Source organism: Mercurialis annua, linkage group LG5 (assembly GCF_937616625.2).
Source record: "Mercurialis annua linkage group LG5, ddMerAnnu1.2, whole genome shotgun sequence".
NCBI lineage: Eukaryota > Viridiplantae > Streptophyta > Magnoliopsida > Malpighiales > Euphorbiaceae > Mercurialis > Mercurialis annua.
Window position 1 is genome coordinate 16,930,504 of NC_065574.1, and position 144,179 is coordinate 17,074,682.

Genomic DNA, 144,179 nt, shown 5'->3' on the forward strand with positions numbered 1-144,179 from the left:
GATTTTTCTGAGGGTAATATTCCACCAATGAAGTTTACTGAGGTGGATCCGATGCTGAGGCGGGCTCTCGGTGCATGTCCGTATTTTCAATAGCCACTAGCCTCGTTAAGGAGGGCAATCCATTCATTTGAAATGCCCGAGCTAACAAGGAGCACGTGTGACCATACAAATTGCGACTGTCATCAATCTTTCTGATCGCATCCAATCAGTACAAAGGTTATACGGTTCCATAGTATGCTTTTCGGTAATACTTGCTGACGATGCATTTTCAATACTGAGGCATGACGAACCGCAGTTCACAACTTTTCGACGACGCATTTTCAATGATGACGAAATAGATGCGCGGCGAGTATGGATCTATTACGATGATGCCTTTTTTTATGTTGAGTATGGATCTGACGCAAAGGCGCACTACAAGAAATTTGATTTTTGGAAACGTGAGTTGTCGTTGTGAAAACCTAAAATATGGTTGTTAATAGTTTTTAACAACGATAAATGTGGTTGTGCGTGTTGGCGTAATGTATTGTTTTTTATAACGACTTTTTCTAATAATGGTCGTTACTATAGGTTTTACAAAATTTATAAGATTGGTTATTAAAAGTTATTAGTAACTATAAAAAGTCGTTGTCAAAACATTATAATATTAATTATTATTTAAATATGTTATATAATTTTAGAATTTTTTTATTTTTAGAATTTAAAATACAATTATTATTAAATTTTAATATTTTTCACTTTTTAATTGATATATTACAACAAAAGTAAAAATTATAGAAGGGTGAGTTTATTTTATAGTGAGAATGCATCATTCTCATTTCACTTATTTTCAATGTGGGATTTTAACTATTCCTTCCTTCTTTTAGCAACGAAATTATTTGTCGTTGTAAAATGATAATATTTAAAAACGACACATATTAAATCGTTGGTAAAGCAAACAATTTACAACGACATGATTAGTCGTTGTAAAATAATTATTTTTAAAAACGATATAAATTAAGTCGTTGCTAAAAGTATAACTTTTAATAACGATTTTATTAGGCGTTGTAAAATAATTATATTTAGAAACGACATTAAAATAATCGTTATAAAAGGTATATGTATTGTAACGATTCCAATGGTCGTTGTAATAGACCGTTGCTAAAACTCACTTTTCTTGTAGTGGCGGGTGAGGTGCTTTACGCATTGTGGCAGGCATCGAACTTGCCGATTGCGTCAACTTGATTTTTCTGAGGGCTATTCCACCAATGAAGTTTGCTGAGGTTGATCCAATGCTGAGGGGGGTTCTCGATGCATGTACGTATTTTCAATGCCACCATTGTAGACGGGGAGGGTATTCCATTATTTGAAATGCCTGAGACGACGAGGCGCATGTATGAACGTGTCGTATTGCGACGATAATCCTTTCTTCCAATTTCATCCTGATTGTGGTCACACGGTTTTGATTCCTTACAAGATCCTAAGGTTTTCTATTTCTTTTTTTCTCTTTTTATCCAGCGATATGGTTAACATTTGCTATCGACGTTGCGGTAATATCCTCTGGGTACTACAAGTCCTATTGTGCATTTTCGTTCGTCAATTGAAATTGTGGTGCATAAGTGGTAACTTGATCGTCAGGGTTGGCAGGCTCCGTGCTTTTGCAGGGAAATGCCGCCTTGCGTTTTTTTTCACTTCTTTCAAGCCATTTCGTCTCTACAATGGGCTTTAAATGACTAGGATTCTGTGTTGCATACCCTATGCAAGTGGAATTTTAAGTTATTGTGATCCTTTCTTTGCATTGTGTCCTGCCCATGGGGTGTGGGGATCACTGTAGCGGTATACTTGCTACTACCTTGACAATTTGGCTATTTAGTCCTATTGTAGGCTGGTTGTGCTTTTAGATGCGGAATACCACTTGGGTAGATGTTGTCGGCATCCACCATTGTCCCTTTTCATGAAAGATTGCCATGCATGTATTCTTTTCCCTACAAGTGGCATTTTTGGCTTATCATAATTCATGCGAGCATTGATGTCCTAAAGAAATTATGCCTGGTTGATCTTTTCATGAGTTATATGCTTGTCTCAAAGATTAAGCCATGCATGTGTAAGTATGAATTAATTCAGACTGTGAAACTTCAAATGGCTCATTAAATTAGTTATAGTTTTTCTGATGGTACTATTCGAATAACCGTACTAATTCTAGAGCTAATACGTGCAATAGACCCCCGACTTATGAAAGGGATATATTTATTAAAAAGGCTGACGCGGGGTCTGCCCATCACTTTGATGATTCATGATAACTCGACGGATTGCATGGTCATCTTGCTAGCGACGCATCATTCAAATTTCTGCTGTATTAACTTTCAATGTTAGGATAGAGACGTACCATGTTGGTGACGGGTGAAGGGGCATTAGGATTCAATTTTAGAGAGGGAGTTAAGAAACGGATACCACATCCAAGGAACCGCAACAGGCGTATAAATTACCCAATCTTGACACAGGGAGATAGTGAGAATAAATAAGAATACCGAGCTTTTCGAATCTGGTAATTGGAATGAGTACAATCTAAATCACTTAACAAAGATCCATTGGAGGGAATTTAAAAAGCTTATAGTTGGACCTTGGCTAGTACTTTGAAGAAATTATAGTGCTTAAAGGAAGCCTATGCTCTATATACATTAGTGTGGGATAATGATCGGTTAATTCTGCAAGTGCACAAAATCAATTGTAGCAAGTAATACTTGCAGTATTCCGAGGTCGAATCCACAAAGGACGAACTCTTTAAAATGTTATTTAATTTATCTTTTGTAAAGTAACCATTCTGTTAATTTGATTCATGTTGAACACAAATAATTAAATAATGTAAAGTGAAAGAATATTTTGGATAAAATATCAGCATTTAAAACAACTATGATTTTGGGTTTCACAATAGTCGAGGGAAATTTCTATCATATTTAATAATACATCTCAAAAAAAATTCATGACAATTGTTTCTAAGATATGTTCATTCTCTCTCGAGACACGAGCTCGTGTTAAATTAATTCTGAATATTTATTAATTACCATATTAATTAATTAAACCCATTAAGCAAAACAATTAGCGCCGTCACAATTTCTTAGACATATCTCTATTTTTAAGTAAATTGTTTTTAAATTCTAAATCCAGATTCATGCTTCATCGACACGTCCTCCACATGAATTTTAGGATAAAAATATAAAATAGTTAATCTTAATATTCATGATCATTATAAGAGATTAAAAAGAATCTTGTTTAACAAAATTAATGAGATGTACTAATATATAATCAAAAATTCCCCTCTAAGTAGGATACATCCCTAATTCTAGTTTAAAGGTTTAACAATCCATTCTCATATTTTAAATAACAATGAAATTGTTGTACCTTGAGAACATATAAGAGAAATAAAGAGAGGACATTGGTTAAAAAAAAACTATCTCAGAGTAATTGTTTACACAATTGCAAGTGTTAGTGAATGAATATTTCTCTACACAAATGTGTCCTATTTATAAGCATGAAAGGAGTGGTAGCCAAGCCATAGGAGAGCTTCTGTCCTTAGCTCATCTTGAGTGGGATCCAAGTTTGGTCTATTTCTCGTCTTGTGTAGCTTGATTGAAGTCAAGCTTACATATCTCATTTCCATAATGAGATGGAGTGTTGACAAAGCTCATTTCTTTGTGTGCAAGTCAAGGGAAATTTTCATCTTGAGTGTGAACCAACGATGTATTGATATGGGAGTTAATATGCTCCTAGAAAAGCTTCCGGAAGTGTCCAAAACGGACAACTTGATCACATTCAGAGGCTCAACCGGCCTGGAACCGGCTTGGCATCGAGCATCAGTCCAGAGCTGGTTCGGCCTATTTTTACTAGGCAGAAGCTGGACCGGCTTGGAACCGGTCTAATGTCGGGGGCCAGTCAGGCACCGGCTGAGCTTCCGGTTTGGGTTCTTTTCTTGGTTTGACTGGTTGTTGACTGATTTAACTCGTGTTTTGGTTAACCGTCTTTTTCTTGACTCAAATCAGTCTAGCTTGGCTATTTTTCAATTAAACTCTGTTTTATCCAAAAATACTCTACAAATGTTAATTATTTACACTTTATACTAAAAATTACAAAAAGAGTAAAAGTAATCATAAACTCCTCTATTTTACGTACAAAGGATTAAAATACGTAATAAAGATAATATAAAAATCACGTAAAATAGAGTCTTATCAGATAACATTATAGGATTTGGGTTATATTATGTTGGCTTTCCGGTTTGGAGAAATGATTAACACAGACAGTCGGGGGCATTTGTATTTCATAGTCAAAGGTGAAATTCTTGGATTTATGAAAGACAAACAATTGCGAAAGCATTTGCCAACGATGTTTTCAATAATTAAGAAAGAAAGTTGGGGGCTCGAACACAATCATATACCGTCCTAGTGTTAACCATAAACGATGCCGATCAGGAATTGACAGATGTTGCTTTTAGGACTCTGCTAGAACCTTATGAGAAATCAAAGTCTTTGGATTTTAGAGGGAGTATGGTTTTAAGGCTGGAACAAGAAGGAATTGACGGAAGGGCACCACCAGGAGTGGAACCTGAGGCGTAATTTGAATTAACATGGGGAAACTTACCAGGTCTAGACATAGTAAGGATTAACAGATTGGGAGCTCTTTTCTGGATTCTATGGATAGTGGTACATGACCTTCTTAGTTGGTGGAGCGGTTTTTCTAGTTAATTTTGTTAACGAACGAGACCTCAACCTGTTAACTAGCTATACGGAGGTACACCTCCGCGGCCATCTTCTTAGAGGGATTATGGCCTTCTGGGCCAAGGAAGTTTAAGGCAATAATAAGTTGGCGATACCGTTAGATATTCTGGACCGCACGCGCGCTACACTGATGTAATATATATATATATATATATATATATATATATATATATATATATATACAGTAAAACTCATCCCAAGATCCCTATACTTTACATATTTTTTAAGGTTAACTCCATATAAATTATCATTTTTACACGATTTTTTATTTTAGTCACGTCCTTTAAAGTTGTCATATAAATTAGAACTTTTTATTTTGTTGCAAATCTATAACTTATGTGAAAATCCGGTGGCTTTCCTCTCCCAAATATGTGCTCTACTCTGATCAATGCCCTGATTAAATAAAGAACATCCTTCTTTTCCTATTTTCTTGTCGATTCTGGTGTTCGAGCCAGCAAAAATACACCGAATTTTCACATCGATGATAGATTTGCAACAAAAATGAAAGGTGGTGATTTATATGACAACTTTTAAAGGACGTGATTAAAATAAAAAAATGTGTAAAGATAGTGATTTTGTATGGAATTAACTCTATTTTTGTTTTTGGTAAAATGCACCAAAATGGAATTAAAAGCTCAAAATCAGCATAATTATAACTCTAAAATCCAGTTCCTGCCACAGTAAACTAGCAGAAACAAGACTCACAACCCCACCAACAATCAACAACTATATGTAAACTATGCTATACTCTGCCACTTTTGGTATATCTGTACAAATATCTCAGAATTATCAATCCTGTGATAAAATTTTAAGCAGCATATCTCTTTTAATTGCAGTAATGATCTATGTTTCCTCAACTCTTCTATCTCCAAAAATACTTTTGTTTCTCCCTTTCCAAATATTATATACACTACAGTTAAATGCAGTTCGTCTCACTCTAGCTAACAAGCTCTTTCCCACTGCTTTCCTCGACATCCAAGACAGTTCTCTTCTCCATCTATACACCCCTCTATCAATCAGGCAACAATGCAGGACTTTTCCCATAATACTCTTTGACAATATACACTCAAAGAACAAATGCTCTACTGTCTCTGCTTCTCTATTACAGAACATGCATCTATCATTATCCGTCACACCCCAAATACTCAGCTTATCCTTAGTTTTGAGTCTATTTTTAATTGCAAGCCATGAAATGAAGGAGTGCTTAGGGACATAACCTGCATTCAAAACTACTTTCCACCACAACACAACTGGATAATGGATTATAAAATGTTCATAAGCTGAGCTAATGGATAATTTACCATTTTTTTTCATGCTTCCACTTAATGCAGTCATCTTTCTCTCTATCAACTTTATACCTCAGTTTAATCATATCACATGCCTCCTCAGTTTGGTTATTCATTGGGTCAGGCAGCCTCCATCTCCCTATAATCCAAACTCATTAACCTTTGCTTGTTTAGGAACATATGCATCAGATATGGACATCTCCGGATACAGGTGTTTTAGGGACTTTCCATTTATCCACGGATCTAACGAAAAAGAGCACTCCCCTTTTCCAAGATCATATCTAAAACTGTCTTTTAACTAATCTCTCAGCTTTATTAAACTTCTCCAGTTCCAGCTTGCACTTGGAGGTTTTATGATACCCCAGTAACTCATTAATTTCAACTTGTTTCTCATAATCCAGTGAGCCCACAATGTTTCTTTGTTAGCCAGCAGGTCCCAAACATGCTTCATGACAGCACATTTATTCCACAATCCAATGTCCCTGATTCCCAAACCCTCTTCTTTTTTGCTTTTACAAACCTCTTTCCAAGCAACCAAATTTCCATGTTTATATTCTGAGGATCCTTTCCATAAAAAGTTCTTGCATATTCTTTCCAGTCCTTTTGTCACTGCTACTGGTAAGACAAACATAGTGCTCCAAGACACTTGCATACTAAAAAGTACAGCTTTAATTAGTTGTAGTCTGCCAGCATATGAGAGGTATCTGGTAGTCCAGTGATCAATTCTTTTTGTTATTTTAATTATCAGATCCCCACAATCTATCTTGCTCAGCCTCTTTCTTATCAATGGCACCCCCAGATATCTAATTGGTAGTGTCCCCTCCTGGAACCCAATTTCCTGCAATATATCATTTTTAAGACCCTCCTATACTCCACTGAAGTATATGCTACTCTTCTGTGCATTAATTTGTAGCCCAGAAATCTCATGGAAGTGATTGAGCACCTTTACAACCTGCCTGATACTAATCAAATTACTTTTGCAGAAAATGAATAAATCATCAGCAAAAGCCATATTCTTGATCTTCAGCTCCTTACACCCAAAGTGGTACCCAAAGTTATCATCACATCTAGCAATTAAGGCTCTAGATAGATATTCCATTACAATCACATATAATAAAGGTGACATTGGGTCACCTTGCCTAATTCCTTTAGCCCCTTTAAAGAACCCCTCAAGTTGACCATTTATCATTACTGAATAATATGGAGTCCTCACACATAACATAATCCAGTGAATAAACTTAGGAGGAAATTTTAACCCTATCAATATCTCTTCAATACAGTCCCATTGAATATAGTCGTATGCCTTCCTGAGGTCTATCTTTATAGCACAATCACCTCTCCCCTTTACTCTATGTTAATTAAACACAAGCTCATGTGCCGTAAGAATGTTATCCCCAATTTTCGTACCTGGGATAAAAGCAGATTGAGATTTATCAACTAAATAGCTAAGACACTTTCTTAGTCTAGCAGCTATAATCTTAGTGATGCACTTGTATATTACATTACAACAGGATATAGGTCTAAACTCCCTCAGCTTCTCTGCGTTTACTACTTTAGGAATGATAGTAATTACAGTAGCATAAATTTGCTTTAACAGCCTAACATTCTCAAAGAAGTCCTTAACAGCCTTACATACATCATTTCCAACAATTCCCCAAGCTCTTTTAAAAAAGAGACTCCCATAGCCATCAGGCCCTGGAGCCTTATCACTCCCAATATCAAACATGGCATTCTTTATCTCCATATCAGAAACATCATCATTTAAAGCACTACTATCATTAGCATCCACTACCATCCCCTGGCTAAACACACCATAATCAATACTAGCTATTCTATGGATGTTTCCCTAATAATTCTGTGTAATAGCACATAATTTTATTTCTAATCATCTCGTGATCTCTAATAATAACTCCATCAACATTTAGTTGAGTTATTATATTCATGGACTGTCTCTTCATTAAAGATCTATGAAAGAATTTAGTATTTAGGTCTCCTAATTCAATCCACTGGGCTCTAGATTTTTGTCTATATATATTCTCCTCCCATCTAAGAAATTCTTTATACTTATTCCCCATCTCGTTTTTAACTCTAAACAGCTCACTATTCATCACATCATGGCTTAACTGATTTTGGATCTCATCCAGTTGTTCCTTCATATCCTCCACTTGGCTGGATATATTGCTAAAACATTTTCTATTCAGTTTCCTGAGTTCTCTCTTTAATCTCTTCAACTTTATTACCACCTTAAACATTTGATGGCCTTCTACAGATTCAGCCAAGCTATCTCCCACAATGATCATAAACTCATTACTTTCAGCCCATACATTGAAGAATCGAAGTGGTTTATGACTAACATTAATTGGCTCAATAAATTGGATGATTAAGGGTGAATGATCATAAATACCTGAATTCAACACTCTTGCTTTAGCCTCAAAAGAATTCAGCCAAGCCTCTGAAATTAGTATCTTGTGCAACCTTCTCCAAACTCTGCTGTCTCCATCTTGGTTATTATTCCAAGTAAATTCATGACAAGTCCACTTCATCTCAATTAGATTATCTTGTTCAATGCACTCTTTGAACTGTTCACAGTCAATTTGCACTGCTTCTAGACCCCCTCTTCTTTCACTATTATTAAGAATAGCATTGAAATCACCTAGCACAGTCCAAGGAAGCTGAACCTCAACAGCAATCTGGCTAATAGTTCTCCACAAACTAGTTCTTCCCATTGTATCATTTGCCCCATATATAAAAGAGCATAAGAATTTTTTATCTCCCCAACTGACTTCACAGTGAATCACCTGATCAGTCACTACAATCTTCTTAACATTCATTTTATCCTCCTTGTAAATTACCCAAATCCTTCCTAACTCACAATACTCGTTATTATTGATCAAGCACCATCCATTCAATCTAAGTTTCCCCCAAACTTTATCCACATTACATCCTCTCACTCTAGTCTCCACTATAGCAAACAGAGATAAATGGTAATTTTCAACCCATTTCGTAATCTCTGTCTGCTTAATAGGGTCATTAAGACCCATAATGTTCCAAACCCCAATCATTTTCCCCTCTTTGGGGTTATGATCTTCCTGTTTCTCTTATCCCCCAATGACTCCAATTTTGGCACCACTACTGCTTTCCATCATTATTCCACCACTGCTGCTCTCATTTCTGGCTGCATTAAGATTCACTTGCTAGCCAATTACTTTTTCCTTTCCCTTAACTGTTGTTTTCTGTATAATCTCCTTCTGAGGTTCTGACTTTTGTTCCATCACCTTTTCTTTTGCTAAATCATTATTCTGCTTATCCTTTTCCCCCGTCTGCTGATTAGTTTGTTTTTCAATGAATTTGCTACTTTCTCCCTTGTCCTCCATAGTCTTCTGTATCCAAGTTTTCTTTTCTTGTACATTTTTCTTACAGTATTCTGCAGTATACCCCATGGTTTTACAGATACCACAAGACGGAGGTCTCCATTCGTATATCACAGCCTGCCTTAGCTGTTCTCCTTTCTCATCTTCTAATTTTACTTCTTGAGGAAATTCTCCAAAAATCTTCATTTTAACAAGGACCCTTGCATAAGACAACCTTGAAAGATCATTCATGCATTGATCCGTATACATAGGTCTCCCACATAAACTTGCCATCCTCTCTAGCATTGATGATGTCCAGAATTCCCACAGAAGCTTTGGAAAAATGAACCCAAACAGGTATCCTCATGAATATTCATCCACTTCGAAACACATCCTCTTCTTCCATTCTTTCAGAATCATCAGCCTCTTATCAAAGAAAAGAGGACCATCATACAAGGCCTTCATCTTCCCTTCTTCATCCTGAAATTGCAACAAAAACATTTTCTCATTGATTTGGATCACCTCTAATAACCCACTTGACCTCCATCTATTCATCACAAAGCCCTGGAATCTATAGAATCTAGGTTGCAACCCAATAACTGAGCAAATCAACGCATATTTTCATTTAAAAGTGATGTCATGAATTGACACGTTTTAAAGTCGAGTTATTTTTGAAAAATCGTGTAAAGATGGTGATTTTATATGTAATCAACCCTAAATTTTACTGATTTATATATCTTTCTTTACACTCTCATCTAACGGCGATTGAGACTCACCAAATTCCTTCTATCTAGAGATTTTTTAGAGCTGTTTTTTGTGGTACAGTAGTGGAACAAAAGAAAATCAAATAGAAATGAAGTAAAAATGTACAAATACATAAATTTTAGGATGGATTTTTTCACTAAAGTTATACTTTTTTCTAGTATGATTAATACATCATGTGTTAGATAGTCAATACATAATATTGTTTTTTGAAACGACTATAACAAATTTAAAGATCTACCAATTGAATGCAACACAAGAGACAGAAATGCATATATTTATAAAAATTAATATTGGCATCAAAAGGAGTTTATTTAGTTAATTAGTGATATATTATAAACGAAGTTAAAAATAAGAGATGATCAGCATGTGCTTAGTTATCTCTAAGACGTGCAGAAAAACAATATCAATAAATGGTGTTTGTATTGGCCAGGTTGGTAGAATAAGTTGAGAGGGTATCTTTTTGTCTTGAATTTTGTCTTTGGTTTATATATATAGACAAACCCTAATGGTGGAGGGAAGAACAGGACCACACCTTTTTGTTTATCTGTATTTTTTCAATTAAATGGATTAGGGTCACATGGATTTGCTTTGTAATTTAGCTCAAAGAGTTGAATCTTTCATTTTTAATTAAGGTAGGTATATGGTTGTGATTGTAGAATAAATCATTAGGGTTTTTCTTCTTTCTTTGTTTCGAGTAATAAATTTATTTATTAACAATTTAACAAATTTACTATTTTTTTTATGAATAATCAGTATATTAAAAGTCGCAAGAAGTGGTAAAAAAATCCGAGTTAGAAGCTTTCGTACAAAAAATAATGCTCTAAGGCACATTAAAGGCTCCGACTAAAATCAATGGATAAATCAAGCATCCATGAACAATATACAATGAGAATTTCTAAAGAAATTCATGCGCGAAAAAGCGAAGTTTCTATGACAACTTTTAAACAACCAAACTGCCTTTGAGAAGCAGTTAAAAATCAAAACGTCCTTATCCATGACCTTGTCAATTACAATGATTTTTAATATTTGTCAATTTTATGTAACATTTTTCTTAGTATCATCAAGTTTATCTTTGATTTATTTAAGTGTGGTTAGTGTGATATGGACACACAAAATTGAAAAGTTTAAAGAAAATAATGTTGTGTTCATTTTTTTTAAATGATGGATATATAAAGCAAAACAGGAATGACAAAGATACAAAGAAACATTAATTCTGAAAAACATAAAAAGCATAGAACTCAATCAAAAAAATTCCAATACGCATCTAACTTATTATAAAAAAAACTCGGCTTGTGAAATTTAAAATGCAATACCGCCTTGTTGATGTAGGAGAAAAGTAAGGTGTGTTTAAATTCTGAAATTCGTGGTTGAAAATGTGTATATTAATTTCTTACTTTTTAAACTGTCGAGATTTTAAACTGTCGAGATTTTAAACTTCTGCTTTAAACTTACTTTCTTTTTTACTTCAACTATTGAAAATTAAAAAATCTAATATTGAATTTTATGATTGTTATGATTTTTTTTGAAATTAAGAGTTAAATTTTACAATTCCAAAAAAAAAGATTTTACTAATTAAAGTGTTAATATAGAAATTCAATTGAAAATTGGGACAACTAAATTAATTGAAAAAAATAGATAGATTTATTAGGTTAAACTCATAATTAGTTCATTTAACTATACATATATGGACAAACTAGTCTTTAAATTTCATGTTACTCTTTCTGGTCCCTCAACTAAGAAAAAACTTCACTCTAAATATCTCGTTGGATGTCCGTCAAAAACGTGCTCTCATACTTCATGAACTAATAGAAAAGTATGTAGAAACTGAAAAAGTTATTAGGAAACACCTATTTTATAGTCCCTACACTATACGTATATTTTTATTAATTAGTCTCTAATTTTCATTTTCATTTTTTTGATCCATGAACGATTATTTACTATTAAATTAAGTCTCTTCTTGGATGTCTGTTCAATGTGTTAACTAATAGAAACAACATAATCAAATTTCATGTATGAAAAAGAATACACTATTTTCATGATCAGTCTCTACTTCTATCTCTAACTTTCTCTCTTTATATTTTTTCTTTTCCATAATATGATTTATCAATCTCATAAAAAAGACAAAACTATATAAACGAATGAAAATATTATGTTCATAAATTGATAAACTTAATGAGGTTTAAGTTTCAAATTCGAAGAAACTCCAAATTATCTAGTTTTACTCGAATAATTTGAATTCAATAGTGGAAATCTCTTCTGCAAGCAATCTACTCCGGAAGACATAGTATCCGATTGTTTCATCCGGGCTGCTTTCTTCTACAAATCTCAATTTACTTCTTTTCCTTATTCGAGCCTAGATGTTTACCAAAATTCGGATTGTATTCTTATTTCTTAACTCTGTATTTTCCTTCTCAGAGTTGTTTCCGCTCTGAGTTCGGGTTATAGCCACTCCTTGTGGCTGTTTTAATAAAATATACTTTCATAAAAAAAAATTGAATTCAATAGACAATATAGGATAATTATTAAAATGATGTGGAATTTAACCAATCAAAATAATATATATTTAAATTTAAAAAATTTCAAAATTATTATCATACTGTGCTTTTAAGATATCCGTTTAGATTTATTTGGAAACTGTTTGAATTATTTTTAAATAATTTACGAGTTGTTCAAATTCACGTACAATACTTCGATTAAAAAGTGAAATCACTTGTAAGTGTAATTCTAGATTAAAACGAATGCATTCATATAATTTGTTTTTTTTGCTTCATATATATAAATCAAAGTAAAATTAATTTTGTTTTGGAGCGTATAATCACGCTTCAGACGGACATTCAACAATGGACATAAAATAATGTTTTTTTTTTAATTAAGATATAAAAAAATAAAAATAAGTTTAGGGACCAATTAATCAAAACTCATATAATTAAAAGACCTAGTTATGTGTTTAATTAACCTAAAATTTATGGATAAATTTATAAAAGGTTGTAAAAATTTAGCTTTTCAATTTTGTTCTGGTAAGTCATTTTTATTTTATAAGTCATTGCACCAAATTAAATAAAACTTGCTCTAAATTAATTAAAGATATATTTTATAATATTTTTAAAAACAATTATATATATGAATGATAAATTGGTTATTGTTGTCGGGAAAAATGATTTTGCCTTATTTGTTTGGTCCCATTTTGTGTTTGGTTATTCACTTGTTTTTCCTTTATAGATAAGGTTTGCAGATGCCTTTTGTTTGTCCTAAGAGTTATCGCTGTCTATAACCAGAGTGTATAGATCTAATATCTTCTAAAAGCATGTTCCATTAACCTCCATAGTTAATTAACTACCTCACTTTTGTTTAAAGAGAAATCTTATTGTACTTATATTATTGCAAAATTTAAAATATATATTTTTCTATGCAGGCATTTTTTATGAAATTAATTTATATTAAAACTATAAGAAATGGCTAAAACCTCCATTGCTCAAAGAGTTTATGCCATTTAAGAGTACGAGTTAGAGGAAGGAGGAAACAAACTAAGCCAAATTGATGTAGTCTGGATGTCTATACAAATCTAAATCTGGATAAACAAAGGACGAGTTTTTACATTTATAATAAAAAATTGTCCTAATAAGACCGCTAAAAATAACATCTTTTGAACTAGAATCCTTTTGCTGAAAACCCCAAAGATTGCGGCATTTCAAATTTTCCACATGAAGACCACTTATAGCGTATTCCATAACTTAGTGTATCCTCTATTCGGAATGATGTCAATCCATTGAATAAAGAATTTCTCTAACGAAAAAAGCATTACCAATGATATATTACCCAAACGACGAAGAATACCAAACCAAATTTTTCTCGCAAAAACACAATGCATAAATAAATGGTTTTGTGTTTCATTTTTTTCATTGCACAATTTATACCATTCATTGCAATAATTCTCTTGTGCCCTAAAAACGATCGCGTTGGAACCTAATTGTGAGTAGCCGTCCAAATGAAAAACAACCTTCTTAGGGAGCAGTTGAAGACCAATTCTCCTGCGTTAAAAATTGTCGTTTTGAATTCAAAAATCCCGTCGAGCTTGAAAGACCCAATCTGATAAGCTTACTAATACTGGAAGATGTAAGACCTGCTAAACCATTCTTCCAAATGAGTTTATCATCATCCAAAGATAAGGAAGGAGTGGATCTAGTACCTCCGTCAACAAGACCACTGTAGATTTGTGCAAAGTTGGAGTGCAAAACTGATAAGGATTCAGCTTCACCACCACGTAAATGCCGTCTCTAACCACTAATAACAACGTCCTTCACCGTAGCTTGCTTCATATTCGACAACTGAAAGAGACGAGGGAATATAGAAGCAACAGTCCCAACCCCAGACCAATCGTCATGCTTGAGCAAAATAGAATCACCACGACCAATATTAAAACCCACGTGCTCAATGAAAATCATCCAAATAACGTTATCTAGAAAAAAAGCTCTAATTCCCTTCCAAATAAAGGATATGTTTTTCAAATCACCAAAGAATAGCGAGTTCCAATTGTATATAAAAGAATAATTAGAAACTACAGTAAAACATAAAGAGTTCCGATTAGAAGAGAGCAATTTCCACAATCATTTGAAAACAAAGCTTTGGTTGCGAATTTTTAGATTACATATATCCAAACCACTAAATATATAGTCACGATTAATTACCTTCCAAGATATTTTGCAAAGAACTCTCGAGGTGGTCGCTCCTTTCCAAAGAAATCTCCTCATTTGAGTTTCAAGTTGAGATTGGACAGAGATCGGCATAGCATGGATGGACATAAAGTAAAAAGGAATACTACAAAGCACCGATTTAATAAGCACTAATATGCCCGTCGGTGATAGAAGCGATCCTTGTTAAAGAGCTAGCTTTGATTTGAAGCATTGAATGACATAATTCCATGTAGAAATAGGAAGTTTACGCTGAGCCAAAAGTAACCCAAGATAACGGATAGGAAAATGGTCGATATTGCAGCCAATCAACTCATAAGCGTAAGCAAGGTCTAAATCAATAACATTAATACTAAGCAATAAACTCTTATGGAAATCAATTTTTAGTGCAGAGATTAATTTAAAGCATCAGAGAATACGAGTAAAGTTTCTAAGATTCTCCCGGTTATAGGGGTGATATAGAATTGTGTCGTTTGCAACTAAAGGACTAAAATCAAATCATGGAGAGTAGAATAGCTGAAACCCTCAACCAGCCTCAAACCTCTAGCTTTATGAAGAATACTTTTCAAACATCTGCTGCAATGATAAAAAGATATGGTGAAATCGGATTCCCCTGCCGAACACCCCTTTTTAACAAGAAAGGCTCAATAGTTGCGTGCCATGTACATTGAGTTCCTTTTATATCTCCAGTTTTAACACATAGAAGACCTGGAGAGTATTCCTTTCAATTACATGTTCATTTTGGAGCATATGGTGGAGCAGAGTTGATGTTCTCATCAACTCTTAATATTTATATAATTGGAATTATTTTAAGCATTAATTTAACTAGATAGTAAATTATAATTCTTTCATTAGATTTTATTTCTAAAATTTCATATGTAGATTTTTGTGATATACAGGTTTGGTTTGAATCGATTTTCGGATTACGTTCAGAATTATTGCCTCATAGCTATTTTGTAGAATGGTGGAACACGTTAACGCAAAGTTTGCTTCATTTGGGAAGAACTAAAGAAGATTTGGTAATATGTGTTTTTATAATATGGCAAATTTGGAAAGCGCGTAATGAAGCGGTATTTCGAAAAGCCCATTGGCCAGCATCGTTGATTATCACAAAAGCGTCTGCAGACCAACAAGAGTATATTTTGGCAACACAAAAGACATCTGCAATACACAACAGGCAAAGTATTTCCATCTCTACATGTGTCAATAATTCTGTTTGGTTACCGCCACCGATTGGATTTTACAAAGTCAATTTTGATGGTGCTATAGATTTGAATAAATATATAGAGGCTATTGGCTTTGTAGTTCGTGATATTACAGGTAAAGTCATCTTGGCTAGGGCTCGGCATTTTCCTAGTGTAGTGAAGCCATATGTGGTAGAAACGCTGGGATTACGGACATCAATGGAGGAATTGCTGCAAACAGATTATCATCATTTAATTTTTGAAGGTGATTGTTAGGTTCTTATTAATGCAGTTAATTCCTCCTGTACCGACGACAGAGATGCTGGAGTGGTCTTAATTGATATCATTAGTCTAATTTCTCAATTCTCAGAAGTTAGATTTCAGTATGTCCCTCGTGATTGTAATTGGGTGGCCCACATGGTGGCCAAACAAGCCCTTCTCGATGACTGCTTCTGCAGTAATCATCATTTACTTTTAGACTGGCTCTCTCAGTTATGTTGAGGAGTCACATATTCTGTACTTTTGACACTTCTATTAATGAAGCATTTGCCTTTGGTAAAAACAAAACAAAAAAGGCTCAATAGGACTATTGTTAACCAAGATAAAGGTGAAAGAAGTAGACAAACAATAGGACATCCGAGAAATCCATTTATTTGGGAAATACATTATACGCATAACAAATAAAATATAATTCCAATCCAAACTATCAAAAGCTTTATTCCAATTTTAGAATAAACAGTCTATCTTTCTTCTTAGAAGCTATGTGAACAAGTTCATTAGAAATCATAGCATAATCCATAATACTTCTTCCCTTAATAAAAACATGGTGATAATTAGAGACAACATAAGGGAGAAGGGGAACCAACCTGATAAAGAGACATTAAGAGCAACTTGTGCATCCCGTTAACCAAGCTAATTAGACAATGATCATTAATTTATGAAGAGCCCGGTACCTTTGAAATTAAAACTATAAAAGATGAATTAATACCGTTATGCAAAGAACTATTGTTGTGGAAAGAATGAAAAATCTGAATAATGTCCCCTTTTATACTTTTTCAAGCACGGCGGTAGAAATAAAAATTAAACCAATCCGGACCCGGAGCCTTGCTCTCACCACATGAAGAAGGTGCATCTAAAATTTCAGATTCTTCAAATGGCCGAATAAGGCTGTCTAACTGAAAATAAGATAACCGATTAAAAAAAAGGCCCGAGATATTGGAATACACACAATGATTCTTGGCATAAAGAGCACTAAAAAGGAGTGAATATGGTTTCTGATATATTGATGATCCGAGAGCGAAATACCATCCACCTCCACAGAAGAGATTATTTCTATAGTGCATAGAATTAATATTGTGAAAAAAATTAGAATTTTTATCACCCATTAGACTCCAAATATGCCTAAATTTTCAAATCCACATATTTTCCACACTCTTTTCTTCTGTCCATAGGTATATTTTACAATAAGCTAAATTTTTCTTCCCTCCTCCAAAAGCAACCGTTAGTCTACTAGAATATCATGGCTCAAGATTTCTTCTGAAAGTTCTTTAATTCTCTTGTTTTGGTCTCTAAAAATGGATGAATTCCACTCTTTAATTAAGTAACACAACTTCTTAATTTTCTGCACAAAAGACATAACTTCATTTGAGGAGAAAATAGTTAACAAATAGCTAGAAAAAAAACTATTAAAATCTTTGTGATTCCACCAAACTTTAATAGAACGAAATGGCTTTGGCCCCCCAATCAAATCGAACATCAGATTTAAATATAATGGGGACATGATTAGAATGCCCCTTAGGTAGCATAGATAAAGAAAGAGATGGCCACGCATCAGTAGTCGAAATAGACACAAAACATCAGTATATACGAGATATAGAGAATGAATTTTACAAGTAAAAGAACGACCATGTAGAGCGATATCCAGAAACTCTGTTTCATTGAGAAAATCACTAACGGCTAACATAGAAGCTGAAAAATCTTGTCATTTTAGCCGTTCTTCTATTATTCGAATTTCATTGAAATCATTGTGCCCTAATGACTAGTTCTTATGGCTTTACGGTTTCTGGGGTTAAGCCGAGTATTGGCAAGATCATTACAGAACAAACATTGATGGTAGATCCATCATCAACCATTACAATATTAGTGCACTTTCCTCAAATTTCAGTTGTAATATACAATGCTTTAACCTGAGCATGACTGCATGAGTCACGTAAAGACAATAGCACCGGCCTTTTTCTCTGTTTACTAGTTGAGCATGACTTCGTGAGTCACGTCTAGTTCGATAGGAATTACGGACAGTGCTTGTACCATCGCCTTCCTGTGATATTTGGAACGTATCACCATGTCCCAAATAGTCTTGTTTGCGCTAGTCTTCCAAAGCTGGCTTACTTCCAATTCATCAATTTGAGCAGGTCTTTCGTCCAAAGCGTCTATTCTTTTTGATTGAGCTAATTTATCCTTCGGCAGGATTTTGTTTACGCTCCAAGGGTTAGTTCACGAGTCTTTCTTTAATACTATCTCTTCTCAGTTATTGTCCCCGTCTAAATCGTACCACACATTCATGGCCCTAACAGTCTTGGCAAATAGAATTTCCACTTGTTCCTTTGGAAATGTTGTTGTATAGTCGACATTCTCGAATTTTGGACCCCAGCCAGTCGATTTGATCTCTTCGAGAGGAGTGCTGGGTGATGGAGTGTAAAACACGTGAAAATCAAACTTTCCAGATGGTTGTCCTATTAGATCCATTTGTGAGACTGGATTGGTGTTTAAGATGGAACTCGTGACCTCTCTCTCAATTCATTCGTTCTCGTGACCTACGTTGATCCTCATTATTTGAAAAGGAGGTTGTATCTTATTTTGACAAATCAATTTCAAGATAGTGCCTTTTAGCTCCGCGCTATCTTCTATCGAGTGGACGAATTCCCTATTATATTGCACAGTTCGTTGTTCCATGCATTTGTCTATTTGTCGGTGTAACTTTAACTGTTAAAATAGAGCCGTTTGAGGCTTTTCGACCGGTATTTCATGTTTGGTCTTCGTTTTCTCAAGGCTAACGAAGCTGGCATCAGCAAAAGATTCTTTCATGACCTCGTCATGGGTTAGGCCATAATTGGTATACAAGCTTTTCGGTGGTGGCCCCTTGTGATAATTTTGCAGTTGGTTTTTCTGCATGCTGGGTTGTCCTATTGAGGGATCATTGATCTTCCCGTCGTCTATCACACCTTGGATGGCGCGTTTCAGCGTGATACATGAGTCGGTGTGATACCCAAGTGTCTGATGGAACTTGCAATGGGTGTTGGGATTGTAATTTGGCACGTTAGGATTTAGATGATTCTTGGGCAGCCAGGGCTATAGAAGGTCTTACTTCATTAACCTGTCTAAAATCTTAGCAAGAGGGACTGAGAATTCAGAAAGGATACATAAAGAACATATTAGAGAGATTTAGAGTGGAAAGTTTCTCATCAACTAAAGTTCCAATTCATAAAGGGAGAAAATTTAGCAAAATGCAATGTCCAAAGAATGATTTGGAAAGAAAAGAAATGGATAAAATTCCTTATTCTTCTCTAGTCGGCAGTCTTATATATGCTCAGACATGTAGTAGACCAGACATTAGTTTTGTTGTTTGAATGCTAGGTCGTTATCAAAGTAATTCTGGAGAAAATACTTAGATATTTACAAGGCACTAAGGATCACATTCTCACATTTAGGAGATCAAATCACTTAGAAGTGATTAGATATTCGGATTCTTATTATGCTGGTTGTGTAGACACTAGCAAGTTTACATTTTGGTATTTGTTCCAATTAGCAGGGGGGACAATTTCATAGAAATGTGGAAAATAGTCTGTCATTGCTACTTCCACTATGGAGGCAGAATTTGTGGCATGTTTGATGCTAAAATTCAAGCATTGTGGTTGCGGAACTTTATCTCAGGGTTAGGTATTGTCGACAGTATCGATAGACCGCTGAGAATGTTTTGTGATAATTCTGCAGCTGTCTTCTTTGCAAAGAATGATAGATATTCTGAAGGTGTTAAACACATGGATTTGAAATATCTATCGGTTAAATAAGAGGTGCGAAAACATAGAGTGTCATTTGAGCATATAGGTACTCACCTAATGATAGCAGATCCGTTAACTAAGGGATTGACGCCCATATCTTTTACAGGTCATGTTGAAAGGATGGGCATTATAAACAAATCCTTATAAACATGATTTTAATGTACATGTGAATCTTTGCTTGAATATTTTATTTGATACTTATTAATTCAATTAATATTGTTTTTGCAAATAGTTTTATTATGTCATTAGTATTGTTATGTATATAAAAGTTTTAAATATGATATATAAAAGTTGAAGATTATGAAATACTTCAAATAAATTAATATGAATTTATATGAATGAAACAATTTGTGATACATGAAAGGAATCTTGTCGATCAAATGATTACTGTCCGCCATGATTCAATTGTTTAGATTCATTAAAGTTGCTGATTTTAATAACTTTAACAAAAGGAGCGCGCTTACAACTATGGTTAATGCTAAAATCATCTTATGGGTCAAGTGGGAGAATGTAAGATTATTATTATTATAATCTTATATTAGTGACTTATAATTAAATATATGATCTAATATTACATAAACTAATATAATGGTTATTAGTTATTTATGAATTAGACCATTGGGATAATTCCCTTGTATCTACCTTAAATTGTGTATTAAAGTTCTTTTTATACTATCCATATAATAATGTTGGATAGTAGGGTGATTGCTTAATTAAAGAAAATAAAAACTAAAGATAATATTATATTTTGGTTAAATAATTTTTCTTATAATTTAATTATAACTTATGGTTAAATAAGAGTTGTATATTTGAAACATAACTTCTCTTACAATTTAAGTATTGTATGTTTTGTTCAATTTAAATATTCTATGTTTTAGTTTTGTTTCAAATTAAGTATTATGCATTTTAGTTTCTTATGAAAAGTTAAGAAAAAGAAACATTAAGAAATTAAAAAGCACTATATAAGCAACATGAAAAGAAAACCTTGTAACATTGAAAGAAGTTTACTAAAAACAAAAGGTTAGAGAGAAAAACTATACACTTGAGGATTTAACATCAAGTAAGTCATGAATCAAGGTATGTTTTATTTAATGCTATTGTGTTATTAAATCTTAAACCCCTAAATATAATTGTGTTGATTTAATGTTATAATTATGATTAAATGGCAAATCATATATATGTTTCTTATAATAGTTAGAAACATATTATCATTAAAGTACATATTTATATAATCTTACATCATATGCCAATTTAAATGGGGTTTTGCTCGTTCCTTTCCTTAGGGTGGTGTATAAGCCCATAGAATGTTGTATAATCTCCAATCCAATTTCACTTTACTTTGTAGTCTTCTTTTTATTCCCTTTTTGAGGATTCGTCACTTCAGTCATCCTATTAGTTTGAGGGTGAGCTATTGAGATGAATTCGAGCTGCATTTTCAAGTTAGTGTAGAAAGTTTTGAACTTATGGAAATTGAAAGGCTTTATGTTATCGACTACAATGGTGTGTGGGATTTTGAATCTACACATCACTTTATTAAACAAAAAGTCGTATATTCTTGCTTGGGTCATGGTTTATACAACCTCACCTTCTGCCCGCTTAATGAAGTGGTCAATTGCAACTATTTGGAATTTTTTTCTAATATTTTCTTATTGGGAAAGATCCCACAATATCCATCCCCCACATGGCGAATGGCCTAAGGCTTCTCGGTGAGCTTTGTAGTGTTAATGGTTAATGGTTAACGTTGTCTTGTCTTTAACATTTGTCACATCTCTTTATTAAGTCCTTCTCCTTCTCCTTTATAGTTGGCCAGTAATAGCCTAGAAGTAGCACTTTGTGGAATACATTGCTTGCCTCTTATGGGCTCCATAAATACCTTCGTGTATTTTTCTTGCAATGCAATTTCCCTCTGCGTACGTAACACATCTTGACCACAAGTTAGTCATTAGGTTCGATATAGCACTTTGTCGTAGTATGATCAGTTGGCCACTTTTTGGATGATATGAACTTATTCCATCTAGTTTGTTGGGAGGTCCATATTGTTAGTGATATGCACTATGTCAATCATGTTTGCCCAATGTAATGTGATCAATGTACTGTGATCATGTTTGACTATTGGAAGTCTTATGGTAAACCATTGTATTGTGATCAATGTATGATCAACCGCACTAAGCTAGGTTTTGCTAGAGTGTTGGTGGAAATGGAAGCAACATGCCCTTATCCTGAAGAAGTTGATCTAGAGGATGAGAATGGGAGAATATTTAAACAAAGGATTCACTATGAGCGGGAACCTCCAATCTGTGATAAATGCTGCAAAATGGGTGTAATACCCCGTAATTTTTAAGAAAGTAAATGGTGTCACGTGTCCTAATTAGAAATAGTTAAAGTCAAGGAGGTCGTATATAAATTAAAATATTAAGGACTTAGCTCGAAGTGGGTCTATTTTATTTTTCGCGAAATAATAATCAAATTTGGAAATTACTATTCGTAAGAACAGGTATTAGCGGGACTTAGAAAAACGTAAGGAAATTAATATAAAATAAAGTATAGGTCCCATGCTAATAATTTTTACGCCAATGTCCGTGAAATATTTTTTAAATATTTATCGTTAAAGTTCCATAAATTTCCGAGAATGTTTTAAAATCGGACGCGACGTTAATTAAGGAATTAAGTTAAAATACGAGATTGAGCTACTTGAACCAAATCGTCAATTAAACATATGTATATAAACCTAAGATAATGAGAAATTAGGTTTCAGAAAACAAATCCCCATTTCCTTTTTACACATAGCGCACGGCGACTTGCGATCAACCTAGGGTTTCCGATTTTTGATCGGATTTTGACGTTTCTTGCTTCGTATCTTTTGTAATTCAACGGGTAATCAAGGTAAGCTATTCGGTTTTCAATTAAGTTGGAAAATTTTGGTTATATTTGGGTGTAAAGTGTTAGGGTTTTTGCGGTTCATACCGTTTTATCATTTTTGGATTGGATTTAGCGTTTTGAATGCATTTTCGGGTTTATATGCACGTTGTTTTTGTTCCCGCAGGCGGAAATTAGTGTTGGAATAGGTCGGTTTGTCCCCGGAGGTGAAAACCATATGTTGTGCGCAACACAACGTTTCTATTCGAACGCACAGCACATTGTGCGATCGCATAGTCGTGTTGTGTGAACGTCGAGTCTGGTTGGACTATGCAAACTCACAGTCTGTTGGGACTTTGCGAAGGCACAACCAGAATGTGTGAACGCAGAGCCAGACTGTGCGAGCGCACCGTTAGTCATGCAACAACACATCGATTTGTTTTGGTGTTTTTCGATGGTTTCTTTCCGTATTTGTTTTACATACTCGAGATTGTTTCGAATGAACTTTAAGGATGTTTCAGAACAAAAAAATAAAAGGGTTTTGTAAAGCACGTCAAGAGTGATACGAATCTAATTCGACGAGTTAGGTTTTACATTTATCGTTTAAATTTGGCTCTAGAGTCAACTCTAGAATAAGTTTCTTATTTGAGTTTATTTTGTTGTTAGGGATCCTGCATTAAATCTGACTGATTGTCTAGCTGGCAAACCGGGGTTCAAAGAGCGTCACGGAATTGTTCTAAGTTGTTTTGGAATAACGTGTTCAGTGAGTTCATATATTTATAGTCGAATATTAAGAACTTGCATTGTCTAATAAAATTTTATGCATTTAAATGTTTTAAACCCTGACATAGATCCGATGGAACTAGCTATCTATTGAGCAATAATAGAACTATGTGTACACCATTCATAATAAATTCAATATATGTAAAGTACGAACAATAATAAATAAGGTACGATGCCATATAAGAATACTATATAATACATATTGATGTGAGTTAACTCGGTGGAATTATCTTGGGACTTGCATTAATTTGAGATATGATGTTTACTCGATGGAATTATCTTAGGACCTGTATCTCCCCAGTAACTCAGTGGAACTATCTCTGGATTGAATTCAATAATAAAGCTTTGCCTTAATATCAAGTTATACGAAATCAATAACCAATGTAATGAACTTAGGGTTTCATTCGGTTCAGTATTTGGATGCATATACAAATGATTTATGTTTTAGATTAATACTCTGTAGTAATTATATGAACTCATTCACACTAAATATGACATGTTGAAGTTTACCCATTTTCAGGCACATAGTATTTTGGTGTTACCAGATTTTCATTCTTGTTTCGGAAGTCTATATTTTGAGTATGTAAAAAAGACTACTTTTCCTTCCAGAGCTGTAGTGGTTTGTAGTAGTAGTCTATAATAGTAATCATGTTTTGACTCTAATATATATCTATATCTATATAACGAATAGTTTTGAAATACTGTGTTTTGAATATTTGATGTATGATACCATATGTTATATTATACTTTGATTTATATGTTATATGTTTGAAACGGGATGACTATGAGATGTGAGATGCCCCTGGTTTCCATGTACGCAATAACAGTTTCTAGAAAGTAATTTTCATAACCATTGTTATGTTTCTAAAAGAGTTTTTGAAAACGTATTTGCATATATTTATATTTTTTGAAAGGCGAAAAGTTAATAGATTTTTTTGGGTTGCTACGGGTTTTGGAGCTACCACTCTCATTCCATAGCGCCGGTCTCGACTCATGGATTTGGGTCGTGAAAATGGGGCACTCAAAATCAAACTGCATAGTTACTCAAGACTACAGAAAAGTATCAAGAAAAGACAGTCTAAGCTGAAAATTATTAGTTTAAAGCTCAAAAATGGTTCTAATAGCAGTGACTTAGAGAAGATAAAAAAGATGTTATTATTCATTATAAGAACTTCCTGGGCTCTGCTAACTTAGCAAGAACTTCTGTGGATTTTAATACTCTGAGATATGATAATATTTTGAGTGAGGAAGATTGTAATAACCTTAATTATGCTACTACTGATGATGATATCAAACATGCTCTGTTTTCTATTAAAGATGAAAAAGCTCCTAGGCCAGATGATTATAGCAGTAGTTTCTTCAAAAAGAGTTGGGATATAGTGGGCCAAGACATCCGTATAGCTATTAAGGATTTGTTGAGTAATGGTAGAATGTTGAAGCAGCTCAAATCTACCAGCATAATTTTGATCCCTAAAAAGGATAACCCTTATAATATTGGGGACTAGAGATCCAATAGCCTGCTGCAGTGTCCTTTACAAAGTCATTTTTAAAATTTAGACTAGGAGGATTGCTAGTGTTATTTGTAAGCTAATTAGTCAGAACCAATCTGCTTTTGTGCCTGGCAGAAGCATTGCTGACAACATCTTATTGGCTCATTAGATTGTGAGAAATTACCACAGGAATAATAAGGACTCTTGTCCACTTAAAGTGGATATTCAGAAAGCCTATGACTTAGTTAATTGGGATTATATTGAAGAGATCCTTATTGGTTTCAACTTTCTGAATAGTTTCATCAAGTTGGTTATGACTTGCATTAGATCTCATATGTACTCCATCATGATCAATGGAGAGTTTGAAGGATATTTTTCAGGTGGTAGAGGGTTCAGACAAAGGGACCCCATTTCCCCTTTGATTGTTTTTCTCTGCATGGAGTACCTGTCCAAAATCATGAAAAGGAATATTGATACTGCTCCTAACTTTATTTTCCATAAAGGGTGTAAGAGTATTACATTAAACCATTTATGATTTGCAAAGAACTTTTTATCTTTAATAGCGCTGACCTTAACTTTATATATATAATTAAGAAAGCCTTGAATATGTTCTCTAAAGCATCTAGTCTAGTCCCCAATTTGAATAAAAGTTCAGTCTACTTCAATAGTAGTTCTAATGAGAGGAAGCTGGACATTCTGAGCAGGTTAGGGTTTCAAGAGGGAGTTTTACCTACGATATATCTGAGGTTCCCTTTAGTGACTTTTAGGCTGTCCAATACACTGTATTACTCTTCTTAACAGAATCACTTCCAGAATCTGCAGTTGGGTTTCTAAATCTTTATCTTATGTTGGGAGATTGTGGTTGACAAAGTCTGTTTTGTAGAGCATGAATGTGTATTGGTCTTGTATGTTCATCATTCCTAAAGCTATAAGTAAGGCAATGGAGAATACTTGCAGAAATTTTCTTTGGCATGGTGCTAACTCTGTCAAGAAGAGAGGTTTGGTTAAGTGGGAAGAGGTTTGTTGTGACAAAAGACATGATTGTTTGGTTATCAACTCCATAAATGATCTATAATATTCCAGCTATCTCCAAGCATGTTTGGGGGATTATTTCTCAGAAGCCTTCTATCTGGGCTAATTGGGCTAATAAGAACAAGATTAAAAGGTTAAGTTTTTGGAGTATTACCGAATTGAACGACTGTTCTTGGAGTTGGAGACAAATCCTTAATACTAGACCAGCTATTCTTACGTTGTTTGATTATAAGCTAGGTAAAGGTGATAAGTTTTTCTTTTGGCATGGTCCTTGGCTTGGAGGTAAATCCCTAAGAGATAGATACCGTGATCAGAACTTCAAAGATGCTGAGTCCTATTGTTGAAGATGTTGTGAATTCTTAGAGTTTCATTAGAGAAAACTTCAAAGTGAACAATGATGTTGAAGATAAGATTATGTGGAAAGCTAACGAAAATGGCATATTTTCTGTTAAGAGTGCCTTTCAAAGTCTAAACGATGATAAAGAAAAAGATCATTGGCTCTCCTTTATCTGGTTTGCATGTTTTATTCCTAGATATGCTTTTGTGTTTTGGTTGGTCTTAAATGGTAGAATTATGGCTAAAGATAAGCTCCTCGATTGGGGGACCATAAGTTCTGGTATTTGTAGATTATGAAATGGTAAAAGAAAAACTATTGATCACTTATCTTTTGGCTGTATTTGTTCTGATAATGTTTGGAAGAGGATTTTCTGGTTGGGTATAATAAGACAGACTTTTCCTTAGAGAAGAGAGATCAGCTAGCAATTTATAAGAGCTAAAGGCAGGTCTAAGACTGCAAAGAAAAAATGATTGAGTCTTGTTGCTGCTGTTTATTCTATCTAAAGAGTCAGGAATGAAGTTGTTTTTAATTAGAAAATCATGAATCCTATTTAGGTGTTTGAAGGGATTAAGTTCTATGTAGATGCTAGGATGAATTTTGTATTCTAGTTAGCTGTTTTTTGCTGCTTTGATTGCCCTCTGCTGTTGCCTACTACTAGCATATTAGCTCATGGACTAGTAGTTTGTTTTTCTTGTTTTCCCTATTTGGTGGCTATTTTTAGCCTTTGCAATTTGAGTTGCAGCTTTTGATGTTTGACCAACAAAAAATAAGTAGGCATTTTTATTATAATTTTATATTATTATAAATTGCTTGAATGATTAATTCTTCCTAAGGTCATCAAGTACGTGACTTGATAGCATAATCCTTAGGTTTGATAAAAAAATTATATTCAAACTATCCCTAATCTTAATAGATCATTAGGACTAGTATGATGTTGACCGATGATTATGGTTTACAAATCATGAATATGAGTTATTAAGTAAAATCGTAGGTGCTATTTATGAAATGATGTACTGGATGACTCATCATGAGAATATTATATAGATAACTCTCATAAGTAATTCTCATTACAGTGATATTAATCTAATCATTTGACCTTGAAATCGTCATGGATTTCTACATATCTATTTTATATTTCATACATTCTATCATTGCATTTAATAGGGTTAATTACATATAAAATCACCACCTTTACACGAAATTGCAAAAATAACACGACCTTTGAAACGTGGCAATTCACGACACCACCTTTCTTCTTCTTTTTTTCAAAAATAACACGAGCACATTTTTAGGGGCGTTTTTATTGACGTGGGATGACATATGGCACTCCCATCAGGTGTCCAAGTCAACAGAATTTTATCTAAAAATGTGCCCATATTATTTTTGAAAATAAATGAAAGGTGATGCCCTGAATTTACACGTTTTAAAGGTCGTGTTATCTTTTAAAATTCGTGTAAAGGTGATGATTTTACATGTAATTAACCCTATTTAATATGACAATGGAATTGATTGTCGTTGCATATGAAAGTAGCTATGCGATAATTATGAGTGACAGAGAAATAAATTATTCCTCAATTATTTGAATAAGATATGTATGAGCCCCTTGAAAAGATAGGCTAGAAGAAATGCATGGCCATGCTAAATGAATTGATAAAGAGTTATTATTTTTAGTCCACTTGGAATCAGAAAATAAATGAATGAATAATATGAGGATGATAATACTATGTCTTATATTTAATCTTGATATTATGTGACAAAGGGATTAAAAGATTTATAATAAAAGGTTAAGTCAAATAATCAATATTCATATGACTTGGGTAGTTATAATGTCTTACTAGAGGTCACTTATAATTTATGGGCCAAAATAGAAATTCTAAGCCCAGTGTCAACGTTATATGAACCTACAGGGTTGCATATATATTGACAGATACAATCAAGGGCCAAGGGGATCATTGAACCCCCTGAAATTTGAATTACTTTTTACTATGTTCAGTAATACTTTTATAGGAGATACACTCCATAGGGTATACATAATTGAAGTGGAATATAAAACAATTGAACTAAGCAATCTATGCATTACATATTCATCTTTTTTAAATAATATTTCGTTAATATATTCAATAATTAGTTTGCATTTTGAATTCAAATATATTAAGAATTAAATTGGCTAATATACTAAATAAATAAGATATGATATATATGTGAGTGGATCTGGGTTCAAGGGCCGCTCCTCCAGACTTATGGTCACCTAGTTCAAATAGAAAATGCCTTTTTATACTGACTGGATAACCTTACTCACTTATGAGTAAGATTATCATACGTCGGACCAAAAGATCAGGTTAGTAGCGCCCTACCCCATTCTGTGATAAATGTTGTCTTGATTTTGTCTATCAAGGTCATCATGATCTGGCTGTATTGGAAAATCCATCCATGAAGGAGAACATTGCGCTAGCAGCTGTGTTGTCGATTAACACGTCTATATGTGGTAAAGGTAAATGATCCTTGGAAGTTGCTTTGTTCAGGTCTTTGTAATCAACATAAACCCTGATGCAGCCGTCTTTCTTTGGCACTGGTGCTATGTTTGCCAACCATTCTAGGTACTAGACCATTTCTAGAAACTTCGCCTCAAGTTGCTTCTTCACTTCGTCTTTCATTGGTGATGCTTATTCTGGCATGAGTCTTCGGAGCAACTGTTTTATTGGCTTCGCGTCTGGATTCATGGGCAGATAATGTTCCGCTATTTCCTGGTCGATACTAGGCATATCGTCGTAAGACCACGCGAAGAATGACTTCCTTTTTAAGATAACTCGTTCAGCGCTCTTTCTTGCCTCAGGGGTAAGACTGCTTGAGATAAAGATTTCTATAAGGATTTTCCTTTGTACTAATATTAAATGTATCAGTTTTAATGGATCTAATGTCATATGTTAATATTGGATGATCATTGAAAAAAATATATCCATCAGGCAATACATCACACAAATGCGCATAATGATTATATCATCGATTTTGGAAGCAAAAATATCGTCATCCTCATAAATGGATGCCGACATCACACCAGTTTCATAAAACAAATCAAAAATATTTATAAATACAAATTCTTTCATATTTGCTAGAGTATCCTTCGTAAGGATCAGGTCTCTGGGCATGATGTCGAATAGGCAAGACATCAACAATGATTATTTAATATGTTTTATTTAGAATTAATGTGTCTTTTATTAATTGATTATTGTAAATAATCATGTCACGTGTCACGTACTAAATGGATAGTTTATAATTTTACCTGGTGGACTTAATTCACCTAAAAAATTCTCTTATCAAAAACTGCAAACTACAATCAAAGAAGATGGCTGGTTTTTTCTTTTTGATTTGTTCTTCATCTTCTTTGATTGAAATTTGATGAGGATTTCAGTTTTTGCGGTGTTGGTTTTGCAATTCTTAATTAAGGTGTTTTTAAAATTCAATTAATGAAAAATTAAAAATAGGGAAACTATAGAATTTAATGTGTGTTTTTAGTTTGGATTTAAATATGGAGGTGGTGGGTGTGTGGCTGTTAGAATTTAGAATTGTAGATTTTTAATTTTTTTATTAAAAATATAATATAAAGTAGCTCATATATTTTTATTTTTAAAAATATTATTTTTAATAAAAAATTATTGGTTAATAATTATTATTTAATAAAAATTAAAAATAACTAAATAAAATATTTAAATAATATTTAAATTCGAAAGGTAATTTTGAACTTATTATATCATTATGGATCTATTTAGAGTATAAGTCATATATGAATGATATATTAAATTTTTTTATTAAAAAATAAGACAATTTAATACGTTATAATATATTAGGGTATAATTGAAAGTGAAAAATAAAAAATAAATTAAAATTTACAATTTTAAAAGATTAGAATATAATTTCAAAAACAAAACACGTAATTGTGGTGTATTATTTAGCTATGTAAACCATTAAACAAGTCTAATGAATTTTAATTTCAATTTTTTTTCATAAATCAAATGTGATTTGATAGTACACCTATACATTATAACAACTTCATTTGCACAAAAAAATAAATAATATTTGTTTCAAGGTAAATCCTGAGCAATTTCAATGGTTGGCCACCCAAGATTAGCCTGCGACTTTACGAATTCAGCCAACAATTTAATCTCTTCATCCCGTAAACGTGGCCCAAATGTGCATTGGCCTCTTGGACTGCAATTCTCACCAAATCCCTGAAAATATTACAAGACCCTTACCACTTTACAACCACAAAATAAAACAAATACAATTTTACTAAAACGAATCAAGTGTCAGTCATAAAAAAAAGGCCTAATATCTTTAAAAAAACTCCGACCTCTTAATTCTTTTTCAATTCTACCCTGACGTTGAAAACTGATTAATTTTACCCTATTTTTCGCTAATTCATTCTTGCTCTCATTTCGGCTTAAACCTATAAGCAAATTATCCATTTTTTTATTGTACTCTGCATGATTGTTAGTTGATTGAAACATATGTGAAAGTAAAATTTCTAACATCATACTTATGTAAGATATTATCATTGTGCTTGCTCATGCCACTTTATTCGTCCTTGAGCCGTCCAACTATAACTTCCATGGGATTGAATTTGAACTAAGAATCAGTTTACCCTCTCAACTAGGCACAAATGGTCCATAAAAATCATTTTTAAGCAAACCGGATCAAACAGACACAAAAGTTGGGAGAACCAGATCAAAATCCCTCTCTAGCAGAAAAAGAAAAAGAGATTCTTAACTAAATATAATCAACACTAAGTAATCCTAATTAAAATCCTAACAAGACCTAATTAATTCTAATTGGACCTAATTAGCACTAATTAATTAAACTAATAAATAAATCGAATCAAAACTTAATTAAACTTATTAAAATCTAATTAACCATAATCTACCAAATTAACCCATCATTTTATGAAGCCACCGCCCATAACTACCTACAACCGCCACCTACAGTTATCCACCGCCATCCAGAGCCACCCATGGCCACCTATTTGCACCCAAAGTTAGTTACAACCACTCCGAAAGCCACCATCAACCACCCACAACCACCCGCATGCAAGGAGGAAAGATCAAAGACAATAACGAAGCAACGATATCAACAAAGCAATGAAAAATCGTCTCTTTCACAGCGCCAGCGAATTTTGGACAAATGAACGAATAAAACGAACAAATAGTTTGTGTCTTTGTCTTCGACAAAGACGAACTAGATGAACCAGTTGCTTGTTGATTCCTTCATCGAAGACAAAGACTCTGTTGGTATAAAATTGAATTTAAAAAGATAAGGAAAAGAAAAGTGCAAAGTGAGAGTAAAGAGAGCATTATGGAAATCTCACATTTCTTAGGAGAGCTCTCTTAACTGAGCTTATAAGGATGATCTCTCACACTTGGGTTTGGGCCCCAAGGGATATCCAGTTTTATAGACGGGCTAGAAAATACATCCTACCCGATTTATCACATGCGCGCGCGCCGTCTGTCTGACCGGCCCGGCCTGGTCAGGTTTGGCTCGGTTCGGTCTTAGCACTTAATAAATTTTTTATTTCTGAAATCTTTTTGTAACGTTTTATTTTTTGAATAAAACACAATCCATTGATTTTTTTCCAAACGGTTTTGATTCTGATTTAATTTTGGAAAATGTTTGATTTATTTCCTTTACTTTTTTATTACCGTTTTGTTTTCCAAAATCAGATAAATAGACTATGTCTTCATCACTGAAAAAATTACTTTTACGAACATCTATTTTCTATAAAACCAAAAACTTTTCTTGCGCAATAATCAAAAAGAGTGTAATTGAACGCTGAATACAGTGCAATATTCTTCAGAGGCTTGGCTGTTTTATCCTGGGGACGACGTCGTACATACGACTGCTTGCACCATCAGAGGCTGAGCCGCAAAACGTCTTAAAGAGAGCGACCTAGTCCGCGACTCAGCCAGAAACGGTATTCGGTAATATCGTTCCATTCCATAAACTGTTTCAACAATTTGAAGACGTTTATAATTTCTGGTTTAGATTCTGGTCGCTTTGATGTTAACAAACCGTTTCGTTTTGAGGGTCTCCATTTCAAACGATAGAGGCAGAAAACCTTATTTTTCCTCACCATGAAAAATGTTGCTGCTGTTCTTACTACTCCTTTACCTGTTGTTGCTGATACTGACGATGGTGATGAACTGGATAAACAAACTGATGATGTTCAACAGTGGCTTAACAATGACTATTTATGCAAAAATTATATTCTGAATGCTTTGTGTGATGATTTATATGACTATTATAATTTTGATAATTATAAGCCAGCTACTGAGATCTGGGATGCGCTGCAAAGGAAGTATGATACGGAGGAGGCTGGAACTAAGAAGTATGATGTTAGTCGCTATTTGAAATATCAGATGACAGATGAAAAATCTGTCGAAGCTCAGTCATATGAATTGCAGAAAATTGCTGATGAGATAATCTTTGAAGGTATGGTCCTTGATGAACAATTTCAAGTTGTTGTATTGATTGATAAACTGCCCCCTTCGTGGAAGGATTTTAAAAATTCTCTCAGGCACAAAACCAAAGAATTTTCGCTGGAAAGTTTGATTAGTCGCCTTCGTATTGAGGAAGAGGCGAGAAAACAGGACCAGAAAGATGAGGTGCTTGTTGTTTCAAACAACACCAAAAAGTTTAGTTCTACGGTTCTGAAGGCAAATGGAAAAACATTTAAGAATCAGAATCGCAATGGGAACTCGAACCAAAATGTGAACCGTAACAGATACAATCAGAATGGTAATCCTGCTCAGAACCATATTGTGAGACAGTAACCACCTGTCAGAAATGATCTGCCACAGTTTCTGTGTTTCAATTGTGGAAAATCGGGTCATATGGCATGCAAGTGTCGGAACAGACCAGGGGCTTCCCCTCAGGCTAACCTGACTGAAGAGCCGTTTGTGGCTATGATCACTGAGATGATGTCTGAAATCAACCTTGTTGGTGGATCAGAAGGGTAGTGGGTATACACGGGCGCATCTCGCCATGACTATCATGATCGTGCTATGTTTAAGACATACACTGCTGTTGAAGACAAGAAAGTGTTGCTGGGAGACACTCACACCACTACTGTTGCTGGAATTGAAGTGTCGAACTGAAGTTCACTTCGGGGAAAACACTAATATTGAAGGATGTCATGCATACTCCTATGATGAGGAAGAATCTGGTGTCTGGCTATCTTCTCAACAAGGCTGGGTTTTTTCAGACTATTGGGGTGATGTGTATACCATCACTAAAAATGGTACTTTTGTGGGAAAGGGTTATGCTTGTGAGAATATGTTTAAGATGAATGTTGAAATTAAAAAAGTTTCTGCTTCAGTTTACTTGTTGTGTGATTTATATGTTTGGCATGCTAGACTTTGTCATGTTAATAAACGAATTATTAATAATATGAGTAACCGAGGATTGATTCCTAAAATGACTTTAAATGATTTTGAAAAATGTGAATTTTGCAGTCAGGCTAAATTAACGAAAACATCACATAGATCAGTAATTAGAGAATCTGAACCATTAGATTTAATTCACTCTGATATATGTGAACTTGATGGAACTTTGACTAGAAATGGCAAGCGTTGTTTTATCACTTTCATTGATGATTGTTTTGATTTTACTTTTGTGTACTTGATGAAAAATAAGAGTGATGCACTTAACATGTTCAAGTTATTTGTTACAGAAATTGAAAATCAATTCAATAAGAAAATGAAAAGATTTCACAGTGATAGAGGTACTGAATATGAATTAAGCTTGTTTATAGATTTCTATAACTCGCATGGTATAGTACATGAAAGAATTGCACCTTATTCTCCTGAAATGAACTGTAAAGCCGAAAGAATGATAGAACATTTACAGAAGCTGTAGTGTCTATTTAATTAAACTCAGGTGCTGCTTTATATTGGTGGGGTGAAATATTATTGATTGTTTGCTACGTGCTAAACAGAGTACCAAAATCGAACAATAATATTTCACCTTATGAGATTTTAAAGAAAAGACAACCTAATTTGTCTTATTTTAGAACGTGGGGTTGTTTGGCCTATGTTAGGATTTCTGATCCAAAACGAATAAGATTAGCAAGTAGAGCATATGAATGTGTGTTCATTGGGTATGCAGTCAATAGCAAGGCATATAGATTTTATGACACTGCACGAGTGATTATTGAATCCGTAGATGCTGATTTTTATGAACAGAAATTTCCTTTTAAATTAGAAAATAGTGGGGTTGAATCATCTAGTAACATTCCTGTTGTCAGGAATAATGAGATTACAAATGATATAAAACCAAAGATCAGAAGGAGTAAAAGAGCTAGAATCTTGAAAGACTTTGGTCCAGATTTCCAAGTCTATTCTTTAGAGGAGGATCCTGCAAACCTCCAGGAAGCTCTAACTTCTTTAGATGCTGATCTTTTGCAAGAAGCCATAAATGATGAGATGGAATCTTTGGAGTCCAATAAGACTTGGCATTTGACCGATTTACCCTCTGGTTCAAGACCATAGGTTATAAGTGGATTTTGAAAAAGAAAATGAAACCTGATGGCACAGTTGATAAATATAAAGCTCGACTTGTGGCTAAGGGTTATAGACACATGAAAATGTTGAATTCTTTGATACCTATTCACCAGTTACTAGAATAACATCCATTAGAGTGCTGATTTCGGTCGCTGCACTTTATGATTTAGTAGTACACCAAATGGATGTTAAGACCGCCTTTCTGAATGGTGAATTGGAGGAAGAAATTTACATGGATCAACCTGAAGGTTTTGTGATACATGGACAGGAACAGAAAGTGTGCAAGTTAGACAAATCCTTGTATGGTCTAAAACATGTACCTAAGCAATGGCATGAGAAATTTGATAATCTTGTCATCTCAAACGGTTTTAAAGTGAATGAAAGTGACAAATGTACATATTATAAATATGAGAATGAGCTTTGTACTTTCATATGTTTATATTATTGATGACTTGTTGATTTTTGGATCAAATATTCATGTTGTGAATGTTGTGAAATCAATGTTGGGTGCCAACTTTGATATGAAAGATCTAGGTGAAGCGAATGTTATTCTTGGCATAAAGATAACTAGATCTGAAAAAGGAATTTCTTTAGATCAATCTCACTATGTTGAGAAGATTCTAAAGAAATATAACTACTTCGACTACAAACCTGCATGTACACCTTATGATCCAAGTGTAAAACTTTTTAAGAACACTGGTGATAGTGTACGACAGTCTGATTATGCGAGCATCATAGGCAGCCTTAGGTATGCCACTGATTGTACTAGACCCGACATTGCATATATCGTTGGATTACTGTGCAGGTTTACTGGTAGACCTAGTATTGAGAATTGGCATGCTATTTAAAGGGTTATGAGATACCTTAAAAGAACAATGAATCTTGGATTACATTATCTGAAGCATCCTGCTGTACTTGAAGGTACAGTGATACAGATTGGAATACATTGTCAGATGATTCCAAACCTCGAGTGGCTATATTTTTAGTATAGCTGGTGGAGCTGTTTCTTTCTTGGAAATCAAAGAAACAGACGATTCTGGCTCAATTTACGATGGAGTCAGAAATGATAGCACTAGCTGCTGCTAGTGAAGAAGCAAGATGGCTAAGAAGCCTGCTAACTGAGATTCCTTTTCGGGAAAGACCGATACCAGCTGTGTTGATCCATTGCGATAGTACCGCGGCTATTGCAAAAATTGAGAATCGTTATTATAATGGTAAGAAACGACAGATACGTCGTAAGCACAGCACTGTTAGAGAATTTATCTCAACAGGGGCTGTTAGAGTGGATCATGTACGCATTGATGATAACTTAGCAGATCCTTTGACGAAAGGATTATCTAGAGAGAAAGTCCATAAAACTTCCAAGGGAATGGGACTATTGCCTATAGAATGAATCATCCATATAATGGTAACCCGGCCTAACTGACTGGAGATTCCAAAAAATGTGTTCAATGGGTAATAACAAGTTATGAATGATATGAGCCAGAACATGCAAAATTAAGGCATGATTCCCGAAGCGATTAGAGGATGAGTTAATAGAATCTCTTAATGAAGTCTATACTCCATTAGGAGAGGAGTACCTAGCTACGGGAGTACTCTTGATAGCTTCACCTTTGTGAATGTGGAAGTGGGGCCGCTTTCTATGAAATTTGGGGCAAAATATCTAGAGCACTCACTAAACTGGGATAGACGTGCATGGCCATAAACGCACGGGCTTTTGAATACACTCTTAGAAAAGGTTGTGTGTGGTTAGATGTCGAAGATAGAGTTCAAGACTACGAGTCACTCTTGTTGAATCAGAATCTAACACACTACGCAAAGGTTCAAATCGAAAGATACCTTTGCTTATGCGCAATCTTACTAGATCAGAAATTGCTCGAGAAATTATTTTCAAAATTTAAAGTGGGGGATTGTTGGTACACAATTAAATTTAAAAAGATAAGGAAAAGAAAAGTGCGAAGTGAGCATAAAGAGAGCATTGTGGAAATCCCACATTGCTTAGGAGAGCTCTCTTAATTGAGCTTATAAGGATGATCGCTCACACTTGGATTTGGGTCCCAAGAGGTACCAGTTTTGTGGACGGGCTAGGAAATACATCCTACCCGATTTACCACACGCTCGCGCACCGTCTGTCCGGCCGGCCCGGCCTGGTCAGGTTTTTTTCGGTTCGATTTTAGCATCTAATAAATTTTTTATTTCTGAAATCTTTTTGTAGCGTTTTATTTTCTGAATAAAATACAATCCCTTGATTTTCTCCAAACAGTTTTGACTCTGATTTAATTTTGGAAAGCGTTTGATTTATTTCCTTTACTTTTTTAGTACCGTTTTGTTTTCCAAAATCAGATAAATAAACTATGTCTTCCTCACTGAAAAAATAACTTTTACAAATAGCTATTTTCTCTTAAACCAAAAACTGTTCTTGAGCAATAATCAAAAAGGGTGTAATTGAACGCTGAATACAGTGCAATATTCATCGGAGGCTTGGCTGTTTTATCCTGGAGACGACGTCGTACGTACGACTGCTTGCACCATCAGAGGCAGAGTCACGAAACGTCATAAAGAGAGCGACCTAGTCCGCGACTCAGCCAGAAACGGTGTTCGGTAATATCGTTCCATTTCATAAACTGTTTCAACAGACTCAACAGTTGGTTGCTTCATAAATAGTATGTCTTCAAGGTCAGAGATCCAGCGAAGGTGTGAAATGTGGCAGGAAACCACAACCTCATTGAAGGCAGAAAATCGTCTTACCAACTTACTTGACCCTTAGGGTTATTGAGTTAAAAATCTTTAACAAAATTTTAAATTTATTATAGTTTCAACAAAAAATATTGAACTAATTTAAAATGATAGTTACACATTTGATAATTTTTATCAATTATTATAAATCTAGAATGTAAAATTTTCTTTTCTTTTTCTCATTTGATAATATTAGAAATAGAGAGGGTTGCTTTTGAATTTTTCCAAAAATTTATAACATATTTTACAATAAAATATCACATTTTTGAAAAGAGATAGTCCTAATTTAGGTTAGTTGTCAAATATATTATATTCCATGGTAAATCATCTTTACTTTAAAAATTCGAAACCGAAATCTCATAATTGCATTTGGAGGACCTAGCCACGTGGACTTGGGCTTAATACATTTATTTTATTTATTTTATCATTCATAAAAGGTTTAAATTAGTGGTGGCATAAAAGTTAAGTATCTTTTTGTAGTTATTCGCATGAATTTAGGTACGAAATAAAACTTCTTCCCTCATTTTTAAAAATGATTATATTTTTCCCGCTTTAATGTTTCAACTAACTAAAACCTTAAAATTGAAAGGGGGGTATTAGGTAAAACTTAAATTTGAGGAAGAAAATAATTTTTTAAAACAATGTGTGTGAAAAGTAGTATTTCGAACAAAATCTCATAGGAGTTATAGTAATTTAAACTAGTAAAAACATACATATCTTACCGGCATTCTTCCCTGGCCAAAGTAAGTAATTTTGTATATTTCGTCTTCGGTATCTACCCCATTTCTGCAAGATCACACAACACGTATATTGTTCTCATCTTTTATTAACTCATCAAAGTTAGAATTGGTTAATTCTTATAAAAAATACCAACGTACAAAAAACAATACAAAATTATTTCATTTAGTTATTACATCTAAAATCAATTCAACACAAATTCTGCATTTTCATATAGTTTTGGATAGCAGCGCTCTCCCCGCTCACTCTTTTCCATCTTCTTCAAACCCCATCCAACCCTACTTATAGTCTAGCTCCACACACACTAAGAAAAGATGATTTTGGTCATAAATAAATAATTTTTTTAACCATATATTGATAGTTTTTAGGTTATTTTTTTTTTCTATTTCAAATTTTTCTACAGGTTTACCTCCAAACATGAACTACAAAATATTGATTATAAATCATCCCATTTGATGATTGATGAATCTAAAATTTTCTCGCATTTTGTTTAGAAAATTAGTCTACAGATTTAAAAGTTTTACAACATGATTTATGTCCTTTAGATTTATTATAAATTTTGAATTTTTTGTATTTCTTTACACCCTACTCATATGTATAAATCTAATTATAGATTTTGTTTTATTGGGTTTATATAATATATAGTTTCTAGTGGCTCTATAGGTAGCCTAAATCTCATACTTTATTGCATTTATTTAGTTTGATGTCGTGGCTAAGACTTTTGTGATATATTTTATCAATGACTATATTTTAATTCATAAAAAGATATAGTTTTGGAAGGATTTAACATGCGTAGAGAGGATTGCTCTTCTGGAAGTAAATTATTAGCAATTTTTAGTCTAGTTAATGGCTTTTATAAGATGCTTTCTAAATCTCTTAGCAGAGGATTAGCACCTATTCTTTCGAGTGTAATCTCATATTGTCAACATGCTTTCTTGAAAGGAAGAAGCATTTTAGATTGTTCGATTATATCAAATGAGCTTATACATGTTTCTACAAAGAGGAAAGAAAAAATATTTTTCCTAAAACTTGACTTCCATAAAGCTTTTGACGGTATTTATGGGGTTACCTATCCACTATTATGCGTTGTATGAAATTCCCTGAAAAATGAATTGTGTGGATATCATGTTGTCTTTCCCCATCTACAAAGAGAGAGCCGGGCTATGTAGGCACCTTGCCGTTTAGAAGTAGCTGGGGGGGGGGGGAATCCTTTTATTGCGTATTGAATATAGATCCATGTCTTTCTTATTCAGGCAGCCCGATCGATTCTGTTTCTTTACAAAGGGATGTTAGTCAGGGAGATCTAATTTCTTCATATCCGATTGTTATTGCGTTGAAGGGTCTGAAACTCATTTTAGACAAACCGGAAATTTTAGGCTTCACTACTGGTTTCAAATTCGCTACAGAGTAGGAGCCTATTTCTTTGTTGCAATTCGCGAAGGACATTATTTTATGTCTTCCATATGATATGGAAAAGCTTGGCAATCTGATCCGTATTGTGGGTTGCTTTGAATTGATCTCTGGGTTGACCATTAATTTTCATAAAAGTTCTATTATGGGAATTAATGTTAGTGAAACTAAGTTGTTATCCGCGGCTTATTTGGTGGGTTATAAGGAAGATTATTTTCCTATCAGATACCTTGGTCTTCCTTTATCCATAAGAGGCTAATTATTGGTTCATGGGATTTTGTTGTGGAACGCTTTAAGAAGCGTCTGGCTCTTTGGAAGGGTACCTTATTATCTCCTACATGTAGGTTAATTCTTATTAAATTGGTTCTTTTTAGCATCCCGGATTATTTTATGGCTTTATTTAGTATGTCTGGCACATTTTGTAATGAACCAGAGTCGTACATGATGAAATATTTGTGGAATGGTGATGTGAATTCTTGAGTTTTGTGTAAAGTCTCCTGTAATGTTATTTGCCAAAAGATGAAAAAGGGGGCATGGGCATTACTAATCTTCATTTAAGAAATCAGAATTTATTGTTTAAGTGGGTTTGGAAATTGAGAATGAACAATGAAGCCTCTACTTGATTCAAAATAATTTCTAATTGCTCTTCCGTTTTCGATTGAAATTTTCTTTTGAATGGTGATGTGAAGAAATTATCATTTATTTGGAAAGGCATTCGAAATTTGTGTTGCAATGACGTTGAGATTTGGCATGTTTATATAAACAATGTTAAATATGTTGTTGGAGAAATTTCTTTTTAGATTGATAATTAGTCGGGGAGGGGTCCGATATCATTGCTTTTTCCTCGGTTATATAATCTTTTGGACCAAAAGAAAGCAACAATTAAGGATATTTGGTGCGACAATTGAGATTGGAGACGAAGATTAAGGGGGAATAAGCTTATTCTTTTAGCTGAACTTCAAACTGCTTTTGGTTCTCTTAATTGAATCTCAGGCCGTAAGGATGTGGTTATATGGAAGTTGAACTCTTGGGTTTTCAGATCAATTTCCTTCAACAACAGTTTACGCTATGATATGAGAACAATCGTTGTACGCCGTTTTCCTTTCATTGCTGCAGATCGACGAGATACAATTGCTACTGCTGTTCACCGGTTTTCTACCACAGTTGCAGATGCAGAACATGCTGCTGTCTTCACTGCTATAGATCGACGGGATATATACACCTGCTGCTATCCACCGGTTTTTTTTGCTACTGTTGCAGATTCAAAATCTACTGCTCGTCGGAATGGAAGACATATGGATGATCGGTTTGAAAGCTTGGTGGTAGGGGATCATATGAACCAGGGTGTGATTGTTAATCAAGATGATCAACAATTGGTTTTGTCTGCAGATGCTTCTCTTGGTTTCTTTAATCCATTCAAAAGTGTTTGGAATTCTTTAGCTCCTCTTTGAGTTAAGCTCTTTATTTGGCTTTCTTCGCATGATAGAATTCCTTCACTTCATTTTTTGGCTATTCGTTCTATTGTTACATTGGATAATTATATGTGCCCTCTTTATGGTGTTGTTGAAAATAAGCGTATATTTTTATTCACTGCAGTTGTGTGAGAAGTATCTGGTGAGGAATTTATGGAGTTTAGACGTAGCCTGCATTTTTTCATCGTGTTTTGTCGATTTCATGTATCAGTGGCAGGATATCATTCCCAGAGGACCATATAGAAATTTATGGCGGGTTACTTGGATGCTTTTAATTTGGGAAATATAAAAATGCAGAAATAGAAAAGTCTTTCAGAATAAAGCATCGGGCAAAAATTATGTAACTTTTAACTGCTTCTCTAAGGCAGTTTGGTTATTCAAGTTTTGTAATAGGAATTTTGCTTATTCGGGTTTGAATTTCTACATAAATTTTCGTTGTATTTTATTTTCGAACCTGTAATTTTATCTTAACTTTAAGTCGAAGTCTTTAGTGTTTTCTTTGTGAGTCGCTTTTTATGCGAAAACTTTTAGTTACGGATTATACCACTTCTTTGTGGCCTTTTAATACAATTATTATTCATAAAAATAAAAAACTCATTGCTTACCCGCTACTAAATTCGATACATTTCTTTCCACCAAAATTACTGAAGCCATAAATTTTAATTATGGACAAATATGACGGCTGTATTTTTAAAACAAAACTTTAACCTTTTCTTTTTTGGAATTTGATCTACATATATTAATTAGAAGCCCTTTCTTAAACACTTCATCTTTTCCAAATAAATTATTTTTCTAAGAGCCTCTCAATTCAACCTCACAGTCAAATTTTATTTTTATAGGTGGATCACAGTGATCTCTTTTTAGTCGGGAATTATCGTTTCTTCACTCATACATAGTTTTTTTTTTTTTTTGCACTCATACATAGTTTAAATGTTTTATTTAATAATATATTATATAATGATTTTTTTTTCGTTTATTTTGGTGTGTTTTTAACCATATTTCAGTGTTTATATGATAATAGTTTTTGCCTTGATTTTTTTCAAATTGGATCAAAATTTTATTTTTCTGACCGATCATAATCCTTTTTATTAAGGCCTAATGTCTCAGAAGAAAAAAAAATTGATGACGGATTAAAATCTATCGCTAAATGTAAAAAAAAATATGTCACTAAATTTTTAAGAATTTGTCTGTAATTTGTTTTTCGTCGCTAAATGATTTTCTACGAACCATTCCGTCTCTTAAGTTATTTAGCGACAGATTTATGCCATTTAGCGACGGAAAAATATGTCGTTAAATGACAGATTTCTGTTTTGATTCTTAATGGATCTAGTTGTTTTTTAGTTTATATTGATTCATTCAATTTTTTTTATAATAGTTCAAATTTCTTTATTACAATTTTTTTATGTTTTTACGATGATTCAAGTTTTAAGTGGGTTATAGATATTTGAGGCACCTAAAATTCCGGATCAGTGCCTCTTTCAGAATTAATTTCGAAAGAGTGTCTGGTCCCACTTGGTCCGCATTCTAGAAATGTGGACCAAGTGTGGTTCCGCATTCCTAGAATGCGGAACCTATTAATCAGCTGATTAATTCAATAATCAGGTGATTAAGCATGTTCCGCATTCTAGAAATGCGGAACGTGCTGCACATTACCGTTGGGAGCTGACAGCTCCCAACGGTAATAAAGTGGTTCCGCATTCTAGAAATGCGGAACGTATTAAATGTTCCGCATTTCTGGAATGCGGAACCATGGCTATAAATTCAGCCCCGCATTGTAAAAACACATAAGTAAATATTCATAGAAAAATTAAAGAGTGAAATATGATAGTTCGAGCGAGTCGGTATTGAATTTGAGCGGAAAAAAATTTAGTTTCGAGGTGTTGTTATATTTTGAATATTTCGGAGCTAAACGGATCTATATTTTGGAGCTAAGGAGTTATATTATTTATTCGATACTAATTATTTTGGAGGACTACAAGAGGTTAGTACGATTAATTTTTTTATTTATTGCTTTAAATAATTTTAGTGTTAGTAAATGTTAGAAATGCATGTATAAATTTAATTATAATATAGAAAAATGTTAGACTTTAATTATAATTTAGAAATGCATGTATAATATAAAAAAATCACGTAATATTTATAATTGTTTTAATTATTAATATTTTTATTAAAATATTGTTAATATCTTTATTATTAAACTTTAATTATTAATATTGTTGTTGTTAAATTTTAATAAGGTTTACTAAAATATTATTAATTGTTAAAAAAAATTAATTCTTAATATAAATTGTTATTTCATATAATTATATTAGGATATGTTTAATTTATTTTTATAATATTTAAAAAAAAATATATTAGAAATACAGTAACAGTAATTGCAATTGATATGTTCACGCTATAAATTTAAGATTCGCATTTTAAATATAATGGTGATATATTTGCTGTTTATTAATTAGAAATGACGACTCCAAATATATCTTTGTTGATATGGAGTGATGGTCGTATTGTGAGTTCTCTGTGTGGAATAGAATATCATGGGGGTCGTCCGGTTAATATGGCGCTTAGCGAGAGAATGAGTTTTGAAGAATTACAAAATATTTGTAGAAGAGCAGTTTCTACCGACGGGCAAGTAGAAATTTCAAAAATCTACTTCCGGCTTCCAAGAATAGTTGGGGGTGCGATACTCATACTCGTTTTCCGTGGAAAATAACGAGCATGTGTTTGGAATTTTGAACGAGGTTGTGCGGTATCTGCAACTGGATATTTTGGAATTGTACGTGGAATACGAGGCTGTGGTTCGTAACGAGACTTTACTGGACTAGTTGGTTTTAGGTGATTCCAGCGGGTCTGAGAGGGGTAGCGATGAAGAGGAAGAAGAGGATTTCTATGACAGCAACGAAGAGGATGTCGGGGAAGACTTGGGAGAAGATTCACCACCGGCGTCTCAGTTCCAGCAGGCCACACCACCGCCGTTTGCTGCATCAGATCAATATTATCGTCTCGCGCTATCTACGGATGATCAGCAGTTCACTTCTTTCGATCAGTGTTACCGTCCCACGCTGCCTCCGGATAATCAGCCGTCGACGTCACATTCGCGGCCATCTTCTTCTCACCAGGCTCAGGATCCATCGCAACTTCATTTTACACTGTCAGAGTTGTGGTTATTCAGTCCGGAGCTCGGTTCAGAGGCGTATGAGGAGCTTTTATCACGACCGAATATCACACCTCCATCTTTTAGACTCCTATCGCCCACACAGGAGGAGACCGGTAGCGCCACCAGGAGGGCCCTCCGATACCCAGACAGTTTCACTCAATTACAGACAGCTCGCGGCACCGACGGGAGACTCACGGTTTGAGGATTCAGAGACCGAGGAATCCTAGATATCAGGATTAGATTTCATATTTTTGTTCATTTATCGATTTTTGTATTTTAGTAGATGTTGTATATTTACTATATTTTGTATTTTATAATCGTTTGTTAAAATTGTTATTTTTTATAAGCGTCTGTTAAAATCATTAGTTAAATAAAACAAGTACTTAAATCGTTTGTTAAAATTATTATTTTTTTATAAGCGTTTGTTAAACTCATTAGTTAAATCAAACAAGTATTTAAATTGTTTCTTAATATATCGTTTGTAAAATCATTTTAAAATTATTTTTAGTTTATAGTGTTTATTAAAAAAATTTAAATAATATTTAATTTTTTTAATTATTGATGGATACCGAATCCTACTATAAGTATAATGGAGCCGAGTTGCAGGAGATCTACTCTCAGGTGACGCCGGACTCCCCCTGAAGACCAAAAAGGTATGAAGGAGATGCCGAATCTCTAAGATTCGGTAATACACTAATGAAGACCGAATCCCACATGATCCGCCAAGAGCGAGTCAGGCCCGGGATTCGGGTAAACGACTAAGTATGGAAATATTGTCCTATTAGGACACAAACACTACATATGGAAGGATAAGCTCTACTTTAGGAAGATAAGACTATTTAGGAAGACGTTCCTAAATAGGACTCTTATCAGATTAAGGTAGATCCCGACAAATCAGGAGAATCTCTACGATACGGCCGAATCCCTACAAAGTAGGATTCACCTGCCTTATACAACTCTACTAGGTATATTCGACTACTATAAAAGGAGCACGAGGTATGCCTAGAATCACAATTACATTCATATACTCAAAACGCTGCTCAAAGCTCTAAACTGACTTTAGCATCGGAGAGTTAATCGGACAACCACCGTCCGGTTAGCTTCTACCCTGTTTTGCAGGTTCACTCACCGGTTCAGAAGGCAGACTCCATCAATTATAGTTCAGTAATGATTGGGCACTTTAGTGTCCAATCATTGGGGAGAAGCACGTTCCGCGTTTCTAGAATGCGAAACGTGCTTAATCAACTGATTAATGAATGAATCAGCTGATTTATTGGTTCCGCATTCTAGGAATGCGGAACCTCACATGTTCCGCATTTCTTAAATGCGGAACCTCACATGTTGCGCATTTCTCAAATGCGGAACATGTGGATCTGGCACTCTTTTGGAATTAATTTCAAAAGAGGCACAAAAACAGAAATTTGGGTGCCAAATATCAAAAACCCGTTTTAAGTTGTATAACTTTATCTAGATTATTTTAGTTATAATAATTTCGAAAGGGCGTAAGTTGATTTAACAAATATAGAGAAATGGATGGAGTTAAGAAACTAAAGAGTGAAAATATAATATGGTACTACACTGAAGCAAATAAAGTATTGGAAAACTTGCGAGTTAGCTTCCCTTACTAAACTAAGTAAAAACTGGAGCTTATAAAAAACTTCATATTAACTCCAAAATATAAACTTGCGAGTTAGTTTCTAATTTTTGAAGCGATATTGTGGATCATATTAAAAAATAGAAACTTTGTCAATGTTGACAATGTTGACAATGTAACAAATCTGTAATCAAATCTTAAAATGTGCAGCTGGGTATGTAAAAGAATACAAGAAAGTTTTGGAATAATTAGGAGTGTTCATTTAGTTAACACTGAATCTAGTCAAAAAAATAATTTTTTAATCAAAATCAACAAAATAATTTTATAAAAATCATAAATATTTCAAATCAGGTTTAAACTATCGGTTCAATTAGTTTAATTTTCACGAAAGTAAACTGAATTTGGATTACTTTTACAATCGAATCAACCAAACAATTGAAATTTTTAATAAATTCGAATCAAGTCGAATTGAAGTTGTTAGTTCATTTCACTTGTTTGATTTTCTTCAGATTTGCACACCCGAAAAATAGTCTCATTTTTTATCTATTTTGTTTCTTTACTTTATTTATATAAATTTATATCTTCTAACATTTGACTGAGCAAATAAATTAATTTACCTTTGCAAATCCTTCATAAAAAGCGTAGCACCCTGAAATAAATAGGAAAATTACATGAGAAAAATTAATTTTAGTAAAAATAAAAAAAAATTAATATATTAAATTTGCAAGAGCAAAGAAACTAACTGGTTGAATAATATTTCCACCAGTATCATGACATCCAATGCAAGAACGATTGAATAAGATGGCTCCTTTTTGTATATCCATAGTTGTTTGTCCTATTGACACTGCATCAAATTCATACTTAATTAAGGCAAAAATTAGAAAAAGTGATTTCTCCATAAACTAAGACTTAATATGTAAATTGTTTTTAGACTAAGCGAGGTGAATAATTATATGTTTATATTGTACAAGTAACCTAGAGCATTACTTGCTCATAAACTTCTTACATGTGCCAGATATGTTATATTTAATAATCATATTTTCATTCAAAATATAGTTTAATGAGAGAAACACATTAAATTTTAAAACATGAAACATTTACAATGCTTGTTAATCATCCAATAGATTATATAACAGATTTAGTGTAGATAAAAATAATACAACTTGTAATCCATTTGCCATATAAGTTGAGGTGGTTACGGACCGATTCGAACCATAAGTCAATCTGGAAGTAAAACTAGGAAGGTCGGATTTGAACTTGTTCAATATTTTTTAGAATTTGAGCCGTCGGTTCCGATTACGAACCGACGAGTCCAGTTCTGAACTAAATTTTTTTAATACATTTTAGAAATATAAATATGAGACATATTTCTTAAGTTTAATAAAGACCATTTATGCATGTCCATCAACTCCCAAATATAATGAAAATCAATCATTTAGGTCCATGGATCTTCTTAGATAATTGTTTGTTAAAAAATCTTACTTTTCATTCATATTTGTTGTTTCCTATTGTTTTGTCTCTATGCATATCTAGGATTATAATATATGCATGTTAGTGGTAGTGATATGCGCTAAGTTGATAATGTTTGACCATGTATACATTTTTATTATTAATAAGTAGGCACATTTATTATATAAAGTTAATTCAAATTTAAAATAAATGTTATTATAATTATAAGGCCTAATGATTAAAAAGGCTGAACCTTTTATGAAAGTTTCACAACAGTCTAAACTTTTCAATTTTATCCAATTTGTCCTGAAACATTTGATCTCATTTCAATTTTGTCTAACTATATAATTTTGCTTATGTGGCGCTAATGTGAGGCATGCCACATCACGACCTTTACACGAACTTTCATTTTAATCACGACCTTTAAAAGTTGGCATTTAAAGGCAATCTTGTTCCAAATCTATCATCAAAGTAAAATTCGATGTATTTTTTTAATTAAAAATTACTAATTCTACATACTCTAACTGAAAGATAATAATATTTAGTGTCGATTTATAATTTGGGTCTTTCATTAATGGTTTAATGGAGAACTTAGTCAACAAAAATACAATAAAATGATAGATTTCAAAAAAAAGAAAAAAGAAAGGTTATAGTTTTATATGACAACTTTTAAAGGTCATGATTAAAATAAAAATTCGTGTAAATGTCGTAATTTTTTTATGCAATTAACTCTAATTATTACTTACTGTTTAAAAATAAATATTATTTTAAATATATAACTAATTAATTAAATACAAAATTTAATTAAAAGATAAGAGTTATCTTTAAGATATTATCTTTTGAAGATAATATTATTAATTAATGGGATAATATTATAAAAATTCATCAATTTAATATGTTTCTCAATTTAATCATTCTTTTTAAAACTTGTCACATATATACATCAGTTTTTTTTCAAATCCATACATGGTGCTGAAATGAGACTCATTCATATTTGATATGTCGTCTAGTATTTTTAAAAACATTAAAATTGAAACTATGTATTAAAGGAATATCTAACTTAGACATGGTTCATGAAAAGTTAATAGACCAATTAAATCAGATATGATAAATTATCTCTTCTTTCATATATTTTTCTTTCTTCTTATTTTTCTAGCATCTGATTGTAGAGTTGGGCACGGTTCAAAATCCGCCGGTTCCGGTTCAGAACTGTCGGGTCGCGGTTCAAAAAAATGGAATCGCTCCGGACCCGTCTTAGTGACGGGCCGGTTCCGGATTCCAGGCGGTTTGTAAAAAATTAAAAGTAAAACTAAAATTTAATTACTAAAAATTAGAAAATATAATTTAAAAAAATAACATGCAGAGATAATATTACAGGAAAATAATAAAATAAAATAAATTTCTTAAATATTATATTAACCAATAAATTAACTAATTTTTTTTAATTATATAACATTAAAATAATACATGCATATTAATTTTATGTAATAGTAAAAAAAGTATAGTATAAATAGAGACTTTAATAAAAAGATATATTTTGATTGAAAATTTTGGCTATTAATCACCCATGGTCCTTGTTTTTTTAAAATTCATTTACAAAATCCCCTAATATGTAAAAACGGGCAAAGAATCCCCTAATCTTTGTTGTGGTGCCATTCACGACCCTTATGAACGAAAATACCACTAATATTTTGGCGGCTGTAATTCTAAAAAAAATACCGGCGGCATCAGGTGTCAGCTGACACGTCACCAAATATTTAAAAAATAAATAAAAGACCCAAAATACCCCTTGAGAAACTTTAATCAACCAAAATCTAACCATATTTAATTAAACCCAACCCATCCGTTCAACCTATCCACCGCCACGCGTCGATTCAAACCACTCGCCGCCGCCGCCGCCGCCGCCGCTCTCCGGTCATCCTCTTCAAGAAAAAAAAATTTTTCTTCAAAGAACAAATAATATGTTCTTCAAGAACAGAGAGAAGATGACCCAGCTCGGTCGTCTTCTTGCCTGAGAAGACGACCCAGCTGGGTCTTCTTTTTCCTGAAGATGATGACCCGAAAATTTTCCGGTCATCTTCAAATCGAAAAAGATGACCGAAAAAAATTTCGGCGGTAGTTGGGTGGGGGTGGGGATTGGGTCGGTTGTTAGATTAATCGAATGATTTAGATTAAATTGGGTTTTTTTGGTTTTTTTGTTTTTTCTAAATTAAATTAGGGGGTATTTTGGGTGTTAAATTTTTAAGGTATTTTGCTGACGTGGCGCCGTCCATTTTTTTTAAAGAACGACAGTTGACTGAAAAAGACGGCACTAGGGGGTATTTTGATCATATTTGGGGTGAGGGTTGTTTTGTGATAGCCGACACAAAGATCAAAGGTTTTTGTGCCTGTTTTTAAACATCAGAGGGTTTTGTGCACAGATTCTCAAAAGTTATGGGATATGGATGATTAATAGCCAAAATTTTATAACAAATACATTAAAAAATAATACTTTAGTTTTTATAACATAAATATAATACAATATAATATGTATAATATATAATATATATTATAACTATAAAATATAAAATACTATAAAATATAATATGATAGATATACATAAATATTAAAATTAAATAACTTTATCGACGGGTTCGACCCTTAAACTGCCGGTTCACGGTTCAAAAAAATTGAAACTGGTCCGGAACTGGTCTTTCAATGATTCCGGGCCTCTGAATTTGACCGGTTTCAGGCCGGATTTGACCAGGCTGACCCGGTCAATGGCCAGCTCTATCTGATTGCATAGATCTATGAATTTTTTATAGAGTAGGTCTTGGTAAGAATTTCACCGGTGTTAAATATAAAGGATACTTGAGTCTTGGAAAACTTTCATTTCTTTTAAAAATATACAATTAAAATTGAAAAATTAAAATAAAATAAAATTAACAATTATAAAAAATTTAATTATAAATAAAAAATTAAAAGTGAAATATTCTTAAATGGTTACATTTTTTAAAGTAATATTTTAGTTCTCGTAGATTAGCACTTTTGAGTACTATTTCGATTTTATTTTTTTAGTCCAAGTTTGGGTTATTTGGCAATATCAAACTTGATTAAAATGAATGTTAATAATGTTATATTTCTGAAAATAAATCTTATTTGCATTATCATTCAATGTTGTTAGCTTTATTAAATTTGCATCTTCAAATAATTTATTTTTGACAGCGATAAAGTAAAAAGAAAATATCCATGATCAAAAATGGAATTTTCATCATTTTCAAACATTTAACAAAATTTAAAATTAAATTATGGGGACTAGACCTAAATGTCCTTTTATTCTAAAGAAAAGTAATTTTTTTTTTCAGTAATTAGGGGTCCTTAACTATCATTTATCACCAAAACTACGTCATAACATGTGATATTTCTTTAGATGTTCACATTTCCTTCAAACTATTTGTATGAAAATTCCTTAAAAAAATTAAGAAGTAGTGGCAAAACAAATTCAAACGTTTCACTTTTTTAACGATTTAAGTCCAACATTTAAAATTTTATAAAATAAATCTTAACCTTTTCAATTTTTGCATTTTGTAGCCCAAACCCATTATTTGTTTATGTGTCAGCCATATTATTAGTATATTAAATTCAAACGTTTTAAAATTTTACAAATAACATCCAAACGTTTTGGATTTTTATAAATTGCAGACTAAAAAAGATGACAAAATGGCTGAAATTATAACTTGGGCTACAATTTGCAGTGGATGGATAAGTGAAACTTACGTGGGGTGTTGGATAGAGGAGATAAGGCTAAAATGGCAGCTAAGAGAGGCGGAGCTAAGCCCTTCACTAACTTCTTCAACTTCATCTTTTCTCCTTCCTTGTTGCAAATTTCAATATCAATGTTAGAAAGTACATTCAAAACCATACACACAAACATAAAATTAATAATGAGAGTGGTACTTACCATTTGTAAGATTGAATTTCCAATTCCAAAAGTAGGAGTGACGGATAAAATCTTCATCTTTGATAGGGTGGGTAGTAGGGAGATGAAGGAAAGGCCTAAAGAACCAATAGAATATGAATAAAAAAATTAGATTTCTTTTATATAAGAGTGGTAAAATTACATTAATGGTGTTAGAATTTTTCTAATTCTACTTTTTAGTGTATGAACTTTAATTTCTTTTATATTAGTATTTTAACTTTTTAAATTATATCAAACATCTCCTTTTTCGCTATTTTACGGTCACATGTATGCTTAAAATATAAAATGAGTCTCATATTTGTTTAACCAATGAGATAGAGTTCAAGTTGCATAAGTCTAAAAGCATCTACAATGGTCAGATTGTTTTTGAGTCTCATAAGATGCCACTTCAGCTTTTCATTAAACTTAATTTTATTATACAATATTCCACAATGACTAGACTTTAAAGAGCAAACTGATAAGAGACCCACTCTAATTATATACTACTTTCTTTATTAAAAATATAATTTCTACTCATAATTTTTTTAATTATGTACAAATAATTACGTATGGATTAAATTATTTATTAAAAATACGTTGTAAATTATTAAAAATAATACACCAAAAATATTAAATAATATTTTTTAAAAATAATAATATATTATAATAATAAATAAAGCAATTGACAATTAATGATAAAAAACATATTAATAGAAAAAAAATACACAAATCATTAACTGTTTTATTAAAACTAATACATAAAATACTTCAAAAAACATAAAATACTTCAAATAAAAACACTAATTTAAAATAAAATTACTACAGATTTTCATTGTCTCTGAAATGTTGCCAAATATGTTCGACCAAGTTCGATTTGAGACGATAGTGTACTTCGCGATCGCGTACTTCCGCATCCCTCTGAAGATACTGTTGAAAGTCTTGGATAGATTCTTGGCTTACGGGTATCGGTGGTGCTACTTCGTCGTCATTCCAATTCTCATTGCATCTCCTTCACCCTCCACAATCATATTATGCAATATAATGCATCTATACATTATATCTTTCAACTTGTCTTTATGCCAAAAACAGACAGGACCACGTACTATTGCCCATCGAGATTGGAGTACACCAAAAGCTCTCTCAACATCCTTTCTTGCAAACTCTTGCAGTTGTTTGAATCTAATCCTTTTTTAGTCTTCCGGATATGCAAAACTTTTAACAAATATTGCCCATTCCAGATAGATTCCATCATCCATATAATACGCTTTTGAATATTGTGTTCCATTTACTGTGAAATAAACCTCTGGAGCATATCCTTTCAAAACATCATTAAATAATGGATATTGATTGAGCATGTTGATGTCATTATTAGATCATGCAACACCAAAAAATGCATGCCATATCCAGATCTACTGATGCAACTGCTTCCAGCATAATTGTTAAAAATCCTTGATCACCTAGAGTAAACTGGCCTTTCCATGCAACTGGGCAATTTTTCCTATTTCCAGTAAATACAATCAACACTCCCAAGCATCCTAGGAAAGTCTTGGCGCTCAGAATGCAAATGCAATAAGCGTTCAACATCCTCGGCATTAGGCTTTCTCAAATATTTGGATGAGAAAATCGCTATCATGCACATACAAAAATTGAATAAACATTCGATTGCAGTGGTTTCAGCAATCCCTATGTACTCATCTTAACTATCAGCTGGAGCACCATAAGCTAATTGACGAATAGCAACAGTGCATTTTTAAAGCGGAGAAAGTTCGCTTTTGCCCGTTGCATCAACCCTCATTTGGAAGTACTCTGAATGATTTTGAAGAGATTCAACTATACGAAGGAATAACTCTTTTCGCATTCGAAATCTTCGATGGAATATATTTGCCGGGTAAACTGGATTACCGGCAAAATAATCATTGAACAGTCGATCATGTCCATTTACATGTTCTCGATTATAATACATTCGACTCCGCCTAAGGCTTTCGGATGCCTCACTTTGTTGTTGATCCCATTCTTGCAACATTTTAAACATTTCTTCATCAATATTATCCATCATTTCGTCTTCCTAAAGCTTTGGTATTTGTTCTAGATCATAAGGATCCATTTTGTAGGCTATGATTTTGAAATTTAAGAATATGTCTGAAAAATATGGTGTGGTGGATGATTATGGGAAACATCTCATTTGTATGGTTGTATATATATTCTTTAAACGGCTACTTTTACAACGACCTACTTTTAGAACGGCTACTTTTGCAACGGCTACTTTTAAAACGGCTACTTTACAATGGCTACCTTTACATAAAGTTAAAGTTACATAAAAATAAAATTTCATGATATTAAAATTACAAAAACTTGAAATTACATAAAGTTAAAATTATATTAAAATAAAATTCCATAATATTAAAATTAAAGAAACTTGAAATTACATAAAATTAAAATTAAAGAAACTTGAAATTATATGAAATTAAAATTTAAGAAACTTAAAATTACATAAAAATAAAATTATATAAAGTTAAAGTTACATAAAAATAAAATTACATAAAGTTAAAGTTAAAGTTACATGAAAATATAAATTATAGCTATCATGGTTTATATTTAGCTTTAATAGCATCCACAATCATATAATCATTTTCAAGTTGATCCAGATTCATGTTACTCGTATCCATGGTTAGTATATGATGTTCATGAACCCTTGCTAACTCTTGCATGACCGCTATTTTGTCTTGTTAAGCTTTATTGTATTTCTCCATCATTTTTGGTTAGTTTCTTTGTTTTGTTTGCTCGTTTCCTTATCCTTTTGTTTACCCCTTGCCTTTGCCGCCTTTAACACCTTTGCCGTCTTTTGACCAATCAGACGAATTTCAATCTCACCATCATCAATGTCGATATTTATATCCGGATTTGATGAAGATGAGTATGCGCCGGATTCATCAAGTCTTGTCTTCTTGGAAGCATGAAGAGGGTACTTTGCTTTTCATTTTGGATCATCTTTCAACATAACCCACACATGTTCAAGAACAAAATATTTTTTACGAATTCGAAAATAAAGCTCGCGGGCACGTTGCTTTAGTTGATCATTGCTCCATCCGCTATGATGTTCCGCCGCAAATTTGTTGTAATATTGGTGTGAATTCATTCACCATCAGAATCATTCAATACCAATGTTTCTTAAATAAATTACTTGCTCTTGATGGTCTTGATTTTCGATTGTTGTTGAAGTACTCGGTGATCCTTTTCAAAAATTGCTTGCTATTTTGGGCATTTCGGGTAATGCTATTTGTTGAAATTGTACGCCAAGCACTTAGAAGAAGTCAGTCATCCTCGTTGTTCCACGGAACACGCTTTTCTTGTTCAACAGAATCATTCGTGAGATCAATATTTTCAAACCCTTGTTGAGTAGAATATGGCATAAATTGTGAATCAGAAGAAGATTTTTTCGGTGTTTCTTGATTGGTACTGGAGGCGCCATCAAAATCTTTTATTTCTTCACTCGGTGGTGTTGAAATTTCAAATCTCATGCCCTGATTATAGTATTGATTTGCTATAGCCAGATTGAAATAATTTGAGTTCGGAAATACTGGAAATGGGCATGAAAAATTTGGTGGATTTTGAATATTTGGTGGAGAATTAGAATTGGGCATTTGTGGTGGATATCCAAAATTTGACATATTTGGATTAGAAAAAAGAAACGGAAAATGAGACAACTTTTGAAAATTAATTTGATTTAAGTTTTGAGGGGGTGAATAATTTTTTAAGTTTGGAGGATTGGAAATATTTTTAGAATAATTATCACCCATACTAAATGAAAATTATTTTTTAAGATATAAAAAAAAATATGATTTTTTTTATAGAGAGTAATGATTCAAAATTTTAGTGTAGAGTGAAATTGAACAAATAAAATAACCAATTACATATTTATAGTAAAAATTAAAAAAAAAACAGATTGAATAACGATAATATTACCCTTGCTCAAAATTCAATTCTGCTCTTAATTAATAAGAACTGCACCTTTTTAATTTTTTTTTTAAAATAAGTGTGCCCACCATTGAGCGGTTGGTGAACAATGATCATTGAGCACTTTCCTAATGCTCACAATGGGAAGTGCTCAATGTTGAGCGTTTAATAACCCTAGAGCATCCACCACTGTGGATGCTCTAAGAGAAGAGGAGCCCTTTAAAAAGAAAGGATATAAAGTTTAAGTTGGAGATTACGTTTTCCTCTAAATATCACCCATGAACGGTGTAGTTTGTTTTGGAAAGAAAGGAAAGCTATTTGCAATGTATATTGGTCCATACCAGATCGTGGAACGTATCGAAAGAGTTGCTTACAAGCTGGAAATACCACTAGACATGTCATATGTTCATCTTGTATTTCATATTTCCATGCTTCAAATATATATATCGGATATGTCTCATGTGATTCAACCACATACAATGGAGGTGAATAAGGAATTGACATACGAAGAGGAACCAGTAGAGATCGTCGATACGCAAGTGCGAAAGCTACGAACTAAAGAGATTCTGATGGTGAAAGTTCTTTGGAGAAATCATTTTGTTGAAGAATGTACGTAGGAAACGGAAGAAAGTATGCGATCGAGATACCCATATCTGTTTAATCCAGATACGTGGCTAAATTTTAAATTCGAGGACGAATTTATTATAAGGAGGTGTGAATGTAATAATGCATAATTTTTTTAAGGAATTAGATCTTTCCACGAATCCTAAATTAAGAAATTTAGGTCAAGTAGGCCGGAAATTAAAATTGAGTTAAGAAGTATAGTTGGAATAAATTGATTAAGTTGGTCGTGAAATAATAATTTTAATTGGAAAATTATTATTCGCTAGAGCGGACATTAGAGGGACTAGGAAAAAATTAAGAAAATTTAAAATAAAATAAAATATAAATCCCGAGCTAATTATTTTTATGACATCGTCCGTGAAATATTATTAAAAATTTATCGTAAAACTTTCGTTGGATGCCAAGATCGTTTTAAAATTGGACGCGACATTAATTAAAAAAATTGGCTTAAAGTACAAATTACGCTACTTGAACTTAGTTCTAAATTAACCCACTATATAAACACCTATCATCACCTTCATCTCTTCATTAAACTTAAGAAACAACATCGCAAACCTTCATTTCCTCTCTAGAAGCCGAATCCTACCCCCATCTCACAACCTCACCATTTCTCAACCAAACTCAACAATTTTGGTGGCAATCAATCACAAATTCAAAGGTTATAAAGGTAAGCTCATAAATTTATGGTTCTGTTGGTTAATTTTGGTGAGTTTGATGTTAGAAAAAGCTAGCGTTTTGGTAAGTTTGGTGATATTGTGTGTGTGTTTGATGATGGTTAGTTTGAGAGTTTCATTGTTGCAAATTATGGCGATTAAATGGACAACCCACTGCCGAGGTCTCAAGAGCATGTCGAAGTGCAACCCGACGGCTAAAATCTGCTCCATTAAGCAGAAAATTCTGCTCACCATGGGCAGAATTCTGCCGTGAGCAGAATCCAGCTCCGCTCTACGAGGAGAGCTGGGCAGTCCTTTAGGGGGCTCGATCGCAGCCCTCAGCCGACGAGGGGAGCGTAATTTCAACGCTAAAGCAGCCCCTATTTGTGTGATTTTTAGTTTGTATTAATAAGCGTTAGTTCAACGATTTTGCGACAATTGGTTGTGAAGGTTTAAGTTGATGTTTAAGGTATTTTGAGAGATAGGTTTTGAGAAAAGTGTATAAAAGATATATTTTTAAGGTTAATATAAAGTTAATCATTTGATAATAAAATTGGCGTTAAAGTGTAATGTGAAAGATTGAATAAATCTAGTCGTTTAATGGTTTCAACTGAAGTTTAGAGCTACGGTAAAACAAAACCATTTTGGTAAAATTGATTCGTTTGCGATTTTATTTATGCGTTAGGATAAGTTGAACATTGTATAATGTTGGTTAGGCGAGGTGCCGAGATAGAGATCAGATTGCCTTGGTCATTTTTGACGGTTGTCGATATTCAAAAGTTGACTAACACAGTTTCAAGTTGTTAGAATTCTATGAACTTCAACTTAATAAAATATGGACTTAGGATCGTATTGCTTTGAGGTTAGAATTTGAACGTGAAATTCAATGAGATTTAGTAAGGTTACTAATAAAACCTTAAAAGTAATTTCGAGATAGTTTTCTGTCGAGGTTAGACGCGATTAATATAAGGAGATACGTTTGTTTTTATCTCGAGTCTAAATGTCTATCGAGTTAGACTCTTACTTGAATATAATTTATTTCTTATTTAGATCCGGCAAGGCAAGCGACTACCGGACAAGGAGCTCCCTGAGCTTAACGAAAGTTGATCAATCGAAGTTTTTAGATATAGCAAGTGGTGAGTTTATATGTGTTTACATTTGACATATTAAAAGTGCATCATTTACAAATGCAAACTGTTTTATACGAACTGAATAACATTGTTTGTTATCGAAATTTTTTGTATAAAATGCATACATCATTTTTTTGAAACCAGTATAGATCTGATGAAACAAGCTTTTCTATTGGGCGGCAATGGGAACTGTGTGATCACCAATTAAGTTCAGCAATATGCGGTACTTCGCCTGTTCAAAAATTTTGAAGATATTTTCCTCGCGCGGTTGTTAGATATGAGGTTAAATCGCTTGAATTATCTCGGGACATATATCTAAGAGTTATCTAGGTTGAATTATCCCGGGACTCATCTCGATCGTTGGATATGAGAGATAGTACGATTTATCTCAAAGGAAATATCCCGGGACTGTACTATATGGTATCGGTTAACTCGGTTGAATTATCTCGGGACCGAACCATTTGGAATAAGTTACTCCATTTGCTTACAAGTTCAGTTCGGTTTGGATCTATCACGATACAACTTGAGGACTAGGGTTTCAATCAGAGACTTATATTTGGATGCATACGCATGAATGTATTATATAATTGTTTTGCTTTATAAAGTACTCACTTGTAAACTTATGAACTCACTCAGTGTCGACTGACCACCCATAGTGTTTCTTTTCAAGTAAAAGTATTTTGATGTGACAGACTTATATCCTTGTTCAAACGTCTGTATTTTAAAAGTATGTACAAAAGAAGATGTCAATCGATAGTGCTATAGTAAAGTCAAGTCCTAGTTGTATATATGACATTGTCAAACAGTGTTAAATGTTTTTCCTACACTCTGATATGTATGTAAAGTTTTAAACTGCGCTTTAAACCGTTTGTTTTGATTTGGAATCGGGGCTATGCTTGATATGTAATATGCATGGTAAAACCCTAGTTCTCATATATCGTTTTCAGATAATATTTGATGTTTGTAATCGCTTAAAGCTTTTCATAAAACATTTTATGAATAATCGTATGTTTGAATAGATCGCAAAAAGTTTTTAATGATTGTTAGGCTATTAATCAGCTATGGCACTCCAACTTAGTGCCCCCTATCACCAAACCCCCTGAACTTCAAAATCAACCGCTAAACCCCCTAAATTTTATTTAATAATCAACTAAACCCCTTTTGGAAAAAAACCGCCTCAAGCTCATTTTTTCAAAAATACCTAAATTACCCTTAAAGGCAAAAGGAAAAACCAAACCAACCCAATCTAACCAAATCTAAAGTCACCCACCCGATTAAATCAAACATAATTCATCCATCCAATCAAATCAGAGCTAAATTTCCAATCCACCCAATTAAATCACATCCAACCTAAAACAAATACCTGCCGCCGCCGATTTTTCCAGCATCACCGGAAAAAAATCGTCAAAAAAAAATTAATTTTTTTTCTAAAATCGGATCGAACCGGAGAACAAACCCACGCTGGTAGGTCTGTTCTGAGAAGAATAGATCCACCGGAGTGGGTCTGTTCAAAGAAGAACAGACTCACGCTGGCGGCATAGATCAGACCCACCGGCGTGGGTAAGGGTGAGCAACGATCGGTTCGATCATCGAACCGCCCAAAAATTCAAAACCGTTCGGTTTTTTAATAATTTCAGTCATCGAACCGTATTAACCAAACTATATCAAAACTGTATTAACCAAACCGAAATATTTCGGTTCCGTTCGGTTCGGTTCGGTCGAAAACCGTAATATTTTTTGTATGATTTTTAGAAAGTAAAAAATAAAAAATAAAAAGAAAATGGAGAAATTTAATCTAGAGAGTTCATGTGCTTTAAATTAAATCTATATTTATCGTTTTTTATTCTAAAAATATAAAAATAAACAAGTTAAATATATAAATGTGTGTGTATGAAAGTTTAAAACAATGTAGTTTTTAAATACGGTCAGTTCGGTTATTTTTACGGTAATTTTTTTTATGTAAGAACCGTAAACCGAATAGTTAAAATTTTAAAAATTCGGACCGTAACGGAACCATATTTTAAAATTATATTTCGGTTTGATTAATTCGGTTCGGTTCAATTTGGTTATTTGATTTTAACCGTTTAATGCTCACCCCTAGACGTGGGTCTGTTTAAAAGAGCAGACTGAACAGACCCACGTCGGTGGGTTTGTTCTCACCTTTAAAAAAAATTAATTAATTAAATTTTTAATATTAAAAAATATTATTTATTTAATTTTTTAAAAATTAAAGAATATTATTTATTTAATTTTTAAATGATTTTAAGTTTGGTTTTTATGTTTAATTTGGTTGGGTTTTTAGTTGGGTGGATGATTTTAGGTTTGATTAAATTGAGGTTATTTGTTTTGTTTGTGTTTTCTTATAGATTTGAAGTGTATTTTTGTCAATTTATGCCAAAAGGAGTTTAGTTGATCATTAGGTAAATTTTAAGGGGTTTAGCGGCCGAATTTAAAGTTTAGAGGGCCCTTTGGTGATAAGGGGCCTTAAGTTGGAATGTCATAACTGATTAATAGCTTGATTTTCAGGCTTGTTGCGGGTTTCAGAGCTATCACTCCCATTTTCTAGCGCCGGTTGCGGCTCGAGATTTCGGGTCGTGACAGTACCCTACTATATATTGATGTCACGACCCAATCTCAGGGCCGAGACCGGCGCTAGGGAATGGGAGTGGTTGTTCCGAAACCCGTAGCAAGCCTAAAAACGTAAAATAATTTTTCTCGAAACATATACGTCATGCATGACATACATAAACACGTGTCATGCAGAAACACACATGCCAGGCATACATATCCTCTGGCAGTCACAATATAAATAACGCAGCAAGCGTAAAACGCTTAAAACTTTAAAACGTTAAAGTTATATTTACAGAAAACTATACATACAAGCTGACTTACAAAACACTTATCTACTGCAGCTCTAAGAGTACAGTACTGTTTCTTTACATACTCAAAAATACAGACTTCTGAAAGTAGGATAGAAGTCCGTTGCTTCAAAGCGTCTTTATCTTGAAAGGAAATCTGTGAGGGGTCAGTATATTGGGATATACTGAGTGAGTTCATACATTTACCAATAAGTATTCAAATAAAATCATAAACGATACTTAATCGTATGCAGCCAAGTACAGGATCCGAATGAAACCTTAATCCTCAAACATACTAATAATCAATCGAGCAACCCAATCATAAATATCAATTGCGAGTCCAACTCGCTGGTGGCCCAGCCACTAGATACGGGGACTCCAGACTACACCGTAGCCGAGTGCTCTCTCGTATCAAAATCATAAACCCAATCGTAAATTTCATATTCATCATCAGCTCCCAGCTGAGTCATATCAAAACTGGTGATCACACAGTCCTATTGTCGCCCAATAGGTAGCACGTTCCATCGGATCAATACTGGTTTCAAATCAAGCATATGCAATTCATAAAAAGAATTCGCATCGCAATCATGCAAAACAACATAAAGCAATATAAAATATTTGCTTAAATAAATACTTTAAAAGCAAATCGTATAAACTCACTGAAAACGCTTATCCAAAAATACGTCGGGGCTTAGAAACGTCTACCTTCCCGAACTACTGGTCCAGCTGCCTCTTGCCTCGCCGGATCTAAAACAATTTTTAAAACATTTGACTTGTATTAGAATCCTATTCTAAGATTGACTCTAGACTCGAGACTCGACACGTTTTACTTCCGTTAATCGTCGTGCTTCTCACGTATACTCCGATAACGGTATCAAACTCGTTTACGGATAATAAATCACTTCTAACTCAATTCCCGTTTAACCTCATTAGGTTAACTATTCACATTAGTCGATTAACTACTATTCGATTTCCGATTCAATACGCGAATTCAATTAATTCAATCGAGGTACGAAGAATCGGGGTGCGAGAATCGGAGGGTGCATGTTCGTGTATGGGGGTACACACGTTCGTGTACCTTGGTACACGTTCGTGCACCATTGATGGTACACGTTCGTGTACCACAAGTGCACGATCGTGCACTGTCGTGCACGATCCCCCGGAATCGATTTCCGGGGTTTCCGACCTGCTATATACTTAAAAACGCTCCAAACTCAACCAAAACGCGTATTCTAAGCTCAAAACGCTGTATATCAATCCTATACTCGATAAAACGATAAAATCGTTTCGTGGCCTAAAACTTTGAATCGATATAACTCAAAATATATTCGTTTAAACGATAAAACGTCAAGCTTACCGTGATTACCCGTCGAAATACGATCGTTTGGAGTTATAGAACGTCGAAAACGGACGAGAAACGAGATCGTGCGAAGGAAACGTAAATGGACGATGGAAGGAACGAAAGAGATGAAGATCAGCTTCTGGATCTTTCATCCTTAAGGTTATATATATGTATAATTGGCTAATTTGCACTTTGATCCTTGAAACTTTTCAAAAGTTTCAATTTAATCCAAAACCTATTCAATTAATCTTTCTATTAATTTATATACGCATTATTTATATCCGAATAAATAATACTAACTCAAAATATATATTTCCATCGAAAATCCTCAAATTTCTATTTTCGGGGCTTAATTGGCTAATTTGCACTTTAGCCCCTAAACTTTTCAAAATTTATAATTTAGCCCCAAAATGTCTCCACATCCAAATTTTCAAAATTAACTCCTCAAATTCCGCTAATTGACTCATTAAATTTTTATCCTGAATTTTTGATATAATTAAATTAAATTCTCCTTAATTTAATTTATCGGAAATCACGACACGTGGCACGACTTAATTACCTTAAAATATTTTGGGGTATTACAATTGAAGTCTTATCACATTTTAGTTTAAAAATTTACAACACTCTCCCTTCTCTCTCTTTATTTCAAAATTCTCTCTTCTTTTCTTCTTCTTTTCCGTTTGATTTTCTATTCATTTCTTCCGGATGCTTTTCCGTTAGTCTCTTCTGGTTACTTTTTCGTTCGTCTCTTCCGTTCGCTTATCCGTTCGCACTTTCGTTCGTCTATTTCCGGTGGATTTCCCCTCTCTTCTTGTTGTTTTTCCGTTCGTCTTTTCCGTTCGCGATATGAATTTATCGACATCGTTTTCGTTCGTCTCTTCCGTTCGCGGTATGAATTTCTCGACATCGTTTTTAGACTTTTTATAAGTGTTTTAGGTTTCTTGCGATGATTTAAATATTTTGTAAATAAATTATTGTAGATCTATTATTTTTTTGTTTATAAAATTCTTATATTGTTCATATAATTATATCGTCTTATTTTTGTTCATAGATTTCGTCTTTTATATTGATACTGCTGATTTTGTAAACAACGAATGGCTTATGGTGTATTTATGTTATAATGTATTTATGGTGTATTAATAGTGCATTTCTGTTGTTTTTCTAGTTATCTATATTAATTGATGTATTTCTATAGTTTTTTTAGCATATATATGTTGTATTTGCAATATTTTTATAATATACATCATAAAAACACTATAAAAACACTAGAAATACACCATAAATACACTATTGTTACACTACAAAAGCACCATAGTTACACTATATATACACCATATTTACACTAAAAAAGCACAATAAAAACACTATAAATGCATCATAGTTACGCCACAAAACACGATAAAAAAATTAAAAAAAACACCAGAAAAAAAAATATAAAAAAGAAAATAAATCATTAAAAAGAGGAAAAAAGATATTTGTGAAATTAAAAAAAGAAGAAGATATTTTAATAAAAAAAAAGTTGTCAATATCTTGAAAACAATGTAAAGTCGTAAATAAAATAAAAAGTAGCGTATTTTAATAGGAGACCCTCTCTATAAATTATTATAGTTAAATTAAATAAATATATTTCTCATCCCAAAATGATAGGTACCCCATTATTAACTTTAACAATAAGTCAATAATTACCATACTGTCATCAACGAGTGTTTATGAATAAATTGAACCCACTGTCCTAGTAAAATGCGGCTCAATATTTATATAATTTGATTTATGGCTTGCTGGTAAATTTCACCTAATTACACCGTTTAATTTGATTTATAGCTTGTTTGTAAATTTCACACACACATATAATATATATATTTATATCTATACTATATATAAAAGTACGGATGGGGGGAAGGATAGGCAAATTTACTGAATAATCTTTTTCAGTTTACTACTAAATAAAAGTTTTATAATCATTAATTAATTAGTTATTTAATTAATCACTATTGTAATTAAAGTCCTAACTAGAATAAATAGCTAAATTATTTCCAATTTAATTTTTAGTATGTAAAAAATAACTAAATTGTCTCCAAATTAGTAGGAATACATATCTTTTAGTTTGATTGAACTATAAAATTAAAATACTGAATTTGATCAATATATTATTTTTTAAATTTCTATCTTATTATTTTTAAAAATATTATTAATAAAATTAAATTAATTATTTAATTATGGTTATTATGGGGATATGCAAATTTACTTAATAATCTTTTCCAGTTTACTACTAAATAAAGGTTTTATAGTCATTAACTAATTAGTTATTTAATTAATCACTATTTTAATTAAAGTCCTAATTAGAATAGGTAGCTAAATTATCTCCAATTTAGTTTTTAGTATGTAAAAAATAACTAAATTGTCTCCAAATTAGTAGGAATACCTATCTTTTAGTTTGATTGAACTACAAAATTATAATAATGTATTTGGTCAATACAATATTATTTAAATTTCTATTTTATTAAGTTTAAAGATATTATTATTAAAATTAAGTTAATTATTTAATTATGGTTATTATAAAACCAAAAGAAGAATAAATCCAGTATGGAAAAAAATTTAATAACTGAATATATTATATTTACTTTTACAAAAATTCTTAACTAATTTAATATTAATTATATATAAAAATTTTATATAATTATAATAAATTTATTAATATGCTAAATGGTATTATTCTATTGATATATCTATACTATATATAAAAGCACGGATGGGGGGGGGGGGGACAGGCAAATTTACTGAATAATTCTTTTCAGTTTACTAATAAATAAAGGTTTTATAGTCATTAACTAATTAGTCATTTAATTAATCACTATTGTAATTAAAGTTCTAATTAGAATAGCTAGCTAAATTATCTCCAATTTAGTTTTTAGCATGTAAAAAATAACTAAATAGTCTCCAAATTAATAGGAATATCTATCTTTTAATTTGATTGAACTACAAAATTAAAATACTGTATTTGGTCAATATAATATTATTTAAATTTCTATCTTATTATTTTTGAAGATATTATTAATAAAATTAAATTAATTATGGCTATTATGGTTATTATAAAACCAAAAGAAGAATAAATTCAATATGGAAACAATTTAATAACCGAATATATTATATTTATTTTTACAATTTTTTTTAACTAATTTAATATTAATTATAAATAAAAAAATTGATATAATTATAATAAATTTACTAATATGTTCATTGATGAGTTACGTTACGAGCCACGTGCATAGCACGTAATGCGAAACTAGTATATATAAAAGCACGGATGGGGGTAGGACATACATATTTATATTAATGTCATTTTTACTTTTACAAAATATAATTATTAATTAAAAGTTTTTAAAATAATTATTAAAATTAGAGTACTAACTAAAATTAACTATTATGTTAAGATAATTATTAAAGTTAGAATACCAACTAAAATAAACTACTATGTTAAAATAATTATTTAAAATACTAATTGAAATAGACTATTTTAAATATTTAATAATTATTTTCTAAATCATATGGAATTCTAAATAAATTAAACTACTTCCAATAGATTGCTATTTTAATTATTATTTGATATTTTCTATTTAAATTCTCTATAATTATAAAACTTGATTATCAATTAAAAATATTAAGAGATTATTTTCCAAATACCTATTTTTGACAAAGTATTTACACCATTTTAGCGTATCTTTCCCTTATTTCCTACATTACCTAATAAGCTAACTTATTTACCAAAAATACCCAATATATAAAGAAGTCTTATCTCATTTTAGGTTAAACTTTTACATAGCCACTCTTTTTTCTCTCTATTCTCTCTCTTCTCTCAAAGTTCTCTCTTTTTTTCTTCTTCTTTTTTGTTTGATTTTCAGTTTTCTCCTCCGGTCACTTTTCCATTCGTCTTTTTCGTTCGTTTTTCTGTTCGTTTTTCCGTTCGCGCTTCCGTTCGTCTACTTCCGATGAATTTTTCGTCATTTATGGTCGTTTTTTCGTTCGTCTTTTCCGTTCTCTCTGGTCCATTCGTTCTTCCGTTCGCGCTATGAATTTCTCAACTCGTTTTTAGATTTGTGTAATTTTTTGAAGTTTTTTGTAATGATTTAAATATTTTGTAAATAAATTATTGTAGATATATAATTTTTTGTTTATAAAATTGTTCTATTATTCATATAATTATTATTTTTTTCGCTTATTCATATATTTGTTTATTGCTGCTGATTTTATAAAGAACAAATTGATTTACGGTGCATTTGTAGTAATTTTATAATATATTCACGTTTTAGTGTATTTTGGTGTATTTCTGCCGTTTTTAGTATATTTATGGTGCATTTACAGTGTTTATGGTGTATTTGTAATGTTTATGGTGTATTTGCAGTGTTTATGATGTATTTGCAGTGTTTCATGGTGTAAACCAAAAGAAAAAACACTACAAGATGCCATAAATACACTAAAAATACACTACTTGTACACTATATATACACTAATCTTACACTATATAAACACCATAAAAACACTATATATACACTACTGTTACACTATAAAAATAAAAACAAAAATTCCAGAAAAAAATCTATAAAAAATAAAAATTAACACTATATATACACTATATAAAAAAACTGTCGGTCGGTTTGGTCGATTCGGTCGACCGAACCGTAAAAACCAAAAATCGAAATTGTAAACCGAAAAAAGTTTTGTGAAATTTAAAAAAAAAGGTATTTTTGTAAATAAAAAAAATCAGAAAAGAAAAGTCAAAACTTGCAATGTAAAGTTGTAATTAAAATGCCGAAACATGTATTGTGAAAAATTACCACTAATATTATACTATTAATAGAATCATCTTAAAATATTAAATAAGATAAACTATTTGTAATTAACTACTATTTTAAATATTATTTGGTAATTTGACGAGCCACACCACGACCCACGTGTGAAACACCTATTATATAAAGAAAAGGCAGATGATACGAAAAAGTCCTCAAGTTTTTCTCAAAAGTACACCCTTTTACTTTATCTGAGCACAATTAAGCCCCCGTGTTTTTAAAATTGAACAATTAGATCCTTATTATTTTAAAATCGAACAAACAAACCCTTTTAATTTTACTTTTGGGACACTTACCCCCTCAAATTTTTTGGTAAATATTTTAAATACTAAAATTATTTTTGAATTTTTTTTCTATATGATTATGAGAGACATGTCAACCATTAACGAGTGTTTCTAATGATGTTGGATGAAAGAGGTTATTTGTTCTATTTGAAAAAAAAGAGGGTTTAATTATACCCAAAAAAAATAAAAGGGCTGATTTGTATTTTTGTAAAAACTACGAGAGTTTTTTTATACCTTTTGCTAAAGAAAAACTAATTCCAAATAAAATAGTATAAACTTAGGATGAAATCTTCCAAATTTTAGAGACTAAAATATCAAATTAAAAGCAACAAACTGTAGTACATAGATTATGAGAAACTTAAAGAATGTTATAGAAAATTAACCAGAAAAACATAATCCAGAGCTTTCGTGTTGTACTCTAATCAAATACAAATTACACCATACTTACACGAACAAAAATAATCTCTAAAAAAATTCGAACCAAATCCTATCATAATTGTAAATTTTATCTTTCAGAAGTTTGTAATTACATAATTTATTTTTATTTTGTTGTTGTAAATATTTTCTGTATATGGCGGTGTTGCTAGAGGAGATTTTGCAATCGGTGGAATTATGGCTAAAGCTGATTAAAAAACAACAACCTTATGTGGATCCTAATCTCGACCCGGTTTTATTGGTTCCGGGCATAGCCGGTTCCATTTTGAAGGCAGTGGATGATGATCATGGAAACAGAGAGGAAAGGGTTTGGGTTCGGATTCTTAGAGCTGATTATAAGTTGCGGACTAAGCTCTGGTCTCGCTTTGATCCTTCTACTGGTAATTATTTCATAAATTTCACTTCTAATTTTGATTTATATTTGAATTGTGGTTATGTAGCAGTGCTTTAGGAATTTTCATGTGTTAATTTTTAGTTTAGAAGGTTTTCTTTTGGTTGCGTAATATTAATTAGGGTTTAAATCACCGCCTTTGCACTATATTTTTAATTTAATCATGTTTTTTTTAAAGTTGTCATATAAAACTACTGCTTTTTTTTTTAAATCCAGCAAATTTAAGTTGACTGCGCAAACGGAAAATGATGTGGCAGAACATGTCAACTTGTTGAAATACACGTTCGCGATAAATAAATAAAAAATTGAAAGGTTGTTATAAAATTGAAAAAGGTGTAAAGTTGGCGAGTTAACATGTAGTTAATCCTTAAAAAAAGATTTTGCCACACCACTTTCCGTTTGTCCAGTCAGCGACAGTGATAGATTTGAATTTTTTTGAAAGGTGGTGGCTATATATTACAACTAGTAAAGAACGTGATTAAATTGAAAAAAATGTGAAGTGGTGATTTATTATGTAACTAACCCTATTAATTATAATAATCATATAACAATAACAAATTGTGTTGCTAATGTGAAAACAGGTAGAACTGTCTCATTAGATCCAAAGACAAGTATTGTAGTTCCTGATGACAGATATGGACTTCATGCAATTGATGTCTTGGATCCTGACATGGTACTTTTCTGTTTTCACCATTTTGACCTGCTATTTTTTGCTATGGTCTCGTTAACTTTGCTTGTTACTGTTGAGTATAAATGTGTTTTTTATGTTGTGCAGATCATAGGACGGGATTGTGTTTCTTATTTTCATGATATGATTGTTGAAATGATGAAGTGGGGGTTTCAAGAAGGAAAAACTTTGTTTGGGTTTGGTTATGACTTTCGACAAAGCAATCGGTACATTCCGAATCATTGAACCACCAACAAAGATGCGTACAGTTAGATTTAGAGTGTCGTTATTAGATTTTCGTACTATAGGAGCACGAGTACGAAAATTATTATATATGATTATTAGTAGTAGTATAGTATCTATTGACTCCGAAGTTATTCTATTGCCTTTTTCCCTTTTAAGCTAATAAATTTGAAATTTAATCCTCAATATCTGCAGGTTTCAAATGGGCACTGGTGGTCTATACAAGTCATATATCTATGCTAATTTTCTTTGCATTGAAAACAACATTAGCGTTTGTAGCTTAATAATTTAAATCTAGTGTTCTTACTAAATGAAGGCATGTGAAATTCATTACGTGGTTAAGTTTTCTTGACCTTTTTATTCCCTTGATATTTCTGATGCATTAGTGTCCTGACACATGAAGTGCTTGATTTAAATCAGAGGTTAAGAATTTGGTGTGCTAATGTTTTATTTGTCTTTTAGGTTACCCGAGACACTGGAGAGGTTTGCTAAAAAATTAGAGTTGGTATATAAAGCTTCTGGTGGAAAGAAGATAAATATCATAAGTCATTCCATGGGGGGTCTTCTTGTTAAATGTTTCATGTCCTTGCACAGTGACGTAATGATCCATTATTTGTCTTATGCATAAGTAAATTGTTATATGATCACTTCCACAATTTTTTAACTATTTTATGTCGTTTATGTCAGATTTTTGAGAAATATGTGAAGAATTGGATTGCCATTGCTGCACCTTTTCGTGGTAAGTTAGTGTTGTATTACCTGCTATTGGATAGTCTTACTGGCTCTGTTATGCATCTTTTAGGAGACTACAATTTTTGACAAAAGGAGAACTTCAGTGTCTGAAATGCTGACTAGTTTTCTTTCGTGGAGAAGGTCTGAAATTACTAGATATGCATTGCCTGAAATTCAAACTGTAGAAAAAAAGCAAAAGATAATTGTAGATTTGATATAGGATGCAGGTATTCTGGTACGAATAGTTGATTTTCTGTTTTGCTTGTTTGGACGGGATCAGTTCTATCTAAACTTATAATCTATTTTTGAATTTCGCACTGAAAAATTGAATTTGTTAATTACTCAATTAAAGTTTGTCTTTTTTTTTAAATTTTCATGTTGTTTTTTATACTATGGTTATTTCGCTACTTGATTTTTAGTTGTAAAGGATCCAAGATGTTGTTTAAACAAAGTTCTAAGACTTGTGTTATACTGTTATACTATGGTTATTTCGCTACTTGATTTTTAGTTGTCAAGGTTCTAAGATGATGTTTAAACGAAGTTCTAAGATTTGTCTTATAATGTTATTTCTGTCCAACAGGTGCACCTGGATACGTCACATCAACTTTTCTAAATGGGATGTCCTTTGTTGAAGGGTGGGAGCAGAATTTTTTTGTATCAAAGTGGAGCATGCACCAACTGGTAAGTGTATCTGCTACCATTTGATGTTTAGTTATGAGCTCGAAAGTAATTCAGTTTTAGTTCTTTTATACACACTTGTTTAATTTTTTCTCAATGTTTATGTGGAAATTTGAAAGGCCTGATCTACAATTTTTTACTATTGCACAATAAGTGGAAATTATCTGTACTTCTGTAGCCTGTGGATCATGCGTGTTAAATGATATTGTAACACAGCACAAAATCAAATGGAGGAAAAGGATGAGAACATATTTTCCTTTTCTAAAAAAAATTAAATTTATATTTGCTCTCAGCATGTAAAACTTCACTTTTATCCATTGAATGTTGAATAGAATGTTCCCCCTATTTAATATCCATTTGACCTATAGTTTTTATGTTATATGGTTGTTGGTTGTTGCCCCATTTTATGTTTCAACAACATTTTAATTTCCTCCTCTCTGCCTTTCTAGGATAATAAAGCATTTGGTCGTGGTAAAAATACATTATTGATGGCATTATCCACAGTTTATTGTGCAAACTTTTTCCTGCTTTGTCTGACTCTGATGTGCAAATATTAGGGAGTACTTACCTACTGCATCAGGTGTAGAAGCACCGCACGGCATATGTGGAGGGTCTGCCTTGCATGTATTGCAAGACCCTCCTCATTTGATGCAAACACCTCGTGTATACAAGTAGTTTTCCTTAATGAACTTGTTATGTCTGCAAAAATTAATAGTTTCTGTGGTTGTTTTTCAGCTCATTGAATGCCCATCGATATATGAACTGATGGCATGTCCACATTTTAAGTGGCAACACATTCCTCTTCTTGAAATCTGGAAAGAAAAAGAAGATAGTGCTGGCAACTCTCGTGTAACTCTAGAGTCATATCCTCCTAAAAAGAGCATTGATGTTTTCAAAGACGCTCTTTCAAGTAACACGGTGAGCTATTGTGTTTGTTTCATATGACATGCCAATTAATGAAGTTTTAGGTGACTATGGAGAAAATAAATCAGTTCACAAATTTTAAACATTATTTATAATCTTTTGACTTCATATTTTGGGATCATAGAAGTTTCATTCAGAAGCATAAATTATCTGTTGTCAACTATTATCCTGTTTTTCTTATTTTCTTCCCCATATTTTGACACATCAAAAAACTTAATGGTGTTCTCTAATTTCTTTCTTTATATAAGTACTTTCCTTTAACTATTATGGTCTTGAAATCATATCAACAATATCCACATCCGGTTCTCCCATCTTATTCATAAGCAATTATATTATAATAAGATTTATTAGATCTGTTGAACAATTTAGAGATGTACATTTGCTGTGTGTTTGGCTCACGGAATGAATTTTTTTTTTTCTTGTGAAGGTTAATTATGAAGGAGGGGATATGCCTTTACCTTTAAACCTCGAGATTTTGAAATGGGCTGACGAAACACACAGGCTATTGTCTTCTGCTAATGTCCCTGCGCAAGTTAAATTTTATAATATATACGGGATAAACCTTGAGACTCCACACAGTGTTTGGTAACGCTTCCATCTACTCTTTAGATAACATATTGGTACTGAACAAATATAATGCCTACACATTAAGATATTGATATGAACAACTGGGGGCCAAGTTAAAAATATTCTTTTTATGCCTTCTCCTCTCTCCTTCAATAATTTGTATAGTTGGTCCGACAGAAACTTTTCATTTATAAGTTGCAATAGTTAACTTTATTCATGCACATTCTGATTTGTAGGAGTATTTTGTCGATGACCTTTAGTTTATGTGCATGGGTTGCATCAAAAAAGAGGGTTACTAGCTCCGGAATCCTAGTGGCAGTGGCCCATTGGTCTTTGCCTAGTTTATACATCCTATACAAGTCTGTGAAACTGTTATTTGATGGCAATGCTTGATATTTGATCAGGCACATGAATTAAAGTTTATTGCAATCAGTACCCAGTATAATAGCTTAGTTTTCCTCTAAACATCAAGGAAAAACAAACAAATTTGTTATAAATTTAAAAATCTTTTTTTACGCTCTTTTGTCAATGTTTACATTACCACTACCTTCCATCTTAAGCACAACCATCTGCACCACCGTTGCTATTACAACTACCAGTATCATATATACAAATTTAATATACACAATGATATGCTGTTCTTGAATTCAAAAATAACATTTACTTTCATGGTTCATGGGTTCAAAATTTATAGCACCTAATCATGCTGATAGATCGTTATTGCCATTTTTCTAATCTTAGCTGGTGTTAACAGCTATGGAACTAAGGAGGCACCTGTCACTGATCTCCAGGAACTGCGATTTTTCCAGGTTATAATCTCATACTCTGCTGTCTGCTCTATGGTAATTATTAGTAGTTTTCCAGGGAATTTTTAATATAACTTTTATGGAGTATCCAAATGGCGAAGGTAGCGGAAATCTTTTTATAGTTTTTACTTTTCTTTTAATCCTCTTTTCTTTGGCGCAGCTGGGCCAATTAGTTTGAATACTGCATTTGGAAAATTTGTGTTTTGCTTAAGCTTATGGGAATGTCTCACAGTAATGGTTGACTCTCAGCAAACCTGACATTTGTTTGTATATTCTCAGCCTGCATATGTATGTGTCGATGGTGATGGAACAGTTCCTGCTGAATCCGCTAAGGTTTGTTTAACTCGTCTTATGGCTCTTCAATTTTGATTAGTTTCCAAAGTGATATTGATGAATTTGAATTTTTCATAGTTATAAGTTATAACTCTTTCAGTTCATTACAAATTTACTTAAGTACTATGATCTTTGGAGTGTTAATTGAGAGCATATATGCTTTAGTCTAATTTATTGACTTTGGATATTGCTATTAGTTACTTACCTGGCCTAGGACTTTTCATGAAAAAGAAGTGAACTGTGAAGCGGACAATTTGATATTTTTCTACTATATCAGCACATAAAACAGTAACAGAAGTTCAACCACACTCATATTCCCAAGACTTGAACCCAGGGATTAAAAAACCGGACCAGACCGGCTGGTTCAACCGGTTAACCTGGACCAGCAAGCTGTTGTCCAAAAATATAAATTAAAACGGCGAGTTTTGAAATTCGTCCGGTTCGAACATTCAATTCAACTAAGAGAACATAAATTAAACCTAAGGTTTTTGGATTAAAAAAATAAAGAAACTAGTAACTACAGTTTCTCATTTGTTTTTGCACCGCAAACGAATGAATCTAACCAAAAGCAACAATAGAGGACTACCCATGATTCATCCATCTACAGCCCTTCTTAAAAAATGAGATTGTTTCGAGTTTATAGGTAGATCCTCATTTGCTAATGTCAGTGGCTGCAGTAAAATAAATTGATACACAAATTTGTTTTCTTTGAGCCAAGAAATCGTGAATTAAGAATAGAAAGAGATGGAGAAAGTGGGGAAAATCAAAAATGAAAATTGTGAGAGAGGAAGGAAGAGCATAGCCGGCTAATGCAAAGAAAAAAAAAACAAAAGGAAAATTGAGATAAAAGAAAGAAAGAATGAAATGGATTTATTGTAGATGTATGTGTCGGCTGTAAGTGGAGAAATAGATTGAAATTAGGTTAACAAAAGATGATAGATATTGATGGTTTAGATGTGTTAAGGAAACTTAATCACATGGCTAAAATTGATTGTAGAAACATGTATGGATTACTTTTTTTTTTTTCCCTTTGTGAAGTGGGTATACTATACTATACATGTGTTTATTGAATACCATATTTTTTAATAATTTTACTCAACCGGTTCAACTGCCGCCTTACCTGTTCAGCCACTATTTCAGTTCTTAAAACACTGCTTGAATCCTTCCGAGATCCATGCTTTGAATTAGTATCATGTTAATTTATTGTTAGTTTTAGAAGACACTAATACTGGAAATGCCAATTCTGAATATATCTAATCCATGATTGTTGTTTTGGGAATGAATTAATTACAGGCAGGACTTCTGAAGGGTCTCTGTATAAATTTAGCCATTAACTGATCTAGCTTAGTAGGTAACCATAAGTTCGGCTAAACTTAAGTGAAATTGGTTTATAGATTTATGCAAAATGCATAGTTGTGAAAGGCGCGCCTTAGGCGTGAGGTGGTTCAGGCGATGGTCTGACCGCCTCAACACCTGAAAGGCAGGCGATGTCAGAAGGGCGCGCCTCAACCGTGAGGCGAGGATATAAAAAGGCGTAGAAAGGCGAGCCTTTGTGACAGCGAGGCTATCGATTTTTCTTTTAAATTTATTAGTGTTTCTATAGTTTAATTACACTATTACCTCTTTTAATATATGCCCAACTGTATATTCTAACCTAATTAGTTTAGGTTTTCCTTTTTTAATTTATTAAAAGGCTGCTGCCAGCAGCCTTTTCATATTTTAACCTAATAAATTTAGGGTTTTTTTATCTTAAACTTTTGAAAAGCTGCTGCCAGCAGCAACTAATTATATTAAACCTAATTTAAATCTATAAATATAACACTTAACAACAAGACAAACATACAAACAATAATAGAAAACAAAAGAAAGCTTAAAATATTTTGATTATGATACATTTAAATTTGAAAGTGATGGAGGAGAATTTGTTGAAGCGGAAGATGGCGATGATGATGATTTAATTGATCTTGATTGATGATTAGTAGTTTTTCGATTTAGAGTTGAATATTTTGATTATGATACATTTAAATTTTTAAATTATATTTGAACTTTTTTAAATGCATAGGGTTTATTATTATTATTATTATTATTTTGTATATATATATATATATATATATATATATATTTGCGGTCGACCGTCGCCTTTTTGTCCAAAAGGCTACGCCTCGCCTCACGCCTTGCGCCTCAGGCTATAGGACCCCTAGTCGCCTCGGGTCGCCTTACGCCTTTAATAACTATGGCAAAATGTAAAAGGACAAACTAGAACGTCTTGCAATTCATCATGTGTCAGACAAATGGTGAATGAGTTCCTTTGGTTTTCTATGTTTAAGATTTAAGAACAATAAAAAAAATTAGATAAACTTTTGATTCCCAACTAATTAATGTATTTTTATAGAAGGGATACAGAGATTACTCAATAAAAACTTGAAGTCCTGCGCCTGGAACAGCGAAAGATTTAATATATTAAATTAAATTTTTTTTTTTTTATTAATTGACCGGAACAGCCGCAACCCAAACCAGATCTGTGCCGGTCCCGAACTGGCCCGGAACTGCACATTGAACGGTTCCATAAAAGTTGAAACCGTGAACCGGCAGTTCTGAACCGAAACCGGCGGTTCACGAAGCGTGACTGAGGCTAGAGGTTGACAAGGATGGCTTAATAAGTTAGAGAGGTAGTTTGATTAAAGAAGTTCCGTTGAGGTACTCTACTATGCTGCACTTGAAAGTCAGTTTGTAATTCTGTAATGAATGGTGACTAAAACACAGTTACATGGAACTTGGAGAAATTTTTTGTTTGAGCTTCTTTGCTTAGCTTGTAGGCTCTTCTATTATGAGTTGACTAGGTCCTAATTCTTTGGGGAAATTATCCTTCACAGATTATTTTATTTTGAAAGTTAGGATTCAATTATTTTATTTATTTTGGGCCACTTGAAGGTTTGGATATTATGTTTTTATGCAGATAGACAAATAAATCCAGTTGGTGTTACGAGTAAACACTGTTATATGGAAACTTGTTGAGTGTTACGTTTTGGTGTGTCGTTTCTGTTTTTGAAAACGCTTTTGAAAGTCCCAAACCTTATGTTTGTAACCTATTTTTATAAAATTATATTTTGTTTCAGCATTTTCCGTTTCTGTCCATCATAGTACATACATATACATACTTGAGTATGACCATGTGCCATGAAAATATACTGTGTCAATTGTTGTAAAACCCTTCATTCTCTTGTTTTATGTACATCCAGGCAGATGGGCTCAATGCAGAAGCGAGGATTGGCGTCCCGGGTGAGCACCGTGGAATTCTTAGTGACCATCATGTGTTCAGAATCCTGAAACACTGGCTAAATGCAGATTCAGATCCTTACTACAACCCAATAAATGATTATGTGATTTTACCCACTACTTTTGATATGGAGACGCATAAAGAGAATGGCGTGCAAGTTACATCAGTCAAGGAGGAATGGGAGATCATTTCAGGAGATAACAATGAGTTTGGGAGTATGGCTGATGGAAAACCTGTGGTGAGTTCAATATCTGTTTCACATGCAGGCGATGGTAAATCCGAGCAGGAAAACGCGTATGCTACATTGGTTGTTCATCCTCAGAATGATGGTAAGCATCACATTCAGCTAAATGCTGTTGGTGTATCTGTTGATTCTTGATGTTGAATTGTATGAGGTGGGGGCCAACCCATTATTATGTATATGATTAAGAGTTATCTGAATGGTAGTATTGTGTAAATATGTATATTTCATTTGTACAGAAAAGTGGCAATAAAATGTATTTATAAACTTCTTGCGTCTGTTTTTTTTACTCCATAGTAACTAGTAAAAAGTGCAATAGCAACTAAGTATCTACAGTATGGAGATGTCATTCCAATGTTTAAAACTGCTAAAGAAGAACATCAATTGTGACTTGATATGTATAAATTTTTTAAAAGTTGCACAATTTGTTTCGTCAACATAAACATGTAGGACAATCGTATTATCTAGTATTGATAGCAAGCATCTAGCAATCGAAGAAGAACATTTATGTTGATTCTTCAATGATTTTTATAGTTCCAAAAGTACGGCAATTTTAACCCCGTCCACACGGGTATTGTTCTGATTGAATTCGGACCTCGAAGTGATCTTCGAATTCCTTTTCTCGAGAGGTTTGAAGCTCAACTCTTGCTTTAATTGCCTCCTTATTTGGATGTTGAAAAATTTCTAAATTATTGTTAGCTTTAGCAATTGATAAACATGTTCAAATTTTTTCAAGTTATGCTTTCAAAGTTTTGGATTAGCTTAAACTATTGCTAAAACAACAAGCATATATTGGATCAGATTAGATTAACCTTATCACATTCAAACATCTCTAGAGGCATAAGCAAGTGGATTCAAACATCTCTTATAAAGGCATAAGCAAGTCCACTTCTGTCCATAAGATACATAACATAGTTAATTATCACACTTCGCTCGATTAGCAAAACTGACATTTAGAATTGATTTTTTCACACAAAATCAATCAAAATAGCCCTCACTTGGCTACAATACGACTTTTGGCAAACATACCAAAAAGTTCCTCAATTTTTCAAACTTTACACTTTCATCAGTTTCTTTTAAAAATTATCAAAATCATTTGACAATCACAAATTCATTTCGAATCAGTCCATATATGTTAAAATATCATATTTATCCTAAAATCTCATATTTTACTAATTTACAAAAGAATTTCTCGAATTTGTAAACCTTACACTTTAATTCCCAAACTTTCAATTTTGACAAATTACATCAAATAAATCAAAAATCACACCAATCATATATCTCAATAATCTAACCATACCCATCAAAACAACTTCATGATCAATTTAGATCGTTATATGTTGAGGTGCATACAATTTAGATCAAAACCATAACTTTTCAATTTGATCCATAAACTTATCAAAACTTTCAAATTCAAATCAATTCATCATCAATTAACCATCATCCATCTCTTTTAACCACAAAAATCATGTTTGAATCATGAATAATCTTTCATCACATGCGTATATAATTCATTCATTAATCAAAATTCCCAAATCAATTTCATCCCTAAAAATCCATCAATTTAACAAATCATCAAAAGAGTTTCAAAGAACACGGCTCTTTGAATATCCATCGTTGTGGCATGATGAAGATCAGTAGGAAATGCTTTCAAAGTTGAGAGAAAATAAAACAAACAAGAGAAAAAAAGTAAGTAAAATGAATAAGGAATTTATCTTTACAAGATATTTATGGCACCAAGCCTTCAGAAGATAAAATTGTCTAGAGACATAATTTTTGCCCGAAAGAGAATATAACACTGGATTTCAAATTCTCAGACAATAGACAGATTTTAAATTCTCAGATACCAGACAGATTCTAGATTTTCATATCACTAGACAGCTCATCAGATTCCGGACTCCATATCAGATTTTTAGATCTCCAAACAGCTACCCATAGCAGACCAGATAGTTATCCCTAGAGGACATAATTGACTTCAAACAGCCAATGGTATAAAGACACTAGGACATCCAGTATTTGTAGAATATGGCATAGAAAAAAGTTTGACATCAATATAACCCTACATGCAAGACTCCAAACAGAGAAAAAATTTTATTGTCAAGAAGACGTCATAGATTTTGTCTGCAGCAAATAATCTTCAGACAGTTCCAACAATTGTGGAATAATTACGAAACCCATGCATCCATGCAATAGGATGGCCCTTGGATTCAACCAAGAGGATATTGTCACCTCTACAAACCTAGGAGACACCAAACATGATAATTACCAGACATCCATGCAATGGGATGGCCCTTGGTACAGTTAAGGGGATGATGTCCCCTCTACAAACCAAAGAGGTACGAGACAAGATAATTACCATGAATTCAAGCCATTGGACCACCCTTAGGATGGCTGAGGGTTTATAGCTCCATTCAACGGGACGAACTATGAGCAATTCGGATTCAATTGACGAACTTCAAGTCAGCTGAGAAGTATTATTCTCAAACACATGCAAAGTAGACCAGAAGTATGGGGTACAGAGTCAGAATCTTGCACCTCAACATATAACGCTCAAACTAGGGCATAAACCACCGGCGAGCAAGTACCTCTAGTGGTAGACAATATCCTTATTATCTGTCTGTAGACACTTATTTTCCGGACATGTAAAAAGTGATAAGGGATTGAAGCGTCCAATAATGATTTCTAGAGAAATTTGTCCGGGTGACGAGCTATCGATTCGGTTGTTTGAATCCAAGCAGGCATGATCAATGCACAATTGCGAATTTGAGGGATTAAAACGTAACTAGTCGTAAATAGCCTATAAACATCCAAAGAGATTGTAGCCTAAGTCTAGAAATCAGACTAATTGCAATTTTTTAAAAGTTTATAGGCCAATTTGCAAGTTTGACGGACTAAAATTGATTATATCCAAACCCTTAGGAGCCTAGGAGCATTTGTTTAACACTTTCGGGCCCCAGAATAACCTTTAAGCACCCATTTACTTAGCCACCAAAATTAAATACGGATTTGGTTTTAACTAATCCTAACACCTAAAGACATATCATTTCACACATTCAATATCAAAAACTCTAGTAATCTATATGCCTAATTCATTACTATAAATAGAATCCCTAAACAGCCTAGCTAGAGGTAGGCAATAAAACACCAGAAAAAAACATAGAAACCCTAAGAAATATATTGTCCTGGACGAACCACCCAGAAAACACACACGCACACACCAGTCCTTCAAACAAGCTTTAAAGCATCAATTACTCAAAATCTCTCTACAACGCACTGATCCAAAACTGGATTCTACATCCGGATTGCCAAAAAACGAGCCAAGAACTCAGAACAATACTTATGATGACCTTTAATATTCTCATATCACTTCTAATATCATGCTAACCATAACTGTTGAATTATTCCGTTTAGGATGCATACTTAGTCTTTTTTTGTTGTTTTTGCCATATATTGCTATAATTGATATAAAACGACCTTGCCATAATTGATGTGTTAAAATTGATTACAAGCATATTAATAGGCTGATTTAATGTGTTTTGTATGTCATATCCAGATTTCAATTGATTCCAATGCTTAGAATGTATGTAAGGATGGTTTTTTGCTTTTTTGCCATGAATTTGTTCTTATTCGAATTGCTATAAAATCAGCTGTTTTAGGTGTTTAATTTGATTTTAGACATTGTATATCAAACCCAATACGCGTATATATGTTTTCCCTGTTCGTTTTAATGCGTTGTTTGAGTGTTTGCATGAAAAAACCGAGCTAAAACGACGAACGACGAGCTGTTATTTCCAGCCGATGATGTCGGCGCAGCCAGCCGAGCTTTCGGTGCCGCCAGAATTAGGCCTCAATTGAGCCCACGTGTTTAATGCCTTTTTTCATGTTTCCAGGCTCGTTTGAGCTCGGAATCGGGGCCCATTTCAGCTCACGTGTAAACAATTAGTTGTAGGACCCGTTTGTAATCTGTAATGAGCATGCCCCACTTTTATTTGAGCCTCGAAGCCCAATCATGTAACCTGTCTAGCCAACCGGGCCTAAAAGCTCATATCTGACGCGACCAAAAACTTCCAGCCCCAATTTTGAGCCCATCCGAACTCTGAATTGGCCCTGGTTCAAACCAGTGTATAAACAAGACAAGCAACTTTTGTTGTTTCGCCCGGGAACCATTTCTGACCACACCGACGGGCAAAATATGGCGAGTGCCAGATGCTCCGGTCTACAAGGTTTAAAAGTATCCCTAACCTTGCATGTCTATCCAATTGCTCATATGTATGCTGAAATTGTTTAAAATGCTTTTCAAAAGCATGATCAAATCCAATATTAACAAGCAAAAGGACTAACTACGTTAATTAGTTAAATTAATCAAAACCAGCAACTCACTTAGAAATCTTAGGACTGCCATGAAAAGTAGTTAAAGGTTAGGTTATTCAAGATGATTAAATAAAATCAATCAAATCTAGAAACCCTTTTTTAGGTTTTATGCATGTAATCATCCAGACCATCCATTTACTATTTGTTTGAAACCTGTAAGGTTAGATGAATGCCTAGGAGTATTTGCTGTTTGCCAGAATCGAGTTATATGAGTGTCTTGAATTGGGTCCTTTTACCGTTTTCATCTGTGTTCAAATTCCCCCAATTTATACTGTGAACTGCATGAATGTTGAGATGAGATATAAAACGAATACAACCAGTAAAAGTAAACGTAACTGATAAACCAAGTACAAGAGTTTCGGTAGAATGTTCACGAACCCGGTCTTTTAGTCCGGCGTACGATAATATCACCCATAAGCGAGTGAAGTTATCCCATCGGTATAAAAGGCATTCCTAGATGAGCTATGTGGCGACTCCATATTTTCTCAAACCTTTTCCAGAATAGAGTCCTTCAATAAGCCTGGGCGAGCGACCCCGAACCCCGCTCTGCTCACACCGTCGTATGGAAAGTCTTGTTCTTTGACAAGAATTGACCTACTTTATCAATTCCTGTCAAAGAGGGAGAAAACTTTAGACACCTCTATTCCGAACAGGTAGAAAAGTAGTAAGGAACTTAAACGTCCAATGATGATATCCAGAGACACTCTTTTAAGTGATGAGCTAGTGATCTTCATGTTAGTATTCAAGTGGGCTAGATCAGTGCGCAGTAGCAAACTTGAAGGATTGAAACGTAGTTTGCCGTAAATAGTCCATACAAATCCAAAAGGGTTGTGATAGAATTCTAAGAAATTGGACTAATTACGATGAATTTGATGTTTATGGGCTAATTTGTATATTTGATGGGCTAAATTGACCAAACTCAAACCTTATTGGCCCTGAAAGCCCTTTTGACATTTTTAAGGACCAAAACAACCCTTTTATCGCCTTTTTCATAGCATATACTAGTAATTCCAAAAATTGTAAATAAAATAGACCTTTAACTCAACCCTAACACCTAACAAGACATTTTAAATCTAACATAAACACTAGCCTAACCCCAAACCGTAATCTCCCCCAGTGGCGAAGCCAGAAACTATTTTAAAGAGGGTCAAATTTTTATATTTCAATAGAGAATACAAAATAAGGTGGTTAATATAGACTAAAATGAGTAATATATATAGATTAAGCTAATTAATATAATAATTTACTGCAATATTTTTCTTTCAAAGGTGGTCAATTGACCACCTTGTGTATAAGGTGCCTTCGCCCCTTTCTACCCCTATATATACCACTTTATAAAACCATAATAGGGGGCATGCATAATGAATAAAAATACATATGATCAAAGAAAAAACCCAATTTTTAGAACACCCCAGGCCGAACCATGCCAACCCCAAAACACCAAACTCTATTCAATTTTAGTCCACTAAATCAAGCTTGAACGCTTCAATTAGTCAAAAACACTACTGCACTTCGATCCAAAGTTGTAGTCTACATCCGAATTATCAGAAAACGACCAAAGATACTTCTGAGGACCTAATCTCAATTCCTATCACTTTTTTTGTTTGTTATGCATGCTTTTTTTAATTTTGATTATTAGGATGCATGTTAGTGGTCTTTTTATCGTTCTTGCCATTAAATTGCCATAATTGTATAAACTGCCATGATTAACATGCTTTTCAGTTTATATCCATGTTTATGGTGTTTTTAACTGTATTCATGCATTTGTTATGATTATTTTCAAAATTCATACGTATAATTGCGCGTTTTAACTATTAATGCATGTTTTTTTCGAGCGATTCTCGAAACCCGGTTCAGCCTCTAACTTAGTGGCGCCGCAGCCACTTTGTTATGGCGCCGTCACATTGTTTCCAGATCCTTCGAGATCTTTTGATCTGATTTAGATTGTATTTTTGTACTTTTGGGCTCGTTAGGACCCCGTTTGAGCCCACATACTTGTAATTAGTTGTAGATTTTATTTCTGTAATTTTTTAGACCTATCCCAGTCAGCATCTTCTTACCATGTCAGCAACACTGCCATGTCATCATGGGCTTCGAGGCCTAAATTTCCAGACCAACAACGTCCAGGAACGTTTCTCGCTTCGTCCGGACCCGGAATTGACTCTGGTTTAGATCAGTGGATTTGTATCGGCTAGAGGAACACATTTTATATTCTAACTGGATTTTAAATCCGGCTGTATCGACAGACAAATGACAGACAAGCGCCATACATTCCAAAAAAGAGGTTTAAAAGTATCTCTCAACCTTGTATGTATATCACCTACAACTGGGTATTGTTTACATTGTTTATCATTTTGACTGTATGTCCATATCCGCCATTATTAACATGATTAATCAAATAATCATGTTAACTTAGTTCGAAACTAACAAATCACATAAAAATTCTAAGATTTCCATGAAAATGTAATTAGTGGTTGTATAGGAATTCAAGATGGTAAAATCTAAAATCAACCTCACTTATACATCCGATTTAAGTTTATGCATGCAAATGGAATAAAATCCATTTTTGTCTGTTCTATGCTAGAAAAATACATGATTAGATGTTTGTTTAGGAGTACTTGCTACTTGTCCACATGCTAGTCCATATCGAGTCTTATGCACGTCTTAATGTAATACATGATTACATTTTTGCCTTTACTTTCCAATCCTTTATTTTCTAATTATTTACATTTACAACCCTTTATTTTGCAATATGTTGTTATTCGGATATTATGCTTTGATAAGATGTTTTCTATCTGGAATACATCTTTTAAATCAATTTACAAGAGTTGGCTGTGTACAAAAATCCGATCTTTTGGTCCAGTGCACAATTCCTCATCCATAGGCGTGTGAGGACATCTAGTCGGTATAAAAGGTATTTCCTAGTTGAGCTAGGTGACGACTCCATTTATTTCAAAATTATTCAGATCGAGGTCAGCCATAAGTCTAGGCGAGTGCCCCCGAAACCCGCTCCACTCACACTACTTATAGGTCATCTAACATCTCTATTCGACCTACTAACCTATTGAGTATCCACATGTTGTTTTGATCTCCATGAAGCAGCACGAGACTTTCTATCTCCACTCATTAGTAACTCATATTGATCCAAAGAATTAACAAAGGTGAAGATCTTGAATTACGTAATATCCTATTCATGGGATCAATAGATCACAAAATGGTATTTAGATCACTTGTATATAAAAAAATTGTCACTCATTCTCAAAACTTAAGAATAGATTTTTCACAATGCGCTGTGTCATGACCCAAATTATTGAGCCGCGACCGGCGCTAGGGAATGGGAGTGGTAGCTCCAAAACTCGTAATAAGCCTAAAACCATTATAAATTTTTCACAGTTAAAATATATATATATATATATATATATATATATAATATCTTCAGGAAACTTCATCAAATAATATAATTATAGATATTAAAATATCTATCCCTTTTCTGAAAACGTTTGCAAAACGATTCGTAGAAATCAGGGTCTTACAAAATGATATCTTATATCCAGCACCGCCCTATTTCTAGTCATAATCACGACCAATTCCACTCGTGGCAATTGGTACAAAAATCAAACGGATAAAATCACATCTTTATAAACTATTTATTTATAAAACTATATCAGAGTTTACATTCCATATAAACCGTTTGAATTCAAAACTGAATCATTTACCGACACCTACTGACTACTGCATCTCTATAGGAACTCGTGCTTTGTGCAAGCCAAAAGACTTCTGGCACAAAGGAGATGGTCTGTCTGATCCGACTCCAGTCACCTGAAAGATACAACTGTGAGGGGTCAGTATTTGGGAAAATACTGAGTGAGTTTGCATATTACTAATGGTATTATAAAAATATAGCATCGCATGCTCAAACATATATAAATCAATATATGATATAAGAAAATAATATTATGTTCTCAAGCGTTGGATCCGATCGAAACCCTGATCTTAAGCTCTATCTCATCTTACTATATCATATTCATATCGAATCATATGACACCAAATCATTTCAATCCAAATGGTCCGGTCCCAAGATAATTCAACCGAGTTCAACCGCGACCAATCACTAAATCCCAAGTCGTGGGTCCCGAGATAGTTCAACCGAGTTCAACCCACTAGATACGGGTCTCGGGACAGTTCCACCGAATTTAACCTCGTATCTTTTATTCATATTCCATCTTTCATGTTCGTATCATGCGCATTTATATCGTCAATAACAATCTAGACACGCTAGACTGACTCAATTACTGGTGACCACACAGTCTATTGACACCCAATTGGTAGTTAGTTTCTTCGGATCGCACACTAGATTCATATATTCAAACAATCGATAAAACAATGTATCGTACGTTCAAATCATATAAATGCAATGTAATTAATAATATCAGTCATAATATATGAAATTAGTTTTTATAATAATACGCAAAAATAAAATACAGCTCACTGAAACCGCTATCCAAAAACTGCAATATCATCATCCAATTACGTAGGTTCCATGCGTCGTTCGATCTTGTAGCTATTCCAGCTCGTCGCCTGGTAGCTTGTCAGCACATCAATTACTTATTCGAATTACATGTACGTTTAATTTATAAACGTAGACTTAGTACTAAAATCCTAAGTTATGAACTTAGATTAACACGATCTTATTCCAAATACGACTCTTAACTTTGATAACCTCTTAATCGTATTCTTAGCTTGGTCAATACCATTCCTTGTATTCAACTGATCATATCAACTTTCCTTAACATTTTTACTTCAAATAATCACTTAAAACATCGAGCTTATCTTCTAATTTATGACTTATGGGGTCCGTGATTCATCTTTAAGGTTTAATGTTCTTAAAATCAGAAATCTAGATCGAATAGGGCAAAAATTGCCCAATTGGCCCTTTAGGCCAATTGTGCGTCCGCACAGGTTGCTGTGCGGGCGCACGGCTTTCTCAAGGTGTGCGAGCGCACAGCTTGGCCGTGCGGGAGCACAGCATGGCTCCGCCACGCACATCCCCGGAAAACCCTTTTACGGGCGCCTTGACGTGGCCCGACACTCCACACACCCACAAGACATCATTTCCTTCAAAACCTGCATCTTAGTTTTTCCGAAAACCTTAAAAACGACCTAGATACGATGAATTCAATATGAACATAACATTTACTCTAAAACAGCCAACCACTCTTCAATTTTCATGCCAATAATCAACTTCTTACCTTGATATGAAGCCTGAGACCGATAGAGCTTCTAATTCCGAAGAGATTGGCGCAAATATCGTTCGAAACGGACGCCGATCGGAGAAAATGTGGCTTGACGATGTTAATCGATGAAGATGAGAATGGTTTCTCGATCCTTCTCTTCCCTTTCTTCATTCATATTCTTTTCCTTATATATGATGGTCAATGTACCATGTAAATCCCTGTTTTCTTTATCTGTTACAAATCATTCTTTGAACTTTTCTTTTATTCATTTCGATCAATCGTTTAATCAATTAATACTTTAATTAATTTATATACGTATTATTTATATCCAATAAATAATACAATCCCAGAATTAATATTTTTCCGTCAAATACTTATAATCTCAATTTTCGAGAATTTATTGGTTAATTACCAATTTTGGACTCAAACTTTACTTTCGTAACTTTTCTTAACATTTTCTTTTAGTCCCAATTCCACCTTTTAATTAGGGTCTATTATCAAACTTCTCACAGTAATATTCTTAAAACCGACCTACTAAAGTCTTATCCATTTTCTTTTTAATTTTCCAGAAATCTTTCCACTACCGCCACTCCAGCTACTAAAATCTTGACACGTGGTCCAATTAGATAATTTAAACTTATAGGGTATTACACGCTGTTAGAGCCTAGACTTCTCAGCAGTCACGTCATCCACGTGTTTTTAAGGACATTTACTTGCTCAACATATTCTTGCTCAAAATATTCCAACATCTTCTCCATGTTAGAACGAACCAGGTTCTCTTCGTCCAAAGCCGCTTCAGTATTAATAGCCTTCACATGGTTGTTGAGCTAACAATTTCTTCTCCAAAGCCAAACACGAAACAAAAAAACGGATAGACTGCAAGAAACAAAAATAAAGTAAGACTTAGTAAGAAAATAAAAATAGAACTTACAAAAAAATGTAGAATATAATACTTGCTTGCAATAAGATCCGGACCCTCAAAGGTATCCAAACTCTGCTGGTCGGTAGGAAGTATGTTCATTCGGGCTGCATCATGAGCCACCTTCACATTTTCCATAGAACATAAAAATGAAGAGCGCACAACAACTTTACCAAATCACTTTAGCAAAGAGATTGCTCCATCTTGGCACTCTTAGTACTTGCCAAATAAGGAATCACTCATCGTCTTTGCAGCGGTATCAGCAACAAATCTTCCTGCTCTTGGCCAGAAACCTCAATAGTAGGACTCTCACCTTGAAGATCACCAACCCCATCATCTTCATCTATTAAATGAGATACGCCTGAGAAAATACTTTTCCCTTTGCCCGAAGAAGATTTCTTAGCCACAAACATCTTTAGGGAAGAAGGACGAGAAGCCAAAGAGTGATCAAACAGAGGATTAAGAGGACCCTGAATAGTAGCAAAACCATCAGACATCCTAATGGTATTAGGATTAGGTGGAATGAGGATGCCAGCGGCTGCATAGGTGGTGTAGGAGGCTGAAGAATCAAAATAGACAGTGAGTCACTCTTCTTTCTTTGAGCTCAGATAGCTGCAAATCCACAGCAGCAAAGAAACAAATATTTTGTCAAAATCAAGGAGTAAAAAAAGTAACAAAGCATACAAAAAACAAGATTGAACTCCAATGTGAGGGAAAGGAACATTGTTGAAGTTAATCCTAGGAACTAACTCGTTGGCATCAGCCAGACTATTTCTCTTAACCTCCTTAAGAATCAAATTACAGGCCTTTGTTTTCAGCCGGACCTCGCCTCTATGTTGTCTTAGCACATTAGGCCATGAAGCCGACCAGCGCTGGGGAAAGTCTTCAAAGCCATCGGGATGGCAGGCAATTCAGCTCTTTTTTTTATAAAAGTGGTCACACTGCCTACTAGTGGGCTGTCATATGTAACTTAAAATAAGAAAAATTATAGGATTTGTGAAAAGTCAAACTATACAAGCTATCTGTCACGACCCATTTTCATGAATCGCGACCGGCGCTAGGGTATGGGTAATGTAGTACCAAAACCCGTAGCTAGCCTTACAAATAACATATAAACCTGCAGAAAACCAATGCTCGGGGGCAACCGAGACTTCAGCCTAAATCTAGCAGTTATAATATTCCACAATTAATATAACATGCTTAGCCAATTCCGAGACTAATATAGATCTATCATATATCAATGTAAATGTTATGATCATGCCAAAGCAATATAACCAGTCGAACCAATCCGACAAAATATATAATAATAACAAGACGTCTAGTTACTACTGCGGTCTAAGAATAAAACAGTTTTACAGTTTTATTAAAATAAAAGGAACCTCCGAGGAAAAGTAAATGCGGAGATCACCAGACTCTCTCAGATCATAACCCTGGGGAAAATTGGGAAAACAACGGGGTCAGATATACTGAGATGAGTTCATACCACTATTTACATTTATTAAGTGGAAAAACCTTTAAAACGTTTAAAACATTTAATAACGATATTACAGATAATAGTTGGAACCCTAATCCACAATTCTAAATAATAATCATAATCCAATAGGCCTGGTCCCGAGAGCTGAGCTACACCGAGTTACCACTGACCACACTTATACCAGAGTCCCGAGAGCTGAGCTACACCGAGTTACTCTACCTGGTCCCGAGAGCTATGCTCACACCGAGTTACCACATTTCCATATATATACCTTACCCAGATCAATACCGGTGCGCACGCAGTCCTAATGATGCCCATTAGGTAGCACGTTCCAACTAAGAGCCATAATATAAAAACAGTTCGAAATATACGTACAGTATATATATATTTAATATTAAAATAACAATTTACTTAATAAAGCGGTAAATAGTAAATATAAACTCACTGCTTGCTAATCCGCGTGAAATACCGGCAAGCAACTAACTCTGGTTCGCCTCTGAAGCACGAACAGTAGACGAGTCTAGACAAATAAAATAATTATTAAAATCAGACCCTAACTCTAGAGAGTACTAGACACCACACAAGACTAGCACAAATAATCACGTAGTAATTAAACAATCCAAAATAACACAAATATATCCAAAAGGTAATAAAGCCCAATTAATATAAGTCTATTGAGTCCTCACTTTAAAATCCAATATATGATATTATTTAATAACTTTAAATAATAAATAATTTACAATTAGTGGGTTTGCCGAGTTACCAATAACTACCAAACTAACCTCACTTGTCGGATGACCCAAGTCTAATCCGACTCAAAACGTTTATAAAATATAAACCCGAGTTTATATTAATAAAACAATTTAACAAAATATTAATCCATTTTAAAAGCGGAACTCAATAACTTCAATTTCAAGTAACCCAAGTTACAACCCCAAAAACTTAGTTAAATAAGTCAAATAAAAGTTCAGGGACCAATTTGCACTTTAACCAATTAGGGACCAAATTGTACTTTTGCCATTTAGGGACTAAATTGTAATTTAGCTAATTTGATATCCAAATACAATTTAATAGCTCTTGTTTTATAATTAAAACAAAATATAAAGTTATTAACCAAAAACCTATTTAAATAAGTTATAAAACTCGTTTAGGGACTAAATTGTAATTTAACCATTTTCGTGTTAAATTGACATACGAATGTAATAAAATTACTCGAGTAATTATGTTAGATTTAGATTATAAAAATCCCGTTACAAAATGTCGATTGTAAATTATAATCAAACACAAGTTATTATGGAATCAAAGTAACTTAAGAACCTAATCATTTAAAGCCTAAAAAGATGGTGATTAAAGTGGTACATTGATCATCTTCCTCAATCAAACAATAATAACCCGCCAAAATGAACCTTGCGGCAATCAAAATTTCTAAGCCAAACCTTAAGATTCAACACCAAATATTCACACACCCTAAGCTATTAAGATTCATGCTATCGATTATCAATCCAAGAACAATCACAACACATTACAAATACCATCTTAAACATCAAGCCACAAGAATTCTAATAACACGCTACTGTCGACGGAAAGGAAGAAAATGAACCGAATACCCCATGAAACCATAAACTAACAATAAACCAAGAATCTATAACTTCCAAACAGTCAAGAACAAGGCAAAAAGAAAAGAACTCCACGGCAGTAACCCATGCCAAACAAAACAGAATTTAACAAACTTAGAAAACGGAAACCGTACGGCGAATGGAACGAGATCAACGGCGTACCGTTCAGCGAAACTGAGATAGGGAGACGTAGGGAATTGAGTCCAGAACGTCTGAGATCAAGCGGAATCAATTTCGATCTAGAAACGAAAGAGAACGAACCAAATTACGTAATGTCGTTCATAAGCAAAATCTGGAAATCCAAGGAATCAGAAAACTTACCGGACAGCGATCTTTGGCAGATGATAACAGCTTCGATACTCAGCGAAATGACAAGCGGAAAACGGCTAGGGTTTCAGTGATGAGTGGTGAAGATTTTCTGTTTAGAAGTCGACTTTAAATATCGAGAGGAGATGGGTCGAAAATGAGTGCGAAGTGGGCTGGGCGAAGGGGTCCAAGAGCTGTTACCATTCACGAACGGGAATGGCCATATTTGGCCTGTTCCCGTTCGAGAATGGGCCTGTTCCCGAACGGGAACAGGCCAGAAAAAGGATTCTCGTTCGAGAATCCTTGGATTCTCGAACGAGAATCACAAATATATCTCAGGTCTCGGTTGAGACCTGAGTTAACCAGAAGTGGTTCAACCACTTCGGTTGAACCACAACCCAAGAAGAAAATCCTTTTTTTTTTTTTTTTTTTTAAACCGAACCAAAAATGAATCGAACCACAAAAATTTACGAAACTTCAAATACCTCTCAAAACACCTCCGGAACCACGTCGGAAATTAACAAAATAAAATTAAAATTTTACGGGATATTACATTCTCCCCAACTAATTAAAAATTCGTCCTCGAATTTAACACGATAAGCAATTACCATCAGAACAACACGTAACACAAGTAAAAATCATAAAAGTCACAGAAATCAAGATATTGTACCTCACGGAAATAGAAAAGGATAGCGATTCCGCATATCCAACTCGGTCTCCCAAGTACACTCCTCTACAGAATGATTGCGCCAGAGAACTTTGACCATCGGAATCTCCTTGTTCCGCAATTTACGCACCTGCGTATCAACAATCTCAACTGGCTGTTCCTCATAAGACAGCTCCTGGTCAATCTCAACACTCTGGGGCACAATCACGTGTGAAGGATCAGAAATGCACTTTCTCAACATAGAAACGTGAAACACAGGATGTACTAACGACATGTCTGGCGGTAGAACCAGACGATAAGCCACAGCTCCAATCCGCTCCGAAATCTCATAAGGACCAATATACCTCGGTGCTAACTTTCCCTTGACGCCAAAACGAACCACGCCTTTCATAGGCGAAACCCGAAGAAATACGAAATCACCAACCTGGAACTCAATGTCTTTCCTCTTCGGATCAGCATAACTCTTATGCCGACTAAAAGCAGTCTCTAACCTCCGCTTAATCAACGGTACCTTCTCAGAGGTAATCTGAATAATCTCCGCTCCCGAGAGTTTACGCTCTCCGACCTCCTCCCAACAGATAGGAGATCTACACTTGCGCCCGTACAAAGCCTCATACGGCGCCATCTCGATACTCGCATGATAACTGTTGTTATAGGAAAACTCAATCAACGGCAAATGAGTATCCCAGCTACCCTGAAAATCGAGAACACACATCCTGAGCATATCCTCCAACGTCTGAATAGTCCTCTCAGACTGACCGTCAGTCTGAGGATGAAAAGCTGTACTGAAATCCAACCGAGAACTCAAGGATTCCTGTAACGCTTTCCAAAACCTCGAAGTAAACACAGAACCTCTGTCTGAAACAATGGAAACCGGTACACCATGCAAACTGACAATCTTGTCGATGTACAACTGAGCCAACCTCGAAGCAGTATACGAAACTTTTATCGGAAGGAAATGAGCTGACTTAGTCATACGGTCAACTATCACCCAGATGGAGTCGTATCCCTGTCGAGTACGTGGTAACCCCACCACAAAATCCATAGCAATCCGCTCCCACTTCCACTCTGGAATAGGTAGTGGCTGCAGATAGCCAAAAGGTCTCTGATGCTCCAGCTTCACCTGCTGGCAAGTCAGACACTTAGAAACATACTCAGCGACATCCTTCTTCATCCCGCTCCACCAGTAGGTACCCTTAAGATCATGGTACATCTTAGTAGAACCCGGATGAACACTATAAGCAGATTTGTGCGCTTCTTCTAGAATCTGGTCCCTCAAACCATCTGAATCCGGAACACACAATCTCGAACCATGTCTCAGAACACCATCCACAAAAGTAAACTCAGAATTTCCATCCTGCTGAACTTCCTCAATAATCCGTTTCAATTGTGGATCCTCAGCTTGTAAAGCTTTGATCCGATTAATCAAAACGGGTTGCACTTGCAACTGTGCTAACAAATAACCAGTCTGAGAAATCTGAAATCCATAGCCCGAAGCTATCAAACTGTGCCACTCTCTAACCATGGGTCTACGCCCAATCTCAGAAATATGAGCCAAGCTGCCCGAAGACTTGCGACTCAACGCATCGGCTACCACATTAGCCTTACCAGGATGGTACTGAATAGTACAGTCGTAGTCTTTCAGCAACTCTAACCACCTCCTCTGTCTCAAGTTCAATTCTCTCTGATCAAAGATATACTTCAAACTCTTATGATCAGTGAAAATCTCACAAGTAGCACCATACAAATAATGCCTCCAAATTTTCAGCGCAAAAACCACAGCTGCCAACTCTAAATCATGAGTAGGGTAATTCACCTCATGCTTCTTCAACTGTCTGGAAGCATAGGCAATCACCTGTCCATGTTGCATCAGAACGCAACCCAAACCAATCCGAGACGCATCACAATACACTGTGAAACCGTCAATGCCAGAAGGCAATGCCAAAACCGGAGCTGTAGTCAAAATCTCCTTGAGCTTCTCAAAGCTTGCCTCGCACTTGTCAGTCCACTCAAACTTGACACCCTTCTGTGTCAGTTTAGTCAAAGGTGCAGATATTCTGGAGAAATCTTGCACGAACCGACGATAGTAACCAGCTAAACCCAGAAAACTTCTGATCTCGGTAACTGACCTTGGCCTTTGCCAATCCATGACCGCCTCAATCTTCTTCGGATCAACCTTGATCCCATCTTTCGACACCACGTGTCCTAGAAAGGTAACCTGATCCAACCAGAACTCACATTTTGAGAACTTAGCATACAACTGATGCTCACGCAACGTCTGTAGTATAGTCCTCAAATGATAGGCATGCTCCTCCTCACTCCGAGAATTGATCAAAATGTCATCAATGAAGACGATAACAAATTGATCCAAAAACGGCTTGAACACTCTGTTCATCATATCCATAAACGCTGCTGGTGCGTTCGTCAGACCAAAGGACATAACCAGAAACTCAAAATGTCCATAACGAGTCCGGAAAGCAGTCTTAGGCACATCTGCATCACGGATCCGTAGCTGATGATACCCAGACCTCAAATCAATCTTGGAAAAACACTTCGCACCCTGCAACTGGTCAAACAGATCATCGATGCGAGGAAGAGGATATCTGTTCTTGACAGTAGCCTTATTCAACTGTCTGTAGTCGATACACAGCCGAAAGGAACCGTCTTTCTTCTTTACAAACAGAACTGGAGCACCCCACGGAGAAGTACTCGGTCTGATGAACCCGCTATCCAACAACTCTTGTAACTGGTCCTTCAACTCCTTCAGCTCTGCAGGAGCCATCCGATACGGCGGTATCGAAATCGGAGCTGTACCAGAAACCACATCAATGCAAAACTCAATATCACGATCAGGTGGTAATCCAGGCAATTCCTCTGGAAACACATCAGTGAACTCATTCACTATCGGAACACTATGCATATCACCACTACTAGTCTCCAAATCACGAACCATAGCAAGAAAACCTTGGCAACCCTTGCCTAACATCCGCTTTGCCTTGATGGCGGAAATCAGATTCTTAGGTGTCTCTGCCTTTTCTCCCTGAAAGGAAAAAGGTAGATCACCTGGAATCCTGAACTCGACTGACTTCCCTCGAAAGTCAATAGAAGCATAATGGCGTGACAACCAGTCCATCCCCAAGATAACATCAAAAGAAAGAACGTCAAGTACAATCAAATCAGCACATAATTCTCTACCCTGAATAACCACAGGACAAGAAGGGTAGACGACGTCCACTACTACACCTTCAGACATAGGTGTAGACACAGCTAGAGGTTCACTCAAAACAGATGGTGCTCTACCCAATTTCCCAGCAAAACAAGTAGAAACAAACGAATGGGTCGCACCCGCATCAAATAATACCAAAGCATCAATAAAATAAATCGGGATGGTACCTTGCACCACAGCGTTTGATGCACGCGCATCCTGAGGAGTAAGTGCGAACACTCTGGCCTGACCCTGCGGCTGCTGCTGCGAACTCTGTCCAGTACCATAACCGTTGGAACCTCTACCGCCGTTACCACGGCCACCAAAACCTTTGCCACCAGAACCACGGCCCCGCTGGCCACCAAAAGATGCTGCAGGTTGAGAGTACCCTACAGACTGTGTAAACGCAGGTCTCTGCTGCTGATAAGATGACTGCGCCACACTGGAGTTAGACATCTGCTGCCCAGATGTCGGACACTCCCTAGAAAAATGACCCGGCTGGCCACAAGTGAAACAACCTCCAGGAGCTAACTGGCACTGACCATAATGCCTACGCCTGCAATTCTGGCAGAACGGAATGTTCGATCCACCACTGTACCCGCGTCCTGAACCACGGTTGCCCCCACTACTACTAGAACTGTACGGAGCACTCCTGGCACTATGCCTCCCTTTGTTGTGAGTCCGTCGACTCCCCCTGTTGGCCTGAGAAGAGCCACTGTAGTAGTTCCCACTACCATGCTGCACTTGGGCCTGCTGCCCCCCACTAGGAACGTCACTCTTTCCCTTCTGATTCTGGAAAGGGTCAGAGATCGTCCCAAACTGAACCATCGAATTCTCCATCCGCCGCGCACTATCCACTAACCGAGCAAACTCCATGTTTGTCCCTATCAGCAAAGGAAGAAACTCCGAGCCTAAACCCCTAACATAACGGTCGTTCACTCGCTCTTGATCACCCTGAAGATCTGTAGCAGACCGCCCCAAACGTACAAACTCAGTAGTGTAGTCTGTCACTGATCTATCCCCCTTCTTCAAGTTTAGCAGCTTTTCTCTGAAACTCTCAGTAACAGAGAAGGGTAGATAGTAACCTCTGAACCTGTTCACAAAATCAGCCCAAGACAAGGTATCCATAACTGGTCTGATGTTATCGCGATACCAGTCCTTGGCTGGACCCTTCAGCGACATCTCCACAAGCATCACTGATTGACGATCAGAAGCTTGAATCCTCTGACTGTTGTACTCAAATTCCTCCAAAAAGTCAAGAGCATCACCAGTACCATCAAAAGAAGTCGGATTCAACTTCAAGTAGGTCATCACCAACTCTCTGTCTGTTGGAATATGACCGACACCAGCAATTCCACCAATACCAGCTACAGCACCAACCTGAGGTTGTTGTTGTTGCGCTAACTGACCCAGTATATTACACTGATTCTGCAGTAGAGCCTGATTGTTCTGCATTTCGACAACGCCAGCCAAGAAAGTAGTGAAGTCGAACGCTTGCATATTTGGTGCCTGCTGCACATTCGGTGCCTGAACACCTGCTGCACCGCGTCCTCTCGCTCCACCTCTACCAGCACCAGCTCCTCTGCCTCTACCAGCACCTCTACCTCTGCCAGCACCTCCACCTCGACCACGTCCAGCATTAGCCTGAACTGGTGGTACGTTCTGATCGACTTCCATGGAAATCGCATCATCAGCCACAGCTTCTTGCTCTGCCGCAGCACGAGCACGAGTACGAATAACGTTGTCCATATCCTAAGATTGAACAACAACAATTTAAATAACAGATATTTCATACCCAAGTATGAACAAAACAAGCAACATAAAGGATTTCCCAAGAAATCAACAGCAATAAAATGTCCACCCAAGTGAAATAAAATTAACATTTAACAACATCAAATCAACATACAATGACTGACTCGACGCAATCCTATTGGTGTAGGCAGAAAGTTTTAAAATCAAAAGATGACGTTTTTAAAGACATGACAGAATCCTATATCCGCAGTAGTTCCTAAGACACAACAACACATAACAGAGTAAACACATAGCAAGCAATTGGCCTTGGTTTGAAACCTGGCTCTGATACCAAGTTTGTCACGACCCATTTTCATGAATCGCGACCGGCGCTAGGGTATGGGTAATGTAGTACCAAAACCCGTAGCTAGCCTTACAAATAACATATAAACCTGCAGAAAACCAATGCTCGGGGGCAACCGAGACTTCAGCCTAAATCTAGCAGTTATAATATTCCACAATTAATATAACATGCTTAGCCAATTCCGAGACTAATATAGATCTATCATATATCAATGTAAATGTTATGATCATGCCAAAGCAATATAACCAGTCGAACCAATCCGACAAAATATATAATAATAACAAGACGTCTAGTTACTACTGCGGTCTAAGAATAAAACAGTTTTACAGTTTTATTAAAATAAAAGGAACCTCCGAGGAAAAGTAAATGCGGAGATCACCAGACTCTCTCAGATCATAACCCTGGGGAAAATTGGGAAAACAACGGGGTCAGATATACTGAGATGAGTTCATACCACTATTTACATTTATTAAGTGGAAAAACCTTTAAAACGTTTAAAACATTTAATAACGATATTACAGATAATAGTTGGAACCCTAATCCACAATTCTAAATAATAATCATAATCCAATAGGCCTGGTCCCGAGAGCTGAGCTACACCGAGTTACCACTGACCACACTTATACCAGAGTCCCGAGAGCTGAGCTACACCGAGTTACTCTACCTGGTCCCGAGAGCTATGCTCACACCGAGTTACCACATTTCCATATATATACCTTACCCAGATCAATACCGGTGCGCACGCAGTCCTAATGATGCCCATTAGGTAGCACGTTCCAACTAAGAGCCATAATATAAAAACAGTTCGAAATATACGTACAGTATATATATATTTAATATTAAAATAACAATTTACTTAATAAAGCGGTAAATAGTAAATATAAACTCACTGCTTGCTAATCCGCGTGAAATACCGGCAAGCAACTAACTCTGGTTCGCCTCTGAAGCACGAACAGTAGACGAGTCTAGACAAATAAAATAATTATTAAAATCAGACCCTAACTCTAGAGAGTACTAGACACCACACAAGACTAGCACAAATAATCACGTAGTAATTAAACAATCCAAAATAACACAAATATATCCAAAAGGTAATAAAGCCCAATTAATATAAGTCTATTGAGTCCTCACTTTAAAATCCAATATATGATATTATTTAATAACTTTAAATAATAAATAATTTACAATTAGTGGGTTTGCCGAGTTACCAATAACTACCAAACTAACCTCACTTGTCGGATGACCCAAGTCTAATCCGACTCAAAACGTTTATAAAATATAAACCCGAGTTTATATTAATAAAACAATTTAACAAAATATTAATCCATTTTAAAAGCGGAACTCAATAACTTCAATTTCAAGTAACCCAAGTTACAACCCCAAAAACTTAGTTAAATAAGTCAAATAAAAGTTCAGGGACCAATTTGCACTTTAACCAATTAGGGACCAAATTGTACTTTTGCCATTTAGGGACTAAATTGTAATTTAGCTAATTTGATATCCAAATACAATTTAATAGCTCTTGTTTTATAATTAAAACAAAATATAAAGTTATTAACCAAAAACCTATTTAAATAAGTTATAAAACTCGTTTAGGGACTAAATTGTAATTTAACCATTTTCGTGTTAAATTGACATACGAATGTAATAAAATTACTCGAGTAATTATGTTAGATTTAGATTATAAAAATCCCGTTACAAAATGTCGATTGTAAATTATAATCAAACACAAGTTATTATGGAATCAAAGTAACTTAAGAACCTAATCATTTAAAGCCTAAAAAGATGGTGATTAAAGTGGTACATTGATCATCTTCCTCAATCAAACAATAATAACCCGCCAAAATGAACCTTGCGGCAATCAAAATTTCTAAGCCAAACCTTAAGATTCAACACCAAATATTCACACACCCTAAGCTATTAAGATTCATGCTATCGATTATCAATCCAAGAACAATCACAACACATTACAAATACCATCTTAAACATCAAGCCACAAGAATTCTAATAACACGCTACTGTCGACGGAAAGGAAGAAAATGAACCGAATACCCCATGAAACCATAAACTAACAATAAACCAAGAATCTATAACTTCCAAACAGTCAAGAACAAGGCAAAAAGAAAAGAACTCCACGGCAGTAACCCATGCCAAACAAAACAGAATTTAACAAACTTAGAAAACGGAAACCGTACGGCGAATGGAACGAGATCAACGGCGTACCGTTCAGCGAAACTGAGATAGGGAGACGTAGGGAATTGAGTCCAGAACGTCTGAGATCAAGCGGAATCAATTTCGATCTAGAAACGAAAGAGAACGAACCAAATTACGTAATGTCGTTCATAAGCAAAATCTGGAAATCCAAGGAATCAGAAAACTTACCGGACAGCGATCTTTGGCAGATGATAACAGCTTCGATACTCAGCGAAATGACAAGCGGAAAACGGCTAGGGTTTCAGTGATGAGTGGTGAAGATTTTCTGTTTAGAAGTCGACTTTAAATATCGAGAGGAGATGGGTCGAAAATGAGTGCGAAGTGGGCTGGGCGAAGGGGTCCAAGAGCTGTTACCATTCACGAACGGGAATGGCCATATTTGGCCTGTTCCCGTTCGAGAATGGGCCTGTTCCCGAACGGGAACAGGCCAGAAAAAGGATTCTCGTTCGAGAATCCTTGGATTCTCGAACGAGAATCACAAATATATCTCAGGTCTCGGTTGAGACCTGAGTTAACCAGAAGTGGTTCAACCACTTCGGTTGAACCACAACCCAAGAAGAAAATCCTTTTTTTTTAAAACCGAACCAAAAATGAATCGAACCACAAAAATTTACGAAACTTCAAATACCTCTCAAAACACCTCCGGAACCACGTCGGAAATTAACAAAATAAAATTAAAATTTTACGGGATATTACACTATCCCACAACCGAATAGAAAAACTAGCGCCTATTATTTTTTTGATAAAAATAAGAAGAGTAACAAAATATTAATATCATTCAAATGGAGTTGGCTAAGAGGCATTGGCACGACCCAAATTATTGAGCCGCGACCGGCGCTAGGGATTGGGAGTGCTAGCTCCAAAGTCCGTAGCAAGCCTAAATAATTAAAACTTTTTCGTAAATAATAATCAAATCAAGACGTTACAGACGGAAGCACATACGTCATATTTACATATCATATATGAACATATCTGTAAGTATCCAACACAAAGACTCGGGCATATCACTTCCATACTGCGTACGTACTAGCCCAACTGTACTATATACATACTAGTATACTGTCACCTCACGACATTAAACCTCGTGGGACAAAATGATCAACATGGTCCACAAAAAGATATATACATACAATAGTCATATAAACAAACAAAAGTAATACGATTGATACTGGCCACGACTTTGTCAACTGAAAGTTATCACTACTGCAGCGCTATGGAAGTCAAGAACTATACATGTACTGCTGACTTCCGGATCCCAAAAATGACCTCTAGCTAGGTCCAGACACTAAGCACCTGAAATGTTAAACAACAACAGGGTCAGACTATGCTGAGTGAGTTTGCAATTTACTAACGGTATTATAAAATAACATCGCATTTCAAATAAGCATTAATATGAAAATACATATATATCAAGCATTTGATCCGTTCGAAACTAAAACCTGATACTTAACACAACCTACTTATAACTTATCGCGTAAATCGGAATTCAAATTGATCATTCGGCCTTTGGCCCGGTCCCGGGATAGTTCCACCGAGTTCAACTGCTGCCAGTCTCTTAATCCCAAGATGTGGGTCCCGAGATAGTTCGACCGAGTTCAACCCACTAGATACGAGTCCCGAGATAATTCAACCGAGTTCAACCTCGTATCTACTATTCACATATCCAACTTCCATATTCATATTCGTGCGCACTTATCATATCATCATTACCCGACTAAACATACTAGACTGACTCAGTTACTGGTGATCACACAGCCTATTAACACCCAATAGGTAGCTAGTTTCTTCGGATCGCACACTAGATTCTTATATGTAGAATTCATTCAAATCATGTAATATATCGACAAATCATACATGATGCGATGCGTTTAAACATAATATATATATAGGATATAGTATCAAATAACTTTTATTGATAATACACGAAAGTAAAGTGCAACTCACTTGGACCGCTATTCAATCTATGACGTGGTCAATATGATAATATGCTCGCACTAGCTCACGTCCGCTGACTTCACCGCTCGCTGACACGTCTGTTACATATTAATTAACGCTAAATAATTGAACGTGAACTTCATGTTTACATGTATAATACTTTTAAGTTTTAGGGTTTAGTTTCATTCTTAATGTTATTCATGAATCGATAATCCTTTATCGTATTCACGACTTGACGAATAGTGTTTCTCGTATTCAAGGATCATATAACATGCTTATCGTTTTCCACCTTCGTTTATTACCTAAAACGTCGAGCTTAATCTTAATTTATGATTCTCGGGGTCCATAATTCGTCTTTAAGGTCCAATATCCGTAAAAATCGGAAACATAGGTTGAAATGGGGTAAAAATACCTGATTGGTCCTTTGGGCCCACTGTGCGGGCGCATAAGGGCACTGTGCGTCCGCATAGGCTGCTGTGCAGGCGCACAGCTTACCCGAAAAACTCTTTGCCACGCACAACCCCGGAAAACTATTTTCCGGGCGCCTCGACGTCCTCCGACACTCCTAACATGCTATAAACATTTTGTCCCACAAAACACGTATCTCCGTTTCATCGAAAACCTTAAAAACGACTTAGTTTCAATGAATTTAGGATGTCCATCGAATACAACACACACAACAGCCCTTATTTCACAATTTTAACATCGAATCTTCATCTCTTACCTCGATTTGACACCCAAAGATGATAGAGGATTCAATTTCAAGAAGATTGGCACCAAAAACGCGGAATTTGGACGTCGGACGGCGGACGGCGAAGTTATTGCGATTGCCGATCTCACCTCCGTTTCTCTTCTCCCTCTCTCTGGATCCTTCTTCTACTTTCTGATTCATATTCTTCTATATATATCATGGTTTATTTATCACTTTAATCCTTTCTTTCTTTATTTGTTATAATTTATCTTTTAAACTTTTCCTTTATTCGATTTAATCAATCGATTAATCAATTAATACTTTACTCAGTTCGTATACGTATTATTCATATCTGATAAGTAATACGAATCCGAGAATCAATATTCCCCGTCGAAATCTTTTATAATTACAATTCTCGAGAATTAGCTGGTTAATTACCATTTTGGTGCTTAAACTTTATTTTATAACTTTTCTTGACATTTTCCTTTTAATCCAAATTCCAACTTTTAAACTGAGATATAATATTAAATTCCTCGTAATTATCCTTTTGAAACCGACCTACTAAAGTTTTGTTTATCTTAATTTCTCAGAAATCTTTCTGACGCCGCCACTTCAACATCTCAATACTCGACACGTGGTCCAATTAGATAATTTAAACTTATGGGGTATTACAGGCATGCGATAAAGCTTATACATTTCTATAAGAAAGGGATTTAAGGGAAGGCGGACACCAGACTGAAATTATTCAAAGAGAATACAATAAGAAGGAGGATTAGGAGCATGTTAGCTTAGAGACCAGAAGGGACGAGCAATAGTTGGTAATCATTAGGTATAAAACCTATTTCAAAGTGAGCCAACCGGGTCATGGTAACCGAGCTAATAATAGTCTCCATCTTTACCCATTTAGCCCTAGTTTTAGTAGTCGACATAGTCTTATGGGATGAGGTAGCCTCTAGACTAGAATCCCTAGAAACCTCAACGTTGTGCGAATCCTCAACAACATGAAAATCGCCCCCAAACATATCCGAAAACCCCTGAATTCAAAGAAACTCAAGAACATCGAAGCAATCCAACCTTAGTAATAAAGAAAATCCTAGAAAAATCAACAAAAAACAAGAAACTCAAGAACACCAATACCCAGGAAACCCAAAAACTGCCAATCTAGCAACACAAGATCAAACAGCGAACAACAGTACAAAAATTATGACTCAAAATGAAGAAAAAAGTGAAAGCAAAGAAGAGAAAATCTTAAAGATCAAAACTCGTTATGATAAATGACAAAATTCAGCAAATAACTTCAAAACACAGATAACACAACACAAAAAGTAGGAAAAGAAATAGAAAGCAAGAGAAGAGAAGAGAATAACTTAGAATGAAGAAAAAAGAACAAAGGATCACTTTACTCCCTGAACTTGGCACAAAGTATAAAAAACGTCCAAATTGCGAAAATCAAATCACTTTTACCCTGAACTTGGCAAAACCGGCTCAAAATTCCCCTCGGTGCTGACGTGGTACTTAATTGGAGACTGAGTTTAATAAAAATCATAATTAACTCTAATTAATCACACTTAAATACTAATTAATTCTAAATAAATTTTAATTAAAATAAATAACATCAGGGATTTTTTTGAATCTTTTCCCCAACAAAAAAATTTCCAATTTTTTTTTAATTTCTTCAACAGATTGGCCGAAAAATTTTCCGGCCAATCTGTTGAAGGAGAACAGACCCACCGGCGGGTCTGTTCTTCAAAAACAGACCCGCCGGTGGGTCTGTTGAAGGAGAACAGACAGACCCTCCGGTGGGTCTGTTGTCGGGTCTGTAAACACAGACTCGACAGTGGGTCTATTGTTAACAGACCCACCGGAGGGTCTGTAGACAACAGACCCGACGTCGAATCTGTTAATAACAGACCCACCGGAGGGTCTGTAGACAACAGACCCGACGTCGAATCTGTTAATAACAGGCCCTCCGGTGGGTTTGTTTTGAACGACCCACTGCGCGGTGGGTCGTTAACGAGGAGTAGATTTGCTCCTTGCTCCTCATTTTTTCGAGGAGCAGATCCTTGCTCCTCCTCGCCGGAGGAAAATGTTTTTTAAAAAAATTGATTTTTTTTTTGTAAAAAATATAAAATGGTCCTTTATATTTTTAATTGTACCCTATTTCGGGTTTGTCGTTTTCACCTCTACCCCAACTAAGGGTACAATTGACGATTTAAATAAATTAAGGATAAAAACGTTAATAACAACTAAATAGAAGGATTTTACTATATTTTTTATTTGACAAATACAAACAAGTCCTTCAACTTTAAAAAAGTTTAAATAAGTCCTCATAATTAATTGTTTTTTAAAAATTTATTAAAAAATCAAATTATTAAAAAAAAAATCGATCTACCACCATACTTCTCCGATTTAAAAACCCGTCACTAAATTTAAATAAAAAAATTAATTTCTTTTTCGATTTTTGAACTCCTCCGCCCGAGTTCACCGAAGCCGGTTCATTCAACTGTTCCTCCAAAATGGAGGAATAGATCTGTTCCTCCTTCCATGGAAAGAGGACGGCGGCTCCTCCTTCCGTGGAAGGCGGACGGCGGCGATTTGGTCGGGATTTTTTAATTTTTATATAAATAATTATTATTAGTTGATATTTTTTAAAGAGATAGTATTTTTGTAAAATTAATAACATTTACGTCTAATTAGAATATAGGTTAAAAATGAAGGAATACTTTTATTTTTTTTAAATGAAAAAAGATCAATTTAGTGCTTCGGGGTATAGGTGAAAACAAAAAATCCAAAATAGGATACCATTGAATTTTTTTTCTAAAGGGGTATAAATGAAAAAGAAGAAGTTTAATATAGGGTATTTTTAAATAATTAGACCAAGCTGAATGACCATCAAATAGAATTATTTTTTTTAAAAAAACAAATTATTAATTATGATATACCCGAGTAACCTCAAAATGATTTGCTCTATAAACAATATCACATCCCATCATCTTTATTTTTCAATCAAAGCAGCAGTATTTTGTAGACGAGACCGCCGAACAATTATTAAATAGAATTTCCCGACTATTTATTCAACCATCTACAGCTATGACGACCAAACTTCAGTGACGCACAGCCTTTCATCTCTATCAATCATTCATCAGTTACTTCTTTTAGAGAAGCTGTGCCACCAAAGCCCCCCCCCCCGCCCCCCGCCCCACCACCCACTCACACAATGGCCACCTCTCTTTTGTTCTCAAGCACTGCCCCTCTTAACTTCCCCAAATCATTTTCACCGCGTACTTATCTCAATCACACTCAGAAATTCCATGAAAATTCCCAGTCTCAGTTTAACACTAAAATACCCACAATAATAATCAGAAGAAATTTGTGTACAAATGCTGTTTTATCGGAGACTCCTCAGTATCCTAAGATGGGTGCTCGCTCAACTGGACCAGTGCCTCTTACTCAGCTTATTCAAGTTGCTGAGGCTGCTGCTACCACTGGTGCTCAGGTATTTTAATGCTCTTTTTTCTTTTGGTTTATAAGAGTAATTTGTATGTTTCGTTGTTTTTTAATTTTGATTTTGTTATTAATGTAGGTGGTGATGGATGCAGTCAATAAGCCTCGGAATATCTCATACAAAGGACTTACTGACTTGGTTACCGAGTGAGTGCTCCTCAAACTACATTCTAATTATATTTCCAGCAGTGTTACAATCTCTCATCAAGATGATTAAAATAATACCCGTGTTCGTGTTCAAGTGTCCTGTTTATCTGTATGTGTGTCCATGCTACCTAGCTTTAAATAGAAGTTGTAATTAGAGTGATGGAGTCTCTGATATACTATTATACATGCCAATACCATATTTTTGTTTGCAAATAGAATAACTGAAAGTTGACTTTGTTAGCTAATACCACTAGACTTTAAGGCCATGTTTGGTTCATAGAATAGGTGCGGAATGGAATAGCTATTCCGTATAGAATGATTATTCTTTGCTTTGGTTCATGGAATAGGTATTCCATGGAATTGCTTTTTCATGATTTTGTGGAATACGTAGTCCTCTTAAAAACTAAAGAATGGCTATTCCATTCCTTATTCCATGCTATTCTAGTCCATGAACCACACTTGGCCTAAGAGGACTAGATTATGAATTTTATCAATTCCCTAGGAATTGAATTCATCTGCAATTCTGCACATTTCTCATCTGAAATATTTACACTTTAAAGCATTTATTTCTTCTTTCTGGGCTAATACATTGAGATGCATTAAGGTAACTAATTGTGGCCCCATATTGGCATGACGTGGGAACTTTTTGAGCTGATGACATCACTTCTAATCAAAGAATTTTAACTCTTTTTTGTACATATATAGTTATAGACAAATTCTTATATTCTTTTGAGTAATAATATGATCAAGAATGACAAGAATGGGGAATTACCTATATGTGGGGACCTGTAATACCTAGAAGTTTTTGTTTAAGATGATTGTTGCAGCAAGTTTTAACAAAAAGTTATCATCATACTGGAAGTTGGCTCTTCTTGTTCATGACCATGCTAATTGTAAAGGCTAAGAGATGATCTTTACTAGCCTCTCTCTCTCTCCTCCCTCAACACCTGCACGTGTGCTTAATTTCCTCATATTACACACCGACATTTGCTTACATGCATGAACATTCAGAATGTCTCCAAAAAATCATGTGGAATAGAGTGTATTTTTAATCCACGGAACAACCTGTAATTGCTTATAGTTTTTCTTTTCCTAGTGTTTCTATTATAGTTAGATTGTAGATTCTTACTTTAAATGTCAGGTGCAATTGCACATAGTGACTATTGGGCTGTATCATATGATATGTTTTGGACATCTGAGACTCACTGCTGTTTTGCATCACAATGTACCATTTTATCCCTTTGTCTTCTTATCATTAGATCTGAAACTTAATATAGGAAACTTTTTGTTCATTAATGCAAATATACTTGCAGCACAGACAAAATGAGTGAGGCTGCTATATTGGAAGTTGTTACAAAGAATTTTGGAGATCACCTCATTCTTGGGGAGGAGGGAGGAATCATAGGAGATACATTATCAGACTATCTTTGGTGCATTGATCCTCTAGGTTTGTCTTATCTATCTTTGTGCTTCTCATTTTTCTTGCTCCGTCTGCTTTTCCTTCATGGAGTTTTCTGTATCTTCTATTTGAGAAATATACTTAGTTGGTGTATTGTTTCCTATTCATAAGTTCAATCCTCATAGGGCCCAGGAATAGTACCGTCGTTTGTACTTCTTACTGTATGGTTATATCTATATGTAGCATGCATACCTTTTCACTTGTCGCTCTAGTTTCTCCTTAAAGTTTTCTAGTTTTTGGGTTGAGAGGACCGTTTAAGATAAAAAAAAAAAACTATGCGTGGACAAACCTGTATGGTACCATACAACTTATCGCTAGGTGTTTTTTTAACTTATGAACTATGAGAATCAAATAAGTAAGGACTATTGCTCAAAAGAATCCAAATATCTGTGTTAATCATTAGCCGATTCTCTTCGGTTTATTAATTGTTCCTTTTTTTTTTCCAAATGTGTCAATTTAGCAATCAACACAATAACTCAGTATGCTAAAATTATAATTTTAGTCCCTCTTATTCGTAAAATTTGTCAAATAGTCAGTTGATTTGTTACAAATTTAATTAATAGTGGGTATACTTAACAATTAATATTGCTCCTTGCTAAAAGCAACTGACTTGAATGCTGATTTTGATGACAATGCAAAAGTTGAGATACACAACTTGATAAAGTTAAAAGAACTGGCTGAAATTGAATATTCATGCAAAGAGGAGGATTATTATGGTCAATTGACCAATAAGCTATATGCTTTCTTTTAATTTAAATAATTGTTATATCTGTACGAGTTGCCGAAATGGTTTGTATATATCTGTCTGCTCCGGCTTATATATTTGTGTAGCAATCACTTCAAAGATCAGAGATCAAAATCAACATAGATTGAGTTTTGTTGTGATAAACTTGCGTATAGGTCCAAGGCAAAGATTTATTGTCCTCTTTTGTCTAAGATAAAAAATTTAATGACCAAATTATCCTAGTATTGTTTCTTAGAAACAGAAAAGAAAAGACAGAGAGAAGCCGAGGAGTGACAAAAAGAAGGGACAACTTAAACAAGATTGTAAAGAAGTTTGAGTCAAGTAGATATTGGAAACATAAGTACTGTTTTGTTGATTATTACATGGGCGTTGTCTGGTAGGATTTTGAATTTTTGATGGCTTATTGACGACAGTGGCACCTTTTGAGTGACATTAAAGCACTTTGATACCATATTTTGGCTTATCAGAAGTGATTGAGACTGGTAGTGCCGACTTTATTGGGGAGAGAGCTCGGGAAGGGTAGAGGTTCATAAGGATAAGGCCCGTTTTTATTGCTCCTAGTCTCGGAAGAAGCGGTGCACTTGCTTGAGGTTGTCGCCCTGAATATAAAGGTGCTAAGGCAAGTGTTCTATGCTTGTTTGGCATGGGATTATTCTTTATTAAATAGGAACTAGCTCTAGGTTTTTACAATCATTTAATGAAACAGTGATACTCCTCAATTATGTGCTTGATTATGTGGTTAACATCTTACTCAACATCCTATAGTCTAGTCTACGTTATGCTTAGTAGAAAAGAAAATTAGGATGACAACCTTTAGGTGCATTTTGCTTTTATTCTATATTTTTCATTAAGATTTTTTGTTTTGAGAAAAATAGGAAAGTGAGAGTACACTACGGACTGTTGTGGTTTTCTTTCCTTTTCTTTCTCTGACTTTTCCTGCCATTTTGTCTCCTACTCTCATCTGTGTGGTAAACATACAACAATATTATGGCATACAAATGCCATCTTTCTTGCCCTTATTTATATGCCTATATATATATTTAGCGGGTTCTAAATAAATGAGTTATTTTTTATTTACCTGTGCACACATGTGTCCGTGGTGGGTCTTTATGCATCAACCTTTGTCTAGTCATAAGTTCATATTATTTGGTTGATACTTGTGTAGATGGAACAACAAATTTTGCTCACGGTTATCCTAGCTTTGCTGTTTCTGTGGGAGTTCTGTACAGAGGGAAACCTGCTGCAGCTGCTGTGGTACTGATCACATAACTTCAAAACATTTGTATTTATGTTGGTTTTGCATGACACCAACATGATTTTTAACAAATTTGATAATCCAAACATTCAGTAGCTATTGTTTTTCATCCTAGGGGAGAAACTAACAAATAAAGAAAACATGGAGTCAAGAGGGTTTACAATTCTGCTTTTGTACGCAAGAATTTAGATCATTTCTTCGTGAGATTTACAGTTTAAGATGTAATTTTGTTGCTCCATCACTTCCATCTCTGTTCAGTTGGAAAAGGTTTTAGTTACAGTTACACTAGCATGATGTGAGCAGGTGATCAGTATCAGAATGTGCCTATTTCACTCCTTGCTGGAGTCTGAGGATAACTCGTCTTTGCATACAGTTAAAACTGTGGCTAAACCTGTTATGAGCATTTTAGCCTCTCAAATTCTTGCCTTGGAAAGGAAGATTAAATTGTTGGCCAAATTTTCTCCTTATAATATTATAATTCTTCTATGTCATGGAAATATATATACAAGAAAGGTATGAAATGCTGTATAAGGAACCTAAAGGAAAATGTCAATCATATGATATGTTTTGTCTGTTGAAGGACTTTATAAAGGTGCCTCCAATGTTTTCTGGTTTGTGAATTCCCATTTTCAGAGGCAACAGCGCATTTGGCTTTAATGTGCTAGAACATAAAATTATGAATTTTAGTTATTAGAAGCTGCTCATTCGCTCTCTTCGTCTAGGTAAGAAGTATAATTTGATTCAAAATCTTAACTCATCTTTTAATGTATGTATTTCATGTTATTTTGAGCTTGATCTTGTGTATCTCTTTCTATTTGTTTTTTTTTTTCTTTCTCTAAGAAGAATTTGCAACTTCATGCAATAGCTCTCGGAAAGAGCTTGGGCCATGTTGTGGCAATGTACTTCTAACTTGCATGACAGGTCATTATATTTCACTTAATGACAACTGAAACGACATCATTTAGAGCCTGTGGTTCTCATAGGATACTAAGAAGGCATCGTAGTTTTTTAAATGATGCAAAGTTTTTTAATTAATTGCTTTTCTTAGTTTTGACTAATTATTGTGAAAATTCTATGATGAATTATGACCAGTTTTAGGTCATTTGAATTTATTCCAAGTTGCATGACTCTGAGATTATGTCAGTGATCCTTCACTATAGAATTGGGAAACCATGATGTGGTGAAAAGCTTTTTTGCATGAAAAAAATGTGTCAATAATATTTTTGTACTAAAATTATATGGGTAAAGATTTATGTTTTATAAGTAAATGATAAATAAGATGAAAATGCACTTAATGGAAAGGAACTGAACCATCAAACAACTAGGGACAAAAGGGAAAACTAACAGTGTATCTTTTTTTTAGGTTGAGTTTGTTGGTGGTCCTATGGCCTGGAATACACGTCTATTTTCCGCAACTGCTGGTGAGAAATCAACTCGTCATTTCTTCAGTTTCTTTGTAGTGCTCTTTATTTGATCTATGATGTGCTGCTTCTGAATGTTATAGGTGGAGGAGCTTTTTGTAATGGCCAAAAGATATATGTGAGTCAAACTGATAAGGTGAGGTGTCTCTCATTCTTTGAGCTTTGTTACTTAATACTTGCCCACCTATAAAACGGCTTCATATCACTTACCTTTTTCTAGCATTGACGAGTGAACTAAAAAGACGATATGTAAATGAACCAAAGGGAAAACATTGATTTGTTGAAAAAATGCTACAATATATGTTTACTTTTTGTTTGAAGTCGTATGGAAAATCCCGTCTTCTGTTAATGGGTATCTTTATTCTTTACAAATGCTTTCAATCCATCTTATCGACCAATCAAATAAAAGAAGTGGGATAAGGAGACGAATTGCTCTGATTCTTTGACAAAATAACTGGAAGTATGCTGATATATTTTGGAACTTGCACCTTCTTATGTTGTATCTCTTCATTTGTATCTGCTCATGATATTTATTTGTAGGTGGAGCGGTCGCTTCTTGTAACTGGGTTTGGATACGAACATGATGATGCATGGGCTACTAACATCGAATTATTCAAGGAATATACTGATGTCAGCAGGGTAATATTTTCTCATTTTTCTTGTTTTATCAAATGTTATATTATCCAATTATTTGACATTGTCTTTACCCTCCCTTTAAACCAAATAGTATTGTGCAGGGCGTGAGAAGGCTTGGTGCTGCTGCAGTTGACATGTGCCATGTAGCTCTAGGAATTGTAGAAGCTTACTGGGAATACCGTCTAAAACCATGGGATATGGCTGCTGGTGTGCTGGTAAAGTTTTTTTATCTTCCTCTTATGTATTTCTACTTTTAACACCTTAACTAACACTGCAGTTGTGACTGCTTGAAGTCTGTTGTTGACATGAGGTTATTTTCAGCTACAAGAAAGTTTCTTCGATGATCAATTTACTTCACTCTATTTAGTAATATAGTTTTATATATACTATTTTTATTCTTTTATCAAGCAGATGGTTGAAGAAGCTGGTGGGACAGTAAGCCGCATGGATGGAGGAAAATTTTGTGTATTTGATAGATCTGTTCTAGTATCTAACGGCGTGCTGCATAGCAAGGTTAAGTTTTGCTGTTCTTTCTTTTTATTATTATTATCAAAATGAACATCTCATGGTTCTCCTCCCATGCTCTGTTCTCTTCGCACATAATAGACTCCATGTTTGGAATTTGCATAATTAAAGTTAACAAAACTTGTAGGACTGTAACTAGTGCCGTTAAGTTACGTATTATGTCCATATTGAACAAATCTGTAGAGGATTTACAAATTTGTATTTTCTTGAGCATAACAAAATAGTATATTTGGAAGAAGGAATATTTATGACCTATAAAAAGTTGGGGATGCAGATGTTAAGAGTTAGTATGAGGCCTTCATTTTTTGATCGTTTGAAAGTGAGTACCAAATCATTAACGGAATTAATAGAAGCCCTTAATTGTTTACATAATTGAAAGTGAGGTGACATTAAGTAGGATTTTCAAATAAGGGTATCAAACTGTGAATTATAGTATATACAGGGGGTCTCAGAGTAATTTGTTCTTTATATTTTATTTCACATGCATCTCTTACGGAGAACTGTGACTATTATATGTTTCCAGATTTTTAAAAAATTTGAGAGAAGACGATGTTCCATTTTCTCCTTGCTTTGTTCATTACTTCAATCCTTAAAATACTCAATTTTTCTTTACTTCAGCCAAGCTTCTGTTTCGATAGCTTTTAATATTTTGAGAATCTATCTGAAAGCGAGATGGTGGTTTCTCATTTCTTTATATGGGGTTAGGAGGAATCTTCCCTTTATTTTTCTTCTTGATATAACTATCTCTTATTATTCAAGGATTAGCATTTTAATCTGAACAATCTGAGTGCTGTTGTTGCAGTATGGCTAAGGAGAGAATCTCTCAAATAAAAATGATTTACAATTGTGCATAAAGTGGCATTTCTTGCCAGCAGTGTTGAGTGGTTTGTGGTGTAAATTATTGAAGTTATGTAATGTCAAGGTAAAAAAAATTGTTTAAAGATTGAAATTAGGGTTCTAGTTCAGTTTAGCAAAATTAGGGGTACTAAGGGTACAATTATCTTTTACTTTGGCAATAAAAAAAATTAATTATATGATGATATGATAAAATTTGAACTTGTGTAAACCATAAAATTCTCTATCTTTCATTTAATTTCTCACCATATTTTGGTAACTCGTGTTTCTGGCTTTTAACGCGTCTCCCAAAATGCTTTTTAAATTTCCATGTAGATGTAATTTGTAAAGAGGAATTGTGGGGTAGAAAAAAACTTCGAACTGCTATGTCTAAAACGATACCATTTGCTCGGCATCTCATTTTTTATTGACGTTTAAATTTATTAACATCAAGTAATATTCCTTTACTCTGCTAGAGTTCTTTGAAGTTCATAACATCCTAACTCTTTTGAAATTGCAGCTCCTGGAGAGGATTGGAACTGAAACTGAAAAACTCAAAAGCAAAGGAATTGATTTTTCTCTGTGGTTTAAGCCAGAAAATTACCATACAGATTTTTGAAAGACCAGAATTCTATCGTTGTCTGATTCCTTACAGCAGCAAACGGATTACAGCCTACAGGTGCGAACATATTATGCATTCAATATTTATCATTTTCCTTTATAATGCCTTGATGTATAGCTGTTTTTTCCTTTTGTCAAATTTGGATATCCAAATGCGGCAGCTCCTCCTTGTCAATGGCAGTTTTCGTCTTATGCAATTTTTCATTTAAAAATAAAAGATATATGCTATATGACTGAATATAGGGCCATCTAAAAAACAGCTTTTAAAAAGAGAATAACATCATTACACAACAGCATTTTGCAGCAATTCACCTGCAACTATGCCATCATAATGAGATGATTTGAGAAGATATGATGTCAAACTTTAATTATGCTCTCTCGCTTGTGAATGCAGTAATGGAAAAACATAGACATGAAAGAAATACTTGGTAGAAGATTCTAAAAGTATATTGCTTTTGTGTCACCAACATTTTAAGGATATGCAGATCTTCCTCAATTTTAGAAGCTACAATATTCTTTTTGTCATTTATAAACCAATCTATTTAATTTAAAAAAATTCACTATCTACAAATGTATCATCTCTTTATTTGCAAGTGCTCTTAAGATGTCTTATGTGCGCACGTCATGTGTAAAAATATTTATACAAGTTTCTTGTTTCCTGACACTAATGGTTTAGAATAGAACTGTTGCCCTTTTCCTAACTTTAGGCTCTTATTTTGTTTGGTAGTTAAAGTGTACAAGCGGGCTGCTAAGTACTTATCTAGCAAGTTTTCCATTTCTTACATCTTATTTTTTATTTTTGTATAGACTAAATAATTATATTATGAACACCCACTATAGATATATTTAGGCATCAGGTCCATTTATAAGTTAACTTAATATTACTTGCTTCGTCTGTTAAATAGAGCTGTTTCCAAAATTTATTGCTTGGTTTGAAATTTACTTTAATTAGTGCAGTATAGCTCCAAAGACTAACTATTTCGCATACAAATAGGTAGTCAGTACAGTTACATAAATCATGCTAAAATTTTGATTGTAAATCTTAATCTAATTTACAGGTCTTGATGATATGAATGGCAGTGAGGACCGGATACGCTGAAGAACAGGAGAGGACGAAGGTGAGAAATTATAGAGGGTATTGGTTTCTAAGACACTATGTTCTTGTAGTAAACATTATTGAATGTTGTTCTTGCAAGTGCACATTGCATAAAAATCTTTCTTTTAGTTCCATTTCCATAAAATTACATGTAATAACGAGTTAAATCCATGAATTAGCAGTTGCTAATTACCTCTAGCTCTGATGAGATGTCAGAAACCATAACTACATATAGTCTATCTCAAAATTATTTAAACCTTCACTCTTTTTTCCACTGGCTTGAATGTGAATTATACGTAGTACACTTCTTGAATGACCGACAAGTTATGGATCAATATTTAAAGCATAGTTTTTAGGTCGAATGATGATGCCTTTGATCACTAGTCCCCTCTTCCATTTCCCACCCTCGTATTCGTACAGAGAAATTTCCATCGGCCCGACATTTTCCGGTGAAGTGAAGAACTCACCGGCAGGAATTTCTATCCATTGTCCTCTAGGTTTTTCTGCTAAGTTTTGTTTGTGTTGTTGCTTGGTTCCATTGGGAAGGGTGAGTCTGAGGTTCACAGGAACTTCCCATCCATAAGCAGGGTCCTTAAGCATGACCATGAATGCAGCTTCATATAGAATATTAGGAGACAGGTTTCTCGTATCGAAATTACCATGAATTTCGAGCCAACAAATATTTAATAACTCAGAAACCTCTATCATCTCATTGCTGTCAGATAAGATATTTGAGATTATAAGCATGGGATTTCAGATTTGAAGCCATACCATCTACTCATTGTTCCTCTGATTTATCAGTACATTTCATGCCCTTTAACTTTCAACAGTAAGTCATTTATACCCTTGAACTTTAATCTCTTACATACCCTAGACTTATGTTTCATTATTTTATTGCTATTATTAGATTAATAGAGTTGACACCTAACTCTTTCCTCCCTGGGTGATCTTTAAGGTGCACCTTGGAGGATGGCTTGGTGCATTTTTAAAAATATTTAATATATTCTGTGTTTTATTCTAATTAATAATTTTTTAAAAATGTTAATTGACAACTAGCACTTATTATATGCTTTTGATTTGATTCTTTAAAATATTTATAGCTCTATGATTGCTGACCCCAAGAAATCCATCCAAATTGTGGAGAAAATAGCACTCTTTTAATAACATATAAAAATTATTGTAACTAACTAGTAAAAATTAAAGCCAAATAGGAAAATTACATTCAATTCTAAAGCCCCAGAATTGGACTGTTTTAGAGAGTTATATGTTTCCTCCATGTCATAAGCATGCATAACAACGTAATGGAGAATACAGAGTTGAGTTCAATTGAAATACTATCAAATTCAATTCTGACTTTAAATTTGGGTTTAAACTTGATCATCTTGAATTCAAATTCGGTAGGATAATTAAGAATTGAATTCTAGTCAAGTTTTGTTTGAACTTGATTTGGCAATTGACTCGAGCAGTTCGAGCTTCACCTTGATTCGATTAACATTAAAATTTAAATCGATTCTGAATAGAGTTGGCCCGTAAACATGCATAAGGCAAAGATCGGAAGAGTAGAGTAAAAATACCTCGGGCAATACCAGTGCCAGAAACGATCATCATCGTCCCAAGTGATTAAGAGGTCTCTAGCAAACAAGAGAAAGCAGTTGGTGTTCGACTTCTTTTCGACCCAATATTTCTGCAATCAAACCAAAACATCTTATTTTACTCATCACTCATCATCCATACACTAAAGAACTAATAAAAGATCGAGTTGGATTGCCTTTTTCTTGTGGTTCAAGTAAACTCCATCACAAAGTTGATGATATAGCTGCTGCAAATCTGCCGGTGACGATGAGTCGGCTTCTCTTAGTATGGTATTACAGTTATATGGAAGCTTTACTACTTCTACTTCATTTCCATTTTCTATCTCACTGTTCTGTGACTGTGTAGTCCCCATATTTGCTGTCTGGGAATGCTCTATTCTTATGTGCACAAACATTTTACAACATATGATTTCTTTTATATTAACTTTTACTAAGTTTATGTATCTTAGTCTTCAATAATGTAGAGTATTTATTCTGCTGATAAAAGGGCATCTGCTAAAGAGATATATTCCTGTATTGCCAAGTCAGAATTTAACTTTGAAGGAGATAAGCTCAATTACCATATCTTTATTCTTTACTATCTTTAACGCTTATTTTAATTAAATAAATGGCTTGCCTTTTAATTCGGTAAAGAATGGACGGTCCTAGCATGCATAGTCTGTCTATTGCTAACACACTATTGTTTAAAGGCCAAACTATATTTTAAATTCAAAATTTTGCGTTTATTATCGATTACTGATGGATTTGGGCATCTCGACGGCGTGTAAACCTGCAAAATAAGGTAGATGGTTAATCAGACGGTGGTTGTCCGATTAACTCTCTGATGCTTAAGGGAGAATAATTGCATTCTATGTAAATTGTCATTGTGTGTTATAACTCAACCTCCTCATATAATAGTAATGATTGAATACTACGTATAGTTTTAATAGGAAAAAGATTCGTATTTGACTTGTGAGCTTATTTAAAAATGATCTCCTAAATAAAATTATATTTTTTGGGAGTGGCTCCTCTCAAGTCTAAAATTCCCTCCATTTCCCTCAAGTCCATTTAGATGGATGACACATAAACAAATTTTAATTTAATGTAATAATGTTTTTATCATTTTGCTTATGTGTCATCCATCTAAGTGGACTTGAGAATTGAGGGAATTTTGGACTTGAGGGGAGTCATTCCCATATTTCTTGTATGGGATTATGGTTACGAATAGGAATGTGATTCCTGCTTTTCTAGAAGATCTTTGTCTTCTAAAATCTCTTTCATAATATTTTGATTTCCATCATTAGCCCCCCCCCCCCCCCCCCCCCCTTCCCGGTATTTAAGCTAATGTCTGGGTATTTATGTCTTGTTTGATTTTTAACTTTTTCTTATTGATTTGAGTTTCGCCTTGGCGAGTCTCTTTTAGATTCTCAGTGAATTTATTTTGATACATTATTTCCAGGTATTTCGTTGTTCATATTTTGGTTTTTTCATGTTACAAATTTCTTCGAATTTGTCTTTTCATTTCCAATTAACTTTGTTATTCGATCCATCGGTCTTTTGAAATTTTTAATTTTTGTTTGTTTATTCTCTTTTTTCTTTTCTTGAGATCCTCCTTAACGAGTCCCTTTGGCGAAGCTCATTCTTTTGGCAGGACTTATTATCTTCTTTTTATTGTTTTATATGCAAAGCTTTTATTTGACTTTTCATTGTTAGGTGAAATTTTTACACTGGATGAATCTTCATCTTTAGGTGAAGCCTTTGTACTAGGCGAGCCTTACCTTGGGGTGTTCCCTCATTTTGGAAGAACCTTCATTTTTGGGTGAATTCCTTATTGGGCGAACTTTTATTGATCTTTGAGTGGAACTCTTATTGGGCCAACCTTCTTTTGTGCGAGAAATCTTTATTTTTTCTATTTCAGGGTTTTGAACCTTTCTTGTTTAAAACTCGGTCAAGTGTTTTTTTTTCTTCTGTATTCTTCTTTATTACTGCATTACTCATTATTTTCTATTTGATTTGCTATGTTTTATCTTCAACTACTTGATATTCGTTGATTGTGATTTTAAGTTTATTATTTATTAATAATTTCTCTTTGTTCTTGATGTTCATTTCTCTCTTTTGTATTCTTTGATTTCAAAATTTCACGATTCCTTTTTCCGTGTTCTTTGTATTTGTCTTTATCTTCATTGAATGAAGCCTTTTATTCCAACTCCATTTTATTTAGGCGTGCTATTATATTTGGCGAAGCTAACATCTTGGGTTGAAATCCCAATTTTGACATTCTCTTTCAACATATATGAGTCATTTGATGTCACGACCCAAAATCAGAGATCGTGACCGACGCTAGGGTCTGGATATGGTAGAACTGAAACCCGTAACAAGTCTCGCGGATAACATACAAACATACAAATCCTGCAAAGAAACTATTGCTCGGGAAAACCGAGATTCAAACCTAAGTCTAGTAGTTTATATATAAACATATAAGAAAACATTCGGCACAACTCTGATACTCTAATAACATGCCAATTATATAAATAATCCAAATTCAAAGTAATACATATCAACATGCATAACAACAGTCAGACTGATCTGACAACAACAAACTAAAATAATAAAGATGAAACTACTACTACTACGCTCTAAGAGTTTTAAATGAGTTTGACATCTTTAAAATAAAAATAAACCTCCGAGGAAATCGACAAATATGAAGGTCACCGACATGCTGAAAATCAAAACATGGAAATGGGGAAAACAACGGGGTCAGATATACTGAGATGAGTTCATAATACTATTTACATTTATTGAGTGAAAACCTTTAAACCTTAAAATCCTTTCATATTAATTTATATGCCTATCACTCAAAAAAAAACCCACCTTCAGACTTTTTTTCAATTCCATCCCGACGTTGAAAAGTTGTCGATTTTACCAACTTTTTAATTTTCCGTTTTCGATTTGTACCCTTAAGTAAGGGTGTGCAGAAACCAAATCGACCGAATTAAATTGATCAAATCAAACCGAAATTGGTTATTCAATTCGGAAATATTGACCAAAACGACGCAGTTTGGATTGTGGGAGTATAAAAATTCGGTGTTTGATTTATAATTTGGTTTTGGTTTGGTTGGCACCGATTTAACCGAAAAACCGAAGTACAAAACGACGTCGTTTTGTACAAGGGTTTTCGCACGCGTGAGAAGGTTCCAGACCCTTGTCACGTATGAGAAAACCCTATACAAAACGGTGTGTTTTGCATAGGGTATAAAAGGCCTCCTTAATTTCCAAAACCCTAATTCATCATTTCACTCTTCGATAACTGCCTCTCTTCTGTTCTCTCTCTCTCTCGACTGAAAGTCTGAAACCCTAAATTACTCAGTTCATCTCTCGCACTCGCTCTCTCACACACAATCATCATCATACATAGCAATTAAAGCCCTATTTGTATTGAATCGCTCCTTGCTCTTGTTGAAACTATGGATCATTGAACTCATGGATCATTGAAGCTCCTCTTCTCTGCTCTTTATTTCATAAAGAAAGCTTTTTGTTCCTTACTTATTATTAACGATCTGTTAATAATCTATAAGAATACATATTGGTAGTGGTGAGCCTTTATTTATACTTTATATTTTTTTCATTTTTATCTTCTGCTTGTGTTTGTTGGTCCTTCGATGATGCTTTCATGTATCTAAAACTAATGGATCTGTTTGAATCTTGCATGTTGCATCTGATGGATATCTCATCTCATCTGTGTTCGATTCTTTTATCTGATGAATGATGGATCTCTCATTGATGGATATTTGGTCGATTTGTTATGCCTACGACTATGATAGATCCAAAACAGAGGTATATTTTCTTAACTTTGATTTACTGTTAATTTTTTCAGTTTGAAAGTTCCTATTACTGTCTACTGATATATGTATATTTTCAATATGTTTTTGAGAAATTAAGTGGTGGAAGCTTTGTAAGAGTACAAATCTGCCTCTTTGGCCTTTGCAGAACATCTTATGGCAACAAATTCAATGGTAAGAACACAGAACTTCATTGCCCTGGTTTTATGTTATTTATTAAATATTATTTTGTATATTTGACTAATGATTTGCCTTTTCTTCTTTGTTTTGTAGATGCCAACAGTTGAAGAGGTTGGGGCTGTGAGCAATATTGCTCCCAGTCCTAATGCTCATGTTGCTGCGCCATTGTTGGTTGAGGGCTCAACAGTCCCTCTTCCAGTGCCTGCTCAGGCCACTGGGGTAAGAAAAAGGAAGCCAATGGTTAGTAGATCACCTGTTTGGGATCACTATGAACGTATGTATGATGATTGTGGTAGAGTTATTAGTGCTAAATGTCTTTACTGTGCTAGAGTGTATCAATGCCATAGTAAACAGAATGGCACTTCTACTTTGAGAGCTCATATGATTGCATGTCTGAAAAATCCTCATGCTAAACATACTAGGCAGACATTGTTAACTTTGAATCCTGTTGCCCCTGTTTGTAATGCTATTGATGATAACATGGTCAATGTTGGGTCTTGGAAATTCTGTCAAGAGTCTATCAGGGAAGCCTTAGCCTATATGATAATTGTAGATGAGTTGCCTATAAGGTTTGTGGAAGGGGTTGGGTTTAAAAAATTGATGTTAATAGCATGCCCTAGGTTTAAATTGCCATCTAGGTGGACTGTAACCAGGGACTGTTTCAAATTGTATGAGGAACAGAGATTGAAATTGAAAATTTTCTTAAAGGATCATAGTCAAAGGGTTAGTATAACGACTGACACATGGACTAGTATTCAGAGAATAAACTATATGTGTGTCACTTGTCATTGGCTTGATGACCTTTGGGTTTTGCACAAATCTATCTTTGCTTTTATGCCTGTTAGTGGACATAAGGGAGAATACATTTCTAAGTCCCTAGAGAATTGCTTGTTGGATTGGGGACTTAAAAATGTATTCTCAATCACAATGGATAATGCAAGTAGTAATGATACTGCTATATCTGCTTTTAAAAAAAAAGGCTAAACCCATCTAGAGGCCCTTGTACTATATCATTTTTGTTCAAAAAGCCCCTGTACTATTTTTTTGTTCTTCAGGTCCCTATACTTACATAATTTTTGATTTTTAGGTCCTTTTTTAGTTTTTTCCAGTCCCTTTACTTACAATTTTTTTGTTCTTTCAGTCCCTCAAAAGGACCTAAAAATCGGAATTTTGCCAAGTACAGGGACCTGAAGAACAAAAAAATAGTACAAGGGCTTTTTGAACAAAAATGATATAGTACAAGGGCCTTTAGATGGTTTTAGCCTAAAAAAAACTGAATCAATGGGGGACTGGTGTTGCTAAGGGTAAGTACTTGCACATGAGATGCATTGCGCATATCTTGAATCTTGTTGTGAGTGATGGTTTGAAAGATGTGAATGTGTCCATAAAAAAAGTTAGAGATTGTGTTAGGTATATAAGGAACAGTCCTGCCAGGCTTAGAAAGTTTAGAGAAGCTGTTGAATTTGTAGGTATTAAATCCAAAAAGTCATTATGTCTTGATGTGCCTACTCGTTGGAATTTTACTTATTTGATGCTTACAACTGCCTGCATTTTTGAGAAAGCATTTGAAAAGTTTGATGAAGATGAGTCAAGTTTTAAGTCTGATTTGAATGGTAACATACCTGACTTTTTCTGGTGGAAGCCAAATCAGATAATTGTCCCTACCTGATGTCCCTTCTGAATGAAAACTGATCTATGCATCAGTTTATGTCCCTGTCCCTTCTGCTCATATGAATTTTGGTGGTGGAAGCAAAAACTACTGTTGGCATTTTGTTCAAAGTAACTTCTAAATTTTGAACTCTTACATTATTTACTAATTCAGTTTAGTGTATGATTTTCAAAATGCTTTTATTCTTTTCTAACTTATTTTGGTTTGAATACCTTGTTCAACTGATTCTATTTTGTCAATTTACATCACCCAGTTTTAAGTTTTACTCTTATAAAACTACTGGCATTTTATTCTTCAAAGTTCAAAGTCTACATTGCTTAGTTTGAAATCTTTTGAAACTATCTTGCTTGCTTTGAATCTTTTCTTTTCTATTTCAAACTTGTTTTTAGTTGTCTTTTTTTGGGCTACGATGATGCTTCCACCACAAACTGATTTTGTAAGGCCTGCATAGTTGTGATATGATGTTATTTTATTTAGCATAATGGCACATTTTCAGAGCCACCATATCATATATGTTCGCCTTACAAATGACCAGAAAAACACAAGTCTGAGCCCACGTTTTAATAACTTCTTCTTTTTTCAAATGCACTTATGTTTTTAATCTGTACAGTTTTCATAATGAGAAGTGTTTTTTAGTTTCTCAGTAATAAGTTGTTGTCTTTTAATCTTAAACAGCTTCTTCTCCTTTCTGTCCCAATTTTTGCCTGGGCTTCAACTCACAGACTGAAAGTGTACACAACACAATGTACAATTGGTTTGAACTTGGAACTTTGGAAGCAGCTCTTTTTATTGCTTTCATTTTAATAGTATGCTTGATTGAACTGTACAATTTTTTAAAGAGTTACATTTTTTGTATATTGGTACTTGCTGATTCAGAAGGGTATTTTTGTATATTGGTATTACATATTTTATAGGTGAAAAACATGTAATTAAGGGTGGGGTCAATAGATTATTACATGCATGATACATTGCAAATTCGTAATTTAGCACTGTTTTATTATATACTGCTTTTTATTTTAATTATATTGTGTTTATAAAAGGCCAATGAAAGGCCCATAAGAGGTCCAAACCGAATTACCGAACCGACACCGAACCGACCGACAACTTTCGGTTAAAAATTATTCGGTTTTCAATTTAAAAATAGATAATTTGGTTTTAATATTTGATATAATTCGAAACCGTCGGTTTTCAATTCTCCTGAACCGAACCGAACCGAACCGACCGACGCACACCCCTACCCTTAAGTATCAAATTAAACTCTTTTCACTTGGATAATATTCAAAATAAATCCTTCATTTTTAAGTTATATTCTAAATTGACACTAACATTATAAATAGTACAACAAAGTCCTCTCCCTCACAAAATTCTTAATTAATTTAATTAAATCTAAATAAATATAAAAAATTAATTTTTAAAATAAAAAAATCATTAAAATCAAAACATATTCGGAATCCTTTCGTCTTCCCCATGGGGAAGACGAAGCAGATCTGGAATTATCCTCCATGGAAGGAAGATGAGTAGTGCTTATCCTACATCCATAGAGGAAGAGTTCAGACTCGGCCCTCCAAGGAAGGAGGACGAGCAGCTCGTTCTCTTTCCATGGAGGACAAGTTCAGATCTCGTCCTCCATAAAAGGAGGACGAGCCGTCTTTCGGCAGTGGCTTAAGGGCGGGTCCAAGGTGGCCGGTAGCGGGTTTGCAAAAAATGGAGACGGATTTGAAGTGGGAAATTAATTCATGTCGTTTTTAGTTTATTTAAAAAATTAATTAAAAATTTAAATTTATTTTAATTTGATTTTGGTTTTTTTGTTAATTTTAAAAGTTAAAGGATTTATTTGTACTTTTTTAAATGAAAAGGAAAATAATTTTATCCTTAAATTTATAAGTTATTGGGTTGATTTCATGCTTAAAGTAAAAAAGAATTTGAAAATTTCCAAATTGAGGTACAATTGGAAACAGAAAATTTAAAAGTAGGTGAAATTGACAACTTTTCAACGTCGATATGACATTGAGAAAAAGTCTAAAGGTGAGTGATTTTTGAGTGATTAGCCCTAATATATATAACATTATTGAAACAATATTGAAATGAAATCCAAAGTAAATCCCAAAGTAAACGGGAACAAATCCTCGTCAATGCCAAATTAAGCCAAATATCGGTTAGCTAAATCCAAAGTACTTACCGAGTCTCGATAATGCCTATCGAGTAGCTTGTTCCAATCCAGTTCTATAACCATCCAAAACAGTTCGAAAATATTTATATACTAAAATACATAAATTACTTAATAAAATTAAATAGCACTACAAACTCACTGCTTGCGAATCCACGTGAAACCCGACAAGCAAACTAGACATGCTCTTACTCCGAAGCATGAGCAGACGACGGGTCTAAAAACAAGGCATAGGTTAAAACCAATTCAACCCTAACTCTAAGAATACTAGACACCACATAGGACTAGTATCTTAAGCCACAACCAAGGTATAGCCAAAGCATAACATCCATACACATACATTCCATAGCCAAAGTAATACCGAAGTCTAACAATAAACTAAGCCTAGTTGAGTTCTCTTTTAAAAATATAATTTGAAAAACTTATATAACTTATCTCAAAACATTAAAACCAAGTGCAATCCCAAAGTAGTGAGTTGGCCGAGTTACCACTCTTCAAGCTCAACATCACATGTCGGACGATTCAAGTCTAACCCGATCCAAAGATATATCAAAGTAAAATCAAAGTTTAAAACCGGAAAACCTTTAAATAAAATCAACAGCCACTTGAAAATAAAGAACTCAACAAAGCCTAACAATCCAACAAACTACTATATAACATGTTTAAACCATTTTGCCAACACTTAGAAAAATCACCCAATGTAAATACAAGTGTGTTAAACCACTTTAATGAAACCAAATAAAGGTTTAATATATATATTAACCCATGAATTCATCTGAGTATAAACAACCAATCATCAATTATTTATGAACATAGCATAACTTAGGCTAAAACCCTTAAAAAAAACCTCACTTTTTAGCTCGAATTTGATTGCACCCTCACATTGTAAAACCACCAATTTTATCCAAAGTACGACTTATCGGTTATAATTGCACCCTCAAACTTAAAAATTCACTGCTTTTGATTTCAGTTACACCCTCAAGCATCAAATTGACATTTTCTCCAATACTTCAAAGTTTAGCAAATATACTAAATAGTCCTCTCTGTTATAATTAAACCAAAAATACCATCTTCTCTAAATTTTTTAAAATTAATAATAATTTATTTAAAATAAATCAAAATTATGTTGTAGTAAAAATTTACCTCCGCTCTCGTTAAAATTCAGTCTTTATTTCATAAAGTTAATTTAAATTTAATTTAAAATCCACCTTTCGAAGAAAAAAAACCTGATCTGGGTTCGTCTCGGAAAAGACGAACCCAAATATGTTCGTCTTCTCCATCTGGAGAGACGATCTGGAGAAGGTCATCTTCTCCAGGTGGACAAGACGACCCACTGGTTCGTCTTCATCAGATGGAGAAGACGACCCAGAATACGAAGGGTCGCCTTCTCCAGATGGAAAAGATGACCCAGTGGTCGTCTTCTCATCTGGAGGAGACAACCTTTTGTATTCTGGGTCGTCTTCTCCAGATGGAGAAGACCAAGGTCTTCTCCAATGGAGAAGTTCGTCTTCTCCGAGACAAACTAAGATTTGAGTTTGTCTCGGAGAAGAAGAACGACAATTTTTTGTTTGGGTTAATAGCCGGAGAACGAAAAAGCGATGGTGAAAATAAAAATTTCGGAATTATTTATTTTAGGATAAAACCGACTTAATATATTTGATTTTATAGATAAAAAAAATATTAATAATTTTTTAACATAATATTATTTATATTAAAAAACTTAGTATTATGTTTTATAATTTTTGAAAGAAGAGTTTTTTATTTTAAATATAACATTAAGCACTATTTAGAATACATGTTAAAATATAAAGTATTAATTTGAACATTTTTCAAAAAAAAGAGGTCAATTTAATGCTTGTGGGTGCAGTTGAAAACGAAAGGTCGTAATGTGGGTAAAATTGATGGTTTCGCAACGTGAGGGTGCAATCGAATTGGAGCTAAAAGGTGGGGAAGTTTTTAAGAGATTAGCCCATAATTTATATACAACATTGTGAGTTGATTGTCAACCAAACTTATACAATATCAGCATGTTTAATCCACCAAAAACAGTCCTATAACATACATAGGCAGCCCATATTATACCTCAACTCAAAACCGAACCAAACACTTCATACATAAGCATATCAAGCCCAAAAACCATCAATTGATTACCAAACAAATGAATAATCACATCACTAATTTCAAAGTGTCAAAACAGCCCTAGGTCATAATTTGCGGCCATAGAAACTTGTCCAAAATAATGAGGAATCATGGCATAACATATAAATCAATATAACACTTAAATCTAATCAACTATTCCAAACACCCAAGGTATAAATCATAGTACACATGCTAATCCAATCCTTAAACATACATATTCAGATTTAAAATAAAGTTAAAATAGAAAATGAACACCATAACAATCAATGTATAAATCTACCATTACAACATACAAATCTTTACTCAATATACAAGGAAAAGGGGATTACATACCCCTTGAAAGAAAAAGAAATAGGTTAGGTTAGATTTTTGTGATAGAGTTTAGGTTTTATTATTAATTAAAATTCGAATTTTAGCTTGCATGTTAAGCAAAGGGGATTTAAGAGTTCATTTTGGGTGCCTAGTAGTGTTTAAAATGGCTTATGAGACCCTAAGAATTTGGGTATGGTCAATTTTAGTCCACCAAACTTGTAAATTGGCCAATAAACTTTTAAAATATTGCAATTAGTCTAATTTCTAAACTTCGACCACAATTTCTTTGAATTTTTATTGGCTCTTTACGGCTAATTGCGTTTTAATCTCTCAAGTTCGCAACTGTACATTGACCACGTCTACTTGAATTCAAACAAACAGATCGATAGCTCGTCATCCGGACGAATTTCTTTGAAATTCATCATTGGACTCTTCAGTCTCTTATCACTTTTTACCGGTTCGAAAAATAGGTGTCAACATTATGTATATTTGAAATTGAACTGAAAATTCAAGATTTTAAATTTTGCTAAATTACAAAAAGTGAAAAAGGCTCTTAAAAATAGTATTAGAATAATTAGTTGCGATTAACTAAAGTGATCAAAAGAGTTAATTACATATAAAATCACAATTTTTATACTAATTTTCAATTCTAACACAGCCTTAAAATTTGTCAATGTCATTCACTACCATTTGACTTTTTGTAATCATATCACCGTTCAAAAATCTGACGTTTAATAGATGATTTAACAAATAGAGTACGACATGGCACGATAAGTCAGATATCACAAGCAATTTAATCAGAATTTACACTAATATTTTGGAACATAATTTGATGTTTTGCATTTGTTCCATAAAGACATGCAATCCCAAATTAAATTTTGGCCTCAATAGTCAACTTAGCAACATGACCAAATAACTTGTGTTTTTGGCTTGTCGCAGCATTGTTGTTTTTTTATTGTTATCTCAACTATAAATTGCCGAATTTTTAAACGTTGACGTAATTGTAAAAAAATTAGAAGATGGTGAATGAAATTGACAATTTTAAAGGTCATAATAAAATTGCAATTTTATATGCAATTGACCCAATTTAGAATAATAAAAATACAATAGTTATTTATCTTTCCATTTTGGTTGTACAATACAAGTTCCATCATAATTATTGAATCAATAATTAAAAGATAATTATTAATAATATCAAAAGCAATTAAATAGATGATAAGTCCTTAATTTTGGCCTCATAGATGCTTAACCCTCCCTTCCATCTCCCTGTCCACACTTCATATAACCCAAAATAGAGCACAAGATCATCATTGGTGCAATCAAATGGGACCTCAAGAGTAAACTGATTCCCAATTGGAATTTCATGTTTTTGGTTCTTTGGAAGATCTGATAAGCTAACCTTTTGCCATTTATATTGACCCTTCTTCCCAAGTTTAGCCATCAAAAAAACAGGACAGCCATTCCAGCCGAAGGATCCATCAGTTAACTCTATTACAAAGCTGATTCCATATTTGTTGCCTTTTGTTAGGGACTTCTTACTTGTTCCTGTCACTTCTAGCCAAGATACTTGCAACAACTTTGCACCTTCTTCTCGCCTGCATTTATGTGCGAGGGACGTATATATTAGCGGCCACCATGGAATTTTTCCGTCGCTAAACTCACATGTAATTAATTTTAAAAAGTCATTACGCTTTTAAATTGTTTTATTTAAGTTTCAGTGATTGAGCTTTAATTTAAGTTTAGCAAAAATGCTTTTTAGTCGCTAAATGCATAAATATTGTGTTGATTTTAAACTGATTATATACTTATTTTATATAATAAGATAAAATTTAGTATAAATAATCAAATGTCGATTTTCACATACTCAAATTGTGCTAATAAATAACTAAATGCATGATATTCTAACCCAGGTTGTGGCATGATCCAATAACGATTGTCATTACCCCATACAATGCTGAGTGCATTGGGCTTGAGACTCCATCCATCCTGAAAATTATATGCACTTGTTCATTATTTATAGGAAAAACTGAAATTAGGAGTTGATTGATGAACAAACCTTGGACTCTTCAATTTCTTTGTCAGCCTCATAATGTGGTTTAGTTGACATTTTGAGATGAAAAATACAGTCTGCTTCAATGGATACTTGATATATCCCTATTATATATTTATAGTAGTGGTGGATCCAAAATATGAATGGGGAGGAAAAAAAACAAATGGCGGCTAATCGTAAAGTGAACGAATAAAAGATTGAGAGACGACTTAAAATAATCACGAGTGAAAAGAATAAAAAAATAATTGGTGACTTACGGTCGAGAAACGACTGTCCATCTTTTTTTTAATTCTACCTTGTATTTATAGAATACTAATTGTCATGTCAAATGTGAGCATTCAACCAAATCCATAACAAAAATGAACACGCCTAGGAAAAGAAATGGAATATGAACTTTTTCTTTATAAAGCGAAATAAATAGGAATAAAAATTATTAAATGGTGACAAACTAAAGAATATATACTAAAAGAAGTGGCCTACATATTAACGTGTGACCAAGTAAAGGATTGATACCCTTTGCTAGAAAAAGAATCTGCTGCCGACCCTTATGCACTATTTTTGTACACAGAGAAGATATAACTTAAGCATTAAACACATGCATATATATATTAGTAATTTCTTAAACTCGCTTGCATAGTTCTTCCTGATTTGAAAATTTAATTTTGGTCTACTTCAAATTAGTATGCATATAAATTATAACTATTATGTGAGCTTAGATTTTTGGAGTAATTTAAATTTCAAAAATTGCAGAACAGTTTATTTTTCATATTCTTCTCACTTTGTTGGAGCTCATGCTGATTTCAGCTTCCATCAATTATAAATTAACATCTGATAAATCACCAAAGGCTCCGAGAAGATCTATGCGAGGAGGACCACCTGCAGACGAGCGGCAGAGGTTAAAAAGAATACTAGAGAAGAGTTTCTGAACGTTCTCTTCGACTCTAGGGTTGATATTTAGTAGAAAATGAAGACAGAAAATAAGAAGAAAAATTAAAAAAAGTACCTTAAGGTTAGGCTAATGTCCAAAAAATCTCGACATTTAAGACCATTTTCAAAATTACTCTAACGTTGTAAAATCGTCATATGTATCCAAATCTGCATATTTGGGTTTCAATTGTACCCACATGTATCAAATTAACTTTTTTTCACTCAAAATGAATTTAAATTAATACTTCGTATTTTAATATATATTTTAAATAGCCGTTGTCATAATTAAAAAAAAAACTCTTCCTCAACTTCAAAAATCAACAATAATTTTTTATTTAGCACAAATAAACCAAGTTTGTTTTCCTCCATGAAAAACCGGTTTTTCGTGTAGGAAAACAAAACAGGGTCTTCTTTCTCCATGAAAGAACTCGTCTTTGAAGAGAGGGAGATGTTCGCCTTCCATGGAGGAAGACAACCTCTACTTTGTTTTCCACCATGGAAGGAGAACAAAGCAGAGGTCGTCTTCTTCCAATGGAAGACGTACATCCTTCTTCCATGAGAGGAAGAAGAGTTGCTCGTCTTCTAGAGGAGGAAGACGAGAACCAGATCTGGTTCGGCTTTCGGCCAAAGAGACACGACAACAAAATTTAAGTCATTAATGATATATTTTAAAAAACAATTATCTAAATTTAATTAAATTAATTAAAAAAATTAATGAAATTTTAAAAATGAAGGAACTCTTTAAAAAAATTAAGTGGAAAGAAAGTATAATTCTAATTTGAGATTTAATTTTGAATGATTTCAACCCAAATTGAAAAATTTGTTCAAAATTGACAATTAAGAGTGCAATTGAAATCAAAAAATGTGTATATGAATAAAATTGATAAATTTATAACGTGAGGGTGAAATTAGAAAGGGCTAAAAGGTCGAAATTTTTTTGGGAATGTGCCTTACATAAGCAGACATATAACTATTGGACAAATCATCCTCATTTTCTCCACCAAATATGCTAAGACGTACAAATCAATTATTCTTTTGGATTGTGTTAGATGCGTAGAACGCGGGAGACACTTTTTATGTTAGGAAATCTTTTGTAGTCCGTCACACCTTGCCAGACAGGTTTCCTTCTCGAAGTTGCACAAATAGACAACTAGGAAGAACAGTAATCATTTTATTGATTGATTGTTCATATTACTAGACCTCGGTGATCCCCGGTCGAAGGAAGTTTTTAATTGCAACAGTTGATCATTTACCAAAATGGATTGAAGTAGAGGCAGTGACGACCATCAAGAAAGCCAAGGTGGAGGATTTTTTCTAGAGAGGAGATATGCCGATTTGGCTTACCCTAAATGTTAATAACGAATAACAAAAAACAATTTTTTTTGTGGAAGATTCAGGACGTTCTGTACAATGGCATATTGAATATAAATATTTTTTTAACACTTTTCACTCCCTTCTTGAAGTTAACTGTAATTAATTAATATTTTTTTATTAAAATAAATTCAATAATGACCGATTTTCGGGAAGCGGGATTCTTTCATCGCTGATTTTGTGCTGCTTTACCTAATTGTTGGTGTTTATCCATGTTCTTCGCTTTTTTCGGCAAACATAATTTTTTAATAAAGGATCATTTTATCCCCTTAGTTTGGCACAGAGTATCAAAAAAGCCAAAATAGAGAGAAAAAAATGACCTAAGAGAGTGACACATACTTTCAGATTTTGATAGTTGTTTTTTTTTTCTTAAGTTGTTTTTTATGGCAAAAGGTTTAAAATGTTCTTAATTTTAAATTCATACCTAAATTTTTTTTTTAAAAAGAACAATTTAATCATTTTTATTTTGAAACTTTATTTATCAAATTAATATTAATTAAAAATATAAAATAGCATTTTGTATTTTTTATAAAAAAAAAATTAATATTTTTTAAAAAATATTTTGGTCTCCAGAGAGGAGGAAGAGCTCCTCTTCGCATGAGAAGGTCAGCTGTTTCTCTTCTCATAGGAGAAGCCTTGCCAGCCTGAGGAGCGATTTACTCCTCAGGCTGAGGAGCAAACGAGGAGCAGATCTGCTCCTCGCTGGACAAACCCACCAAATGTTGGGTCTATTCTTCTTCAACAAACCCAATGGTGGGTCTGTTTTACAAGAAGAGACCCATAAATGTGTTTATTCTTCTTTAACAGATTGGCCGAAATTTTTTTCGGCCAACCCTGTTGAAGAAATGAAGGAAACAAAAAAAAAATTTAAAAGATCTCTAATTTAATTTATTTTAATAAGAGTTTAATTAGAATAATTAGTATTTAAGTGTGATTAATAAGAGTCAAATTATAATTTTTATAAATCTCACTTTCCAATTAAGGTGTCATGTTAGTATAGGGGGGGCTTTGAGCCGGTTTTACCAAGTTCAGGGTAAAATTGATCCGGTTTTTTAGCTTTGAACTTTTATAATACTTTGTGCCTAGTTGAAGGGGTCAAATGATCATTTGTTTCTTTTTAACTTCTCCACTTCTCTCCTCATTCCGCCCACCTTCACCAACCTCCAAAACCACTACCTCCATCCGGAATCAATGTCGCCCATCTCAGACATAGCCCATCATCTAAGACTATTCTCAGGCGATGGACTTCGTCTGAGACAAAGCTCTTCGTTTGAGCTCCGTCTCAACGCAAATCTGCATCTAAAACGGAGCTCAGACGTTGAGCTTCATCTGAGACGAAGCTCTGTGTTTGAGCTCGTCTCACACGAAGCCCATCGACTGAGACGATTCAACACTGAGCATCGTCAGAAGAGTTGCTTCATGAGCTTCGTTTCAAACAAAGGTGGGTGTCTCCAACGACAGTTCCTGGTAGAGATGGTGGCCGGTTTTCTTTAAAAAATTAAAAGAAAAAAACATCAATTGGTCGTTGATTTAAAGTTATATTCAATAAAAAAATCTTTAAGGATTAATTTAAAATATGAAGGTTAATTCTGATTTTTTTTTCAACAGATTTGACTCAGTTAACTGCCTTATTTAACAAAAGGATTTATTTGTCTGATTTTAAAATTTTAGAGGGTTTATTTATTCGATTTAGGAACCATAAGGGTGTATTTGTGCCCGCAAAAAAAAAAGAGTTGATCTATACTTTTGGAGAAACTTTAAAAAAAAATTGCATCTTTTGCCCATAAAATATGAAACTTTTCTTGTAAAAATTTTAACCGTCCAAATTTAAAATGTTGTTTGTTTACTTATGATTTTTAGAGAAGAATTCTTGTCACTTTAGTTGACTCAAAACATATGGATCAGACAAATTTGAATCTTTACCCCTCGTAAATAAGGTATCTTTTCTAACAATTTTAATTAGTAATATATTTTTTCAATAAAAAATATACATTGTGATTAGGATACTGGGTTAATAACATATCTTTCATCTGACTAACCAAATGCAGAATGATAAATCTGAAGAACTTCAAGGCTTGTTCTCCAGAGTAATAGTGGCAGAAGCCAAATCTTGAGCTGTTACTGGCTTGTGCAGCTGCAGCCAAAATTCATAATTCTCAAGTAAGAACCTAACCATACCCTATAATATAATAAGTCCACAATGATTCCACAAACGCAATAATCGGAAACAAAAAAATAAATAAATAGATACAGATTCCAAAATTTCAGGCGTCCTAACGAATCTAAAATCTCATATTTGGTCAAAATATGATTATGCAATGTAAGTTTAATGTTTTTTGTTAGTAATTTACGAATTACGATTAAAACTACATTGAGTAGATTGATACGTGCAGAACATAGCATAATGAATTGTATTATCTGATCGTGTATATTATGAACAAATTGTCCAAAACATAATTGTAATGATAACAAAAAAGAATTGTAGATTGAATTAAAAGGGCATCTAGGAATTAAAAAATGAATATTAATTATGAGGGCAGTGATAGTAGTAAGAAATTAAGAATACAATCTAACTTAAAGAAGCTCTAATTCCAGCCCAATTGGATGGCGACATGGATCCTTTTCTTCCATTCAATGTAAGGTAGTAGTAATATCTATCTATACAAAATTTACAGCCATAAAATTTTTATTGGCATGTAATAGTACAATTTTAAGTGACTGCTCTTTGAACCTATAAATATGATGAGAAAAATTCCAAATGAGAAAAATCTGATGAAAAAAGAGAAATGCTGGTCACATTGGTTTTGATCCAAAGATATTTCGTGTCCTAAAAGTCTACGTACTCTATTATTTCAATCATAGCAGTACATTTCCTCTGAGTTGAGAGAATTCAAAAGTGCCAATTAAAAGTGAAACGAGAAGGAACCCAGGACTTACTAAAACAAAAGAGTCCAACATTCCACAAGGTAGAACCACTTATATGCAGTCAGTAATCAGATTCAGTTATATGTGCATGTATGATCATAATAAAGTAGACAACTTCAATACCAATATTCAAATTTCCTTGAATAGACAACTACAACCTGAAATATGACAATGGAACTAACTGCTTGTGCAACAGATAAGCAAAACAACAGTAAGCAAGAGATTAGGACTAACCGCTTGTGCAACAGATAACCAATGGAAGGACCGTAAAAAGGTATCATCTTGAGAAGGCATGCTGTCATGATTCCAATAAGTTAAGTTTTCAAATTTGGCATTCATCTCCCAATAATTGGAGTCGCGTTCAGACAAATCAGAAGCTTTTCGTTTTTGAAGGCACTTCTTTCCAATTATATAACCTACAAAACAAATCAGCATTGAATTCAAATTAAATGCTGTGACTTTTTTTCAGTAAGTCCGAAAATGCAAGCATTCAACTATCTGTTCACTTGATCTCAGTATGCCTTTTGTTTGGAAAGCTTATATCAAGCTTCTGTTAAAACCAAACTCTGTTAAGTGAGGAAAAACTTAACGAAATAAAAGCATTTGAAAGAATTAAATTCAGATAAAATGTAACATGATTTTGCTAAAATTTAAGGCATGTTTGGTTCAAGGTCGGTAATGTTATCAGGATAAGAATCAGTATGAAAGGGAATGGAGTTGGAAATATTTATTTTTATATGTTGTTTGGTTCAATTGAAATGGGATGCTCAAATCAAATAAATATATATACCATCCCTTTAATTTACAAGTTTTAGAAGGAAAAACAGATTATGTATATTTCAACTCCAGATTTCTAGGATACAAATGATCAAACAGGTCAGAGGCATCAGAAAAGAAAAAACACATGTACTGTTTGTCACCTTCTACTAACAACAAGAACTGGCCATACTCGTAAGCTGTAACAGCCTTTCATTTCACTTTCTTTGTAAGCCGATCGTGTGATGTAAATGTAATTCATGAAATCCATACAATCAACTAGAGAAAAAAAAAAGGAGTAATTGTCCCAAAAAAAGGTGTAAAATTGTAGTTTGAATGATTGCATGGCCACCATTAATGGGGAAGCTAGAGACAATGTCAGTGACACAGTGAAGAGGTGGCAATGAAGATTTGCAGTCTGGACAAACTGTGATTAGTATTATTTCCAGCTTTGAACTTCTGAAGAAAGAAATAATGTTTTTTTTCATTCCAGTCTAAAATCAACTCTGATTACCGAGAGGGACAAGGGAGTGTCTGTTTGTCATTCCAAATCCTTTTTCGATGAAACCGATGCAAATGCAAAATCCAGTAAAATGGGAATCAAGCATTCCCATGTTTTGGTGAAATTTGATACATTTTCTTTCAAAAAGCCCTAAGTCAAAATTATTGAATTCGAGCATTAACAGTTATCCAAACTCGCAAAAAATGACCGACAGTACTCAATTGAATTAAGATCTTTTACTTTTTAACTTACAGAAACACTAATCTAATCTATAATCAAATAACTAATGGATTCAAAAATTCTCCAATCAAGGGAAAATTGACTAAACAGAAATCAAATCAAAATCAATTATTCTATTTTAATTTTCAATAATCCAATCTAAAAGTAAGTAATGAAAATCAGAAATTCAACATTCATAAGCAGCAATCAATTACCAGAATAACCAGGCGGAAGAGAAATGGTAGCACCTTGCAATTTCCTTCCTCTGAAACAAGATTCCTCCACATTCAATCCATCCACTTTTATCCCTGAAATGAAAAAAAATTACAAAATCAATTCAAATTCAAAACAAAACCTAAAAAATTAAACGAAATAATAACAAAGATACCTGTAGATTTAGGTTTGAAATAGTGTGAAACGGCACAAGGGCCGTCGTATTTGATGCAACAAGGTAAGTGATGGATGTGACCTGTGAGATTTTGATGTTGTTTTGCGGTTAAGTTTATGATTCCTGCCTCTGAATTTCCATCTTCTTCCATTTCTTTTCAATAATAAACCCTAACCCTAATCTCACTTACTGTTTCACGTTTCATATTTCACTTCCAATTCCCGCTCTATTTTATTCCATTCTCAAAACCATTCCCTTCATTTTCCCGCGCATTTTATTAATTTTACGAATTTTTAGAAAATAAAATACCTACAATATATCATTTTTTAACTCTCATTTTCCGACTTAATTTCCCTATCCTAACCAATGTTTTATTTAGCCTTTGTTAAAAAAAAAACAATGTTTTAAAAACCGGATCGGAAATTGAACCGGCTATAAAGGGGATTCATGGTTCGACCGGTTCAACCGAGTTAGCTCGGATTTTTTAATTTTAATAATTTAAAATAATTTAATTCAAAAATATAAATAATTTATAAATTTATAAATAAAAAATATGATAAATAATTTTATTAAATTTTATTATACAAAATATAATAATAGATAATAAATATATAAGAATATATAAAATAATTATTTTATATGAGAAGAAAATATGATAAATTATTTATATTAAATTATTTTATTAAATTATAATATACAAAATATAATAATAAATGATAAATATATAAGAATATAAAAACTATTTATTTTATATGAGAAAAATGTGATTTTTTCAATAATAAATAAAAGTTACAAAAATAGAAAATATATAATTAAATTCTATAAAATACAATGACATTTAAAATAAAATTAATTATTACATTTTTTGTATAAAATATGATCTTAGTTGAATTACTTTATATGATAATATATTAAATTCAAAAATATGAAATTTATTGCGTAATTTTGATAATAATAATTATTATTTAAAAATATTTAAAGTAATTAATGTATATTTAAAGTGAATATATGAGAGAATGTGTTGAATATGAGAGAGAAAAAGAATGATGTAAGAAAGAGAAAAGACAAATCACATAGTTGGTAAATGTCATAAACACATGGATGTAGTGGGGGGGGCACATGTCTGGACAAAAGAAATGAGTTTTGAGCCAAAATTCAAAAAACCGAATTTTTTCAGGTTTGAGAAATAACCGGATTTTACCGGTCTGACCCGATTTTGACCGGTCTTTTGTCTTTTGGATTTTTACATCATAACCGGACCGGATAGATGACTGGTTACTAGTTAACCCGGTTCGACCGGCCAGTCCGGTCCGATTTTAATAACGTTGATCCTAACCGCATCACCCATTTACTTTCCTACATTGCCGATTTTGTTTTCATATACATTATTTTTACTCCACGTATTTTACTTATAATTAACAGTTTCTTCTCCAAAAATTTCAGCTCATAAATTTCTTTACAAAATCTTCATTCATTAACAATTCACGAAATTCATTACGAATTTCAAATCTTCATTCAGATTCGATCAAACGATCTTTCATATATGCAAAATCTAAAAAAAGGTAATAGATAGTTCAATCGAATTATTAAAAAATTTATTATGAGATTTCAATCAAGTTCAAACTATTTATTATAAGTAATTTTCTATTTATTATCCCAAATAGTTGTCCACATTCCTTGTAAATCACAATATAAAGTGTTATTTTTATATTGCTTATTTAAAGTTTATCATTTATTGTTGTTAGCGTATAAAATAAATTAGTTATAATATTTAATAAGGGTAGATAGGAAAAATGAAAATAAAATTGTGAAAAGTTAGAGCATTTATTATATTTCTTAAACTGCGTGAAAAAAATGGACTATTGTTTTGGAAGGGGGAGAGTATTATAGTTGTTATAACAGCTGCAGTCTATTTCAGTCCTATATTTCTTATAATTTTGCAAATTTAATGTATAAAACAGTTTATGTTCTGTTTTATACGTTGAAATTTCAAATGTTAGAGGGGATGAATAAAGTTATTTAAAAATTAAAAATCAATTAGTGTTTGGTTGAGAGTTCAAGAGATAGAAGAGAGAACACAAACAATTTAAAATGGTTCGTATTACAAACTGATTCTACTAAACTACTCAATCAAAAACTGAGATTTTCTAACCACTAAAGGGTTTGTGTTTTACAGCTTAACACTTAACTTTACAAAGAGATTTTATATAACTAATTTCAAACTCACTAAGTGATTTTTTAAGACTAATTACAACCCTACAAACACTATGATTAATCAATAATTGATAATCAGCAACAAAGAAAAGCAATTAATACAAATTGATGCACAATAAATATGTAAGAAAGTTTTAATTGAATGCTTATAGTTGATGTTGTTGGTAAAATGTCTAACCACATAAATGTGTTAGATAAGTGGTATTTATAACCCCGACAACAAACTCTTGAATATTTTAGAAGAAAACTCAAGATTGTGCTGAAACTCTACCTATCGCGCCGTGATCCAATCCATCGCGCCCGTGATATTCAAGTCTCAGAAAATCAGCCAATGGGGGCAAGACAGGTGTCATCCCCTGGTTGGGGTGCTCTGAAATAGATGTTGGACCTCCAACGGATATAAAGAATAATTGGAACATAAGCGATTAAAGCAAATAATTGCCACAATTAAAATAGAAACACATCTATATTAATAAAAATAAGGCAATACAAGGCTTGCAAAACAAAATTAAACACATGAAATATGTATTCCACAACAAGGTAGGAATACAAGGCATTTTTGGTAAAAGATTAAAAATGCAAAAAAAACTTAAAAACACATTAAAACATGATGAAAATGCATGATATGAAAATGCATATGATCAATCCTCTTCAATATCATCATTTTCTTCTTCAAAGATCGGAGTGTGACCGGGAGACGGTGGAAATTGAGCATGGAAGTGATTTCTCAAGTCACCAAAGTCGGACCTCAAACCACCAAAATCTGTTTCAATTCTTCCAAAACGATCTTCCAAATTGTTGAATCGAGAGTCCACATCCGATTCCAACAAATTCATGCGCGTAAATATCCTCTCATTTTGACTATAAATGAGGAAAAGAATTTGATTAGTGCTAGAGACGGGAGGTGGAAGCCACGTCGGATCCATTGCCAGTGCCGGAATTTCCGGCTCTTGGAAAGCGCCTAAAGATTTCTCTTCAACTTGTGCTTCAAATTCTTCGGGGTGAACCACTTATCCTATTTGTCTTTGCCGCTTCCTAGCAAGGCGCTCTTGTTAGATAGTCCGCTCTCCATATAAATAGACATAATGCTCTCCCACAACTTGAAAGGCATTAACTCGATTGACAAAATAGTCAAGATCGAGTAATGACTTGTTCCAACCGATGACCGCGCCATGTCCTTGGCGAAGAGCGAGAGAATAAGCTTTGGCCTTCTTTACCATAGCGGTGATGTAAGAACCAACCCGGAGAGTCCCTTTCTTCTTGCCAAGGGAGACAAGATGCTTCATAAAGTAGCAAGCACATGAGAACTTTTCTCTTTGAACCGCACACCATAAAAAGAAAAGATCCATAATCGGAACCTTTTCATTGCCCTCATGTCGTTCATCGATGGAATAAGTCATTATTCGATGAAATACGAATAGCGAAAGTATAGAGATGGACTTGGAAATGGCGATCATTGGATCATGCTTTACATCCATGCTAATCTCCGCCCAAAACTCATGAATGTTGAATTCTTCAACCTGGAGATACCCCTCCTCAAATCCAAAGCAATCGTCGAGTTTCTTAGGATTTAACTTTTAGAGATTGCCTTGAACTTTGAAAATAACTCCATAGAAGTCGGAGCGATGATTCTCGTTGGTGATGATGTGAAGAGTAGAAAGCACTTCCTTAGTTAAATCTCTGATACTCTCTTCACGATTTACACAAACAAACTTCTTCCAACCCAAAGCATCAATATAAGCATAGACTTGAACCGCAAGACCATCAAACATTATTTTTAAAAAGATCGGGGAACTTATTTCCTTCCACTTCAGCAATTTCCATACTACCACATCGAATTGCAATTTCTTCCATTTTTAATGTCAGAAGTTTATAGCTCCATTCCACGAAGCACACAACGGGCAGTCCGAACCCAACGGATGACCTTCAGGACAATTGAGAAGTGTTGTTCTCAAACGAGCGCAGAGAAAACTAGAACTAGGGGGCATAAAGTTAGAGTCATGCACCACAACCGGTAATGCTCAGGATCGGGCATTACTAAACCACCAGCGAGCGAGTACCTCTAGTGGCGGACAGTATCCTTGTTGCTTGCCGAATGATGAGTTTATTCTTTGACAAGAATTGACTTACTTTGTCAGTTCTTATCAAAGAGAGGACAAACTGTAGACACCTATTTTCTGGACAGGTAAAAAGTGATAAGGGACTGAAGCGTCCAATGATGATTTATAGACAAATCTGTCCGGGTGATAAGCTTGTGGTTCTCTTGTTTGAATTCAAACTGGTTAGATTAGTGCGCAGTTGCAAGGATTAAAATGCTATTAGTCGCGAATAGCCTATAAAAATCTAAAAAAATTGTGATATAAGCCTGAAAAATTGGATTAATTACAATATCTTAAAATTTAATGGGTCAATTTGCAAGTTTGACGGACTAAATTGACCATACTCAAACCCGTAGAGTCCCAGAGTCATTTTTAATACTTACAAATGAACTTATGGACCCCTTTCGCTTAGCATGTAAGGTTTAATACGAATTTAATTTCCAAAATCCTAAAGATAAATATGAAACTTAATCGTAATCCTAATTAGACTTCTAAAACTATCACTCGCACACACTAATATTCATGATGCCATACAAACACCTAGTAAACCCTAGGTCAACCTAAATCACTATAAATATGACCCTTAATCAGTCTAGCTAAAGGTCGGACCAGTACGTATAGAAAATCAAACACCAAACCCCAGAAAAATCCTAGTTTGGTCGAACCCCTTAAGCACACACACACACTAGCCAATCAAAAAAGCTAGAAATGCTTCTATCACTCAGGAACGCACCATTAGACATCGACCCGAAGCTGGATTTCACATCCAGATCACCTGAAAACGAGCTAATGACTCAAAATGGTACTTCTGAGGACCCAAATCTTCTTTCCATCACTATTTATCATATTTAATTTAGAACTGCTAGATTCAACATCTTAGATTGAATGTTAGGTTGTTTTGCTGTGAAATTGTCATAAACTGTATTTTTGCCATAACTATCATGCTTTTAAGATTTTGATATGATTGTTGTGAAATTGACTTAGAAACATTTTTATAGGCTATTTTTAGATGTTTTAATCATCACATGTTGAAATTGTTTAATTTTAATGCTTAGGACGCATGCTTGTTGCTCAGATTGCCATAAATTGTCATGATTACCATGCTTATTATGTTCTTAGTTGTTTTTCCATGGTTACCATGAAATCAGCTTAGAAATATGTATTTCGGGTGTTCAATTTGATTTCTAGACAATCTGTTTTGAATTCAGATATGTTCCAGAGTATTTCATTGTGTTTTTGCATAAAACCAAACTAGGACGAGTCCCCTCGACCCAGCCACGAAGGCGCCACTGCCACTTCCGCCACCACTTACAATGGCGCCACTGTTCATCCAATACTTAATTCCAGAATGCTCTTAGATCTTTCAAATGCAATCAAATAGTATTTTTGTGTTTTTGGGTTCGTTTGAACTTGAAATTGGGCCCCATTTGATCCCACAAATATATAATTAGTTGTAGAATATGTTTGTAAAGTGTAATGGGTCAATCCTAATTTATTTCAAGGCTAGACGCCCAAGCTTGTAATCTGCCATGTCAACCGGGCTTTGAAGCCTAAGCCCGCCAAGATCAGAATATTCCATACGTGATTCTGGGTTTGTTTGAACTCAGAATCAACCTAGATTTGAACCAATTGATTTGTATTGATGAGACAAAAAAATTTATGTGTCTGTCTGAGTCCAAATTCCAATCGCACGGACTGCCAAACAACAAACGAGTGTTAGACACTCCGGGTCTACAATGTTTAAAAGTATCTCTAACCTTATATGTATATCAACAACACATATGTATTTTTAAACTGTTTACTGCTTTTCAAAACATGTCCAAATTCAATATTAACATGCTAATAAACCTAATCACGATAACTTAGTCAAATTCAGCAAGTCCAACAAATTACTTAGAAATCATAGGACTGCCATGAAAATGTAATTAGTGATTATATATAGGTTTCAAGATGACTTAATAAAATCAACCTCACTTAGACATCCATTTTAGGCTTTGTGCATGCAAAATGGCAAAGACTCAGCACTGCCTGTTATATGATATAAACCATCAGGATTAGATGATTGTTTAGGAGTACATGCTACATGTCTCACATAACCAATCTAGATCGAGTCATATGCGTGTCTTACTTGTTTGCTGCTTTCAATATACATTTCCAGTACGATATCCAGTGAACTGAATGATAGTTGAGATGAGATAACCGGATATGTCACACAAATATTTGAAGCGTTAGATAAGTCAAGTGCAAGAGTTTTGGTAGTATCCACGAACCCGATCTTTTGGTCCGATGCAAAGTGGTCTCACCCATAAGCGTGAGAGATTTACCCAGTCGGTAGAAAAAGCATTTTCTAGCTTAGATAGATGGCGACTCCATTATTTTTAAAACTTAACCAGAATCGAAGTCAGCCATAAATCTAGACGAGCAGCTTTCGAACCCCGCTCTGCTTACAATATGAATATGCCTATTCAAGGTGTTTATGCATAGACATGACAATTCGTGTCTACTGATCATAAACGGGTCAAACCCGTTTAGGCACGAACACGATTAAGCTAAACACGAACACGACACGATTATTAATCGGGTTTGATATACAAAACTCAAACACGACACAGATATTATATGGGTTACACGATACGACACGTATAAAAACGTTTATTTAAACGTGTTAATGGATCAACCCGTTTAAAGTGACACGTTTAAACTGGTTTAATTATTTAACTACTTTTTGAATTTATTTAATATAATACTAAAAGAATTATTATTATATTTTGAGATAAATACTATTTTAATTATATATAATATAAATTTTTTAATTAAAATTAAGAATTTAATAACATTTAAATTATAAAAATAAATAATATTTAATTAAAAATAGTTAACCGGGTTTAAACGGGTTAGGTGTGTATAACCCATTTAGACCCGAAATTAATCGTGTCATAAACGGGTTGACCCGTTTATGTCCCATACCCATTTACATCAAACCCAAACCCGTTTAAGTTCGTGTCGTGTCGTATCATTTAATCGTGTCGTGTCTAAAATTGCCAAGTCTATTTATTTAGATAAGTCTTTTTTTTTTAAGTTGAAAAGTTGTTTTACAGCTATTTGTGATTTTATCTTATTCAGTTACTTTTCTCTTTCAAATACGTCTGGTTTTTCATTTACTAGTTTTACCACTTGTTTGCTAAAATAGATATTTCTTATTGTGAATTAATTTTGATTGTACGAGTTAGTGCATTTCAATTTACATGTTATGCGACAAAATTAATCTTAATAGATTACTCTTGATTGAATTATCATTAAACTAGCATAGTTAAGTTTAATTTAGGCAAAAGATACAAAAAAGATCTCGTAATTTTTACAAAAATATAAATCAACATTTTTATTTTTTGTGGGTATAATTAAACTCTCTTTGTTTTCAAATAGAACAAATAACTCCTTTCGTCCAACATCATTAGAAACACTCGTTAATGGCTGACATATTTCTCATAATCCTATAAGAAAAAAATTTAAAAATAATTTTAATATCTGAATATTTACTGAAAATTTGAGGGAGTAAATGTCTCAAAAGTAAACTGTAAAGGTTTATTTGTTTCGATTTTAAAACAACGAGGGTTTAATTGATCAATTTAAAAAACACGAGTGGTTAATTGTGTCAAAAAAATAAAAAGACTGATCTATACTTTTGAAAAAAGTCGAAATTTCTTTTGTACCTTATGTCTTTAATTTAATTAATTATTGTTCAAACATTATTTTTACTTTAAGAATCAAACTTGTCTCTTTTAATAGTTCAAAATTGGTAAGCTACAAGTGCACGAGTGAAGGTTCAAACTCCCCCTAAATTTGGCATGAAAGATCAAATAAGTCCAACCTCCCGAAAGTGGATCAAATCACCCCTAAAGTATGCAAAAACGGATCAAACACCCCTTCCCCATTCTCACCCTAGAGAATGAATACACTCTCCGGTTTTATGTGGTTTTGGATGGTTAAAAGCTTAAAATAGTCCTTAATATTTATATTATTTACAAAATTGACAATTAATTAATTTTAAAAACGTATTAATTTTTATAATTTCATAAGTTTAAAATCATATTAATTTTTAATTAAAAAAACAGGGACCCATTTTTAACTTTAACCATTTTATATCATTTAACCTAAATCCATTAACCCATTGACCTAAACCCAATAACCCAACCCATTCACCTACCGGAAAAAAATTCTGGTACTAAGAAAAAAATTCTGGCAGTGTGACTGCCGGAATCGATGAAGAACAGATCCGGTGGGATCTGTTTTTCATGATGGAATAAACCCGCTTGGTCTGGGTCAATCGGTGGCGGTGGGTAGCCAGAGTTTTCGGTCGGCAGTGGTGGGGTAGCCGGATTTTTCGGTTGGCGGTGGTGAGGTAGCCGGAGATTCTAGTGGAAGAAGAAGAAGATTAGAAAAAAAAGGTAGGAAAAAACTCTCAATTTTGTATTAATTAAATAGGATTAATTAGTATTTTAATTAAAATTAATTAGAGTTGGTTAATTAGAATTAATTTTTGAAATTATGTCCACTTCTCTTTTTGGTCAAAAGGGTGAAACCGATCCGGTTTTGCATACTTGTTGGGTAATTTGATCTAGTTTTACAAGATTGGACTTATTTGATACTTCGTGCCTAGTTCAGGGGTAAATTGAACCTTCACTCACAAGTGCACAGACCTACAGTGTACTAACCAAAGTGCAAAAACCTACAGTGCAGGAACTTCAAATAAAAGATAATAAAAATATAGGGACTTGAAAATAGCTTATGCCATAAATTAACCAGAGTGAACAAACTACTTAATTCCTGAGCCCATTTAAATAAGACGCCATAGTTAGGGTTTGAAGCAAAATCCAATCCATCGTCGTCTTCATTCACACCATGAAAACAAAATCAAAACGAAAAGTTCCCAAAACCAACCTCCCAAAACCAACCGAACCATCAGATTTCGCATACAAAGTAACCGAAATAGCAGTATCACAAATCTGCCAATCAATGGGTTTCACCTCCACACACCTCTCCGCTCTCGAAACCCTAACAAAAATAGCCATCCTCTACCTAAAAACCCTCGCCAAAACCGCCGTAACATACTCCAACGCATCCAATCGCACAGAGTCCAACGTATTCGACATCTTCAACGCCCTACACGACCTCTCACCGGTGCCAGGTTTCATGGGTCCATCAAACTGCGTGTTGAAGTCAAAATTAGTGAAGGACGTGTCAGTTTTTGTAAGTTCAGTGGATGAAATCCCCTTTGCGAAGGCTAT

The 144,179-nt window shown here is 33.9% G+C and overlaps 10 protein-coding genes and 1 pseudogene across 11 annotated transcripts in view; 4 read left to right on the top strand and 7 right to left on the bottom strand.

Moving 5' to 3' along the window:
- Positions 1-5,588: 5,588 nt before the first annotated feature.
- On the bottom strand, positions 5,589-6,080 carry LOC126681596 (uncharacterized). The gene has a single exon (XM_050377144.1). It carries the CDS (start codon positions 6,078-6,080, stop codon positions 5,589-5,591), a length of 492 nt encoding a protein of 163 aa, XP_050233101.1.
- A 1,783-nt stretch (positions 6,081-7,863) lies between these two features.
- On the bottom strand, positions 7,864-9,072 carry LOC126681599 (uncharacterized). Its single transcript, XM_050377145.1, has one exon. It carries the CDS (start codon positions 9,070-9,072, stop codon positions 7,864-7,866), a length of 1,209 nt encoding a protein of 402 aa, XP_050233102.1.
- A 6,262-nt stretch (positions 9,073-15,334) lies between these two features.
- LOC126681600 (uncharacterized) lies at positions 15,335-16,519 on the top strand. Its single transcript, XM_050377146.1, has 4 exons — positions 15,335-15,431; positions 15,525-15,587; positions 15,717-16,210; positions 16,295-16,519. The coding sequence occupies exons 1-4, from the start codon at positions 15,335-15,337 to the stop codon at positions 16,517-16,519; spliced, it is 879 nt and encodes a 292-aa protein (XP_050233103.1).
- A 14,031-nt stretch (positions 16,520-30,550) lies between these two features.
- Positions 30,551-51,734, bottom strand: LOC126680238 (cytochrome c6, chloroplastic). Its single transcript, XM_050375320.2, has 6 exons — positions 51,617-51,734; positions 51,433-51,529; positions 46,971-47,071; positions 46,845-46,876; positions 38,582-38,645; positions 30,551-30,800 (listed from the first exon to the last, which is right to left on the bottom strand). The coding sequence occupies exons 1-6, from the start codon at positions 51,671-51,673 to the stop codon at positions 30,654-30,656; spliced, it is 498 nt and encodes a 165-aa protein (XP_050231277.1). The 5' UTR covers positions 51,674-51,734; the 3' UTR covers positions 30,551-30,653.
- A 698-nt stretch (positions 51,735-52,432) lies between these two features.
- LOC126681601 (protein ALP1-like) lies at positions 52,433-53,669 on the bottom strand (annotated as a pseudogene).
- Positions 53,670-67,768: 14,099 nt separating this feature from the next.
- LOC126682221 (lecithin-cholesterol acyltransferase-like 4) lies at positions 67,769-76,863 on the top strand. Its single transcript, XM_050377821.2, has 11 exons — positions 67,769-68,117; positions 68,710-68,801; positions 68,904-69,022; positions 69,501-69,636; positions 69,726-69,777; positions 70,351-70,451; positions 71,184-71,366; positions 71,800-71,957; positions 72,694-72,748; positions 73,025-73,078; positions 76,318-76,863. The coding sequence occupies exons 1-11, from the start codon at positions 67,874-67,876 to the stop codon at positions 76,732-76,734; spliced, it is 1,611 nt and encodes a 536-aa protein (XP_050233778.1). The 5' UTR covers positions 67,769-67,873; the 3' UTR covers positions 76,735-76,863.
- A 27,458-nt stretch (positions 76,864-104,321) lies between these two features.
- On the top strand, positions 104,322-113,828 carry LOC126681038 (phosphatase IMPL1, chloroplastic). The gene is made up of 11 exons (XM_050376405.2): positions 104,322-104,819; positions 104,907-104,974; positions 106,288-106,421; positions 108,344-108,432; positions 109,797-109,854; positions 109,938-109,990; positions 110,395-110,493; positions 110,592-110,705; positions 110,902-111,003; positions 112,370-112,528; positions 113,529-113,828. Exons 1-10 carry the CDS (start codon positions 104,541-104,543, stop codon positions 112,466-112,468), a joined length of 1,095 nt encoding a protein of 364 aa, XP_050232362.1. The 5' UTR covers positions 104,322-104,540; the 3' UTR covers positions 112,469-112,528; positions 113,529-113,828.
- Positions 113,430-115,573, bottom strand: LOC126681039 (lectin-like). Its single transcript, XM_050376406.2, has 3 exons — positions 115,335-115,573; positions 115,141-115,250; positions 113,430-114,281 (listed from the first exon to the last, which is right to left on the bottom strand). The coding sequence occupies exons 1-3, from the start codon at positions 115,551-115,553 to the stop codon at positions 113,891-113,893; spliced, it is 720 nt and encodes a 239-aa protein (XP_050232363.1). The 5' UTR covers positions 115,554-115,573; the 3' UTR covers positions 113,430-113,890.
- An 11,015-nt stretch (positions 115,574-126,588) lies between these two features.
- On the bottom strand, positions 126,589-127,789 carry LOC126682326 (protein PHLOEM PROTEIN 2-LIKE A9). Of its 2 annotated transcripts, none has more exons than XM_050377972.2 (3): positions 127,500-127,789; positions 127,350-127,411; positions 126,589-127,038 (listed from the first exon to the last, which is right to left on the bottom strand). In XM_050377972.2, exons 1-3 carry the CDS (start codon positions 127,548-127,550, stop codon positions 126,648-126,650), a joined length of 504 nt encoding a protein of 167 aa, XP_050233929.1. In that variant the 5' UTR covers positions 127,551-127,789; the 3' UTR covers positions 126,589-126,647. The 2 variants fall into 2 exon arrangements, with proteins under 2 accessions (XP_050233929.1, XP_050233928.1); XM_050377971.2 differs by having other exon boundaries at positions 127,350-127,429; positions 127,500-127,787.
- Positions 127,790-131,692: 3,903 nt separating this feature from the next.
- Positions 131,693-134,853, bottom strand: LOC126680318 (uncharacterized protein C12B10.15c). The gene is made up of 4 exons (XM_050375423.2): positions 134,582-134,853; positions 134,409-134,501; positions 132,951-133,132; positions 131,693-131,925 (listed from the first exon to the last, which is right to left on the bottom strand). Exons 1-4 carry the CDS (start codon positions 134,730-134,732, stop codon positions 131,860-131,862), a joined length of 492 nt encoding a protein of 163 aa, XP_050231380.1. The 5' UTR covers positions 134,733-134,853; the 3' UTR covers positions 131,693-131,859.
- Positions 134,854-143,704: 8,851 nt separating this feature from the next.
- Positions 143,705-144,179, top strand: part of LOC126680166 (transcription initiation factor TFIID subunit 8) — a 1,088-nt gene continuing 613 nt past the window's right edge. The window contains exon 1 of the mRNA XM_050375222.2: positions 143,705-144,179. This exon is cut by the window's right edge and continues 613 nt beyond it. Within this exon, the coding sequence (XP_050231179.1) occupies positions 143,794-144,179 (386 nt within the window). The 5' untranslated portion in view covers positions 143,705-143,793.

Excerpts from the sequence above, each read along its gene's own strand:
- LOC126681596 (XM_050377144.1), bottom strand. The coding sequence starts at position 6,080 with ATGACTGCATTAAGTGGAAGCATGAAAAAAAATGGTAAATTATCCATT.
- LOC126681599 (XM_050377145.1), bottom strand. The coding sequence starts at position 9,072 with ATGGGTCTTAATGACCCTATTAAGCAGACAGAGATTACGAAATGGGTT.
- LOC126681600 (XM_050377146.1), top strand. The coding sequence starts at position 15,335 with ATGGAGAGTAGAATAGCTGAAACCCTCAACCAGCCTCAAACCTCTAGC. Across the intron at positions 15,588-15,716 it reads TGTTCATTTTGGAGCATATG|ATTTTTGTGATATACAGGTT; the intron begins GTGGAGCAGAGT and ends TTTCATATGTAG. Across the intron at positions 16,211-16,294 it reads GTGTAGTGAAGCCATATGTG|GTTCTTATTAATGCAGTTAA; the intron begins GTAGAAACGCTG and ends GGTGATTGTTAG.
- LOC126680238 (XM_050375320.2), bottom strand. The coding sequence starts at position 51,673 with ATGAAGATTTTATCCGTCACTCCTACTTTTGGAATTGGAAATTCAATC. Across the intron at positions 47,072-51,432 it reads TCCTCTATCCAACACCCCAC|TGTCAATAGGACAAACAACT; the intron begins GTAAGTTTCACT and ends AATTTGATGCAG. Across the intron at positions 46,877-46,970 it reads GTGGAAATATTATTCAACCA|GGTGCTACGCTTTTTATGAA; the intron begins GTTAGTTTCTTT and ends TATTTATTTCAG.
- LOC126682221 (XM_050377821.2), top strand. The coding sequence starts at position 67,874 with ATGGCGGTGTTGCTAGAGGAGATTTTGCAATCGGTGGAATTATGGCTA. Across the intron at positions 71,367-71,799 it reads ACGCTCTTTCAAGTAACACG|GTTAATTATGAAGGAGGGGA; the intron begins GTGAGCTATTGT and ends TTTCTTGTGAAG. Across the intron at positions 73,079-76,317 it reads TTCCTGCTGAATCCGCTAAG|GCAGATGGGCTCAATGCAGA; the intron begins GTTTGTTTAACT and ends ATGTACATCCAG.
- LOC126681038 (XM_050376405.2), top strand. The coding sequence starts at position 104,541 with ATGGCCACCTCTCTTTTGTTCTCAAGCACTGCCCCTCTTAACTTCCCC. Across the intron at positions 104,820-104,906 it reads CTGCTACCACTGGTGCTCAG|GTGGTGATGGATGCAGTCAA; the intron begins GTATTTTAATGC and ends TTATTAATGTAG. Across the intron at positions 110,494-110,591 it reads AATATACTGATGTCAGCAGG|GGCGTGAGAAGGCTTGGTGC; the intron begins GTAATATTTTCT and ends AGTATTGTGCAG.
- LOC126681039 (XM_050376406.2), bottom strand. The coding sequence starts at position 115,553 with ATGTTTGTGCACATAAGAATAGAGCATTCCCAGACAGCAAATATGGGG. Across the intron at positions 115,251-115,334 it reads ACTTGAACCACAAGAAAAAG|AAATATTGGGTCGAAAAGAA; the intron begins GCAATCCAACTC and ends GTTTGATTGCAG. Across the intron at positions 114,282-115,140 it reads TGGCACTGGTATTGCCCGAG|CAATGAGATGATAGAGGTTT; the intron begins GTATTTTTACTC and ends CTTATCTGACAG.
- LOC126682326 (XM_050377971.2), bottom strand. The coding sequence starts at position 127,550 with ATGTCAACTAAACCACATTATGAGGCTGACAAAGAAATTGAAGAGTCC. Across the intron at positions 127,430-127,499 it reads AAGAAATTGAAGAGTCCAAG|GATGGATGGAGTCTCAAGCC; the intron begins GTTTGTTCATCA and ends TATAATTTTCAG. Across the intron at positions 127,039-127,349 it reads TGGATCATGCCACAACCTGG|GCGAGAAGAAGGTGCAAAGT; the intron begins GTTAGAATATCA and ends ACATAAATGCAG.
- LOC126680318 (XM_050375423.2), bottom strand. The coding sequence starts at position 134,732 with ATGGAAGAAGATGGAAATTCAGAGGCAGGAATCATAAACTTAACCGCA. Across the intron at positions 134,502-134,581 it reads TTTCAAACCTAAATCTACAG|GGATAAAAGTGGATGGATTG; the intron begins GTATCTTTGTTA and ends TTTTCATTTCAG. Across the intron at positions 133,133-134,408 it reads TCTTCCGCCTGGTTATTCTG|GTTATATAATTGGAAAGAAG; the intron begins GTAATTGATTGC and ends TTTGTTTTGTAG.